At 42.5% G+C, this 135,652-nt stretch overlaps 6 protein-coding genes and 1 long non-coding RNA gene across 12 annotated transcripts; 3 read left to right on the top strand and 4 right to left on the bottom strand.

Annotated features, from left to right (window-relative positions):
* Positions 1 to 24,574: 24,574 nt before the first annotated feature.
* On the top strand, positions 24,575 to 44,619 carry CHRNB4 (cholinergic receptor nicotinic beta 4 subunit). Its single transcript, XM_053954598.1, has 8 exons — positions 24,575 to 25,032; positions 28,180 to 28,291; positions 31,418 to 31,592; positions 36,182 to 36,327; positions 38,103 to 38,147; positions 38,273 to 38,382; positions 40,796 to 41,768; positions 43,833 to 44,619. The coding sequence occupies exons 3-8, from the start codon at positions 31,547 to 31,549 to the stop codon at positions 43,971 to 43,973; spliced, it is 1,461 nt and encodes a 486-aa protein (XP_053810573.1). The 5' UTR covers positions 24,575 to 25,032; positions 28,180 to 28,291; positions 31,418 to 31,546; the 3' UTR covers positions 43,974 to 44,619.
* Positions 44,620 to 49,189: 4,570 nt separating this feature from the next.
* CHRNA3 (cholinergic receptor nicotinic alpha 3 subunit) lies at positions 49,190 to 57,955 on the top strand. The gene is made up of 6 exons (XM_053954658.1): positions 49,190 to 49,280; positions 51,211 to 51,350; positions 51,419 to 51,463; positions 53,181 to 53,290; positions 54,371 to 55,382; positions 56,807 to 57,955. Exons 1-6 carry the CDS (start codon positions 49,226 to 49,228, stop codon positions 56,933 to 56,935), a joined length of 1,491 nt encoding a protein of 496 aa, XP_053810633.1. The 5' UTR covers positions 49,190 to 49,225; the 3' UTR covers positions 56,936 to 57,955.
* A 2,055-nt stretch (positions 57,956 to 60,010) lies between these two features.
* Positions 60,011 to 75,445, bottom strand: CHRNA5 (cholinergic receptor nicotinic alpha 5 subunit). The gene is made up of 6 exons (XM_053955016.1): positions 75,291 to 75,445; positions 66,805 to 66,956; positions 66,476 to 66,520; positions 64,592 to 64,701; positions 62,813 to 63,644; positions 60,011 to 60,832 (listed from the first exon to the last, which is right to left on the bottom strand). The coding sequence occupies exons 1-6, from the start codon at positions 75,394 to 75,396 to the stop codon at positions 60,671 to 60,673; spliced, it is 1,407 nt and encodes a 468-aa protein (XP_053810991.1). The 5' UTR covers positions 75,397 to 75,445; the 3' UTR covers positions 60,011 to 60,670.
* A 6,083-nt stretch (positions 75,446 to 81,528) lies between these two features.
* PSMA4 (proteasome 20S subunit alpha 4) lies at positions 81,529 to 87,077 on the bottom strand. 3 transcript variants are annotated; one of them, XM_053954683.1, is made up of 9 exons: positions 86,979 to 87,077; positions 86,622 to 86,762; positions 86,370 to 86,412; positions 85,446 to 85,608; positions 84,029 to 84,106; positions 83,708 to 83,796; positions 82,715 to 82,845; positions 82,368 to 82,491; positions 81,529 to 81,933 (listed from the first exon to the last, which is right to left on the bottom strand). In XM_053954683.1, exons 2-9 carry the CDS (start codon positions 86,622 to 86,624, stop codon positions 81,779 to 81,781), a joined length of 786 nt encoding a protein of 261 aa, XP_053810658.1. In that variant the 5' UTR covers positions 86,625 to 86,762; positions 86,979 to 87,077; the 3' UTR covers positions 81,529 to 81,778. The 3 variants fall into 3 exon arrangements, with proteins under 3 accessions (XP_053810658.1, XP_053810657.1, XP_053810659.1); XM_053954682.1 differs by having other exon boundaries at positions 86,622 to 86,699; positions 86,979 to 87,076; XM_053954684.1 differs by lacking the exon at positions 86,979 to 87,077 and having other exon boundaries at positions 86,622 to 86,856.
* A 471-nt stretch (positions 87,078 to 87,548) lies between these two features.
* On the bottom strand, positions 87,549 to 92,643 carry HYKK (hydroxylysine kinase). Of its 3 annotated transcripts, none has more exons than XM_053955152.1 (6): positions 92,429 to 92,643; positions 92,242 to 92,320; positions 91,603 to 91,940; positions 90,751 to 90,893; positions 88,700 to 88,883; positions 87,549 to 88,073 (listed from the first exon to the last, which is right to left on the bottom strand). In XM_053955152.1, the coding sequence occupies exons 3-6, from the start codon at positions 91,931 to 91,933 to the stop codon at positions 87,610 to 87,612; spliced, it is 1,122 nt and encodes a 373-aa protein (XP_053811127.1). In that variant the 5' UTR covers positions 91,934 to 91,940; positions 92,242 to 92,320; positions 92,429 to 92,643; the 3' UTR covers positions 87,549 to 87,609. The 3 variants fall into 3 exon arrangements, with proteins under 3 accessions (XP_053811127.1, XP_053811128.1, XP_053811129.1); XM_053955153.1 differs by having other exon boundaries at positions 88,847 to 88,883; XM_053955154.1 differs by having other exon boundaries at positions 91,768 to 91,940.
* Positions 92,644 to 96,460: 3,817 nt separating this feature from the next.
* On the bottom strand, positions 96,461 to 117,826 carry IREB2 (iron responsive element binding protein 2). 2 transcript variants are annotated; one of them, XM_053954367.1, is made up of 22 exons: positions 117,747 to 117,826; positions 117,057 to 117,146; positions 113,814 to 113,979; positions 112,548 to 112,685; positions 110,303 to 110,524; positions 108,643 to 108,712; positions 107,446 to 107,629; positions 106,731 to 106,870; positions 106,179 to 106,350; positions 104,990 to 105,090; positions 104,437 to 104,553; positions 103,180 to 103,339; positions 102,230 to 102,365; positions 101,553 to 101,637; positions 100,789 to 100,945; positions 100,401 to 100,525; positions 99,990 to 100,094; positions 99,576 to 99,718; positions 98,985 to 99,132; positions 98,773 to 98,895; positions 98,060 to 98,245; positions 96,461 to 97,435 (listed from the first exon to the last, which is right to left on the bottom strand). In XM_053954367.1, exons 1-22 carry the CDS (start codon positions 117,763 to 117,765, stop codon positions 97,325 to 97,327), a joined length of 2,898 nt encoding a protein of 965 aa, XP_053810342.1. In that variant the 5' UTR covers positions 117,766 to 117,826; the 3' UTR covers positions 96,461 to 97,324. The 2 variants fall into 2 exon arrangements, with proteins under 2 accessions (XP_053810342.1, XP_053810343.1); XM_053954368.1 differs by lacking the exons at positions 108,643 to 108,712; positions 112,548 to 112,685; positions 113,814 to 113,979; positions 117,057 to 117,146; positions 117,747 to 117,826 and having other exon boundaries at positions 110,303 to 110,321.
* A 16,137-nt stretch (positions 117,827 to 133,963) lies between these two features.
* Positions 133,964 to 135,556, top strand: LOC128794813 (uncharacterized). Its single transcript, XR_008433274.1, has 4 exons — positions 133,964 to 134,136; positions 135,092 to 135,135; positions 135,218 to 135,362; positions 135,487 to 135,556. It is a non-coding gene; the product is annotated as an uncharacterized LOC128794813 (long non-coding RNA).
* The last annotated feature ends 96 nt before the right edge of the window (positions 135,557 to 135,652 follow it).

The following is a 135,652-nucleotide window of genomic DNA, read 5'->3' as shown; positions in this document are numbered from 1 at the left end:
CCAGACCCTTTTCTTGCTTACTTTTGCTATATTTGCTCTGTGAAAAATATGCTGTTTTCATTCTAGGGAATGAAAAATTGAGAGCTGTGCTGAGCATGCTTGGAGCCCTGCAGAAGTAGGTAATATTTGATACATGTCAAGTAACATCTTTGATTTCTATTTTGCTACTCCTTTTTTTTTTTTTTTTTACAAAATGTTTTTAAGCAAATCTTACTGGAAGCAAAAATCCAGTTTGTGTTGAAACAGTAGTTATTCTGGTTTTGGAAAGACAAGAACCAGGCTGACTCCACAGCATCCTGTGAACCTGTGTGTATCTTACAAAGCTCACGGGGCTGCTCTTGGGGCCGTAACCAACAGTCTGGAGCCTTTTGGCAGAGCCCACCCAGCATTCTGTGGTGCCCACTGATTGTACAGCACCCACAGCACACACCCTGCCGCACACCTCACACACTTCATCTGGAAAATGATGGATAGGTGTCCCACGGGGAGGCCAGTTTCCTTGTCCCTCTGTCAGTGCTAATGAATAGCATATCACGACTGGGTTTCACTGGTTCAGAGAGAAGCACAGAACAGCAGGATGGCCATTCCAAGTGCCATTCATCTCTCTGCTGCCGAACCTCCAGGCTTTGCTCCAAAGAGCTTTGAAAGACGTTCGGAAGCAGCTGCTCAGAGCTAATGCCTGACAGGCACAAGTGTCCGGGCACAGCAGGCTGAGCCAGGTGTGGGCAGCCCCAGCACAGAGCCCTGCCCCATGGGCTGTGCTGTGCCTCACGGCTGCCCCGGTAGCACTGCCTGCACTCAGCTGTAATCCCAGATTCTGCTGCATCTGAACTGTCAGAAAGATTGCCTGCTTTTCTGTGCATGGTGAAATGTGGAAAGGCACCGAGGTGCCACTAGCACCATGCAAAATGGATCTGGTAACAAGAAAGGAGGAAGCAAAAATCGAGTTTTAGCCAACACACCTATTTTTGGAGAAGCACATTTGTGGCCAAACATCACCAGGCCTTTTGACAGAAGGGGGGGCCGAGAGGACAGAACAGCTTGAAGTAATGGTACCGGAAAGGCAGACCATTACTGCAGGGATTGCTTGTAACACTCCTTAAACTCTTTTTGCTGTTATCAGGAGCTATGTGACTATGTTAGCCTGGAACAGAGAAGTTTATTTCACAAACATAACACAATTACACTTCACTTGGATATAGTGGAAATTCTGCTAAAACCTTTGAGGATCTCATTAATCTTTCCTGGCTTAATTTACACCAACTTTGTAATTCTAGAGAATTTCAAACCTAGTGTTTGAAAGAGAGGACAATGCTGAGGTTCCCAACTCCGATGCAGTTTACCAGCTCGATTAAAAATTGTATTTGGCCCAGACTTCCTGCATGATCTGGCCAAGCTGCTCCCTGCCCATCTTGCAGAGAGAGAAGAATGCTCTTCCTGCACCAGTTGGTGTCCCCATGTGGGACACTACAAATGGATGCTCCTTGAAGCGGGGATGATGTTCCAGAATATACTGGAGTATATACATCAGGACTCTGATTTGAAACCAGTTAAAACCTAAGAGTGTGTCACAGTGTATATAACAGCAATCACCTCTGGACGGGGGATTTTCTGTTTGACAAATCTCTGCTCATCAGCAGCATTCATCCCCATCAGAAGACATGATCTTGAACCTTTGCACAGGAACTAAAAGAAGTCAAAACAAAGAAAATTGAGCAATAAGTAGAAATAATTTCAAGTAAAACAACCCACAGCTAAACTTCTGGAAACAACTGTGCTTGGAATTCTACGTTGAACACAGAGAAGTTTGCCATCATTGAACATTTTTAGGTTTCCTTTGCTGGGTTTTGTCAAGAATGTATCTGTGGTATTTTTACAACGCTGATGTCACTGGCACATGTAAGCTATCTCATGACTGTCATTCATAACAAAATGGGGACAGGTTGTTACAAGTTTAACTTTTTCTGGAAGCCCTTGGGTTTCTCTGCACCAGTTAGGCAGATTGGTTTTGACATGTGGGTTGCACTTGCAGATGCCAGTCACAGAGCAGCAGAGAGCCTCAGAGCAGCCTCTGTCATCCCTCCAGCTCTAGAGGTCACTGCACAACCAGGATTACATTCAACACTGGCTCCAGAGCCCCTGACTCACCCACAGCCCAACGGACCCTGTGTCACAGGGCAAGGTCCGCATGCTTAAGTTTTTCACATTCTCCCTACATGTATAATTAATACCATATTCTGCACCTTGCTTTATGGTAGTCCTCAAATAAAGCATATTTAGAAGGCATTCAAATGAAGGCTGCTGTGAAAAATAGTAAGAGTACTACCTGATAATACAAAGTTTCTACATTTACTAAATTTTTTGAAAGTATTAGGGGTTTTTTTGTTTGGTTGGGTTTTGTTTTTGTTTTGTTTTTTTTTTTTTCTGGTGGTGTTATTGTTGTATGGGTTTTTTTGTTGTTGTTTTGTGGTTTTTTTGGGTGTTTGGGGTTTTTTTGGGGGGTTTTTTTTTTTTTTTTTTTTTTTGTTGTTTGATTGGGTTTTTTTTTTGTTTGTTTGGTTTGATTTTTTGTTTGTTTCGGATTTTTTGGGGTTTTTTTGGGGTTTTTTTGGGGTTTTTTGGGTTTTTGTTTGGGTTTTTTTGTTTGTTTGTTTGGTTTTTTGGGTTGGTTTGGTTTTGGTTTGGTTGGTTTTTTTTTTGTGTTTTTTTTTTGTTTTTTTTTTTTTTTTTTTTTTTTTTTTTGGTTTTTTTTTGTTTTTGTTTTTTGTTTTTTTTTTGTTTTTTTTGTTTTTAAATGACATTAATGCAGAGAAGCTTTCTGCACTTGTCCAGCCTGGAATAACTGTAAATCAATATGTACTAGAGCAGGACCCTAGGATGTGATTTCCAAGTCCTGGAGCACAAAGAAGTAAATTATTTGCAAACATATTGTGTAAAATGTAGCTGAATTACACCGCAGAAAATCTGTTCCCAAGCTCTTAAAAGCCCAGTAAAGGTCATTACAATTGATTTAATGCCATCCTTTGCTTGCTCTGTTTTCACCTCACAGGACTGCACAGGACCCAACACAGCAGCAGTTGGTGGGTGAAATCAGATGAGACCTTTCCTAGGCTGAAACATAATCAGCTCCATTCCCCACCTTAGTGTCTATGTACGCATAGGAGCAGAAACATTCATATAAGTCTCAGAAGTATTGGAAAGATCTAGAGAAAAACCAGCAAGTTTCCAGTTTCCTCGAGTATCTTTCCGCCGTGTCTGCTGTGATGAAGACGGGCAGTCCTGATGCATTATTTACAGTGCTGTTGGGAATGCCCCAGAGCCAAAGAAAGCATCTTGTGGGCAAGAGAACTGTGGAGACACAGAGCAGAGCTGGGCACAGAGCATGGCTTCACACGGCACACAGCAGTGCAGGCACAGCTGAGGCTTTTGGGGGGAACAGAATTATTCTTTCTGGAAGGAATCCAGTACTCACGAAGCAAGATATTTCTCAAAGACGCGAAGAAGCATAAAGGCTCAGCTCCCTCCTTTAAGAATTCTAACTTTCCATTATTTCCTTTATTTCATGGGCCTGCCTCTACGTCATATATTAATTACAACCCTCTTTCTTCTGCAAAACAAGCCTATTCTCTGACCAGACTTTCCTCTTGTCCTGGTTTAGGGCAAATTTGGGAGAAAACCTCCGAAAGTGCCAGGAAAGCAAACCCACACAGCTCCTCCCGCCAATTGGTTCGGGAAGAATTTCTCAGAGAGAAGTGGGAAAACCTGCTTATTTAAACAGGCAAAGCACTCCCCAGCACAAAGCACGAACAACACCAGACGACAAAGCTCATTTGCTGCTCTGAAGAGATGACAAATTCAGAAGGTCTCTCCTGTGGCTGGTCGCTCTGTTCTCGGTCCCCCCGAAAGGGAAAGGCTGCTGCCCAGAGCAGGCCACAAAGTGACAGCTCTCGCTGCTCCCGCGGTGCCGGCCCGGAGCAGCTTCGAACACTTCCAAGGAAAGGGAAAGAAAACCAGTCGAGGGAAAACTTGGACGGCCTCAGCTGGCTAAAGTAACGAAAAAGCAAAGGAGAGGCCTGTTCTGCCCCGAGAGCGCAGCTGTAATAAATGGGCCAGGAGACCAGCTCCCTTTCAATGCCTCTGTTCAGTGATCAGCTCTGGGTGGGGGCCCGAGGGGCCGCGCACGCCGCCGCTGCTCCCTTCGGCGAGCACAGGAGGAGCTGAGCAGTTCTGCCTCACAGCAGAGCTGGGGCTCCCGTCCTCGCGGCCGTGCCTAGGAAAACGTCTCCTGGCTCCTCGGCTGGGGCCCTCATTCCAGTCCAGTTCCACTAGGTGATGGGGACCTCTAAAACCCTCTTGGTGCAGTAGAGGGACTTCTCCCCAGCAGCTCCAGTCACTTAGCTCTTCAAATTTTAGGTTGGCTCGTTGTTTCTAGGGCCTTTTGTTGGGTCTTCTTGCGCTTCTCTTCATTTGCATGTTCCCGGGAATGTTTCCGGCCGCCATTTTGGGAGCAGCAGAGGCAAAACCTGAGGGATTCAATAAGGGTACAGGTAAAGGGGGTACAACCAGGGTGTGGGTAAAGGAATTAACAGTGGGGGTACAACCAGGGTGTGGGTAAGGGAATTAACAGTGGGGGTACAACCAGGGTGTGGGCAAGGGAATTAACAGTGGGGGTACAACCAGGGTGTGGGTAAGGGAATTAACAGTGGGGGTACAACCAGGGTGTGGGAAAGGGAATTAACAGTGGGGGTACAACCAGGGTGTGGGTAAAGGAATTAACAGTGGGGGTACAACCAGGGTGTGGGTAAGGGAATTAACAGTGGGGGTACAACCAGGGTGTGGGTAAGGGGGTTAACAGTGAGGGTACAACCAGGGTGTGGGTAAGGGGGGTAGCAGTGGGGGTACAACAAGGGTTTAACATTTATTAACATAATTAGCTCATTACAAGTGTAAGTGCATTAACAGCTCTAACCATATTGAACTTGCTCATAACACAGTGGAGTTCTGTGTTCCCGCAGACTGTGAGGGCAGTCTCTGAGAACAAACTTTGTGCTTCTTCTTCTGCCTTTGCTCTCTGAGCCCATCTGGAAGGCACAGAATGTAATATCCAGCATAAAGAGAACACACGACTGGGGATACGAGCATCACAACGTCACCCTAGGACACCTCTCCAGCTTTCTTCCAAAGCTGTCCTCTTATCATTCACTTCCTTCCACGCTCCCTGCACCAGCTCTCGCCTCTACTCAAATCCAGCACTACTCTCTCTTCTTTCAAATCCACCATGTCAAATATCTCACAGGAAAATGCTTTCAGATCAGCTCCAAGCTAAAAAAGCGCAGTAATAGAAGTCTGTTAGTCTTATTGTCTATAAGTTGTCTTTTCCTCAGTGCTGCAATGTATTCGTATCCAATTGCTTGGCAGGGATCAGATGCTGCAATGGTTTTTGCTTTTACTGCGACTAAAAAGAACAGCTGAAAGCATCAACAAAAGCTGTGCTGCTCACAGAGGTGGCATTTAGATTTTAAACTCAAGACAACAGGAAACATCCACCTCCCTCTGGCACAGCATCAAGAAATCTGCTGGCACTTGACAAACAAGTGCAATAACAACAGCAGCAGCAACTTCATCAATAGGGACCTGCCTGGGCTTTTATGCCTCTTTCTGCCTTCCTGTGCCTGAGAACCTGGTGGGAGGTGAGCCCTGAGGCAGCATCACAAACTGTCAGCAAAAGGCTGAGGATTCTAAGGATAAAGCTGGGGGAAGAGCACTTTGCACACGTGTGAGTACAGGCCCAGCACAGACGTGTCCTGTTCTCAGCCAGGCCATCCAAGAGCTGCTGCACCAACCAGCAGTGCCGAGAGCTCTCCTTTGACTGTTCAAATGTTTTCAGCCTTGGGCTTTTGAGAGAAGATTCACTTCTCCTTCTGTATTTCCCTACTTAATTTCTTATTTTCAGGTGGTTGTTTTGAGACATGGTGCCTTGGTAAATATAACAATATAAAATATTTCAGTCGCACATTGAAATGAATGAATGACAGAACAATAACTCAAGGCTAGTACATAGTTTCCTCTTCAACCATGTCCCCAGAAGGAAAGCCTGGAACAAGCACTATGATTCATGCTCTCAAATTACTATGGACTGACTGCACACTGGAAGTTGTAAATTATAGACTAATATTTTAATGCCAGTAGCCAATCTGGATTTATTTACTCAATTATTTGTGGTCTTTTCTGTACAGGTCTGTGAGAAGTTGATGTAGAGCTGCAGGGTATTTTGAAGCTAGAAATTTTATCAAGCCTATATATTTGGGTTCTGAGGTTTTTAAACTGCTATTTTGACAGTAAAGAAATATTTGAACCAGTAAGTGGAATTTTTAAAATAAAGATATGCTCTCTCTTTATTAAGTGACCAAATGTGATCAAAAGGGCTGGCAGATGAGATTCAAAGCCTCTCAAGCATAATCAAAACCTCACTTGTTTTTTTTTACCATTTTTTCACTTTTTTTTTTTTTTTTTACCGACTGTTTAAAAAAAACCCCAAACAAACAAATACACAGGAAGACAAACACATTAGATGCTAGCTCTACTGCTGCTGGCTTAAAAGCATAAGGATCCCAGCCTTCCTGACATTTCACTTCTCAAGATCACTCCAAGGGTTTACCCTGAAGTGAACTACATGAGCAAACCCAGCTCAGGATGAGAAGTCTGCATCTCAGGAGCAGGTGCAGCTGCAGCTCCGAAGGGCTCATGCCAAAGCTGAGTGGGCATATGAAAGCCTGCAGCTCCGGTGAAATGAAGCTTCAGTGTGGCTAAGTTTGCTCTTAGCAAGTCATTCTGGTGAAGCTGGCCAAAGCTTTTTACATGTAAGGGCATTTCTGCGTGTTGATCAGCAGCCAGGAGCTATAAGCATGGAATTGCTATTTGAAACACTCATAGCATAATTCACACATATTTGTTGCAAAACCTAATCAGGATTGCAGCGCTTGAGACAGTAAGTCAAAGGCATGTCATAAACTTCTCCAATGAGTTAATGTCCAACAATTTGCAGGAGCTGGGCAAACATTAGTGCTAAAATAAGAGTGCAGTCCAGTGTAGGTTCTCACATCCACAGAACTAACACAAGTCCATTTATATTCAGAGAAGATATGTTGCACTCTGGAATTTACCTGTTGTGTAACATATGAAAATGCTGCCTAAGGAGGACTGACCTAATTTTAAGAATTGAGAGAGCACCCTCTGTTTGCTTCTCCTTTCACTGCTCATTAGCAAGTGCCTTCCTCTCCAACAGCCCCCTACCAAACCAGTACAACGCATGGCTGATAATGGTATTTTTTTCACTATGAAAAAATAGGATCTCATTGGTTAACAGTAACTCTAAATTGCTCAGGGGAAAACAAACACCACCACCAGCCTCCCCTGCACCTGAAGCTCAGGGGCTTCTTGATGCCCATCCTCATAGCAGGGGCCAGAGGAGTGTTCAGAGCCCCTGGCTAGGGAACCTCAGTTACCTGTAGTTACTTCAGCAGCATTAATACACAATAAGGAGGAGACAACTCTGCAAAGCAAATGAAAATATTTCTCTGATTGCATTGAAAATTCAGCTCCACTTAAAAAATCATTGACACTGGGAAAAAAAAAAAAAGATCTGCTTGTCTCAAATGGCTCTTAAATTAGAAGCCTGAGAGAAGCCTGTCACCCAGGCAGATTTAATGAAATATTATTTCAGAAGCAGAGTTCATGACTGCACAGCAAAAACACTTCATCAAAGGGAATCTGACTCATAATGCATCTACATCCTAAATAGAAAAGATATAGCCAAGGTGAAAGGGGAAATGAAAGCTGTTGGGGTGGAGGCAGTGTGCCCAAAATCATACTGCAGACCCGAGCCAGTTCTACAACTGGTGTCCTGACTCTGCTCAAGCAGTCCTGAAGGGCTACGGCTCACTGCATCACTGCATAATCTTCTTTCTTTCAGGTCATGTGTGGATTAAACTAAACACCTTACATTGCAATTTCTGAATTATATATATATTTTTTTTTTTTTTTTTTTTTTTGTCATATAACCAATGTCTTCCATATATACCTGGAAAACTTACCTGGAAATACACCCGGAAAACTTGCATTTGCTCCTATAAAATTCACCTCTGGAAATGTATCACACATATTTCTATACTCAATTAGCTTTAAGTTTTTACATGTCTACTTATTTTCTCTACTATTTCTATGACTTTTTTTTCATAACACAGATACTGTATGAAGAAAAAATAGTAGAAGCTAAAATCCTTTAGTCATGAAATGATTAAAGTTACCAGGATTAGGGAGCTGCTGAATTATCTGAAATGACTTAAGTTCTCTCTTCTGAATGTCTCAAGTAACTCTCTTTATGGTATATAGACAAAGAAACTGCAACTGAATCAGACTAATAAACAATTAGTTGAATGAAAAGCTACTGGTTAAACAGCCAATATTCAGACCAGTAATGCAAAAAGAAACATTAGTGCATTTCTCACTGCCTCGTATTACACAGGTAAAAAACAGGGGTGGTCTGCTCTTTTCACATCTGGCAAAAAGGAAGGTTAACAGAGTCATGGTATGAATCCAGTAATAGAGTAAGCTCTTTCATATTCATGGGCAAAATTAAAAACAGTAAATCATTGATTTTAATCCTGTGGGCATCAGCTCTTTAAAGCACAGCTCTAGATAGCAGGGTGAGCACTCATGTAACTACCTTTGTAAGAGATTATATGTAAAAGCTTAAATGTTCTTGAACTACAGCCAGCTGAAAACCCTCAACACTTTCTCATAGAACCAAAGAAACACGTTTTTATTCTTAACTAAGATACACAGTGGAAGTCCACTTGCATGGAACCTCTGATTTTCCTACTGAAACTCCCTGGCCTGCCAGCTAAAATGATATGCAATTGGCAGTGGATTAAGCTGCCACTCTTGAGCCATTTTCTTTCCCTGCTGCCTGCCTTTCCCGTGTGGGCTGACACTCCCCACAGACAGCAGCACACAAACCCACTCCCACACCACTGGCTTCCTCTCTCTTGCACTCCAAGGCAAGTCACGTTCAGTTTGGACTCGCACTGACACTTCAGCCAAAGATTGCTGCCAGCCTGGTGCTGATTTCTGGCCCACTGGGCTCGCTGGCACGGGGAGAAGCAGTGCACAGGGTCACAACTGCTCATCCCTTGCAGCTCAATGCACTGCCAAGTGCATGTCAGTCCTGCGAGTGAGCTGACATGAAGCTCAGCCCTGAAAATGAACTGTGGGCAGTGCCATGTCACAGTGATAATTCAATCCTGTTCTTATTTACGCTGACTGCTATCATGGCTTTCTCCAGTCAAGCAAGCTTAGTTGCTTGCAGTGCTGCACATGCAGGAGCAGTTCAGGTGAGGTCCTGTGGATAAACAGTGGTGAGTTTCCCTTGGCTCACTGTCACTCTGCCATCACTGCTAAAAGCACCATCTACAAACCCTGTCTCATGTAGGTCAAAAGGCCTCTGGATAGGCAATGCAAACCTGTGGTTTGCATGCACCAGGCCTGAGGGGCAAAATCAAGTCCCACTTCTTAAGGTAAAGCATTCAATGTTAAAAAAAAAAAAACCCAAACCATAACAGGAGCTGGCTAGTATCTTCCTCTCCTCTCTCCTTGTTTTATGCTCTTAGGTGGGCTAAGCAGAAAGGGAAGCAGGCCAGCATCATGAAGCAGATAATCAAGTCATCCCGCATTATTTCGGGTATGATATTGACCATCCACAAATGTAATTGGCAGCTAATGGTGAATTAGTGCTGCCAAGTCATCTTCTCTCTATTTTTCTCAAATTATTTTCCCTGGGGATGTGCTAGAAAGGAGACATTCCAAACCACTTTAATAGGAGTTTATTTAATATAGCCACTGACTTTCAAAGGCAGTAATCGAAAAGGACAAAGCAGAGACAGTGACTTAGGGAATTAACTTCATAGTCTAGAAAATGGGTTTGTTCTCACATCAGGTGAAAAAGAACTTGACGATCTCAAGAAAACCTTCCCGGGTTTGTTCAGGTCACAGCCTCACTTACAATGCAAAAAGAAAGCCCAGAGGCATCAAATATGCAAATTTCAGCTTCAGACAACTCAACAGGGGCACAAACTCTTGTCATGTGCAGCTGAGCCAGCCCTGCCCCAGAGCTCCAGGCACAGCCCCCCGTGGAAGAACAAAGCAGGATTTTAGCAGCAGGAGCTGATCAGCATTCAGAGGCTTCACTCGTGGCAGAGCTAAGTACTTTGTACCAAACAAACTCAGGGGTGTTTGGGGCACCAGGTGCCGTGTCTGGAGTTCATTCCTTCACGTGAAACAAATGGCTCGAGGGATGGCTGCTCCCAGGATTCGTATTCTGAGCATCCCACAGCACCCACAGGTGGCTGGAAACCACGAGGGTGGTTCCATCCAGTTTTCTTGGTTTTGTATCAGTTATTTCCTCCTTTCAGTTCTCCCTAAAGACATTCATCCCCCAAAGAGTTTGACTTTTTTATCCAACCCCTGTACCTGGTGAAAGCTTTTCAAGGTGATAGTCCGTGAGGAAATAGGAATTATTAATGCTTCATTACTCACATTTTATTGCACCTTTACAGAGAGGAGACTTCACTTTCCTCATGGTTTAAATAAGTCTTTTCTTTTCTTTACAATTCATAAAGAATTAAAATTTTCAAGTTTACCCTGTGAGGTTTATTTGTGATTGCTCTCCCAGCACTGGTTTGATTTTTTGATAAATTTTACCAGTACAAATACTTATAGAACAATTATATTATCAACTTACCAAAACCCCTCCTACTGCCACAATCGGTAGGATTTACAATATTTAGATTAGTTGAATATATTGAATTATAGTAATCTAAAGTTATGGATGTAAAAAGCAATACTGCAACTTAATTTCTGTCCTTAAATATCTAAAATAAATTTGTTTTCAGTATTGTTTCCTAATTTCCAGAGGAAATATGGACTCATCTCTAAATGCAAGAACTGCATTAACTAACAAGAACAGAAATGTAGAGTTTGAATAGCTTGTGTGGTCCCTGTGCACACCTGTGACGTTTGATAATGGACACAGGAGGTTACTCTCCTCATTGTCCACAGGCATAGTCGTAGCTTTAAAGGCCTGGATTTAAGCCTTTGTCATTTTATTTAGACTTTTAAATCTGGGGAAAAAAAAAAGTTAGCAATGCTATGCCATCATTAGCAGAATAATAACAACATGAAAATCTGTATTTGTATTCAAAGCATACATTCAAAGTGTCTGTCTCAAAGATAAATTGCCTTGCAGTCACACAATTAAGTGACTTGAATAAGAAACTTGCTTGATTTGTTTGGTAAAGATAGAAAGTTATTTCAGGCAATTAAATCTAAATGTCACTGCAAGGAGTTTCAGAAAGATCTCACAATGCTGAAGAAGCATTCAAATTCAATATTCTTAAAACACTGTAATACACACAAGGGTAAAACAGTGCCAACTAAATACACTTCTTAATAGAATACTCACCATCCCTAAAGAAAGTAATATGAGAGTCATCATGAACAAGTTTATGAAAGTATTTGATACTCACAGGCAGTAAAAAGGCAGATATGTCTGGAATTCTTAAAAAGAAAATGTACATAAACAGAAAACATGAGTTTTTCTTAGCAGACATCTCTGCGTTTTGATGACTCATCTGTGTCTTTTATTCTTCTCTAAGCATTCTGTGTATTACCAAACCTCAAAGCAGATATCAGGAACTTGGATGCCAGGACCTTTGCTTGCTCAAGCACGATGATTCTTACCCATGTTTTTAATTACCAGTCACCGTTCCCTATTCACATGTTTGCTGGGATTTTGTTTAAAAAGATATAACTGATTGTTTACTTATTTTCAACCCCCTGCATACAGCGGAGCTGTGATGGCAGAAAGGGCTGAGCAGTTATCGCTGTTCCTCAGAGAAGGCAGGAGGAGCCAGCGTTCCCCTGCGCCTGAGTGTCCCGGGAATCCCCCCGGGTGTGCCCTGCCCACTCACAAAAGGCTGCGCAGCTCATCAAAGGCTCTGCCTGCCAAACGCGGCTGCCGACAAAGATGTGCTCGAGTGGGACTCAGGCTGGTTCAGAGAGAACACCCTCCAGACTGTCAAAAGAGAAAGGTGGCAGAAGAACTAATAAAGAATGAAACCTGACTTTGCTTTTCAGTATCTGCAAGTCTGGCATTTAAGAAGTTGTCTGTAAACCCAAAGTCTAAAACACCTGATGATTCAAGGAGAATAATCAGTTATTGTGTAAAGAGCAACTAATTCAATTCAGGGTGAAGCAAATTAGTTTCCCTGCATGGGTACAGCGGCAGAGTAAGCAGTGTTTGCTGAGCATCCCTCCCAGCTGCTGCACCCTTGCAACACAGTCACAGTGTGGCTTCAGGGATGTGGCAGGACCGAGCTGGCATGAGGAGGCAGCAAAACAGTCACATCATCCCCCTGGGAACTCATACACGGCCAAGGAAAGCCCGAGGCAGTGCCTCAACCCACCGGGAGGCAACACTGCTGAAGAGGGCTTCAGACACAGAAGGACACAGTCATTTCTTGACTGGCCAGGAGTGACACATTCTAAATGCTAATGACGCTTTCTCAATGTACACACCCTTGGGTCCAGCAGCAAGAAGTGATGAAGAGAAAATACAGTACCTGTGATTTGACACCTGGCATGGCTATAACCAGAAAAGCAGAACAGAGAAGGCATCAGCAAGACAATGGGAGAAAAATGGCCACAGGTTAGACTGAGCACTGCTCTCAGGCTGCTTCAGACAGAGAACTCTTTGGGGCAAGTGCACTCCGCTTTGTTCTCTGTTCATGCAGTTAGAAATGAAGCGGGGTACGGCGTTCCTGGCAGAGGTGATAGACACTACATTAATATACATGCTAATATTTGGGGATTTCTGTCCTTTTTACACTTCAAATCCAGGGAGGATGCTTGTTCTGCCGGCTTTCTGTGGAGAGAAGGAGCGGGTCTACATGAATGGAGCAGAGTAGACCAGGGACAGAGGCAGTTTTCGAATGAAGGGGAATGTGAGACAGGGTAGGAACAGGTGCACCTGCAATTATCCAGGAATGCAGCACCTCAGTTTATCGGTACTGTTGAGAAATCTCTCTTCCTGCATAAGAGGAAACAACCGAAGGCAAGTACAATCTTTATGGTGATTTCTGCGGCCTTTAGATCAGGTTTTAAATGTAGTGTCTTCAACCACTGCCCCTGGAGACACCACAAGGCTTCCACACATGGAAAGCCCATTGCAGGTCCCTCCTGTGCAGAGTGACTCCTCTTCTGCTGTGTGTGCCCTGCTCTGCCTTGGGAGCTGACAGAGAAAAACTTCCAGTTCCTTAACCTCCTGTCTGCTCCTTCATCTCACACCACAAAAAACTGATGTGCTTACTCCCAATGGCCAGTTCTTGTCCTTCATAAATGAAGTCATATTGGTATTTGTACATTTCAGAGAGTTTGGAGTGAGTCACTTGAGTTTCTTCATCAGTTTCTGTATTTATGAAGGGTGGTAAGATCTATAGTGTACAGACAGTCCTCCCCATTATGACAGTACTGCTACAGATCATTATAAGCAAAAAAGTGCATGTCATTCGTGAGAGGACTTCTTGGTAACTATTTTATAGTGCTGGTTATAACTGGGCTCATTGATTTACCTACAGCCTGGTGCAAACCCCCCTGCAGGGCCAGGCACCATTCATTTTTGCAACACTTTCCATTGTCCTCAAGTAGGACAGTGTTCAAATGCATTTGTAGAGTGAGTAAATTTCTCTAGTCCCATCACTCATTGACTTTTCATTCAATGTCCTGCAAGTCCCAAAGATCCTGAAATCAACAGTGACTTATTAAATAAACCTATCATAAGAGCAAGGCAGGAGCCCAAATCCATGAGGATGTACTTTCAAAACCCCTTTGCTTTGATTCTGCATTCTGCAGAAATGAATTTTCCAATCCAGGCAGTAGGGAGTTCTGGCAAACAGGCAAAAGACAGAGAGATGGCATTATCTGATATAAATTCCTTTTCTTGGTGTCAGTTCTTCGATCTCAGAATTTTTACAAGGACAGCATTGTAGTTCTACCAGCAATGCTGGGATAGGAAAGACTGAAAGAAACTGAATTAAAAAAAAAAAAAAAAAGACAGCAATGTGATATTCAGTGTGTCTATTTTCTTACTGGTCTCTGGGATAGCACGATCTATAGCAGCACACCTTCAGCAAAAGTGGAACAGAAAAGGCATATATATTTAAATATTAATAGCTTTTACTGCTCTAAAGCATTAGAAACAGCTCTGCTCACTACACACTGGAGAGCTGATCCCAGGACTAGAGGTATAACCCATCATTATCTTCCTAATGTGGGCAACATATTGATTTTTTCTTTTCCCCTTTTATTCATGCATCAAGGCTCCCAGTGAGTGCATGTGCACAAATGGGTCTATTTGAGTGTGTGGAGTAGAGACGAGAGATGGATGATATTCTTTGGAGATTTCAATCCATGTCTCTGGACACAATGGCTTTTGCCCTAACATTTTATGTTTCTCTTCTCCTTCCTGTAGGAGCTGTTGCTTCTGTGCTCACCCTGCAGCTGTGAAATGAGAGTCTGAGCTGTGTCTCAGCTGAGAGCAAGCAGTGAAGCGTGATACAAACCCGACTTTCTGTCCTCTCTGCAGGCAAATACGTTGCTTTTACCCTGCTTCCAGCCTCAGCTGAACTGAACTTGGAAGGACAGACTCACTCCTGATCCTGCAGCTAGTGCAGGATGTTGTACAGTGCCCACATCAGATCTCAGCTGAAGCCCCTGTCAGCAAATCGAACCATGTCAGAATTGTCTAGAAAAGCAGGAGAAATAGAGGGGAGAGCTAAATAAATAAGCTAAATAAACTCTCAGCAAAGTAAATTCACAAGCCTGCATCTTATTGCTCACTAGCAGTATTTCTTTCTGTTTAAAAAATTACTTCAAAATGTGTAGCAATTGTTGCAGTTCTCCTGGTATTTTACTGATATGGAAAAAGGTGATAGCAGAGACTTTGCCTGACACTCAGTAAGCAGTACTGATGCTCCTTACTCCCTGTTAGCCAGGGACCAATCCTACCAATTTCAGAATAAACTCTTTTTTGCAAAGGTAGACCTGGCCTCAAGCCCAGTGCACATTTGGACTTTTGATATGTCCTTACTTCTTTTTGCAGAAGAACAAGATTTTTCCTAAGAGGAAAGGCAGAAACCTCTGGATGAGTGTCACAGAAGGCTGTTTTTGGGAATGTCTGAGCATTTGTGTGTGAAAGACATTGTTGCAATTACAGGACACACAGCATGTGAATGAGAACACCAGGGCTCATGTGAGGTCTGTCTGCAGATTCCAGCCTGCTGTATTTCTTCTCCTGCCAGGACTCAGGAAAGATATAAATAGAACTTACCATGCTGGCAAACAGAGCTGTTACAAAGTGCTGGGCTGACTCCTCAGTGTCATCCTGAAGGAATCAGCACTTTTTTTGGGATGATACTTCAAATCTTAATACTTGGAATAGATTGAAAAGATCAAAGTGTGCCAAATGCACTGATTCCATTTCAGAGCAATATTGTAAATATGCAAAAATCAGGGGCATGGAAGGAAAATTCCCTTTAGAAATAGTCTCTTTTTATCTCACTTCTCTAATCCAAAAGGATTTAGCCTAGTATTTAATGTACACACTGGTTAGAGAAAACAATCTATCCAGCATTAAGTGCCTTCCATGGCATCTGCTGCACAAATCCAGTGTCCCAGAATACTCCCAACTTCCCCACGCTGGTTTTGAGTGAGCTCACGGCCAAAGGCAAGAGGAAGAAATGAATACAGGCAGATTGGACAGAAATCCATTTCCAGAAATTCAGTCTCATATTTTCACTGACCTCAGGGAGACTATAGCAGAGATAATTCTGCTCCAAGCGCAGCATGGTGATGGCTTTAAAAGGCTGTGCCAGTTGGCAGGAGAAACAGAGAAGAGTCTAACAAGGAGGCGTGCTTGGAGCCTGTACAAGCCCAGAAAGGCTTCCCTGACTTTGTGCTGTTAGAACATGGAAATTACTGAAGAAAAAACAAACCACCCCTTCCCTAGAAGCTTGGCTGGACTCATTTTTAGCTCATTTTCATCCTTATCTAGTCTTTGCCAAGAACTGCCTAAGAAAACCAAGATAACTTCCCCAGCCACCTCACTCTCCCATGTGCACAACAGGGCCATGTATTTCTCTATACTCCCCAAGAATAACCCCACTGGCTGATAAAAAGTCAAAGTATTTTTTTTTTTTTTACTACACAGCTCTTCCAGACCCTAAAATAAAGACACTGTGTGATGACAAACCCAACAAGGGAGGCCTCAAAACATCTTTCCAGTGACCTGGATAAATAAAATGATGGTCTTGTCCAGACTTTCTGTGCAGCTCCACTTCCAAAGGAGACAGCCTGGGACTTCAGGTGCTGAACGCTCCTGCTCAGACTGAGGAGGCTTCACCAGGAGCTGTCTCTGCTGTACCCACCTACACAAGCTTTTCAGGCGTAGAAGAGAGGAGAGGAATTTGAAATGTCCTCTTTTCCTAAGTCTGAAATCAATAACTATTTGCCAAAATGTTTGCATCTAGGTATTACTCAGAGGTCATGATGCTCAGTGTGAGCTCTGCTGCCTTATTACGCTGGTAATGAACTCATAAATGTCTGAAGGGGGCATGCAGTGAATGTCACTTCAAATTTCTGTAGAGGCCAGTTGATTATTATGGCTCAAATAGAGTAAGGTGCTAATTGACCTACTAAGAGGCTGACTGCGTGAAGATTCAGGCTCAGGAGCTTCTATGCATAGATGCACTTTTCACGCTCTGTATACTGTAACTAACTGGGTATTTTCACCTTACTAGAATTAATTATCTCTCTTTTCTGTCAGTTTAGCTCAATCATATAGAGCAAAATAATTGGCCTTTACCAAAGCAGGCATCCAAAAATATAATTGAAAAGTATATGGTCCAGAATTCAGACTTCTTTTTCCATTCCTCTGCCTGTATTTGTGAATTCTTCTGTTAGAAAGGATGGCAAAACCTTCTGTAAATAAACCTAGTGGGACTAGGATTTGGAACTTCTATTCTCCTCAAATATAAAACATCTTCGTTTTTACCCCATTGGTTTGTTATTCAAGCTGCTGCAAATAGCTCTTTTTGGTCTTAAGAAAGTGTTGTTTGCATAAACCTAGCCTGAAGCAGACAACACTAGAGCAATTTTTAGAAACAATTCTAAAGCAACTGAATATCCTGGGTGAAGTGAAGCTCAACTGGCACATGAATCAAGCTGAGTGGGTAAAATTCACATTAAGACAATATATAGGGTATGTATATGATCCCTGTTAACACAGGATTTAACAGCCTCCAGCTTGGTAAGTCACTTATCCTCTGAACATCCCAGTGAAGAAGCAGAAAGAAGCTGGGGGACTTGCTCAAGCACACAGAAATTGTGGAGAAGAATGAGGAATGGATCCAACCTAGCCAAACCAGGTACAGAGCTCCGTGTGCCACAGAGCCAATCCACCTGCTGAACTCTCCAAGCAGAAAGAAAAGTCATGAGGGGAGCCATAGGAAACATCACACACAAACCTACATCTTGGGCAAATCCAAGACTTCTTTCCATGGCTCTCCTCCCTGACTGCTGGTTGCCTGCTCCAGTGATTTCAGCAAGGCTCAGGCTTACTCCAAATGCTGTTAATGAAAGACCAAGGAGCCATCTGAACCAACTCTATTCTCTGTTGCATTCAGTTATAAAGAATTTTTATGCTTCTAGGACAAAACTCCTAGGATATGGGAAAAAATCATTAAGAACCGCCTCACATTTTGGCTGCTACCATCTTCCTGCTAATTAGATGACTTATTAAGTAAATTATCAGAAATAAAACCTAGCCAGTTAAACATCCTTTAATATGGTAGATTACTTTGATTTTTAATTGCTGCAAGATTAAAAAAAAAAATCCCCCAAATAATGTGCACACCCATGAGCCAAACAGGAGAAACTCATTACATGCCTCCCTCAGAAGCACAAGGAGAAGCCCAAGGAGTCAGCTCAATTCCGTGTCCCCTGGGAGCTGTACAGGAACAGCAATCTCTCTAGAGAATACACAGCTGGCCTGGGCTCAGCAGCTCAGGAGCTGGGATATTTGCTGTTTGCCTGACAAAAGTAATCAGCTATTGCTATGCTGCAGTCACCAGAAAATTCCCCCTGCCAGAACCCAGTGATGGACCCGAATTGTTCTCTAAATGGTGACAGAAGTAAAAATTAAACATATGACTTCTCTTTTTTAAAATTATTCAAACTAATATAAATACTGAGCATTTAAATACTGAGCAATAAACACTGAGTCACTAACCAGGAATTCTAATATCTTATTGCCAGACTTAGAGCACTCATTTTTCATCCCACCTGATTAAGGTGGTGCTGATTGTGTACAGGTTAGGACCTGGGTCTGCAGAAATGGCATAACTGATCTCAGAGGGGGGAAAAAAATCACTGATAGTAAAGCAAAAGTAAAATTCAGCCTTCCTCATGTGGAAAGCTACCAGTTGCTGCACCTGCTGCTTTCTGAACCCGGCCTCCTTCCTCCTTTACAAGAGCACTTGTAAATCTGCAGGTGAGTAATAAAAGGACAAAGCTCCCACAGAACATTTCCCTGTAATTCTGTGCCAGCAGAAGATGACAGATGAGCACCCTTAGCTCCACTGCCCCCCTTGTCTACCCAGTGCACACAAAACCAGCTCGAGTGCTGCTCTCAGGGCCATAAGAGAAAGGAACCAGTTGATGCACAGAAAGCAGCGGGTGGTTTGGATCTCACAGGAATATGAAGTTCAATGAAATTAGACTGTAGCATTTAGCTTTCCAGCTGGGTACTGGCAAACATAGCAAGAACCGTCAGTGAAGTGGTTTCGTGCATTTGCCAGCTTGCTGGTCCCCCAGTACTGTGATAAAATTGGAAGAAGAACCAGCTGATGTGTTAAGCAGAAGAGGAGGAGATGGGTAAAGGCAAGGAAGGGGTAAGAGGGTGTAAACAGTCAAGTTAGAGAAGGAAAAAAATGTCTCTAGAAACTCAACAGTAAAAGAGGTCTTGTGACTAGTTAATTCACAAAATTAACTATTGTGGGATTAACAAATTGTGACAGATTTACAGGAGCAAAGCCAGAGGGGTTGGGAAAATAAGATTCAATGTTACCACCATCCTAATATGAAAAAAACACCCTATGAGTAAAAAGCAAATAAAACAAGGAAAAGCCTATCTCCTTAACTCCTGTGGGTAGTGACTTCATGCTTCATATTTGAAGCCTTGTTTCCTGGTAAAACAAGAGCTCTTACTCGTGTCACATTCCTGCCCAGCTGGCCCCAGTCGCTTTGGAACTTCACAGCTGATTAAAGGCCATGCTCTCCAGAGGGGCAAGGCTTCCAACCACTTCAGTACTTCTGCAGACAGGCAGCCACCAGCAGAGAGAAATCCCAATACACTCATCTTGATTAATCAGGGGACCTGTACTAGAAACAACCTTGCAAACCAGACTCCATTTTCAGTCAGTTCTGAAATTCCTTGGTCAGACCTACCCATGACTGCAAACAATTCTTGAATGACCCAAGCAACTAAAGAGAATAAGGCTGGGTGCCAGAGTTTCTGGGGTTTCTTGGTATTTTTAGGCAGTAGAAGCTGCTTAAATTATGGCACAACATAACATTGTAAGTATTGGGTGCTGACTCCAAATAAAATACTTAGCTTACTCTATATAAAACCCCACCACCACCTACCATGGGGGCCAGAGAGCCTTAATTCTTTGCACGACCGTAGGCAAAGCAGTGTGTAAGTTTTCAGGTACTTTGAAGAGTTGACAGGCAGCAGACAAAGGAGTCTCCCATGGGTACACACAGACATCCCCCAGGCATTCTGGTATTCAGTCGGTGCTTCCAGCTCTCACCTACACAAGTGTCCTCCTTGTCTTGACAAGCTGGCTGCCTGCAGTTTGGTGGAACCTGTCTGACTTGTGGCATTGCAGGGCTCTAAGCACAAAGCTCCAAATCCTCTCTACTTCTGGTTTACATCCCTGTCTCTCACAGTGCTCCTGATGGCAGCGTAGCCACGAGCAGGTGGTACAGCAGCCCTTCCAATGGATTTAAAAGCACTGCATCCTTTCCAGCACTCACCACACTTTCACACAGATTTGCTCTAAAGTATCTCTAGTTTTGGAGTGCAGTTCCTGGTTAGTTCAAAGCTATCTTTTGTGAAGACTGCAATGCAAAGTGAAGTATCGGGCATAGCCTTTCCAGCTGGGAGTTGTTTATCCTCTGGAATCTCTCTTCTATGAGATCCCATCTCTTTTCATTGCAGCTGCCTGAAAACAGCCTGTACAGATCATATTAATAAAATACTAATCTGCTTTAATTGAAGTATTTTTCAAGTGTACACAATAAGGTAATATGAAACACCCTGAAGATATTTTTTCTAAAAAGCACCGAAGCCAACATAAACCTCAATAATTGCTTGGCAAAGCGTAAGGAAGGAAAAGACCTGTGGGATCTGCAGTTTCCTGCAGGCTCACATTCGTGCTACCCTCTGCTCAAACACAGTACAAGAGCCAGGGCAAATGGGCTGCACTGACATTTCCAGTACAGCTGTGCTTTGGAGAGTATAACTGGAATACAAATACAATTTGGTTTAAAGCAAGCAGCACTCCACACCAATGGTGTGTGTGCTCAGATCAGTTCTACTGCTGCAGCTCTGGAAGTGTCCCTGGCAAGGGAACCCACTCAGACACGGCATGGGTAGTGGAAAGTAAGACACCAGGCAGGAGAGTCCTTTGAACACAAGTTGGCAGAGGCAGAACTTGGGAAAGCTGGGGGATGTGATATTTCCTCCTACCCACCACACAGCAGCTGGCTTCAGTCAGACAGAGAGGAATGTAAGGAGGGGGAAAAAAAAAAAAAAAAGCTAATACATGGCATGCAAATATTCTGTGCTCCCTCATGATCACCCTTCTCTAAAACTCTTTTACCAAGGGACCCAGCTGGCCACAGAAAGTCTGGAACAATTCCTGTGATTCCTCTGTCAGCAGAGAGCTGTTCCATACAACATGAGTTTCCCAAAGCCACCTCTTGAAAGCCTTGTGCACTAATGAACAGCTCCTTCCTCTCTCTCCCCTCAGCTCCAGCTAACAAACCCCTAGAGATCTGCTTTGAGAGCAGTGGGGAAATTCTGTTCTCTTGAAAATCCAATTTCATTCCCAGCACAGCTATTTGAATCTGCATAATCCACACATTTCTGCTCTCCCGTGCCAATCCCTCCCTTTCTGCAGCCTTCCTGATCCCAGTGCTAGTAGCCCAACCCTGAAAGAGCCACAAGGCTCAGAGAAACACGTGACAGTTTGATTATAAGTGGATCATAAATTTTGCATGTTAAAAAAGAGCTTTTTCTTGTGAGAATTAGGCAAAACCCAAGGAATTCATCCGAAAGAGAAGGTTTTGAATTTTGGGATGATACACTTTATCAAAGCTAGCTTCCCTTGATGTTGCTAAAGACACTACGAAAGGCCTGTGGCCTCTTTATTAGCCATTCCCATATACTAAGGGATGATGACAAATCTTTGACAAACAGCAATTTAAATTTCTTTGTCCCAATGCATTTGGCCTTTATAAAGAAATCAAGCATTATAAGCTATCTGAGCAGTTTGTCCCCCTTCCTCAGCCAGTGTAACTGAACCCTGAAGAGGCTGTTTTCCAACTCCTTGACTTCCAACCCCTTTCATGTCACATTCTAAGACTTCTTTACCTCTGTGTTTCAGTGCCAGCAGCCTCAGGGACACAATCCTCTCAAAGTGCAGGGATAAAGGAACTCAGGTCCCCGGGAGGGCGGGGAGGAGTGTCCTCCTTTGGACAAACCTCTCAGCTCCAATGACAAAGGATTCAGCTTCCTCTCAGGTGCTCACATTCAGCAGCTGTCTTCAGGTGAAAAGTCATTCCTCACTGACAGCTGTTAAAAAAATTAATTGCTCTTAGAACTTACTGAAGTCTCAACCAAATGAAATTTAGGCAGAAAAGAGTCACGTAGAGCATAAGAGGTCAGGACACGTGTGTCAGAAACAAGGTAGGGGCAGGCAGAAATACCCAACCTAGCTCAGAATTTCAAATGAGTTTACATGCTTCAAACCAAGCATCTTCCTGCTCCCAGTGGAAAGTGGCCATTTAAATGAAAAGAATTTAAAAAAGAGGAATGTGAGTATTTTTAAAACTCTGGGAAAGGAAATCAGTGGCAATCAGAGAATAGAGGCATTTCACCTCAGGGTATCTCCAGTTCAGTGCCTGCAATATTTATAACTTATTCAAAATCAGAACATTTTGATCGGAATGATGACAACACAAAATATTTTAAAAATATTTTCAGCAGGAAAAATCCTCAAAATTAGTTCAGTGTTGATCTGACCTGATCTGTCTGGTTTTGTACCAGTCCCACTAAATCAATTCCTCCTACTGCCTCAAATGGAACTGTAACAAGAATATCACAGACTAGCCTAGTCAAAACAGGATGGCTTTTGTCCCCCTGCATGCTGGCATGCTTCAGACTGCCGTAAATAAGGAGCAGATGGAATACAGATTGCACTGGGTAGAACTCAAAATAGGTTTTTGGCTATGGAAGACACAGTCGTCTCTGAAGCCTCTCAATAACATATAAGAAATTGTAAGGTTCCAGTTGAATTCTAAAAATACACCACCTTTACTGACAAGCAAATGTATCCCATGTTTATATTTAGCTCATGGCCACATTCAGAGTGACTGCTGTTGGGTTGGATGTGACAACAGGGCCACTATTGGTTTTGACCACACACTGGGATAGACATGTCACAAACCCAGTTTGACAGAGATTTTATGGACTGCTAGAGAGGAATCACACAGACATACATAAGTTAATTATACAGGATTGAAAAAAAAGAAAAACAGAACATGAAGTAAGCCAGATGCTTTGTTAACCACTTTATATGACTACTTAGGAAACAAATAAATGACCCAGTGAGTCAGATCTGTTACCTGCTGAATCAAATGTTTCACTGCTCAATGAGATGCCTCATCTCTTCAAACACAAACATAGTCTCTTAAGTTGGAGGCAACATACTGCCTGGTATGCCATGTACCATGATTTCCACCCACTGAGAAAAACCACAGAAGCAAGGAGGTGCACATGGAAGGCGAGGATAAGGTGCCAGATGCTGCTGGGTGAGCTCTGTGTGGCTCAGGGACAGCACGGCCTGGAAGCAGAGGAGTGTGCCCCCCCTGGGCACTGCAGCTGCCTGCTTGGCATGCCCTGCCATCAGCACAGCCCTGGCAGGTTAAGAACTACAAATAACCAACAAATGTCCATCCATCAGTCTGGGCTGTCACAGGAGTTTGCGGCAGGGGAGGAGGAACCAGCTTTTTATTCAGCTTTGCACCTCACTGCCACCAACCCCCTCAAATATCAAGCATTTGTGTGGGTTTCCTTGCTTGGAAAAATAAACGTCTCCTGAGTTCTCATAAGCACAACTGCCACAAAGGATAACGAAGCCCAGAAGTGGTTACAAAATGGAGGCCCTCGTAATGATTTCCTTTCAGTCATAACTGATTAAATCCATACGACACAATCCCAAGACGTCGCTAATGACAGTAGAATCTGTCAGTATGTGAGAGGCTATGAGACTTTGTGAATTAAACCCCATTACTGCCCTAAATTATGGATAAATTTTTCCCTTTCCTTGGTGATATGCAACATATTTTTTCTTCAGGGCAGTTAGATGATGTCAGCACAAACCACTACTTTCCACATAGTGCAGATGATAGAACCAGAGGCATTAAAGAAACTCACAAAAACCAAATGTGAAGAGACAGAAGGAACTGCTTCCTTTGACTTGGAAATAACAAATTCTGCGGTGGTATGATGGGTAAGGCAAAAGAAAAAAACCCTTTAATTTGGGACACTGATGGAGTTTCAAAAGCTTTACATGCTTAAAAATTTAGTTTGGATTCTTGCTCTAAATTACAAAAAAAACCCATCAATTAGAAGTGCCTCTGTTTAGATACTCATGTCTCTCCATTAAATGTATATTGATGTGTAATACTCAGAGATTGGGGTATTATCTAGCAAACTAAGGAGCTCTATTTTCAGCTTTGAAAAACAATGAATATGCAATTAGAGTGTTTTTTTAAATGGCTTCCTATTCTTTCTCCTTAGTATACCAAAGCTGAAGGAAGGGCAGAGGAAATGCTAGTGGTTACATGACAGGTTCTATACAGTGCAAAGTTTGCAAGCAGTAATAGGATCTTTTACTAGACCGAGTGATACAACCACAAAAAACCCCAACAGGTTGTCAGACTTTATATTTTAACTTTATAATTTTTTTTTTTTTTTTTTGTTACTTGAGGTAGAAATACTGAATTTTCAAACCCGGGGCCCGGGGGTTGGTTCATTATCCCGCATTCCGTCCCCTTTGTTACGCTTCCACTGCTGCCCTGCAAGCTGCAGCAGCCGCGCTCTCGGTTGCCATCTGCTGCTGCTGCTCTGCCGGCCCCGGAGGGAGCGCAGGAGCGGGCGCGGCCGCTGCTTCCCGCAGCCCGCGCTGGGCTGGCGCACGGAGAGCCGCCGCTGCCCCCTCCAGCCCAAGGCAGAGCCGGCGTGCGGAGTCCGGGCTCGCTAGCAGCAGATGCACTGGGCCGGCTGTGGATCCTTTGGTGACCGGGGCATGGGAATGAAAGCCCTCCCTGCCGAGGCTGCCTTCCCTGTGGCCAGCTCTGTGCTTGCCGTCGACGTGACCGGCGGCACTCCCTGCTCCTGTCCTGTACCTGGCTGTGCACAGACTTAAAAAAGGTCCTGCCTACGCTGCCACTCCAGCTCTGCACCATTACCCTCTGCAACCAGCACAGAGTTCCATCTCCCAGCTATCTGCTCTGACATCAGACCTCTGCGTTCCAATTCTCCCAGTGCCTGCTGCTTCCCAAACTGAGAAGGTACAAAAGCCCTGAATTTAAAGAACTAATTTTGGAGCTTCTCTCTAGGCAAAAATTAAGGCTGTACCTGCTTCTCCAGCTGTGAGACCTTTTCCACCAGTGGTTTCAGTTCCATCCTTCTCTACAGTGCAGCAGGAACATTCTGACTTGTACCCAAACACTTTTAGGTGACCTTGAGGAAAGTCTCTCATATTGAAAATTTTATGTATAATGGCCTCCCATATTTACAGAACCACATACCCTGCTAATCTGTCCCAGCCATACTTCTTTACATTTAACACGTTTAATTAATCAGTTTAGAGACACCAAATTAACTTCATGACAGACAAGCCCAGTATCCATTTCATTTGCTTATTAAGAAAAGCAAAAGCCTCTTTGGTAGTAGAAGTGTGAAAGCCAAAGTACTACACAGCTTCCCTGTGTTTTCATGATTCTTTTTCATTCCTTGCCATCCAAGCCCTTTATAAACATTATTTAATTATTTGAAAATACTTATCTTTGCTCTACACCTGGGGAAAATGAAGCACTGAGCAAGGATGGTACTTATTTAAACACAGCCCCAGAGACTCATTGTTCTCAGAGAGCTGAGAACAAAGCCCATGTCTTTTGGCTCTCAGTCTTGTATCCTAAAGCCCTCTTTTTTTAGTGCACTACTTCTGTTTTCTCATTTTGAAATGTGGCGGTTCTAAACAAAAAGGTCAAGCTCAAACAGTACAGCTGTCCTTCACTCTTCTCCTCCTTCTCCAATTCAATGGATGTGCAGCTACAGAAGTTATGATTTCCTCCACCATGGGTGCAAGAGAGAGATCTTTGCACTGTGCCACAAACAGCTGAGAGTTTATTTTTTTCTGGCGCACAAGTGATCTCAGTAACAGGAGATTAATCCACAAATGCCAATGTCTCATCCTAAAAGCCCGGTGTACAGAAGAGCCATTACTACCCCAGCATGGGCCCAACATGAAAGCAAGGAAGGAGGCAGCAGTGGGCAGGTCTGTCCCACTGAAGAGCAGTGGCTAGAATTCAAGTAAAACTCTTCACAATTTTGCAGTGAATGCGTTCTGCACCACGGCACTGCCGGCTTTTCCAGGTGACCAGATATGTACTCATCTATTGCTATTAACATCCTGCAGCACAGAGAGGCACCTTGAGAAGGAAAATCATTTTACTGCCAAAAAAAGTTACCTTTCTAATAGAAATCTGGCCAGTACAAAATTTGCCAACCTCATGAGCAAAACTCACATCACTCTACAGTCCAAGCAGATGTGCGGGTCTGGCTCTGCAACAATAAATTCCACAACAGCTTGAAAACATCACGTTTGATTTATTCATTGCATCTACTTTTGGTGGACAGTAAAGCTTTTCTCAATAGCTTACCACTTCATGCAGAAAACACAGCAATAAATGGTACTAAACTTTCAGTCTGCATAGTTGACTGTGCATTTGCCTTAGCACAGGCTGCTTACTCTTTACTCTTGGGATAATGATGTTCTATTTCACAGCAATGTTATATGCATTACAATTTTTGACATCCATGGTAGTTTACTGCTGTAGGTTTTTGCTATAGGGCTTTCCACATATTTCAGTAAAAAGGTGTAAATACTGAAAAAGCTGGAAAGAAATCCTTAGTAACTGATTCTTAGACTTTGATAATAAAGAAAGTGATGAGGATTAAAAGGGGTAATTCTACTGAATCTAGAAAACACTGTGAATACTAAAAACTTGCAAATAAACCTTTACCAAGAGATGTAATACACCCTGTTTTTACACCAAAGCTGGAAATTGCACAGCAATTACACTGATTTGGCAGGTAAACGAGCACAGTTTCTTATTTAGAATAATGTAGCAAGATAGATAAACTTAAGAAATTGTTTCCCACTCCTGGAATCCACATTTAGAGTTTTTACTTCAGAAAGTAAGAGCGTGCAAAAATGCTTATGCTGCGTATAGAACACACTGATATTGCCAAGGATGTGCAAATATTTAGCCCCTTTTAATTAACTTCATACAAAATACAGGCATTGCAAGAAAGGCTACAGCTTCATTTCCAGTGTTTTCAAAGAATGCACTCAGCAGGTTTTTGTGCAGTAAATGTCAAAGAAAGCAAGAGGAAGCAAAAGAAGACTAATAAAAATAAGAATATCAGCTCCAAAATAGCATAACCACCTCCATCTGGTGCTTCTGCACTGCTTTGTAGAGCACTCTGGACTTGTTACACTTGTGCACTTTGAAGGTTGAAGTTGTTGAAGGTAATCAGTGAGTGACAGAGGCTTAATATTGCCTAAGTACTCTACAAGCACAACACACCTGTAGCTCACAAAGTACATGGTAGCAACTTCCAGAATGAACCAGAAAAAAGAAAGCACTGTTTTTCAGGAGTGACTTTGTCTGTCATCAGGAATATTCCAGAGCACTAAGGTGGCTTTTCATTTATCCATAATAATTTGCATTTTAACCATGAAAGCTGGAATCACATCCATTGCTACCGAGTCCTTCCTGTTAGTAACATTGTCCCAGTGCTAAGAGTGGCAATTCTCTGGAACATTTTCCTGTTAGTAACATTGTCCCAGTGCTAAGAGTGGCAATTCTCTGGAACATTTTCCTGTTAGTAACATTGTCCCAGTGCTAAGAGTGGCAATTCTCTGGAACATTTTCGGGGGCTGGAGCAGATTCTGATAGGATAACATATAGATCATCATTTGAAACCCTGAAGGAGTGTTATTTACCTGATCATTTGGTATCCTCCACAGCTGTTTTGCACTACCCTTTACAAAAACTTGATGGTGTTTTGCCTTGCCTGAAGACAGCTTATTACAAATACCTGTACAAATTGGTTAGAACCCATCTGGGAAGGAAAATGCATCTACAAAAAAATGCTGTAGGAAACAGACTTTATGATATGATTAGCCACATAAACACAGTCCATCACTGCAGAGTAAGCCTCTGGATGAAAACCAGTTCTCTATATAAAGCATCTACTAATCCAAAAAAAGCTTACTAAATTCCAAAGCTTTAGATTACAGAAGACTAAATGTTCCACATACCCTTGCCCTTCCACTAATTTCTGCTAACAGTTGTGAGGACCTAGATAAGCTCATCCAGCTGACAGTTACTGGGACTACAGTGCCACCGTTTTGTTTTGCCTTGCAGGTTTTAAACTGGGCTATGCTACAGCACTGTGAAATGAAGCTGCAGCAGTACAATTTAACCCAAAAGCATTAGCACCAGAATCACTGAGGCATCCCACTTCTCCAATAGGACTGTAAGTGCACTTGTAATGAAAAAAATTCCAGAAATGCAAAACGTTAGCTCCAGTACAGCTCTTCTAATGAGCTCATCTAGTTAGTGGTGAGTAGGGAAAACCAGGATTTTACCTGCAGAGCCCTTTGCGTATTTGCAGAAGTTACCTGTAAAAAGCTCAATTTTTCAACCAAACAGAAAGCAATGTAAGCCTTGCTGCTGATGACATGAGCCAGGATTTTGGCAGATATCATTAACTTCACACCTAAAAGGGGCTAGGGGAAAAAAATTGCCATTAGTTGACATTTTCTGTAGCAATTTTCAACAAGAAAGTGACAGCTGTTCTGTTAGTGCAACATTAAGTCAGTTCTATGTTTTCTGAAACTTCATTTCAGCATCACAACTGCTGGAAACTAACTGTGCCCTTCCACCCAGAAGCATTTACTTTTGCAGCAAACTCCCTGTACTTGTACTTGTGTCATTAAGGAAGCCAGCTGTACCCTAGGTTGCTTCTACTTTGAAATCTCCAGCATTCCTGGCTGGTTCTTTCCTAATGCAAACGGCAGCTGGAAATCACCATGATAAATGCACAGAAGGGGATGCCAGTTTCCCGGGACACGTGAACCTCTTGCATTCCTCGTGGGAACCCCAGCCAGCTCAGGGGATGGCTCCCTGCCGTGCCCAGTGCTTTAACATGCAAATCCACAACGTCTCGTATGCCAAAAAGGCTTTTCATTTCGGCACCTCAACTTAATGAACAAATGGAATCCTGCAGCATCACTGTGGGGAAAACAATTGCAGAGCACGAGTGATGAAGGAATTCCTTGAGTGCTCTATCAGAATGAATGGATGAAAGTGGATGGCAAAGGAAGTTCTGTGAAAACGAGCTGTGGTAATTCCTCCCTTCCACCACAGCTTCAACAGGATAAGCGGAGCAATCAGTGCATGGTCTGTGACCCTTTGGCTCTCTCAGGGCCCACTGCTTTGGAGAAGCAGTCCCAGCCTGCTTTGCTATACCCTGAACTGCTCTCAAGCATCAAGCAGCATAAGGGTACAAGCACAGTGACTTCAGGGGTCACACATCTGTTCCTTCTACAACCACTGCTGGGTTGGCAGATGGAAGATTTGCCTTTGGGGAGAAATAGGTCAGATATCAGAACGTAACAACAGAGAAACAGATGCAGTCTTTCTTCCCCGTCACACTGGTACTTTGCTCAAACACAGCCTTATTAACTGAAGGTTCAGCTCTGTGAAAACAATTCCCTGTACATTAGGAGAGAAAATCTTGCCCAGCAGGCTCAGGAGTGTAGCAAGGTCTCTGATGTGCAACCCTCTGACAAGGAACATGACAAGCACACTGCCATGAGAAGCACAAAGTGGAAGGCTCAGGTTAAAGACTTTACTTGGGACACACCTCCTAGGTTTTTTGACTGTTGCAAGGGAAGAATTTTTTACAGTCTCTTTTTACATGCTGTTGATTAAACATGAGAATAACAGAGAAATAGTGTTATATTTTCATGCAGTTAGTCTATTTACAGGTACTCACTAGGACTGCACTGTTTTTTTAAAGTCAAGTAGATTTCCTCACTGTAACTGTTCTGTTTGTCTCACTGAAACCATTCACAATCCCTCCTGGGTCCCACACTATCCAGAATCATAGAATAATTTCAGTTGGAAGGGATTTTTAACGGTCATCTAGTCCAACTCCACCCTGCAATGAGCAGAGACGTCTTCAACTAGACCAAATTGCTCAGAGCCTCATTCAGTCTGACTCTATTTCCTTGGATGGGGCCTCTACCATCTACCAATTCTGTGGGCAAACAGTTGCAGTGTTTCAGCATCTTCATTGTAAAAAATTAATTCCTTATACCTAGACTGAATCCACTTCTTTTAGTTTAAAAACATTGTCCCTTGTCCTATTGAAACATCTGTCCTCATCTTTCTTATAAGCCCCTTTAAGTACTCAAAGGCCACATTAAGGTCTCCCAGAGCCTTCTCTTCTCCAGGCTAAACAGTCCCAATTTAAACCAATTCTAGCTAATGGATAGTGAATAAGAGAGAAAAGGCAGCAATGAAAGCAGAAAAAAACCACTGAAAATAACAGGCAGGAACTTGCACCTGGTATCAGGTGAGCCCTGATACCAGGCTCAATTTACTAATTAAGATCTGCAGCAAACCCAGCACATTAATGTTGCTATGTTTAACAATAAGGCAACCGTTTGCTGAGAATTTTTTTGAGTACACAGAAGTCATTAACCATCGATCCCCTTTATAGTCCACAGAACATTTTATCATCTGAGATATTTGCATATCATGAGTACAATAAATGCACCTCTAAACAAAATTGATTACATGTATGTACAGAAAAGTTTAGAAGTTACAAGGGATCAAAGCTGGTTTGTTTTTTTTTTTTCTATCCATGGACTTCAGCCTGTCCTACAGTGCTTGCAAAGGGCACATAAGATCTTCTTGTCCCCTCCTTCTACACAAATCTTCCCATAGCAAGTCCCAAAACACATGACACTCTATAGTCTGCTAAACCCTTTAGCTCTAAAAGATGAATTCCACAGAATTTCTCTAATGCTCCTCTGGAGTGTCTTTACTCCTACTGCTACTTCACCACAGATTGCTTTGGCTTTTAAAAATCCTGTCAGATGCTAATGACAACAAATTTTCTGTTGCTGTCTTGGTGCTCCCAAAAAGTTTTGGAGCTCCAGTTTAAAGAGATCACATGTGTGGGCCTTGGAGTGGAAAAGGGCTGGCAGTAGGTACTAAAGTTTCTCTTTTGACACAGAAAATAACCCTCTGCTGGGGCTATAATTTATTGACACTAAGAGGTTTTATGGCACAAAGTTTAACCAGTTCTTCCCATACAGCTATTCTCACCCACTGCACTCATTAATCAGAAAGCCTTTTAAATGTTATCTAGTAGCAAGAATTAAGCAGTTGTGTTTTGCACATCATGTCCCTTAGCTTGCTCTTTCATTTCCTCTTTTTCAACATTATCACATTATGTTCACTCTTCTTATTTGCTTTTCCTCTTCACAAAGCTCTTTAAACAGCTGCAAAGGGGGAGGGACCACTATGCTCACGAAAATTGCACTTTGCAGAACGCTTCTGTCAGGTCCAACTGTCTGTTTCTTTCCAGGCATTTCATACCTCCAAGATTCAGGTTTGCTTTTACATCTCTTCCCTGTGCATCCCTGCCAACAGAGCCTATTGCCAGCTGTCTAAGCTGAAGAACAGTAATCCACATCTTCTGACTGCCACGAGGAAAATGTACACCCTCGTTCTCTTTGTGGTGGGCTCCTTTTGTCTGAACGGTAAGTGACCTTTTCTTTCTCCTGCAGCTTCAGAACAGTGAGAGCTTTTGGGGGTGAGAGGTAGGGCAGTGACATGAGCTCACAGACAATTCGTAGCCATCACCTTGGGAGGTTGCTGACTTTAAGAGGATGTATAAAATTATTTTAGTATTGTTTTGGGCTCGTTTGGTACCAGCACATGCACTGCGATGAATATGGACAGACAGGTTGGATATAAAATTACAAAACTGTAGGACATGACAATGATAATGACTAAATAACATCCCTTTAGATGCTCCCAGGATCATCTGTGATAGGAAAAGCAGCATATTTTGCTGAAGGTGAAAAAATGAACCATGACATGATCCATAAATATGACAGATGTCATCCTTCTACCATTATTTTCTCATATTCCTATATTTTGCAAAGTTCATACTTCCAAATTTTTTAAATTAGAATGGAAACAATTTAAATTAAGTTGTCATATGTAAATATATGCTACAAAACCCATATATTTATGTCTTTTATACAAGAACGTTTCCCTCAGTCTGTCAGGATCTCTTGGATATGTTTTAGCCAACACAACAGCCTGACAGCAGCATTTAGCAGGGGAGCATCTTCCCATGGAGAGGCTCCTCGGAAGTGCTCTGAGAGAAACTGGCTGAAACTAAACCAAGATCATCAGACCACACACTTCCCATTTTTGTCTATTCATTCCACACCTGGTTTATTTCTTCCATCTCTGAAAGGCAACTTCAGAAAACATCTGCTCTGTAACAAAAGGACCCAAAAGTGAGGGCCCACTTTAGGTTTTTTAATTATACACTTCTAAACCCCTGAGTATTTCCCTTTTATTTGCATTAATTGCAGTGTAAAAATTAAAAATCTTTCAAATACAGTAAATTCACTGCTATTTCCATTGGAACAAAAAACATTCCAAATCAGCATGTGTTCTTCTAAGAGGTTAGGAAAATCTTTTTGCTTGAGAGCATGTTGAGAAGTAACAACATCATGAAGTAATTTCAGAGAAGATAACGGGACTGCTTCATTGCTGCTTCTTACTTGCTCTTTACTAATTACAGAGGGGAACTTGGTATGTCACTTATGTGTGAGAGAGTAAAGGATTAAAAAGGTAGCACATGCTACAGTGCTACTTCTAAACAAATATTATTTCAACATTTATTATGAGGACTGAGTTCAGAGAAACACTAGAAATGTGTCTTATGTCACATTTTGAAATGTAGACAGTAATAACAGTGAACTCGCCTGTATCTCTTGGCATTGCTCCTTATTCTTTTCTGTGGAAATCCCTCCAACGAATTTGTTCTTACACTGAAATCAAACAGCATAACAGGATGTCTAGTTATTTCATTTTCTGTATTTAAATTAGACTATGTAAAAAGGAAAGTCTCCACAGCAGAGTGAATGGAGTCTGTAGTCTAATTTCTTCTGCTGTGAAATTGGAAGCATCTTGGTGCAATTTTTTTTTTAATGCTCATAGTCCCACAGAGAAAACAAACTTACTGAGGAATGTGTACTGCAAGTTATGTGGTGATTGCTCTCCTTGTCACAGAGCAGATGTGTAGCGTGTTCAGTGGAGCTAAAATAATTTCCCCAGCTCAGGATCCACCCCAATGGGCTTTATTTATTACTGCTTTCAGTACACAAAGATACTCCACTCCCAAATTAGGATCATTGTTGTTAAAATAATTTGTCTAAAAGCATCAATCTACCATCTGAAACATCTCTGGTGATTACTGCTATTTGGAAAAAAAAAAAAAAACAGTTTGTGGGGGAAACTGCACTTCCATTTCTTCCAACCCTGAGAGGAAAAAGAGATGTTTCAAAGGCCTGGCTACTGACACACAATGCACGTAAAGATGAAACTGGATGACTGGTAATTTTGTTCCCATTAATTGCCATCTGGCTTATATGTAGATTGTTAATGGAAAGTAGACTGTAAAAATGAGACAAGAAACACTCAGTTTTCGCCAGTATTTACAGAGAGGTTGGTTTTAACAAGTTTTAAGGCAGTGCAGGGATGACATCTAGTGGTGTATGAGACAGAGCAGCCCCTTTATTTCTGATTACTAAGTTACAAAGGCTGGAATTTTATAAAGGATTATCCCCGGTGAAAGAATGCCTTCACTAAGAACAGGTAATAATTTCTCAAAAGGAATCATTGTTGAATAAATATTTTTTATAATTAAAGTCATGGTTTGTCATTAATCCACATAAAGTTTATTAACAGTCAGTATTCGGAAATCTGAGCTGTTCTCATCAGACATGCAGACCCCACACCATGTTTGGATTTGCAGACCAGGCGACTGTGATTGCTAAAAGCAGGTTTCAGAGTAAAAACTAATTACATATCCAGAATTAGTTTTCTGCAAATATTCTACAGTTCCTACTCCTTACTCCTTGTTCAGCAAATACTCTTTGTGCAGGAATATCCACAAAGGCAGCAATGCAGTGAAAACATAGTTAACAATTCAACCAAGAACTCACATCTTTGCTAACAGTATTCAGTGACCACTGAATGAAACAAACCAACTGACGATTTATTTCTCTTTGAATTATAGCCATATGTTTACATCACTTACATATGCAACAAAAAAAAATCTACTATAAACAAACCCAACATAAAGCTCCGCCAAAGAACACAATAAAAAAACTTTAACAAGGATTCTCTTTTAAACTACCACAGGACTTCTAACCTATCCTTATAACCACAAGAAGATTCACTCCTAGAACCTGGCCCTCTTTTCTGCACAGTATCAAATTTAGCTTTTCTTTGATTGCTATACACAAGAAAACCACCCCAGAATCTGAAGCTTAGCAAGACTCAGCATAGCTCTAACTCTTGATAAGCTTTTGATTAGGCACTTTGTATTGAGAATAAATGTCATATTAAAATATCATGTGATATAGGGCTTTTATAATGACTTGCAGGAAGGTACAAAGCAAGTGCAAATCAAAAAAAACCCCAAAAAACTGACCCAACAAACACAGATACATTCATGTAATTTGTTTTCCCAAATGCCCTGGAAAGGATTTAAAAACCTATTCTGAAGAACCATGTTATAGTTAAGTATAGGTGAAGAATTCGGGCTACCAGGCCATAGCCCATGCTGGTCTTAGAAGAATTAAATCAAGCCTGGTGTTTACCTCAGCCTTTCCACAGAGTTTGAGTAGAAGTTGTTCTTAAATGTGAAATCTCTGTTTGATAATCTTTCTTTTTACCTCACTCCACTTTCTCACTGGATCAGAAACAAGAAGGTCTTAGGGTATTTTTTTAACCCCACTTGGATTCAGAAGAATTTCAAGTTTAAAGAGAGACTTGTTCAGCCTATCAACTTGCATCCCACTTCACAAGGAAATGTGGCACCTTCTAGACACGCAGACAAACTTTGGCTGCTTATTTGATCCTGGCCTTTTGGTGTCTGCCTTTCCCCAGATTTCATGGATATGCTACAGCAAAAAAAAAAAAAACCCAGAACAAATTAATGTACCACAGATTTAAAATACTTGCATGGCTAGCGTTTTTTTACTGAGTGAAATTGCTCTGGGAAATAATGAAGCGTGTATGCTGTAAGGACACTACCCTCATTTTTGCAATGTCTAGAGGTGAATTAGGTGAGCTGAATTAGGTGATTTTTTTCCTATGGAAGAGGTATTCTTTCCATTGTATTGGAACTTGCTTTCACTAACACAGTAATTTCATCAGCATCACAACACAGACCTGCCCAACACAGAGCACAATGTCTCTGGCTCAGTTCTGTTGGCAGGACGTTACAGGACCTTGCTCATCAGCATGGTCAGGTGGTCAACAGTGGTTTGAAAGTGCACTGGGATGACTTTAAAAAGCACACAAAGAACATGAGAACAGAATAAACGACCCTGGGGTTGTGCCAGAAGCTGCTCTTGCCCCACAGGGAATGTTCAGGCTTGTTTGATAGTAACCTGTAGGTACTGTATTTTGTAGTCACTGGACTCCAGCTTTGGCAAAGATTTACCATATTTGTGCTAGTCCACAAACCAGGTTTTACTTCCACATAAAGTCTAACATACTGCCTTGGGTTTTCAAATTTTGAAACAGAAACATCACTAGCTACCAGAGAGTCCCCAGTCATTAAAACACCCTTTATGACTCCTAAAGTTTATTCCCTGGTTTTCTCTACATAAAGCAGAGTCTTTACATTTGTATGTGTACCTGCAACTCTGTCTCCTACAGCACTGAAGAGAGAAGTCACAGCTGGACCCCTCCCTTGGGATCACAGAATAATTCTTCCCCTGCCATTAAGAGGGTGCTCTGTTCCCAGTTTCTATTTCTGAGTGTAATCCCAAAAGTATCTACCAATTTGAGTTTCACATCTTATTGCAAAAAACCCTGAAAGGGATCTGCTTTGATCTGTGCTCTGTGAAAGACAGTCAACTTCAGCAGAACAGACACCAGTGCGAGCACCATATCCTCCTGTTCACACAAGTCTTTAGAAAATCAAAAGCTGTCATTATTTCCTAAAGATGATCTGATGCACGGATATTCTGTGAGCCCTACATCATGTCACTTTAGTCTCCCTTCCATAATCCTGTTTTGTGATGCTTTGCAGGAAGCATGGCAGCAGATGCTGAAGAGAAATTAATGAACCACCTACTGAGTCCTGACAGATACAATAAGTTAATTCGACCAGCCGTCAACTCCTCCCAGCTGGTATCCATAGAACTGCAGGTTTCCCTGGCACAGCTCATCAGTGTGGTAAGTTCCAATTAGGCCATGCCTTTACATTCAATACTACCTGCACAACACTAATTAATAGCTACACTGGTATTGCTACATCTCTGCTCTTTTCTCATTTGTGTAACACTATCAATAGGCAGAGCCCACACAAGCAATTTACTGGTTTTATACCTCACAATGGAGCTACAATGGGGAAATCAGTCTATGCCTAAGCACTGAAGGACGGGGGCCAGATCTTCATTCAACAGAATTCCATCTATCTAAAATTCAAAAATCATTCCACTGATTTCAGGACAGCTACTGTAAGTTACCCCAGGTCAGGACCTGTCCTGGACAGTGCACAGCAGCAATGTGCACACTACCCACTGTCAGTGGAATGGTAATCCATCTTCTGCTGAAGTGGTTCAATGGCCTGGAAAAAAGCTACAAAGCCACATCCAAATCACATGACATATCAGGCATATTAATAAAGAACACTGGAATGTTGAAAAGAAAAACGCACATTAGTTCTGGCTGGAATAGCTTAACATGGTTAAAATAATCCTCAGGAAAGCAACTTCAGTGGGTCTAAAAGACACTTTCACCCACAAGGTCAGTATGTGTTTGACAGTTATTCCAAGGTATAAACACATCTTTACTAAGAGAGGTTAACAGTAACTGCAGTGGGAATGAGAGCCAGTATATAAGTGGGAATAATTTCCTGAACTGGGGCTTTCAACTCTGCTGCTCTGCCTGGATGACAGAAGATACAGATGACTGCCTCCCTGTCAGAATTTGTGTAAGGACTAGTGACTGGACTGCTGCAAACTTCTAGACACATAAAGAATTTATATTCTGAAATTCAAGATGAAACGAGAAAGACTCTGTTGGAATGTAAGGGAAACTGTACAAACAGCTGAGGCTTCATACACCCATGCAGGCTGGATACAATATATATAGATACACACAGAGGTATATGCATATACCCGCAGGATTCAGTGCCACGTACACCAGATGATTCTAGTTTAGTGCTCTCTCTCCTGGGGAACTCCATCTGGACACAGACAGGCCTCCTTACATCCTGCACTACCACCACGAGCACAGTGTCCCCTCAGACTGCAGATACTGGGCATAAAAAGGGAGGTGTCTTGCTCCAGAGGCCCTGGTGATCAACAGCCTAAGCAAGGTGGATGAATGGGCAAAGACCAAGACCAGCACAGCTCAGTCCCTATCCCTCTATAGCCTCACTCCTCGAGCAGAACAAAATTAGGCATCTTGTAGGCTCCAACAATCTCAAGCATCTTCAGGATCAGAGAATTAACTCATTTTCCTGCAGAAATCCTCCTGACAGATCTTCCACAGAGAGGTTTCTCTTCTGGACTGCTCTCCAGGGACAGCAGTTCATGAAGCAGAGTCTGCCAGCTGAGAGATTACATGGCAAACCTTACACCAACCTCACACAACCTCATGTAGGCCTCCCTGATGGTCAACTGTCCCTCCCGTTTCAAATCAAAGGTGGAGAAGTGGGGTGGGGTGGGGGAGGAAACCAGCTCAGTGAGGTGCTGGTCATTCTTTCCAAATACCTACACTCACTCCTGCCATAACTGTTCCTGTTAAAGGGCATTTGGAATTCTACATTTATGAGGTTACTATCATCAGTATGTGTACAAGATTGGCCATCATACCTCAGAGAAATGTTTGTCTTGAAATACACTAGACAAAATCATGCTCAAAAACCCACTGAATAAATCTTATTACTGCAATAAAGTGAAACATTTTAGAGGCCAGTTTTTGTCTCTGTTTTTTCCCTGCAGAATGAACGGGAGCAGATCATGACTACAAACGTCTGGCTGAACCAGGTAACAAGCCCACAGAGAAATGGCTCTTGCAAACCACAAATACAACTGCTTTCACTCCATCACACAATTGTTTTGTTAGTGCTGGTCTGGACACTCCCATCACTACTGTACAATTCTTCTCTTAGGAGTGGATTGATTATCGGCTGGCTTGGAAGCCCTCTGACTACGAAGGAATAAATAAGCTGAGAATACCTGCAAAACACATCTGGTTGCCAGACATTGTGCTTTACAATAAGTAAGTAAAACTGGTGTAGTTTACGCAGACAATGAACAAAATTTTAACCAAGGAACAAGCATCAGAAACAATGAAGTAGGTCTGGTAAAATTTTAAAACTGAATTTTGTCACTTTTAGAGAGTAGCAAGTGTATCTGACTGGCCTACTGGGATCAAAGATAATTTTAGTAACATCAGTGCTCTGGTTAAAGAAATTCCAGCAGAGCTGGAAGATGTCTGCAGCGTGAGCAATTACAGCAGAGGATCCACGACAAGGCTCACAACTGAGACAGATTTATATGAAAATAGACTGTATGGAAAGAATAAATTGTAGGTACAATTGCAGTTGCAAGAAAACATCTGGAATCCTATCAGACATCTTAGGGGCTGAGATAGTTTTATCTCCTTCTTCCACCACAGACCCCAGGACACAAATCTGGGTTCTAAAGTTCACACATACCATAACTCCAGTTTATATTCATGTAGAAAACCAAATTATATTCCACTTTCATAAAGCATTGAAAAAAAAAAACATTTTATGAATACATAATAAATCTGTCAACATTTGACCCTGTTGCTTTATAGTACTGAGTATAAAATATCATACTTCAGTTCCTCTTTCAAACAAACAGCTAACTGACAATTGTGTTTTGCTTTGGTTTAAGTCTCTAGCAAAACCTTGAAGTGGATGATAAACTTTTTTTTTTAAATAATCAAAATTAATACTTTTATGATACTTCGAAAACCAATGAATTCATGAACACATGATGATTTATGAACATTACAGATGGGAAACCCAGGAAGTTTATATATAACTGAGTTAAGTCCTTGGAATCCTACTACTGGAAACCAGATTTGATGAACACTTAAATCTAATGTATTAGTCACAAAATAATTCAGCCAGTGGATTAGGATGTACTCTGCCTGCTCAAAGCTTGTTCTGGTAAATTGTGCCTCTCCCTCTGCTTCTCTTTGCTACTGGCCAAGTGATACCATTTAATAGTTTGCAAAAATAGAAAGGAATCATTTCAAAAGGTTTCTTAAATGCACAGGAACAAGCCTCACTGTATTGGATTTCTACATTAGTACAAAGCTTCAATTAAATTTTAGCTAAAGACAGCTCCATGTAACTTCCTGCTGCTGGAGCAGAGTTTCACGGGCATCAGTCAGTTTGAGGTGCTCAGGAAAACACAAAGCATGTCCCCACAGCTCTGTCTGTGGCCTGTGCACAGGGCTCTGGGAGTGCAGCCCAGCCTCTTCCCACCACTGAGACTGGGCAGTCAGCACCAGAACTCACACACTCCCATCCCAGGATTCTAGCCAGCACATGGCATGGCACGATGGCAAAGCTAACTCAGGGAGTGCAGATATGTCAGAACTAATATACAATTCATTTCTCAAAAGATAGCTGTTTTATTGGCAATGAACTAATGACCCCTATTAGTGGCTGTAGCCACTCATTCCCACATCTGGTCGTTTCACTGTCTGCATGAATTAGCTGCAAAGGTCTCAGCTCAGTGCCAGGCACTCATTGCCTCACCCAGGTGAGCCCTTTCCAAAATCAAATGTAACTGATTCAGACACATGTGCCAAGCCTCAGATATTTGTAGCATTTCCCTGCTTAGGAAAAAAAAAATCACCCTTAGCACTGAAATAACTATTTTCCATGATGCCTTGTCAACAAACACTACCTCGGGATACTTAATGGCTTAAACAGCCCCACCTTGTTGGCCCAGACTATTGGGCAGGAGAAGATACTTCTGACTGACAATCAACTTTTCCCTAAGTTAAAGGGCCCATCAGAACATGGAAGACTCTCCTGGTGGAAGTTCAGCAGCTGGAAGAGATACAAAACCCAGATTATTTGTGGGCACTAAGAACGCCGTGGCTTGTCTGTTCTGCAATACATTATAAGCCACATAATTACATTTCCTCTGCCTACACTCTCCCTGCTTTTCTAACTAATGCTGCTCATCCTTATTTCCCTGTCCAAGTCATTTAGGAGTGTTGCTCTGTGTTCTTAGCAGAGATCAAAGGTACCTCTATTTTCACATGGGATGGTCTCATTTTTGCTTAGCTTCAGAGATGTAGGAAACTTTAATTACTTGAGCAAACATTTACAAAATACATGTATTTCTTTGGATGAAACAGAGGTGTGTATTTGGTATTGAATAATGATTTTATAACTTTTTTTATCTGTAAGTATTGGATCAAAAATCAACTCTCTGACTGGGAGAAATGCATACATTGATCTCCTTATCAAGTTATAGCTCCCTACAGCACAGATTTCAGAATAATAGTATTACTAAACTTTGATTCTCAGAACAACTTGGGCCCACAAGATCAAGAATGTCAGACCTTTTCTGTTTTGATCTACATTTTTCCTCCTAATATTTTATCACTTTGCCCCCTTTTTCTTCTCTCCTCTCATTAGCGCGGACGGCACGTACGAAGTCTCGCTGTACACAAATGCCATTGTAAAGAACAATGGAAGCATTCTCTGGTTGCCACCAGCCATTTACAAGAGTGCCTGCAAGATTGAGGTGAAGCATTTCCCATTTGACCAACAAAACTGCACCCTCAAGTTCCGGTCCTGGACGTACGACCACACAGAAATTGATATGGTGCTCAAGACTTCCATGGCGAGCATGGACGACTTCACACCAAGCGGAGAGTGGGACATTGTAGCACTCCCAGGAAGAAGGACTGTAAACCCTCTGGACCCCAATTATGTCGATGTGACATATGACTTCATTATTAAAAGGAAACCGCTTTTTTATACCATCAACCTTATCATTCCCTGTGTGCTAATTACATCCTTAGCCATCCTAGTATTCTACTTACCTTCAGACTGTGGTGAAAAAATGACTTTATGCATATCTGTGTTGCTTGCCTTGACTGTGTTCCTGCTGCTCATCTCCAAAATTGTCCCTCCAACATCTCTAGATGTTCCACTGATTGGGAAGTATCTCATGTTTACAATGGTGTTGGTGACCTTCTCAATAGTTACCAGTGTCTGTGTGCTCAATGTCCACCACAGATCTCCAAGTACTCACACTATGCCCCCTTGGGTAAAGCTGGTTTTCCTTGAAAGACTCCCGGCCTATCTGTTCATGAAGCGCCCAGAAAATAATTCTCCACGGCAAAAGCCATGCAAATGCAAAAAGACAAAAGCAGAGAATCCTTGTATGGAGCCATCTGACTTCTACAAGAACTCTACTTATTTTTTGAATACAGTTTCTGCCAAAAGATATGATATGAAAGTCTCTGAGACACCTGACAATGTCAGCAGTCATCGAGATTTTAGGTTAAGAACAGGTGCGAAATTTTCTCCTGAAGTGCAAGAAGCAATTGATGGAGTCAGTTTTATAGCAGAGCACATGAAAAGCGATGACAACGACCAGAGTGTAAGTAAAAATGAGAAATCCCTGTCCTTCCAAACTTCATCTTCTGTCCTCCTCGGTAACATGCTATTCCTCAGAAAGCATATTTGAACTCTCCAGCTATTGTCAAGATTTTAGAGAGATTCTAGATACAGCACATAAGAGGAAATAATTTATGCCAATTATGAACAGCAATTTGATAACTTCAAATACCCTCCTGATAAATAACATGGCTATTTATACAAAAAGAGTTTGCTGATTGCCCAGTAAGTCATGAAACACTCTTAAAAAAGCTTTCTTGTCACATTCAAATGGTGATTGGCAGGGGAAGAAAACAATATTCAGTTCCAGGTTAGAAATAGAATATTTTTCACCATGGTGAATCAGTAAGACTGTGATTCGATCCCTGCCCAGGCCAAGTTCGTCAGAAACAACGTACCTGCAGCTCATGCATTCATTTACCTAACCAAGCACAGCAGGAGGATTTAGCAAAATTGGTAGAAGCCCTCTGCAAGCACCCTCTCTAGACTAAGACAGCTGTCTGTATATGGCAAGCACCATGGGTAGGATTAAAAACCTCAGCAGAGCTGACACTTCTTTCATTATTTATATATACACCAGACTCATTACTGGTTAGGAGAAATACTTTATTTAAGCCGTGCTGCTGCTCTGTTCCCCTGCCCTACTCACAGGCCACCAGCTAGCACAATAGAGCTGATAGAAACACTGTGAATAATGCTTGGAAAATTCAGGTGGGTCACAGGCTTTTTTTTAGACAAGCGCCCACAGTTGGGAAAAATCATCCTCATACCTACTACCACTGTCCTCTCTCTAATCCAGACCACAGGGAGACTCCAGGCTCTCCATTCCTGCTGTGCTTCCCCTCCCTCAGCCAAGCAGATTAAATAAAGTCTGGTTTCTGATCTTGCAGCAGTCCCTAGAGAAGCATGCTGCTGAGTAGTTAATGTTTTCTATTAACTGAAATTACTGTCAGTATAAATAAAGAAGTTCAGCTATTGACATTAGACATGAGCTTGTAAACATTGAAACTGACTGAACAGAAGCCGACTTCATAGTGCGGGAAAAGGTTTTCTAACAGCTCAGAAATTCTTGCAAGGATGTGTTGCACACTAAAGGATCTACAAAGCTTTCACTTGATAGTAAGAACAATTTTCAAGAGCATTTTATATATTGAAAATCCACTTACTGCTTTTCACATAGTGGAAATATCACTCTGATATTACGTATAATTTTTCCAGATTCATAACTTTGTTCTCTGCTTCCTTCCCTCATCACAACGGTCTGATAACAACTGTTCATGTACATTTATATGGTCTGACTGCAGAAGCATTCAATTCCCATTAGCAGCAGTGGGAGTTAAAAGTGTGCACCGAAGGAAAAATATGTAATGGTCTAATATCAGACATGATTCAACTGACAAGGATGATAAAGTCACTGATGTGAAGACATCCCCTGTGCAACTAGAATCAATGAGAGAGGAAAAATTATTCCTGCAATGCAAATGAAGATTGATATCTTTCCCCTTTACAAAAATAGCCTAGCTGGTCATTTCGGTCTGAGACAGAATCTAAGGCCATGACTTTCACAGAAAACATGCAGGGCAAAAAGGGATTTTAATGAAAGCAACAGTATTAACCTGCATTAAACCCCATGAATAAGATGACTGACTGCTGATAAGAAAATAATTCTGAAGCTAACCTTGTTTAACAACAGTAAACACCATCTATTTTTGCCCACTGAGATTAATAGAATTTACAAACTGAAATTGAAGAAAAAAATTCCTTAATTGGATTATAGTGTGGGTCCTTCAGGGCTGGCACCACACTAGGCAGCCACACTCAGTATCTGATGTATCTAAGAAAGCTAAGAAATATTTACTGTATTTTTCTCCACTGCTCAGACAGGTTGTAGGAGAAAAATCCCTTAACCAAGTCTAAAGCCAGTTTATTCCCTGAACCTCGAGATCAGTTCCCTTTTATTTTGATTCAGAAAACCTTAGCATTAGCAAGAGGAAGACCAAAAGAATATGACAAATTACTAATATATTTAATTGGCTTTTTCTTCCAGGTCATTGAAGATTGGAAGTATGTTGCCATGGTAGTGGACAGGCTGTTTCTCTGGATATTTGTCCTTGTTTGTGTCCTAGGGACTGTTGGATTATTTCTGCAACCACTTTTTCAAAACCACACTGCTGCCATAAACCCTTAGCTATTTAAAATTGTCAATACTTACACAGACGTTTGGTCTCATTCTGCTCTCAGTTCCCCTTTGTTAACTCCACAGAGGTGCCAAGTGAGTTACACTTACATCCCTTAGAGTAGAGAAAAGGAAAGTAGAACTTGACTTACTGGGATAGGAAAAAAGTAAAGCAAAGAGAAAACTGGGGTTTTTTTTAGTGAGTCCAGTGCCCTTTTTTCAATTATTTGAAGTCTGAACATTACAGTGAAAGATTTTTATTGTACGTCATCCTGGCATCATCATCATAATCATATTCTTATTCTTAGTATTCTTATTATTATTATGCATTTTAAATATATTGTCTTAGGAAGGATATTTTCTTTCCTTAGAATACTGCAATTTCCCTATTACAAAGAAGGTACTGCTGTGAAATTTACTTCCTTCAAATGCATCAAAATTATTTGTGTCTGATTTATAAAGAGCTTTGCAAGTAGGTTTGATACATCTGAACTGAAAAACAGAAATATTTTCTGAGGTAACCACTGAAAAGTTTCTCACCTTGCCATCTCTGGTAGCCAATGGATCAACAAAGGCCAAATTAATGTATGATAAACAAACATGTATATAATACTCAGTTTGGTGATGAAATATAAATAAAACATAAATTTTTCCTTTATATAGATTTAGTCCTCAAATTTCCTGCAAGTTTAACAGCTCATGTGTCTGGGGCACAAACACACTTTACTGAGTCGAAGGCTACAAGCACAGGAAAGCAACGGAGAAAGGCAGCAAGAATGAGAGGACACGTGAGCACACACAGGCCTGCGTGTTTTCTGGAGAGATTTTAATGTGGATTTAAGTATAACCTTCAACAAACCAGCTAGGGAAGCACGTAGAGTGTTAAAGTCTTTGGCAAAGGACAGATTGAGGCCCTAGACCCCCATCCCAGGACAATCCCACCACAGTTTGTTCCAGGTAACCTGCAAAAACAGAAGTGGGCTCCCGTCACTTTTCAAGTTAAACCAGTCTCAGTTTTTCCTTGGGGCGCTGTGAGGACACACAACAATTGTATCACCACTGGTAAGTACAGCTAATGCCTGGCGAACAAACTTGAAATCCACTATTACTTGTGAAGGGGATTTGAGGCTCGCCTGTCCCAAGGGGAGTAGTTGACACCTAAACCTGTGTTCTTCAACGAGCCACAGCTGAAGACGGTTCCAGCCCTACTTGCCTTCATTAAGACCAAGCTGCAGTTCTGCCTAGATTGCCATTCCCAGGCAGCCTCAGATAAGGACATAGATTTAGCTGTGCCGAGCAGCTGCAGGGCTGCATTCCCTCCTGCCCACCCCCCCGTCCCTGAGGCCTGGGAGGGCTCCCCAGGGGCCCGAGCACTTCAGCAGGGCCGGGTGCCCGGCACTCTGAGAAGATGGGGAAAAGTATCACAAGTGGGGTGGGTGAGGCTGTCTCCAACCCCACGTTAGAAGAAGGAAGGGTTCACACTGTCACCCTCCCTTCCATTCCCCCTCCTCTAAGCACTGTGTCCCTGACACGGGCGGGGCAGGGAGGCGAGGGATAACTGTGGGACTGCCTGCCCTAGTGATGCAGCACACCCTGGGGTCACCATATCCTCCTCTCACAGAGGGGGCAGCCCCCTGGCCGTCTCCCATGGTGACTGGTGGGTGGTGTAAAGTTTAAATGGGTCACACGGGCTTTCCCCGCCTCAAACGTTTCCTTCTCCTTTTCGGACCTAGAGGGTAGAGCTGCTCCTCTGCAGGCACCTGTAACAGCAGCTGTGAGGTGAGATGGGGCAGGAACAGCCCCGGGAGCAGCGGGCTGCCTTCCCCAAGCAAGGAGATGCTGCTGTATGTTAGGTTACATCCCAACCACAGGTGCACACGCTGCCCCAGCTGCTGAACAGCCCTTTCTGCTTACAGAGAAGGCACAGGGAAGCCAGAGAAGCTGCCAGCACTGTGCAGGCAGTGTAAAGGTGAAAGCCCTTTAAATATCAAAATAACGCAGAACAGGGAATCTGAAAGAGGCAGTGCAGACTTAAAGGCTGCAGGAGCTGCTGCACAGTCCTTCAGGGCAGGAGGGAGAGAGACTCACCCAGCCAAGCAGCTATGGACGCAGCAAAGCAGCTGCAGACCCCTTTCTATTGTTTTCACCCAGCATCAACAGCACTTTGGGCTCTGTCCCACTCTTACCCTCCTACCCTTCTCCCTCTTACCCTCCCTGTCTCCCTCTTATCCTCCCCCTCACTGCCCGAATGCATCTGAAATGAGGCCCCAGGTGCTCCCATCTCAGAACTGGCCTTATCTCTATGAGCAGTAAAGACTGATAATGCTTGGCTCTGTAACTGCAGCCTTCAGCTGAATTATCCTCAGCACGGACAAAAGTTTTAGAAAGGATTTGGCAGCTCAGTTAGCAGCTATCGCAGAGCCCAGGCAGATGAAATCCTCAGACTTGACATACCCAGAAAAAGCTTTCAAGAGGCACATTGCTGGCCCCAGGGAGATCCCTGCAGAACCCGAGCTCCTCGTCCAGGAAATGGTGGGCTCTGGTGCTTTTCATACACTGTGGCCACCTTACTCCTTTTTAATCATGAGTGAAAAATATACTCTTTCCTACTTATGTTCTTGGGAACCACCTCTGTATCTTTAGCATTTCCAGATATAATTTAATCCATATCAAACTTCAGAACGAAAAATTTCACTCAAAGTCCTAAAATTCTGAAAAATCCAACCTCTTAAAACTGCATTTTCCAATTGGCAAATCCTATTTTTGCCTAACCCTCAGCAGCACCACCTACGTTATAGATAGAACTGCTCCCAGTTTAACTTGTCAAAGAATTACAGGGTTTTCCGCTTTTATTTTTTGGCAAGATTTTAAAACTAAAAGACTGGAGAAAAGGAAATATAAAAAATGTCTTCTTGCAGGCAAATATGAATATGATAATGTCCCAGCTCACTGAACAAAATAAACTTGAACATTCAAAATGTATTTTACACTAAAATTGTTTTTTCAATGGTAGTGTGCAACCAGTCTTTGCTTCCCTTCCAGTGAGGAAAAACCTCTGTTTGGTTTCTCTCCATTCCCTACCATTACAAAACTCTTTAATCCTGAACCAATCTTACCTTCCATCTGAACATGTAGAAATTCCAACACCACCACTCACCACCTGCACCAGATGAGTTTACTGGGGACTCTCTCTGCAGCCCTGTAGCCACAGCAAACTGGGAACAACTGGGAGCATCAATACCCCAGACCAAACGTGGGAAAATGTTCTTTTCTTCATCACCTGAGTTGATTAAGATTTGATCTTAACAAAGCAAAACCCCTCTAATAGCAGCATGTTTACTTAAGAACAAAGGCTGCATAGGTTGTTACTGCAGATGTTCCTGGGTAGAGCAGCTTCCCCCTACCCATACAAATTCTTCTTCTGTGTAGTTCTGCAGTGCAGTCATGGTGACGTGTTCTCATCACATTACCCTCCCCAGCCATAAAAATAATTCTACCACAATTCTGAGCTGATTTCACCAGGAGATACAGCACAGGATGTTAGAAACAAAGTATCTGTGCCATACAAACACCACTGAAAATTTCAGTAACTAGGCAAATTAAGCTAAAATATCTGTATTTCTTGATGCTATGGCTCTTCGCTTCCTCTCCAGATCAGTGTTTCCAAATTATTCAGGTTAAACACTGACTTTTGAGGAACACCAATTATGGTTTGATCTTTGAAGCTTTAGCTCATTTCTAGTTGGGATTAAAAAGAACAAACAAAATTCTCAGTTATAGTGCTGCTTATAGCAAGGAGACAGAAAGGGAAAACATTTAGCCTCAATGCTCTGGAAATGCAAAACCAAAAGTATCCACAACGGGTTAAGCTAAAAGACCAAGCAGCTGAGTTCTCTGGAAAAAAAAAAGGAAATAAATTCAAATGGACAGTAAAGCCTATTTCCTCCACACTAATAGAATTACAGAAATTATCATAAGACCATGTGTCTGGGGACAAAGTGAATGATGCTCTGAGAGATAGGGCTAACAGGATAAACAAGCTCAGTGCCAAGAACTGAACCCCATCTGGTGCTCTTTCTCCCACTGCTACCTCTTAACACAGCACCAAAGGGGGTTATTGCTTATCCTCCCCTAAGGGCAGACAGTGAAGCACCTATTGGTGCAGCTCCTGTCCCACAGGGCTTGCTTCTCATCAGTTCTAAAAATGGGGGTAGAATCCCATATTGTTCTCTGCCCCTTCCTCCTTTTACACAGATGTGTGCAACAACCAGTGCAGAAGCCTTGCATTACCCGGTCATTCCAGGTGGGCAGGGCAGTACAAAAGGTGATGTGTAAGTTAACAAGGAAGCTGATGGGCACCTGGGAAATCCTGATTTTATGGTTGAACTTCAAACAGCTCCTCCTTCTTTCTAGTGTCCTTTCCCATGAGCAATAAGGTTTTGTGGGATCAAGTTGGGATCCTGTGCTCATATTCCCCTTCTCAAATTTCACCTTTCTAATCTACAAAATAGGAATGGTCCAAAGACAGTTATTCTCAAGGGTTTGGTCAAGTTTGATTTCCATTCAAAGCCCTCAGATTCTTGCTAGATCCCAGCTGCTATGTTTACCACTCTGGGCTCAGATCCCACCAACTGTACATACCTTTAATTGCTCCTTGGGAATAGCACATCCTTTTTACATGGTCAAGCACACAGCATATGCTCCTGCAAGATGAGACACAAGCAGGAAAAAAACCTCAACAGCGTGATTGGAAATGAGGTCCCATGATCTCAGTTCACTGCTAAATCAGGCATCCCTAATGTCGATACTCATTTCAGAACAATTCAATTACAAGATTTGTATTAATTAAACTTCCCCTAGCAGATTGGCATGAGCTTCTGATAGATAAGGATCCTGTATAGCAGCTGGCTGAAAAACTCGTCAGTGTTGTCAGATTACCAAGCTCATTTATGCACCATTTTAAGGACTCTTGCCCGCTATCTGTGCCAGAAGACTGCTCTTTGCCTACAACAACATCTGTTTTTCCTGCACTTTATTTGCCGTGCCCAAAGCTCTGACAGCCTGGGTAGCTGGAAAGGGGGCAGCACAGCGAAGCTAATGGGAGCTGAGTGCGCAGAGCGGCGCTCAGGGTCCTGCCGGCTGCTGCTCGCAGGCATCTCACGCATCCCGGGAGCCGAGCCCTCCCTGCTCCCTGTGCTCCTACAGTCCTGCCAGCGAAGCTCATCCTCAACAGCCTCTGTGCACGGGCAGTAATTCATAACACCATGGAGAGCCTCAACACTCTCCTTCTAACTGCTGCTGTTTGCTTTCTCTGTCAAGGTGAGTGATCCTTAATTTGTTATTCTTTGATAGCGAAGGGAGGGTTGAAAAGGGGAGCAGGAGATGGTTTTGGTGCAAATAATTTTTAAGAAGTGCAGAAGCACTCTCCAACCGAAGGGGCAAATGTACAGAATTGTGGTACAGCTCTTTCTGTTACATAGCTTGTTGTTCAACCGTGAGAGGGGGGGTTGGTGTGTGTGTGTGTGTGTGTTACGTTTATCCTTACAAAGTAGTTAACTAGTCCTGATTAAAGGTGCCAAACAGGACACATAAAGCCATTTTAACATGAAGGAAAAGCACCTCGCACATAAGGGTGTGGTCTCACATATTGCAGAGAAGACAAGAAAGTGACAACATTAAAGAGCTTTAAGTACGTGCTGCAAACAGCACATCTCTCTGCAGATATGGAAAGCACGAAATAGTTAAACAAAAAAGCCCCACATGAATGCACTTCTCTAGAAACAGTGGATGCTAGATTTAATTAGGGTGCTGGTGCCGTGTAAAAAGGCTGGCAGTTTGGGATTGACTGTAATAGTTGTTAAGATCTAGGATTAAAATTATTTACCTAAAAGACTGGGGGGTATTTATTTCAGGAAATCTCAATCTAAGAGATAGAAGATATCAAGAAATAATATGGGCAAGACTGGCAGTTAAAAAGTGTTCATTTCTTAGTTAGCAAGTTGGCTTGAATGATTTCACTAATCTGAAAACAAAATTGCACTCCAAGTGAACAAGGGAAGGCACAAGGGGTTAAAATCAACCAAACAAAACCAAAAGCAAACAAAAGACCTTTTAGCTGAATAGTTTCACCTGAGAGGAACCCTTGTCTTAGGGAGAGGTGAGGTCTCGCAGATTCAAAAGTAACACCTTCTTTGTGTAGTCTGTCACCTGCAGACAATTCTGCCTCCCCTCCTTCTCTACTAAAAAACAACTGGCAGAAAATAAACATGTCCTTGCAAATATTCATATTTAATATAGATCCATATTTGTGTTTCAAAGGAACTGTAGAATATGTTCAACAGACTTCAGTTCGTGCCTTTGCCAAATTTGCATAGTGCTATACATTAATGACAAAACACTTTTTCTGGTGTTTTAGTTGGAATTCATGAGCATGTGTTGTCCAGAAGAGAGTTTAAGAGATGGCCTTCTAAAACCAAAAGGTCACTGGCTTCTAATAGTGTCAGGATGGTTATTGCCTAGAGAGTTGATAGTAAAATGGCAGTGTAAAATACAGGCTCTCACACCTCATCCTGAAACAGGTCAAGTACCTTGTTTAAGAATTCCAGTTTGAGGCTTTTTTTGTTGGCTACAGGGTACAATGAACTGCATTTATGAGTGGCAAAAGGACAATAGGACTCTACAATAAATAAAAACTACTTAGAATAACAAAGGAGTAATTAGCATATTTCTTTGAGTGTGCTATGTCTTTGAAGGTAACAGTTAATAAAATTTTAACCCTTTAAAAAAATATATATTTTAAGAAGTAGGGTTATCCTCACTGTAATCACGCAATCATGACTCAGACTAGAAAGCAAACTTCTCATTTCCTGGGACTCCTCCTACTGCGAGGCGTTCTTACCCCTTACCAGAGGCCTGGTCTGTTGGGCTACACTTTCCCTTTCCTCTGCTCCTTTGCCAGGTCTGGGGGACTGGGACTGTGAGGGGAAAGGCCTTTGCACCCCCAGTTCCTCAGTAATTCCCCGAAACTGTTTCTTTAACTCGTTTGCAGAGGTGTGTTAGAAAACCTGTGTCGTAGCATTACCTTTCGCTGCTCTCCTCGCAGCCCAAGCGAGTGCCCCCACGGCACACTCGTCCCCGCTTGGGAGGGGCTGGGGCTCAGCATCCCAGGGATGCTGAGCAGCCAGGGCAGCACCGGGACAGCCCTGCCCCGCACGGCGCTGGCCCGGAGCTCACCCCGTGCCCTCCACAGGCTGCGGCGGCTCCGAGGCCGAGCACCGGCTCTACGCGGCCCTCTTCAAGAGCTACAACCAGTTCGTACGCCCCGTCAAGAACGTCTCGGACCCCGTCATCATCCAGTTCGAGGTGTCCATGTCGCAGCTGGTGAAGGTGGTGAGTACCGGCCCGCCGGGCAACGTGGCAGGCCCGACGCTTCTCCCGACAACGCCTCTCTTTTCCAGGACGAAGTCAACCAGATCATGGAAACCAACTTGTGGCTGAAGCACGTAAGTAGCGCTCAGTGACAGCGCAGAGGGCACCAGCTCGCTGCCCCTCCAGCGCGGGAGTGTTCCCCGCTCCGCCGGGGCAACGCGGGGCCACGAGAGCCGCCCGCCCCGCGAGGCGTCTGTGGGCTGCGGGAGCACCGGGCTTGCGGGGTCGGCACCAGGCTCGGATCCCGCGGAGCACAGACGTATCCCGGGACAGCAGCCCGGGACAGGACGCCGGGAGAGCATCCTTAGGCAGCATCCAGGGACAGGATGCCGGCAGAGCATCCTTAGGCAGCATCCCTGGACAGGATGCCGGCAGAGCATCCTTAGGCAGCATCCCGGGACAGCAGCCCTGGACAGGATGCCGGGAGAGCATCCTTAGGCAGCAGCCCTGGACAGCAGCCCTGGACAGGATGCGGGGAGAGCATCCTTAGGCAGCAGCCCGGGACAGGACGCCGGGAGAGCATCCTTAGGCAGCATCCCGGGACAGCAGCCCTGGACAGGATGCCGGGAGAGCATCCTTAGGCAGCAGCCCGGGACAGCAGCCCTGGACAGGATGCCGGGAGAGCATCCTTAGGCAGCAGCCCGGGACAGGATGCCGGCAGAGCATCCTTAGGCAGCAGCCCGGGACAGGACCCCGGCAGAGCATCCTTAGGCAGCATCCCGGGACAGGACCCCGGCAGAGCATCCTTAGGCAGCATCCAAGGACAGGACCCCGGCAGAGCATCCTTAGGCAGCATCCAAGGACAGGACCCCGGCAGAGCATCCTTAGGCAGCATCCAAGGACAGGACCCCGGCAGAGCATCCTTAGGCAGCAGCCCGGGACAGGACCCCGGCAGAGCAGACCCCGCTCCCCCGCTCTGCGCCGGCGGTGCCGCCCGAACCCTTGCCCGGGGCGCTGCTGCCCCCCAGCGGCCGGCGCGCCGCCCGGCAGGCGGGGACAGAACGGGAGCGGGGCCGCGGGGACGGGGAGGGAAGGGAAGGGACGGGAGGAGAGCAAGGCTGCTACGCTTGCTGCAGCCGCTAAATACAAGATTTTTGCTTAGGAGACTTCCAAATCGCTGCCTTGGCAGACGTCAGCGCAAAGGAAGCACCTCGGCTCGGAGGTCCCGCACGGCGGCGCTTGGGGCTGGTTAGCTCCCGTAAAGTGACAACAAACGAAAAATGTGTACTTCATGTTTAAAAGTATTTTTAAAAATGCAGTTACTCACTGTTTCAGTCGGCTTAGAACCAACTTTGTTCCCACATTCAGCTTGATATTCAAGTTTGTTAAAATGGGGTTTAACAAGTGCTAGTGATAAAGGCCTGAGCCATAACATGCTGGAGCTCTCACTGAGCCAAGGTCCCTCAATGGATGCTCACAGCTTGCACCACCAGCCTCCAGGAAGTTATTTTCACTGTCCCATAGACACCTGCTTTTTTGAGATCAAAGTTATTATTACAATCCTACACTCTCTGAAGAGAGTGTCTTATTCCTTCTTTCAGCTTGTTCCAGCTACTGAGTAGGCATTCCTGGGACAGCCACATGTATATAATGTCTAGATATCTAGGCCCTCCTACAATCTGCATATGAACAAACACCACACATATGTGTTTGTTAAAGAAATATCTAAACACTGCAGTATCCAAAATAAATCAACCCAGGAAGTGGTATGACAGCACTTGGTTCAGATCTGGTCCACTGAATTTCAGTTTCTTCACAAACCTAACATAGACTTATTTCTACCATCATTAGATCTGGAATGATTACAAGCTTCGGTGGAATCCAGCAGACTATGGAGGTGCTGAATTCATCCGAGTTCCATCTGGCCAGATCTGGAAGCCAGATATTGTTTTGTATAACAAGTAAGGCTCTTGTGTATTTAACTTCTTAATTCAGGGAGAGAGGGGTGATGTTACCAGCTCTAAAAAAATCAGCAGCAAGTTCACAGAATGCACTGAAAAGCTGCTTTTCAACGCACCTGTGTCCTGCATCCCCCCATTGCTGTTCTCACCTTCATGCCAGCTATGTCAGCATCACTGGATGCTCTAACCTGGAGCTGCAAGTGAGCAGGCCAAAGTGAACTTGGCTTTTCCCCTTCACACGCCCCTGCGAGTCACAACTTTAACTGAAAGGAATGCAAATTCTAGCTTTTTAGCAGTCAAATTCACAATCTGACACCATTGACAAATAAAAGCCACAGAGAAAGTTTACTTTAGATGTCAATTTCTGAAACTGTAAAGAGCCAAACCATAACTAAATGGATCTGTAAGAACACAAGTCTCATAGAAATGGACTCAGCTACACAGATCCAAAACTCAGGTCTATGGATCAGCAGTGATGACACACCTTTTCAAACAGGGGCCTTAAAACTTCAAATTACCCTTTAATTTTACTTTAATTTTTTTTATATATATACAACTGGATCATATAAGTTAGCAAAATGGGACTTAAAATAACCTCTTACCAAATACACTCCTTATGCAAAGATACATATAACCTTAATCCCTCCTTCCATAGTTACTACCTGCACTGTCCATGAACAAGGTGGAAATACCAATAATATTCTAATCACTCCATGAATTCTGATGTGCTTGATCAATCTAGAATAGAATACAATGAAATAATTCAGTTGGAAGGGGCCTACAAGACTCATTTGTTATTTGCCATTTTGAATATTGATTGCACCAAGCCATGCTATTAATCAGGGAGAATATTTGCTTTCAGCTCCTCCCTGGTGAGTTTACAGAGCTGTTTGTTTCAGTTTAACCATGCAAATTTATGATGGCCACCAAGTCAGTCTTGCATGAGCAATTCAGCTCCAAGTAAACAAGTAATGGCTGACTTCCCCAAAACAGATTAAAGAGTTCATGTGTATGATCTGAATGTATGAAACTACCTGGAGTAGATAATTCTAATTTTTGCTATTTTTACTTGCTTTACAGTGCAGTTGGGGATTTCCAGGTTGATGACAAGACGAAGGCCCTTTTAAAATACACGGGTGATGTGACCTGGATACCTCCAGCTATATTTAAAAGTTCATGCAAAATAGATGTAACCTACTTCCCATTTGATTATCAGAACTGCACCATGAAGTTTGGTTCCTGGTCTTACGACAAAGCCAAAATTGACTTAGTTCTAATTGGCTCTACAATGAACCTGAAAGATTACTGGGAGAGCGGAGAATGGGCTATAATTAAAGCTCCTGGGTATAAACATGACATCAAATACAACTGTTGTGAAGAGATATATCCAGACATCACATATTCTCTTTACATCAGGCGTTTACCTTTATTTTACACTATCAATATGATTATTCCCTGTCTGCTGATTTCTTTTCTGACTGTATTAGTTTTCTACTTGCCCTCAGATTGTGGTGAGAAGGTGACACTCTGCATATCAGTGCTTCTCTCTTTAACGGTGTTCCTTCTTGTTATCACAGAAACTATACCTTCTACTTCCCTGGTAATTCCCCTTATTGGGGAATACCTCCTTTTCACCATGATATTTGTAACTCTATCCATTGTCATTACAGTATTTGTACTAAATGTGCACTACAGAACACCCAAGACACACACAATGCCTGTGTGGGTGAGAACCATTTTCTTGAACTTACTTCCCCGGATCATGTTCATGACAAGGCCTGCCAGTGATGAAGAGAATAATCAGAAGCCAAAACCATTATTCACTTCCGAGTTCTCAAACTTAAATTGCATCAATGGCTCTGAAACCAAATGCTGCAAAGATGGCTTTGCTTGTCAAGATACGGCATGCAGCTGCTGTCAGTATCAGCGCACAAAGTTCTCGGATTTCAGTGGCAATCTCACTAGAAGTTCAAGCTCTGAGTCTGTAGATCCTACACTTTCATTTTCAGTTCTGTCACCAGAAATGAGAGAAGCTATTGAAAGTGTGAAATACATTGCAGAAAATATGAAAATGCAGAATGAAGCGAAAGAGGTAAGAACGTATTTTACTGTTACTCAAACTGCAGATACCTTTTGCCATTAGAGTGTTTGGTAAGAAAAAGTCCTCAAACAAACAGATAAAACCGATAAGAGACCATTATTTTATACCAGTAAATTACACAAGCTGTATTACAAATATGTGCAATTTTAAACTTACCTAACTGAGAAGCAGCTTTGCTGCCCAGTGATCTCTTTATTGACAGTATATATACTGAGTGAGGCACTTTAAGGGGAATATAACAAAGCACCCATCCCGTGAGTGTGGAAGTTAGGATTTTCCAAGTTATAGTCTTAATAGTGGAATTTGCTTACCCTATGGCCTTTAGAAAGTTATATTCTCCCTCCCACAGCTTACCCTCTGTGAATGTCCCTCACAGTGATGATGGTGCTCATTCTGTTGCTGCTGCAGAGTAAAGTGCTGTAGCTAAATGAGGCAACTTCCGCAAGACAGGGACCGGAATCTTTCATAAAGCTGCATTTTAATACAATAAAGGAGAAAAAAAAATGAAAAGGTTTTTTTTCTACCATATTCCTCAAACGTACTATGAGCAGTAGCTCACAGTTTTCAAATTGCCAAACTATAGCACTTCATTCTAACTTCACTTCGTTTATATTTAAATCAGAACTCTATTTAGATTTAGATTTAGTTGGTACAGAAGATACAGGGTTGCTTTGGGTTTTTAAGTTTCCCTTAACAAACAAGTTCTAAGCTAAAAAGAACAAATTTCAAAACCAACAAGTTCTTTTCTTATAATTCTTGAAGAAAAACAAAAAAAAAAGAATTGTAATCTCAATAGTAACAAAAAATTATCACTGAGTTGCTATTAATATATAACATATAGAATACTTCATTGTCACTCTTGCTATAAAATTTACTGTAAATAAAAGAAAATTAGAAAAATCAGGTGTTTTTTGAAACTTGGTTCCCTCTTTACATGAAGGGTACAGAGATGAATTTTACATCATGCATGAAAACAGTCAAATTTCAGTGCTACATAATACAGTAAAAAAAATAATTATATACCAGTTAATCTTTGCTTTTTCCATACTACCTAAAGGCCAGTAGGAGCAGTCTGTTTCAGTAACATTTTCTGGAGAAACCTGTTCATCTAGAAATGTAAAGCTTTACACTTTCATTTTTGGGATAGAGAAGTTGTGTCTCCTCAAGTCCAGTTTCTTGGTGAACAACCTTTTGGATTTGAAGCAACAGCTTTTGGCTTTGCTCCAAAGACCATATTCAAATAAAGCTTCTTCAGGATTAATTCATTTGTCAGTGAAAACAAATGTCTAAGTTGTGCATTCATAAGGATATCTACCTGCAAAAAAACTGTGCTTCTTGTATGAAATAGTATTATTGCTAATGCAACTTACTCACCTACTAAACATGACAACTTGCTATTCTTTTTTTCTTTTCAGATTCAGGATGATTGGAAATATGTTGCCATGGTAATTGATCGTATTTTTCTATGGGTTTTCATCCTGGTATGCATTCTAGGAACAGCAGGATTGTTTTTACAACCTCTGATGGCTGGAGATGAAATGTAAAAATTAAATAAAATGTTGTGAAATCAAATAAAACTGCCAATCAACTCTGCCTCCCTCTCCCAGCATCTCATGTCTCTTCCATGTAGTAGAACAAGGATCTCTCTTGGCTTCAACTTCACTTGACCAAGGCAGCTTTGTTCAAAATGCGGAAAAAGGAATTATTTGGAACCTTTATGAAAACTAATCTCAAAGTAATACAAGCTATGCTTTACAGCTACTCCCTGCAATAACTGAAGAAGACAGAGGCAGCATGTTAAACTTTATAGGAATGATTTAAGAAGGGGTTAATAAAGAAATGGAAAATTACACGAGCATTTGGAACGTCAAGATGAGTTGAATGCTTTGGGCTACTAGGTTTGTTTTGTGGTCCGGTCCCGAGCTTCCTCAGAGCGTGCCAGGATCTTCTGGAGGGAGTTCATAGACATAGGAGTTCATAGTTCCATTAACACCCTCACAAGGATACAAGGTGGGAAGCACAAGTGCCAAACAGCTGGAGAGCAGACATTGCCACCTGCTGTACAAACTGACCCACACAACGGCAAGAAAGGACTGAGGAGGGGTTTGTTACAAAGGGAAAACAGATAGGTAAATAACAGATGATGGTGATAAAGCAGCCATAAAGTAAATTCTGTGTATCCCTAGATTGCAATGTATGTGAAGGCTGTCGGAAAAAAAACCTGCTCAAACCTAATGATGTTTAGAATTGTGTACAAGTAAAACACACAATAAGACAGTCTGCAAGTGATGCAAAGGATCAAAATACTCAGACAGAGCACTTTGGATACAGAGGCATCCTGCTGTAGTGAAGCGTTTTATGCCAAGGTAAGGCAGATAGAGAAAAATAGTCCTGTAAAGTGTGCTAAAATTGTTGCTTAGGCATATATAGCTTCTTTTTTTTTTTTTTTTAATCAGTAACTGCAGATTATTTAAGAGCATGAATAAAGAATGCAACAAAACACTGTAATCAGATAATATTTTTAAAAAATACGAACTGTTCTCTCTGTACCAAACCGAAAACTTTGTGGAAATACAGTGTATCAAGTGATATAATATTTATGAAAATAAAAATAATCAAACTGTTGAAAATTGTGCCCTTTTTTTCATTTATTTTGAGCGAGTGACAGAGATCTATATAAGGTAGTACTACCTACAGTTCAATACATTCAGCAGTAAGTTACAGACGTAAAAGTTCATGCTTCTGAGTATATTAACATTCTTTTGTTTCAGACACACCTGATAAGCAGAAGACCCCAAGGACTCCAGTGTCAACTGTGTTATCTGAATCTATCATGATCAGACTAGAAGTCACTAAAAGAAATCCATGCCTTTGCAAAAACTGAGTTACTATAATAATAAAGAGAGTGACTCCACTGGACAATGTGCTGCCCATCATGATGTAACTGGGCAGCCTGGAGACATAATTTAGCAAGGGGAAAGACATGAAATGGGGAGTTAAAAAAATAAGATATGTATCTAATCTACAGTTGTGCTCACTTTGCTTTCTCTACAGTTAAGAATAAATTTCAGTAATTCAAACCTGTGGAAGACTTTAAAAAGAAATGTTGTATTTGAAGAGGAAACAAGCTATCTGAAGTATTTCTGCAACATGCACACAGGAAAAGTCATTGATGGATTGTCTAACCTCAGTAATACTGTGAAGTTAAAGCTCTTACATTAATTAATTAAAACAGATAATCTTTGCAAATTCACCTTGCAAATTATGATGGGAATAGAGGAAACATGGATATCCAATGTCAGATGTAGTTGTGTAAATGAAGAAGAATAATTCCCTAACTATTATTATAAAAAAAGGTCTGCCTGATATAATTTCCCTACCTATGAGCTTTAAAAGCTACACAAAACCAAGAATGTCTTGCAGATTAAAACATTTTGAAATAAATATTCAATTAGATATAAATTACGACATAAGTAATCACTACTATAATCAGTGCAGGACTTTTCTAAAGGAGATCTGGGAGGGAGTGTGGGAGAAATATATATCTGTTATTCAAATTTATAAGCACTATAAAAACTTAAAATTATTGAAGATACCACAGTTTACACTAAAACTTCTCACCTAAACATATTATTATACATGTACTAATTTAAGCAAACAAACTTCCTAAGATTTGCTCTAGCCTGCTCTACTCCTGTATTAGGCCTACAGGATGCAATTATATTATGAACAACACTGAAAAAACTCTCGTGTAGGAAAACACCCAACTATTTTAGAGTCTTTTCCAGAAACAGAGCTATTAAGAAAGGAAGAAAGGTAGCATTGGAATCACTGTAAAGAATATATTTCAATGGAGTAATTGAAAAATTGCAAGCTCATTTTCAATGATCTTCGGAAAAAGGAAATACGGAAAACTCTAAGTCCTTGCTGCTTAGAGTTACATATGGTTTTTAAAGTGAAAGAACTAATCCAAGGCAGCTCTCTTAAGTTCAGTTAAACAAATGTGAAAATCATTAATCATCTCCATTTGGTTCCACAGCGGAGTAATTCATAACCCATTTTCTTCAGAAAGACACTCCACTGTGGGTATTCTCAGCTCAGTCAGAGAGAAAGAGGAAGGTTTTCTAACCAGGCAAGAGCCTGGGAAACAGTTGGGAAAGAATGTAAATAATTCTCTAATCTTGTTATTCACATTGTTTATAGATATGTTCTGCTACTGTGTGTCATTCACTGCCCACCAATGGTGTGGGATGTTTTTACTCTAAGACCAATGAAATTCGTCTTCTCGATGTTCTCTATATATAGAGTGGTACATTTGAAATAAAGAGAGAGCTCATTTTCTTTGCCTTCTGATCTGGAGTTCTCTGTTCCTGTCCTGCTCAACAGAGTCACTCCACAAATTCCTTATGCCTGTGCTTAAAATCTTAATTCTGAGAAACACCCAGATACAGGAAATAATGAACATGTCTGCAAACTAACACACTGTATCAAATTCTTCATCAAGAATAAAGAAATCTGAATGTTCCAGCCCCTTAGAATACTTATGAACCTTGGGAACTCAGTTAACTGCCTTTGCCTTCCTTTCCAAAGCTGATGGAGACATCAATATACACACATCCTTTAGGCATTTTAAGGTTTATTAAATGCTCATGTTGGTATCACAGAATTAACAAACTTTAAAATTTAGCAGCAAATTCCACTGAAAATTTACAAAGGCCAAATATGGCCAAATTGCTGTTCTTAGTTGTATATTATATATACAGGAAGTTTAACTTATATTTTTATTATTTTAAATCACTCTGGCAAAATTTCAGACTTCTACAACACACTGAAGAGACCAGATGAAAATTCACCTTTATATACTAAATTGAAATAAGCAACTCTACTGTGTAATTGCAAATATTTATTATTCAGTATAACGATTTATATAGTAATTTAATAATTGGACTACAGTGATCATCATTAAAAAATTGAAATCCTTCTATATCACAGTAGGTGTCAGTGTCTGCTTTTTTGATAAATCATACATGCCATGGCTTGAAAAGGTTCTTTTAATTCTGACCTCGCTTGGCAGTAACTCAGTACACTGGCAATAAGCAAACTGACTTCTACGTGTCCTGGGAATGCCATGCTTTAAGATAAACCTAATTTTCTAGTTCTGGATTTTTTTTTTTTTTTTTTTTCACTCTACCAGAAACATGCCTACAAAGAACATGCATGGAAATAGAGCTACTGCAAAACTTAGAGCCAGGTCAGTAGGACACAGCTTCAAAAATACTTTATGCATTTGCACTGCCTATGTGGGTAGGGACTATTATACTTGCCCATTTATGAATAACAGGAATAAATAACACAAGTGATCCAATTATTGAAACCAGAAGAAAAGCCCATAAGAACATTCGATCAAGCACCTGAGCAATGTATTTCCAGTCTTCAACAACCTAAAACAGAGAGCACATGAGCTGGTCAGTGTGTGCAAGAACAGGTGAAAATACAGTACCAAATCCTGCAATTCTTAGTTATTTCAAGGTACACTTTTTCCAACCATGTCCCTACAATAACCCTCTGGAACAATAGTTTATAATTATATTGGGAGTTAGAAATGAAGCAAGCTTCCCTCTGTGAAGATTGACAAACTATGTAGATTTTGATGCAGAAATTGACCCTGAGGAGCACCAAACATCCTCATCGATGCAGATGAGACCGGCCTGCCATTTTCTAACATACTGCAGGATACATGGCACATGACATCATGACGTGGAACTCCCAAGCAGGAGTTGGAAGCAAAAGTTGTAAAAAAACTCCAAACAACCAAAAACACCAACCCGCAACAAAAAACTAACCAGAAAACCAAAACCAAACCTCCCAAGTAGTAAATAAATTTTTTTTTATTGTTAGTACAGAGCAGCTGTTGTGTTACAAAGAATTGCTGAAAGCTGCAAAGAATTATACACTGGGGAGAATACTGACAGTAGTTTCAAGAATACTTTCCTTTTTGATAAAATTATTCATATCTATACATAGTTGTGCAAGTATTGAAGATATAATTGTGCAAGCAAATTAAAACCCTGCCAAACAATTGTCTTGGATTTGAACTGGAGCTATCCATGTTTCCCAAGCTTAATGCTTCCTAAGATGTAAGGCTGCAATAGCACTAGCTGTCTAGTGCTTATTAACAACTTTTGCAATTAAAGCTTGCATTCTCTGGAGCCCAGTAATAATAAAACAACTGAATCCCCAGTCAGCTGTAAATTAATTTCCAAGGTTTATAGTAACAACATTACACTTGAAAAACAAAATACTTACTACGTGTCCCTAACAGTCAACCCTTAATTTACAGGAAATTATGTATTTAATAGCAAACTATTCTATTTCTGTTGTTCATACAATGCAGATGCTGCTTTAACAGTACAGCAGATACATTTATTAAAAATCTAGGCCGCGTCCCTTGTGACAATGTCAGAATCAAGTCCTGAGAAGGCACATCAGAGGAGGCACATTGCTCCTAGTCTCGTATGGGAGAACACACTCTCAGCAAACAGAGCCTTCTGAAGGCAGCAATTCCCATATAGACTGAAAGAACCTCAGGCTTTGCCATCAGGAACAGACAGTACACCACAAACTTCTGTATTTCTACAAACTTCTACATTAGACTGGAAATAGCATTTAAGTCTCTGATGTACCAATGGTGCTAGCTCGAAGAGCATGTAAAGAAAACAGATTTCTAATGCTCTTACACAAACATTGTAAACATTCATTAAGGATAATTAAGATAAGGGTAAGAGTGAAAATTCATTCTGACACTAAAAAAAAGCCTCTGACATATTTTAATAAAACTTAGGGACAAATAATAGTAAGGGTAGAAGAGAACACTTAGGAAGTCATTGAGTCCATGTTTCAATGGACTGAGCACAAAATGGCCAACATATGGCTATAGCCTGCATTTAAACTAATATAACTTAGAGCACTCAAACTGTTTTTATTCAGAATTGAAAGCTGCAAGACAAGTCTTGGCAGTATCTATTTGGAAAATATAAGGCAAATGCGTTTTTCAAGATAGCCTTCAATTAAAGTGAAAAAGAGCTCCTTCTCCTGTCATCTCAGAAGTGCTGTAGGGAACAGTTACAGTACATGCTCTTGTCACAGACAAGTGTCTCACAATGTGTAACTAATGACAAGAACTTCTCAAAAAAACAGCAAAAGACTTTTGAAGACCCCAAATACTGTACTGTATCAGCCAAATATTCTCAGTATTGTACCATATTTGCACTTTTTTCCAGTGGAAACAACAACACAACTTTCAGCAAAGTCCAAAAGCTGGGAATCTGTAGCACGTCTTTAATATGCAACTGCACAGTAAAGCCCTTGGTTTTCTAATTTGCACTTGTACAAAATCAGTAGAGCAGGACTAACACACCCACCTCGCGAACTTCATTCTCCTTCATCACGTGTCTCGTAATATAGCGGATGGAATCCAGAGCTGCTTCCAAGGTGTTCCTGGATGATTCTGATCCGTTCATATTTGCTGTTTCCTCCTTCTGAGCAAAGTACCTGTCGACGTGGCTTCTCATACAGAGCAGCTTGGGCAGCTTGTGCAGAAATATCTTGCGAACCCAGGGTGCCATGGCGTTGTGTGTGGACGAGGAGCGGTGGTGGATGTTGATAGCAAAGACAGTGATCACAATGGACAAGGTCACAAATATCATAGTAAACACCAAGTACTCTCCTATGAGCGGGATAACTTTAGAAGATGATGGAATAATTTCTTCAATAACAAGAAGAAAAACAGTCAAAGATACCAGTACTGAAGTGCAGAGTGAAATTTTTTCACCTTCATTTGAAGGAAGATAGAAGACAAGGACAGTTAGAAATGAAAGCCCAATACAAGGAATAATGAGAAACAAAGTGTAAAAAAGTGGCAAACGTCTAATTATAAATGAATATGTAACAAAAGGATACCAGCAGCATCCATCAGTCCTGTTTCCTTTGCTTCCTGTTGCAGTCACTATTTCCCATTCTCCATTATCAAAAAAATCTCTTTTGTCAACATCATAATCTTCAAGAATTAGATCAACCTGTGAACCATCGTAAGTCCAGGAACCAAATTTCATTGAGCAATTTTGAAGGTCAAAGGGGAAGAATGTTACATCAATAGTACAAGAACTTTTGTAGTTTGCTGGTGGAGTCCAGGCAATGGTGCCATCATATTTCACCACTGTTTTTGTAGATGTTCCCTCAAAACGTCCATCTGCACTGAAAGAAGAAAGATAAATGCAGGCAATTACAATGTGGGGTGTGGGGATGTTTTTTAAGAAGAAATTATGCTTTGTTATTGTCATTTCAGCTGTCTATCCCTTGATAGCAAAAATTTTGTGTTGTTTTCATAGTCAACTTTTTCCCCTCAAATCTGAAGCTAACAAAGGTAAGCAGCTTTGGAAGATTGAAGAATATTTTCAAGTCCTGAAAAGATCTGTGCAACTTTCTACGGTCCCAATGTCTTATGAAAGGACTGTAAAATTCTGATCTTTAACAGCATGACCCAGCTCTGGTGTTTCTATTAGTAAGACAGAATAAGTGCTTTTAAATTCAGCCAAATCATAATTATTGAAGAAAAATAGTCACGAAACAGGTAAAATAATACTTGTGCCCAAACTTGAATTTACAATCACTGCAACGGCCTTTTATCGTTTATTTAACGGCCTGACTTGACAAGTCAGGAAATGTAAAAGCACTGTATGTGCACCTGAGTTGTGCAGAAAGGCTAACTCAGTAGTTCTTGTTTCTGAGATCTGTTTATTTTCAAAAGAAAAAAAATCAAAACCAACCCAACCCCCCCTTACAGTTAAACGTACTTGACTTTAATTCCATGCTGAATATAACCTACAGCAGCATAAATTAGTTACTTCCCTCTCATCACACTACACTATACCCAGCACTGTGCAAGACATTTTTCTCCAATAAATAAAAAAGTTCACACAATAAAATGTGTGAGAGGGACTGAATTCCATTCAGAAGAAAAGCAAAACATTTGAGCATTTAACATGGCAACAAAGTCTATTTGCATTCAGAGGCAATTTCTTCCACAGGTTCTTAGCCCAATAAATGTACACATTATGTCTATCCACTGAGCCTCATAGAAGCACTTTGGCCAGCAAAGTTATAAAGTAAGTGCATTTTGTATGAAAAGATTCAAACCTTACTTGTCATAGAGCACAATATCTGGAATCCAAATAGAATCTGATGGGACACGGATAGATGTTATTCCAGCATAGTCTTCAGGATTCCACCTTAATTTTACATCTATCCATTCCTGTGGATATGTGAGATGTAAAAATCATTATTATTGGGAAGTGGATTTCAGCAGGGTGATACCAGATGAAAACAGATAACAGGGCAATTAACAACAATCAAACTGAACTAAAATGTGCATAAAACAATGAAGTTGCTGAACAGACATGCAGTTATGTCATTCAGTATTTGTTTTCTGTTATAAGAGCTACTTGACAATGTTTCTGTACAGAACTTAAGATATGATGTTCCTTTTTCAGAGCATGTATTTATAAGTAAGAGTTATTATAATTGAATTTAATTGTATAAATTAAATTTTAAAAAAGCTTGCTCTGGATGAATACCAATGACTGGAAGCTAATCAGAAGCAATTTAAACATTTTCATTATACAAAAAAACCCATCGTGCTCCAACTCTTAAAACTGGTTCAACTTCAAGAAGATCTGCAGAAGCTATTAAAGAGGGCACAAAGAATCATCAGCCCACATGGCCATCTCACATTTGCTGACTAATCTCAAAGTTTTCCTAAAAATAAAAACTTCGCCTAAAATTACAGTTATTGAAAAGAAGGAAATGGGAAGAAAAAGGAAAAAAAAATCAAATAAACAAACAGAAAAGAACTAGCCCAAACAAAAATAATTCCATAAACTAGTAAGTATACCCAGCATCTGCAAAGATTCTTCTCAGTTGAATCAAGAATGATTTGTGAGCAGCATTACCTAAGTAAATAGTGGCAATTAAGTTTAGCACTGGACTCTCACAATTACAAAGCTTGAGGCTTTTTCCTGCCCCAACCCAAATATTCTCAAGAGAAAAAAGTATTTCCTTCCAGAAAGCATATTCAACTTTGAAACTGGAATTCTACAATAATGTACATCCAATAATTTCAAATATCCCACAGGAAAAAGACCTCAAAAAATATTATACAGAGCGATACACTAACCATACTTTTCTTAATAAAGCTTTTGAATGAAAACTTTTGTACTGAAGCAGCAATTTATGGCTGGATGTAGCAGCCACAGGCCCTGCAAGGCCTCCCTGGCGGTGACTCGCCCAAGATAAGAAATGCCTGGTGATGATGACTGGACCAAGAGACCCCTCTTCTGCCTTCGGACCCTTGCTGTCTCTCTGTAAGACCATAGGTCATATCCACCTCGACCCTGGCTACTGGACAATTTCCAACACCTCTGCACCCATATAAAGCCCCATTTCTGCCCAGTTTGGCAGCAGAGCTGTCACTGGAACCCTTCGCAGGCGCTGCCCATAAAGACACCTCCGTGGAACCTCACACAGCCTTCTCCCCTCTCCCTCCCCGCGTCTGCCCGGGGCACTTAGCAAGCAGAGAGCTGAAACCACTGAAGAGCTGAATTCACCAAAGAGTGATCTCACTTAAGAGCTGAGCTGCTTGCTAAGCTTGCCTGTGGCTGGGAGCCTGCCTGGGACACCTGGACAGGTTGTGCTTAGCAGGACATGGCTATCTGGGACACCTAGAGAGCCCGAGAACCCAGACCGTAATGGTTGGATAGATACACCTTGGTATATTAAATGGCCATGCAATGCCATATCATATTGCTTTTAATTTGGTGAATTTTTATTTACCTTGTTGTTATGGTTTTTTAAGAGGTTTGTTACATTTTTTTTTTTCCCCCAGCGACATTCTATAAAGATACTATGTGAAATAAAATTTCATGCAGGAACTAAATTTTTTGAATATACAATTTACTAGAAGAGTTTCTCCTAAATTTTGATTTGCAGTTATGGAGCTTCAGAAATTTTCATCAATATTTGACACATACCTGTTTCAACCATACATTTGTTGTCATCAATTGATTTTTCTCATCCTGTAAAATAAAACATGTATCACAAAAAATAATCTATCCATAGGAAACAGCTGCTTTAGTTCACAGAGGTCTGTAACTTAACAAAACAGACTGCTGAAAACATTCTAATCACTAAGTATGTTTATATGGGAACATTATATATTCATCTAAAGGGCATTTTTATTACACAGATAATAATTTAAGATGCTTAATCTATTGTGTTTAACAGGCACAATTATTTCACATGAAATTATGCTCCTTTTAAAGTTAGTGGAAAAAAAATACAACTTATTTACCATACATACCACATCTACTAGCTGAGAGATTGCAAGGCCAAACTTGATTTTTATTGTGTCATTCAAACGTTCCACTGGACGAACCCATCTTTGATAGTCTTCAAATAAATGCTTAAACAAACGATCTTCACTTTTAGCAATAAAAGAAGGTTCAGATACAGCTATATGAAAACAAAAAAAAATTGTTAACATTGATTCAAATGAGCAGCATACATCTGCATTCTTGTGTCCAAACAAGCTTTTTTTATGCAGAGTTCAATTTCTCATCTCATCCCTTTCTCTCTAGAAGCATGCCCAAGGTCATGGAAGTAGAATTTTATGAAGTTACCTGGTTTTATCAGCATCCTCATGCCATTATCACGCTTCTAAAATTGATGACTCAAGAACATTAAGATAATCTCAGCAGACAAAAAGCTCTTATATCCTTTACCCAATGCCATGCAACTATTGAATTCCTCTAAAACCAAAAGCTGATCTGTGAGGGACTGAAGTTCTGTCAACCTACATCCACATTACACGTCTGTAGTATATTGCATAACTTGCAATTCAGTTTGAAACTTCAGTCTCTTCATGTTTAATGTGTTTCTTCTAATGTTTGGGCACATTTACCGTGCATACATTTTGCTGCACTTGCAGAGCACTTTCCCTCATGCTGTTTTGTATCTTAGATGCATATGCCACACTATTTACCAGCCGACTCTCTACCCATTCTAATGTTACACTGACTGGAATGCACCTTTCTAGTTCTTTTTCATAGCTCTCAAGGGGTCATTTTGGGGAAGATGGAGAGAGAGGGGAGGAAAAAAGAGAAGATCAGAGTCTAGCTAAATAACTTGAGTAAGAACAGCTTTCAAAGGTGTTGTGAAAGACCTGAAGATGGCTGCTGTCTCAGGAAGCACAAACTACACATATCACCTTCCATGGAAGGGTCTCCAATCCCCAGACGTAAGTCAGAATGGCCACCAGAAAACACTGACATGTTCTAGATAAAGATTTTTACTACTCATCAATGAAATTAAAAAGGGAACTACTACCAAAAAAAAACACCAAGCAACTATTATCAGCAGTTTAAGGCACAGCCTAAACAAAAGAAAGGCGCTCACCACCATCTCCTTGAAATGCAGACTTAAAATATTATGCTATTACATAAATCTATGGCACAACCTCTCTAGAAATCATGTGCTCACTAACAGCATCCATCTAAAAAAAGATATATCAGAAGCAGAAAATCACCAGAGAATGTCATAAACAGATTAAAACCAGAGACGGTCATCCATACAAGGAGAGATTTAAAAGATTAACATTACTTTGTTTGGAGAGGAGATGAATCTAGTCAACACAGCAGAAGTAGATCAACTAGGAAGGATACAAGCAGAAAAAACATTGGTGGCATCTAATCTTTCTCATAAAATAAGCTAAAGGAAACAAAGTATCAATTTAAGGCAGCATAAATAATGTCTACTTGAAGTTCATTACCATCAACATTCAGTAAATCAGCGATTCATAGACACTGAAGAGGATTAGGACTTTAGAATTGCCTGGGATGACTACGCTGTATGTCAGGTAGTGTCACACCTGCACAGGGTATCAGTTCTCATTCCCACAAACCTCAGAGTTTGACCAACACTTCCATGACTTGGCATTTGTGGCAGAGGCTGGGCTAGCACCACTTAAGCCATTAATTTGAACTGACCTAACCCAGTCCCACATGACTGCAGCCTAGACAAGCGAAGATGGACAGCCTAAGTTTTAAGTTCCCTTGCATTCATCAAAGTGTGACAGCAGTGGATTCCTGCAGCACTGCAAAAGGCTCCATGTACAAGTCCTTTGGTGGAAACACCCAAAGCACTGCAGAGCTCAGCAAAGCAGTTCCCTTCCTTTGGCACTGCAGGTGTGCAGCAGTCCAGTACAAATATTATTATTTTACACACTAACCAGATTTCTGTGAAGTGTCATAGTAGCAGCAAAAGCAGATTGTAGCTTAATGTAGGATCAGCACAGTGGGAGCAGCAGGACCCCTTTTTCCTACAAGTCCTACCCCACACTAATGTGCTGCTGAATGGTTCTTGCTGCGGGCCAAATCAACATTTGGGTTTTAAGACAGGTCACCCTTCTGTTTCAAAATACAAATCTTTCTGATTTGTGGGATGTGCAAAGAACGGATGGGCAACTTACACCATACTGCTGAGATAGCTCAGGTGGATACAGCAAAACACACAGGACATAAGAACTGCTGCCAGAAAGGATCCAGCAACAGAATGCTGCACATATACAAACTATCCTGTAAATGTACAAGTGCCAAAAATGTATTTAACTGGTTCAGTATCTCCTCATTAGCCAAGGATTTTTTCTTATTTGTAACTATAGACAGATTTGCCAAGCCTTACGTTTTACAGACATCCAAAAGAATGCTTCCTGAAGACACAACTTAATTTCTCTATTTCTATATCCCTATTTCCTGAATTATGAATGGTTTTGTGTACATTTCAGCCTAATATTTCATAAATACTTGATTTTTATATTAGCATTAATTACATTTCCCTCTTCCAGTTACAAGTCTCAACTGAATTTAAGACTGACTATGCAGCTGGGTATTATCTCTCAATTAATTGACCTTGAAGCAATGCAGAGCCAAAGTTGCACTTTCACCATTTCTGTGTTCCTGTAAGATGACCTCCTGTGCATCGATACAGCACCTTCAGGGTACGTGTTGTTTCCAGATGAAGCTTCTCTTAAAACACAGCATCTCCTCTGCTATGCTAAAAGGCGACATGTTCCTTTACTGCTTTTATATACGTAGATTATTTTTCAAACATTTTATACTCAGACCTAGAGTACACTCACTGATCTATTACAATGACCATTATTTACTAACAATACAGTTCAATTCTTTCTTTTTTTTTTTTTTTCCTGATCACAGATGTATCCACACTTTTCAGTATTTCTAGTTTATTCTCTTTATTTATACGCTGGAGCAAACTGGTCTAGAAAAGACATCTTGAACAAAGGAGAGCTCCATGAAGAGGCTGGGAATGGTATGAGTTTATTAAGACTTGGCAAAACCAAAATAAGTAATAACCCCTACCTTGTACATTTTATTTAATATGGCCATTCAAATAATTTGTTACACAGACTGCATATGTTTTATCTCTCTTTTCCACGTATCTATGATTTTAAGATTACAACAAGGGGCTGTGGTTCTTAGTTACTCCTTGTATTAACATCAGTTAAAAAATGGTGAAGAGCTGATGACAAGAGGAAAAAATGTAAAGAGAGGAAAACAGGTAAAACAGTTTTAGTGGCTTAAGGCAGCAGAGTAGCTATGCTGGCTGGAGAAAAAGAGAAAGAGGTTATGACTAGCAAGATTAGCAAACAAACAACTCGGAGTACAATCTCATACTAAATCAGATGGCAAGAGATTAAGGCAACACTCACCCCAGCCACCAGCTCAGAGTACTAAAAAATACTTAAAAGATCTGTAGCCTTTGAAGGGCAGTTCTGAGCTTCCCTGTATTTGTGTGTCTTCAATTTTATTGAGGCCAGGGAACCTCTGCAGTTTAAATCAGAGGTAACTCTCTGCACTGTTCAGTGGTAACTCCCAATGACAACGTTTTCTTTAGTATTTGCACCTTAAACTCTTCTTACTGCCCCACAGTAAAAGTCCATATTTAGCAACAAAAAACCCCAAAACGACACACCTAAATCACATATGAGGTTGGATGGCCTAAATTTTAATTCTGCACAAAGGAGACAAATGCTTATGCACAAAGCAAACTAATGATTCAATTTTTTTAAACTCTGAAGTAGCTGGAGAACGCATTTGACAAAGGCTAAGTAAAAACTCTAATGAATCACTTGACCTTGAAAACATTGTGTTTAAAAATTTGGTTCTACCATTTTCCCCCCAGATATTTAACAAACTTTTTTATTACTTTGGAAGAACTATTTATAAAATAGGGTGAAACATTACATGGGCCTCAGATGCATGAATAGCATGATGAAACACGTACATGTCTATTTATCTTGTTAACATTCTCAAGTCAAAATTTCACATGGGCTGCTAATGGCTGATTTTTTAAATGTTGTAGCTAAGAAACAAAAGATGGGTTTTACAAAAGAATAATACTTTTGTAATTTACTGTACCATTATGGGATTAAATTTCCTAGCATCTTAATGTGATTTAGCAACATTATTCCTTTTATAAGAATTACCAGTGAAATAGGCTTGTGTTATACCAGTGTTTGTATACCAGGCTTGATCCCAGACGTATTTTCATAAATCTTTGTTTTTAAATAGGGGAACACCACAGTCCATGTTTCTCCAAATAATAAGCTTTCTTTGAACTCTGTATTCTCTGCACTTCCTTAGATAAAGAGTCTAAGAGCCAGACTGGCAGTGCCAATCCTTGGTCCTTATACATTAAACAGTGCAGTTCAAAGCATTTTCTAATTTAAACAGTGTAACTCAAAGCATTTTTTAATTGACAGAATACAGTGTTAATGATTTCAGGTTTTCTTTGCATCACTACTAGGTGCAGTTTCAAAGGAGGCCTATGGGGAAAAGGAAAGGATCACTTTTTAGAAGTGCAATGTTAATATGCATATTCAGAAGTAATATATATTACTAATGTATGTTTGTAATCATATACCATTACAACAAAAAAAGCCACTACTAAGGACAATAAACATTGCAAAAGATCCATACTTTGCAGTTAACCTTACATTCTTTAACTCTGGGGTATTATAATACAAACTATTATCCACAAATCTAACTGCTACATACTACAACTAATAATTTGCTTAGAAATCTGGAAGATGAAGGAATATATACAGTACACCTGCCTTCAATACTCTAGTATATTTATTAAGATGATCTCCTGTCATTATTTCATTAGGTAGAAAAGACAGGTAATGTATTAAATGGAAGTTTTATTTTTATACTGATTCCTCTGACCCTTTGAAAAGGATCATGAGTCACACTTTCTGCATGGTCTTTAATTTTTTGGGCTATTTTTCCTTCTATGCATTAGCAATTGCCCAGAATCCAATCACAGTCAAGCTTTTAATTAACAGCGAGCATTTGGAAAGATCATAATCATCTTAACTAGGATGTCTGTAAGTCAAAGCAGCAATACCAACTCTATTCTATTTACTGAATGCAAGTCAGAAAAGCCAGCTTTTACATTCTGAACTTCCCAGAACTATCTTTTCCTCCCCTGTTTAAAAAATAAAGGCAAACCCTATCACCACACCTACAAGCATGGAAAAGGTGGCTTTAAAGTTACTGGGAAGATTTGTGCCTTCTCTCTTACCTAGCACATCAACCTCAGCCAACCAGTAGCAAAATAAAATTACATATATTGGATATGAAACTGTGAGGAATTTTGAACTGCAATGCTGCTTAGTACTTACCGATACACACAGAGGTACAAGAGCTGCTCACAGAAAGCAGGAAGGTGTTTTTCACATTTAACTCAAATTTAAAATGTTAAAGTTACAACTTGATAGTTGTAAAGGAGAATGAAACTACCCCTAACAGCTTAGCAACAAGGTATAATTAGGGCACATATTTCTGAATACATGTACAAGTTTGGTTAGTAGCCATAAAAGACTGCCATGTAGTTTGCAAACTAACCAAGAAATAGATGTGAACTGACAGTCAGTCTTTAGATAAAGAGCTAACTGGACCACAAAGAATTGTTGAAATTCATGTTTCTCCAAAGCCCACCAACCATTCCTGTCTGAACAGCCGCAGTATGGATTCTAGGGTCAGTCCACACCACGTGCCAAGCAGCTTCCTGACCTCCCTAGGGACATGACTGTGACATGAGAGTGACAGTCACCCGCAGCTGTAACTGCAGGCCTGTGCTGCAGCACTTCCTCCCGAGCTCATTACACACAAACGTGCTCCACTCAGCTCCCACAGGCAGAACTGGGATCCTTCTCCCTGCCCGACGGCCGGGCCACGGGAAAAGGCTGCTTCATGTCAGCCTGCCCTGGGGAAAAATCCTGTCATGCTGAAGGCAGGAGGACATTGCTGTAACAGATCCAGGATTTTATCATCTCTCTTTGTACCACTTTTAATCATTCCATCATTTTCACTGTTTGCTGGCCTGTCAGTAAAGACTGAAGATGGACTGTGGAGTCAGCACCGAGGAATGCTGAAAGCAAGCAGCAAAAGGGGTGTATAGAAGTGCAGATGGCACAAGGAGCACAAGGAAGGACAAGTATGTAGAACCTGATAAGTAGAACCATTTCTAAATTTAGAGGCTATGTGTCATGGAATTAAACACAAATCCGAAATGTATGTAAAAAAGACCTTATGGAAATAAGAAACAGGTCAAGGCTTCTCACAAGCTGCCAGTGCAGCCCTGGGTGCTGCAGACGTTGGGCACCAGCCTTACCTTCTGCCTCAGGAGTGTTTTGCCCATTCAGCTCCATTCCAGTCTTGGATACACTGGAACACAGAATCCTACAGCTCACAGAAATCAGCCACATTGCTCAAAACCAGATAAGGAGATTTCAAAACCTGTAATATCACACAAACCCCAGGTTCTGCCATTCTAAAAAGTGGGAAACTATGCAAGTACTTCCTTCCACAGTTCCTTCTACAAATCAACACAGGCATTTCTCCACGAACCAATGCTCACATTTATCCCCCCAAGAACCTCTAAAGAAAGCACAAAATATTTAAAAAGAAAAATCACAAGAAACCCATACAAGCAGGAAGGTTTGCAGCTTCCTGTTGGGTAGGGAGAAGGATTTGATCTGTTAAACTGAGTGGAAAATGCTTGGGTGCATGAAGCGCCAGGGAAACACCATCACAGGTCTGCAGCACAGCACAGCAGGGCTAGGCTAGAGGTTCTTGTTAACCTCAACTCCATCTGGGCATTCAAGTCTCACCTGTTAGTTGAAAATTCAGAGCAAGAACAAAATATACTTTGACTGTATTTTAAATCAGCAAGTATTTTCTCCTGACATTCGGAGTTAGCCAAGATAAAATACTGGTTCGCTATTAACTGAAGGAAATATCAAATTAATTCACAAGCACTCTTATTGCAAATTTCATTTTATTTTTGAAAAAACGAGTTATGAAAAGAAACTTTAGCCTCACTGTATACAATCAGTTCTCAGTGAAGTCAAAACTGCTGGCTTGTGCCAAAAGACAAAACCTGGCTTACCCTGACTGCAATTCCATGCAGTCATATAAATCATATAATGTAACACAATAATTTTGCATCTTCTGTCACGAAGAACAGGAAAAACACTACTTTTCCAAATGCTGGGACAAAGAATAGTCTTTTAAATCACATTCAGCAACAACAGACTGAATATCTGTAGGCTGAATTAAAACCTAGATGTTGATACAATCAACTTTCCATAAACCATATTTACAACCACTTTTTCAATCTTCATTTAATATAAAAAAACACTCAAATTTATCTTTCATTAATTTTCTATCTGCCTTTAATTGTTGTAGTAATGGTTTCAAGACATTCTGCAAAACTCATGGGAATGTACTTACAAATTATGTGAGTGCAACATTTTGAAACAACTGTTTCTAAATAAATCTGTGGAAGAGCCGTGATTTTGCTCCTTTAATCTTTGTGTAATTCTTTAAACACTCCAGCTTCACATACTGTTTTACATCCTTCAACTCAGAAAATTAAATCCTGAATTAATTATGAGAATGCCTCTTTTGAAGTCTAAGAAAGGATGCACGACCAAACTAAAGAGAGTTGTGTTAAAAATTCTTAAGGGAGTTGTTTTCATGTGCAATCTCACGTGCATACGCGAAATTACAGTTATTAAAACAGATTCTGCAAGTTTACCTCCGTACCAGATGCAGAGCATGCACCACAAACCTACAACTGCACCTCCTCTCAAAAAGTGAGATTAAGAACCGAAAGCTATGGCAGCGGAGATCTTTAAAGTGTTATATATATATATACGCATTTAGGAAAACGTGCGTAAAGTAACGAAATGTGAGGCATCCAAGACTGATAAGGCACCTGAAAAGCTGTAGTTTAGCAGAGACATTTTGCCCCTCTTCGGCGAGGGGGCAGCCCCGGTGAGCCCGTTTGACAGCGCTCTCCGCAAGTCCCGCTCGTTTTCCCAAAGCCAGCGCAGCCCTGCGATCCTCCCTCAGCGGCCGCCACCGCACCGGCACCAGCCTGACCTTAACCTCGTCCGGGAAAAAGTTGACGGCGCGCAGAGACCCCCATCTCCGACAGCTTGCTCCCCCCCGCACAATCCCGCCTCATTTCCCTCACGAACCGCTCCCAGCCGGGCACGGCCGGGCAGGGCAGCGGCGCCCGCGGACCCCCGGGCCGCGGTACCGCCCGCTCCATCCCCGGCACAGCCCCGGCTGGGTTCGGAACCCCCGGCCGGCCGAGCCCTCCCCTCCGACACCCTCCCGGCTCCGCACCGGAGCGCCTTTCACCTTTCTTCCGCCGACCCTCACCCCACCCCGGGGCCGCCCCGAGCCGCCTTACCCTCGCGTGAGGCTCCGGGCTGGCCGAGCAGGGGCGCGCAGAGCCAGGTGAGGAGGAGCACGGACGGAGCGAGGCCGCGGCTCGGCGGCGCTCCGCGCCCGGCCATAGCTGGGGCACGGCCCCCGCTCCCTCCGAAGCCCGCGGCGGGAGCCGGGAGCCGCTGGGGCCGGGCGGTGCTGGCCCCGCCCCGCGGGGGCCGTGAGGGGCCGCGAGGGGCGGGAACGGCGGGCTCGGCCCCGCCGCCGGCCCGGCCCCAGCGCCGGCCGCCCCGGCTGCCGGGAGCCGCTCTCGGCCCGGCGCGGGAGCCGGTGCCGTCGGAGCGGCTCCCGCGGGGAGGAGGAGGCAGCGCTGCGGCCGCAGGCTCGGTCCCCGTGGCGGTGCCGCCGCCCGGGAGCGGCTCTTGCCGAGGCCGAGCAGGGGCGCGCCCGGCGGGGCCGGGGCCGCTGTCCCGCGCTGCTGCGGCTGCGGCGCCAGCGCTCGATAACCCCGGCGCGTCCACCCGGGCAACGCCTGCTGCATCTGCACCGTGCTTTTGGGAGGGTGCGAGTGTAAGTGACTTCTGGCTAAAGAAAGGTCATCTTTTAATTTCCATTGCATTTGAAACACTCGGTAGGATTTTTTTTTTTTTTTTTTTTTTTTTTTTTTTTTTTGATAAGTTTCTAAATCGGTACGATTTTTAAAAGTTTTCAATTTAGAATATTTTGGAACTTTTAATCTAAGATAGATAAACTAATGCAAGCTAAAAAGACTTAGGATATTTCCACATCTTTAGGTGTATTATAGATATACAACATACATAATAAATACTCTGTACAAAACACCACTTTTTTCTGTATCAGATAAATAAAATCTGTTACAAAAGACAATTTGCAACATACACACTGTTAAATTTAATCAGTGATTTTTCCTAAATCATCCTAGTGGAAATGTATAGTGTACACATTGCCAAAAAAATAGAAGCAGCTGCCATTAATGCATTCTTTGCATCTAAGACAGTGTTTAATATTTCATAGAGAGAAAAGACTTGGAAAGAAGGCTAAATGACTTTATTGTGTTAATCAGCTTCTACATGAAAAGTGCTAGATACTGCATTCCTCAGGAAAATAGTCCTTATTTAACTCAAAAATAATTTTAGCAACTTTATGCCTTTCTAAAATGAGCACTACCCAAAGAGCAATTTCATTAAGCATGTTGTCAGTTGTCAAAATTCTTTTATACCAACTGTTTATTTTACAGAAAAACTGAACCTCTCTGTGTAAACAGTGACTCTTTTCAATGACCAAAACAGAATACTGGAGCATTACAAACCCTTTCTTAATTTTTAAACTCATGTTTTTCTGTATTATCTTTTCCTGCAGCCATATTTGGGTTGTGCATGTCTGTGCAAGACATAATGCAGTCTGTACAAGCACACAAAACAAGGCTGCTTACACAGGAGTTTCTTCCAGCACACTTCTAGTGACAGGCTGTATTGATTTGAATGCTCTGCAGAAAATATGGTCATTTTATATATTGAGAATCCATTTGTATATGGCATATCTTCTACAGTCAAAGTATTTGTGTAAAGGATGCAGCATGCTCTTATTTTGAAATGCTCAATGGAGTTGTCAACTCAAGATTTTATAGTAAATGGAAAATATATTTTAGCCCAAAACAGGGCACAAACCCCCAGGTTTTTTTTGTTGTTGTTGTTTGGTTGTTTGGTTGTTTTTTGTGTTTTTTTTTTTGTTTTTTTTTTGTTTTTTTTTTTTTGTTTTTTTTTTTGTTTTGTTTTTTTTTTTTTTGGTGGTTTTTTTTTGTTTTGTTTTGGTTTTTTTTTTTTTGTTTACACTCTAGTTCTGATATTTTCTGAGTGCTTCAAGAATTACTGTGCAACATTTGTACTGAAATTGCGACTCTGTAGTTTTTGGTGGAAGCTGGTTCACTACTGCACTGCACCTGGTGTTCCTAACATGAGGTTATCAGGTGAAAACCTGTATTTCTGTGCACTGCAGCAGTTGCATTTTAGAGCCATAATGTGTCACTACCAATGTTGAACATAGCTGCCACTAGAACGTGCAGGACATAGGAAAATGGTTTTATTACATAACTGTGGATTTGTGTGCAGCTGGGTCCTAACTAGGCAAAACAGATGCTGTAGGATATAAAAGGATTAAACTGTCTGGGTTACATGCCTAACATTTTGCTAAATATTTTATGTAGCATCATATGGCACATGTTAATTATGTTGTATTATTAATGTTTTAGAAAACAGTAGTTATAAATAAGTAGATGTTTTTTTTCCTGCTGCTTTGAACTTGGAGCAGAATGTTAATAGTATCAGCAGCATGTTTAGTTTAATATTTACCATTCAGTGAAAGGCTAAACAATGACATGAGTAATGCTGTCTTTCAAAGGACCCTTGTCAGCAGGAGGTGACATCCAAAGGTCCCTGCTAAAGTACACTCTGAGAATCTGCATTAAATTGGCTGATGGCAGCTTTCACCGTGCACTGAAGAGTAGTTGAACTGGAAAGCCAAATGCCAAATTAAACCCAGATAAAAATAGCCAGCTGCTCAGTTCTATTTGTAAAATGAGAAATGTTCTAAAAGCTTTGTGAAGCTGAATTTTCTCCAGATTAAAGCCAGTGAAGGGTACTCTTAGATCCAGTAACTTCAGTGGGTTTTCACATTGTAGTAGAAATAACTGCAATTGAAACTTGAAAATTAGGCTAATTTTTACTGCAGAAAAATGTAGCAGAAAAGACTCTTTAAAGAAAATGAAAGATATTTAAATAAGTGTTAGAATCACCACCAGTCTGACACGACACAATTTCTCTCATGTATGAAGTATCTGAGTGCATCAGCTTCTTGGACTTACACGTCCTGTATATTGTGCTATCTCTGTATCACAGTCCTGAGGCCTCTGAAACCGCTGAACACCTTTCAGTCATTATATTCATTTTCACAACACAGAATAGGAGAAGTATTTCTTCCTAATATTAAGGTTATGAAGAGAAAGAATAAATAATCCCCTTGGAATACGTAAGAAACCAGAAGCAGCTGTCAAATTTAACATCAGAAGTTTTTTGTTGTCTCTTAATTTGAGTGCTTCTGTAACTGACAAGTAAAATATTTGGATGAAGAGGGAAGCATACCTAAAGGAGGTCATTTAAGAAGCAGTCTTGGAAGTTAATTTGACTTTATTTGAACGGAATACAGTCACCTAGAAAACAAGCTAACTAGTTTTAAACACTGACAGATGCAAGAGACAGCACAGTAATTATTGGAGAAGCCGTAGTTTCATTATCTCTTAAACTACTTAGAATAACAAACCACATTACAATTTCTTAGGACAATCTATTTGTGAATATTTGCATATTTGCCCTAACAAGTTCTATCATGCACTCAAGTGAGATATAAGCTATCCAGTTTTTTAAGTTTACAAACATCATATTATGCAAACAATTTTAAATAAATACTTTTACCTAATTTGAGAAATCTGTCACCTTCCACAGCACCACATGAAGCTCTTGTTTTAAAATAACATTAAATCCACAGCAATAGCTAAATATTTTAAATACTTATGGTATTACACTGTAAACTCTACGTAAACACTACGTACACCAAAAAAAACCATACAAAGAACAGGAAGATCATTTTGATTAGCAAAGATACCTCAAATGTATCGCCAGAATCATTTTTCTGTTCTTACGACTTATCCCCAAACCACTCCCAGAAAAGGCACAGTTGGTGGTGATTTTTTTTAAAATTTTTTTTTTTTTAAACACACAAAGCCAGAATCAATACAATAGGCCAACACAGTCAAACACTGCTCTTATTTCTAGAAAGAACAGGAAAGAAAACTTGCATTAGTGTCCAGATGGCTCAGGAAGATTCTAATAATGAAAGATCTCCAGCATATGCTTACTGCCCTAGGCTGAAATGCAGAAACGAATCACAAATAAAATTTTGGTTAGGAGAACTTGGCTGTACATCTTGGACATGATTGCCAGCTAGAGTTCCTTGCCTGTTCCAAGGCAGTACTGAGGCTCAGCTCACAATCAGATATTAATGGCACTCAGGGAGAGATTATGGTTTTTTTAAATTAAATTGGTAATTACTGTTCAAAGATTATACTCATGAAGTATTAGACAATACTTCTTCCACTTTGTGCAAACAAAACCTTTAAATAGATATTTTAAAACTTATTACAATGTTTCAGTACATTTATTAAAGTCATTCCAAGTTTTTATTATTACAGTATCTAAAAAAATTCTCCTTTACCAGCAGCTGATGCCGTGTTTGGCAAGAAAATGGTATTGGTAATTCTTTAAACCAAAATATGCATATATGAGTTATCCCCATTTTTTTTAGAAAAAGATGCTTCTAAGAAAAATATTTTACTAAGTCTATATTCTAAGCTATCTGATAATACTTACACTAAACAAACTGCCTTTTATGAACTATATACATGGATGAACACAAGGTCAGATGCACTAACAGCTTCCCAGAAGACAGAAAGCTTTGCTGGAATCTATCACATATTGTTGCAAGTAATCTTTGAGAAGTGAGAAAAAAACTCCATTTTGGCATTGCTGCTTTTAGAGCATATTCCAAGTACTTGTATAACCATCATCAGCGATCCAGAAATCTGCAAAAGATGCTGATATATTGCATTCATGGATCAAAAATAGAAAGATTGAGCACTGAATTTTTACATAAAATGGAGCTTGAGGTATTTATACAATCCTTTATAATGGAGATTAAATATTACCCATTGCATGTTGTCTGCAACTCTTCAGGACTTGTTACATGGAACACCATTCCTATGTTGTTATTTGGAAGACCTACTGTTGCACAAGGCGTGAATAAGTCAGTTGAACTTTCATTAGCTATAAAATTTGCTTATTAACAAAGTGCTGTCTAAGTTCAGTGCTAAAGACTAAAGCAACTGGGCTGCACCAAGGCGCAGAGAATGGCCAAGCAGGTCCTGCAGAGAAGCCACAGCCTCGCCCCTTCTCTGTACAGAGGCTGCCAGAGTCAGTGCAGGACAACTGCACACGCTGCAGCACAGACATCTTCAGTCAGATTCCTTCCCTCTGTTCTCCACAGTGACTCTTACAGCAGTAAGCTCAAAAATGGGTTTAGCTGGGAGGAAGGGTCATTTCTAGCCATGTTGACAAAGTACATTTTAGTCAAAAATGTCGGAGATGCATGAAACCAACAGAACACTGTATGGATTCGCTCAGTTTCTTCAAATGGTCATATTAAATCCTGTAAACATCAAATATCCTTTGGGGTAAGAAAACCAAACCAACCTACAAGATCAATACAATCCAGGGTGGACACAAATGGGCTGGATCACTGCTGTCATGGTTTGAAATTCAGCAAGGCCTCACTTTTAAGCCCTCAGGCTTTTCACTTTGCGTTTGATATCTGAACGAGTGCACAGTAATTTTCAGTAACTTTTCATCTCTTTTGTTCACTACAGATTTTTTTTTTTTTTCAGAAGTAGAAGAGATTTTTGCTAATCTGACAATCATACCTTTTTGGAATTCAGTACAGGGGCAAGCTGGACAAAAATGACTGTGATTCCTAATTCATGCACAATTACGATTTCTTGGTGGTTAACTGGTTAGTTTTCTTGACTGGTGTGTCAGAGAAATGAATCAAATTCACTGGGGAAGTGTCAGCAACACTAAACTAAACATAAAACATCTTAATTTCCTTTCAGAATAAAATGTGAAGTCGTCAACATGGCCTAAAAATCATGCACTGTTTTACTTACCTACTTGTACTTTGACAAGATAAAGCATTTTCACATGGCCTTTGTAAAATGTCTTTCTAGTTTGTGTGAATATAATTAGTGTTGTATGATTAATTCCTTAGAAAACACATGCACTTGTGAAGGCTATGATAAACTGAGCACATTTGCTACAGGGCATTTTTAAAACACTACTGGCTTGCAAGACCATCAGTTTGACAGAGCCTGCTATAGAACAAAATAGGCCAAAACTAAAACTTGGCATGCCAGCACACTTTAATTCTGCATTTGTGAAATGACTTTTTGAACTTAGGAGCTCTTTTCACTACCTTTAAAGGAGAACCCACACGTACACATAAAATTCTAACAATTCTAACACCATATTTGTTCTTTACCAACTAGCATATACCTTGTTTTAATGGTTTAAAGCAATTAAATTCCTCAAGATTGTGCATATCCAGGCATTACTGAGGAAATAAAAGACACCCATCACTATTCTTCTTAAATTTTATTCCATAATAAAAAATAGAAGATGAAAGAAAGAGTGTTCAAGAATTAAAGCAATTATTGGTCAATGTAAGGAGCAGTAAACTAATTATCTAAATGATGACTAAGGGCCTGGTTCATCAAAAGTACTTCTGGGTCCTCCATGGCATAGCTGTAGGCTTCTACAGCACAGAAATCCAGATTATCTTTTGCTGAAGCAGGTCCTTTATTATCTAGAGAACACTTGATTTCATATTCTATTTATCCTTCTCTTTTTGTTCTTTCTCCTTCTTTTCACGTTCAGCTTTTGCTTCCTCCTCCTCATGTTGTTTTATCAATTGTTCCACCTCCTTTTGCTTCAGAACCCTTATTACTGTCTTTCCGTTCTCTCTTGTCAGTGTTGCAATTTCAACTGAAACACATGGAACAGACAGCAGTGTTTAGGCAGAGCAATCATCAGCAGGGCAAGGTTTGAGATTACAAGTGACAGTGAGGCAGAAGGCTCCAGTGCTCCCTGTGCCACACAGCCTGGCTGGAGGCAGCCGCGCTCAGCTCCCTCCTGCAGCAGAGCGCAGCAGCAGGGGAGCTCCTCTCAGGGTTCTGCTCCCAGACACGCAGGCATTCCAATCCCCAGGCTGCAGTCTCGCCTCTGGAGCTGGCCAACGGGGCCCATCAGCCTGGACTAAGCTATCTGAATGCCTCTTAGGCTAAGGCTGAGAACTGCTGCATCTTCTGAAAACACTTTTTTGTGGCAACTAACGCTCCAGTGAGCCACACCTGGAACATGTGCACTCACTGCTCCCTTTGTTTAAGCAGAGGGTGCCATCCCGTGTTGAGAACACTCACCTTTCTCAGCAGAGAGCTTACTGACATCCATGGTCTTGTTTAGAACCTTAATGGCCAATGCCAGGGCAGTCTTTAAGGTCATTTCCCCTTCCTTGTAGTCCTGCTTCAGCATTGACACAGCTGCCTGTAAATTTCACAGAAATTAAAACGGTGTCTTTGGGCAATCAACCACACAGCTAGAGAGTGGGGTTTTGCCAGATAATACCAACACATGAGTTAACAGCAGCATTCCTACAATTACCTGTAAATCTCTCCCACACTAATAATCAACAGCTCAGCTTAATTAATACAGTACAATTTACACTTTTTAAGTTATCTTTTTGAAAAGAAAAAAACCCAGAACTTACAGCACTATTATTCCCAATGCATGTGGCTTTCCACCCTCCATAATTTCCACTAGGATCACTTTGATACAGCTGAAATCCATAATGCTTATCCCAGCCAATATAGAGCAATGAAACACCAAAAGGACGTTTTCCTGTCGAAAAGAAGGCTATTAGCAACCCAAATTTAGTAACAAGATTGGTTATGAGTTACAATTATTTTCTTTGATTTCGTTTTTCAATCTATTCCTGTGAACTAGGATTTAACAGACAGTTCTGCACTTCTGTTGCTTGAGATAAGCACGTCAGCATTTCCTTCTAAGTCATGGTGTGGGAGGCAGGAGAGATTTATTCCATTTAACCTTATGAGCAGTTCATTTGTGTCTTCACAAATTGTAATTTACTATCTCAGGACTTTAAATCAAAATTTAGTATTTCAGGTATGTAGCTTAGCTCTTAAAGCATTTAACTTAGCAATGTCAAAAGCCAGGTAGTTTAAAAGGTAATTCTCTCCCACTACATATATGTAAAACAACAGAATCATCAGTTCACATACAAAGGAACACTACTTACAATATCATTTTCTAACATGTTGCTTGAGCCAAATAAACATTACTTTTTTCCAAGTGTTAGAATATTGATACCCCTATATACAGCCTTGTTTTTGATTCATTGTGCCGTTATGGTGGATGGGCCCAAAATTTTGAAAGGTTGCCTAAACAATTCTCTGCTAGTCTATTGAAGACATTCTTTAAATGCAAGAGCACTCAAAGTATTCCATGCACTGAGCCAGCATCTCAGCCATCAGTTTCCCAAGCCATAAAAAGTAGAAGCCTCAGCAGCAAAAACCAGTAACCATGACTACCCATTCCCCTCTTATATTAGGCAATCTTTTTCCTAAGTATAACTTGTAGAGAGAATTCAGTAGAACTGTCCACAGACTTAGATCCTTCACATTATGTAAGAGAATTGTACTTGAGGCATTTAGTAACACAATGATTCATCACACTTCATTACCTCCAAACTGTGTATAAGCCTGCTTGATATCACACAGTGCTGTTACTAGTTGTTCACAAGGAATGGGCTCTTGATACTGTAACAAATACCTAATATCAAAGAGGGAAAAAAAAACAGTTTTCAAAACTTGATTTGCTGACCGTATCTTGCAAAACATTTAAGAGGAAGCAAGTTCCCAAGTTAGAGTATCTGTGATCTAGCTGCTCCATTTCAACCTACTTCTGATCTACTAAATGCATGTTCATTCTAATCTAATGCATAAAGAGAGCTGAACGTGACAGCACAGGTGAGTAAAACCACGTTAGCTGTCAGCAGACCTACCTCTGTGCAATCAGTCTCAGCTCATTTGTGAGAACATTGGCATCTGAGGTTATTCCTGCAACGCTGCACGCCATATCCCTGCAAGAAAGGCATACACATTAACTGAACTCCTGTCAATCTCCAACCAACACGCACATCTTCATCCAGGGGCTCAAGCAGAGCTTTTCTCATCAAAGCTACACAGCTGCTGTACAAAACGGGTTCATCAGCTCCTGCCTTTAGGGTGCACCAAAAATATCAGTAACCATTTGCTAAGAGCAGAGGTGGACAGCCAAAGCCAGAGAGTCAGTACATTAGCTGTACATACAGTTCTGAGAAGAGGGTCATGCCACGGATGGTTAAGTTCTGAGTGGTTTTACAAGACCAATTAGGTACATACATACAGGTGCCTCTCAGGAGGCCACCTGACACAGCACACCTCAACACTGAAGGAGCCACACAGATGGGACAGGCCTTCAGTGGGAGCTGCTGCTGACTCGTGGCATCTGTGTAACCGAAACTTCATGCTCTTGATAGGCCCCTAAGAAAAATAAGCACTTCAATCCTTGATTGTTTTGTTGGATCTTAATTTAATATCTCTTTAGCTCAATCTCATATGCTACAAGCCTTTTGCTGCACAAAAAAGATTTGCGAAATTGGGAATTTTCCAAAAGATGGAAGGGCTGTTCTAGGTGACTACTCCAGTGTGCTGTTACACTGCCTCCTTGAAAACCCAGTACTTCCTTTCAAGATAAACCTCCATGTTGATCTTAAAAGCACTTCCAAGTGCTTTCAAGATCAACATGGAATGGGAGGCAGACAGGATGGAAAACTATTTGTGTTCATTTGCAGCTCTTGTCAAGGATGAAGCTCTACCTCCCTTGCAACAAAAAAGCATAATCCATAAAGCTCTTTGCTCTGGCATCACAAATTTAACTTCCAGGAGTTAGAATGAAAATAGTAATAGACAGACGTTTCATCTCTGCTACAACTGTGGCAAAGAAGCCTGAGGCACATTTTACCCAGTTACCTCAGACTTTTTGAGCCACCAAAGAAAAACAGAGATGTGGAAAGGGAGCTGAAATAGCATGTTAATTTTTGTGTGCACTATTTATTCTGCCCCCCAATGGTATTTCGTAAAACTGAGATTTCCCAGTTTTCTGAACTGCTACAATACCATTACCTTGTATAGCATAGTACCAACAAACAGGTTATTCCACCTAGAAAATTCTCCTGGAGATAAAAAAAACCAAACCAGCAATACTTCTACTCTAGAAGGGGAACTACTAAAGTGAACAATGACAGATTAGTCATACTTGTCTAAAATACCAAACAAAAAGATTATTAACACTTCAAATAAAATAAGCCCAGGTTATGTGCTAATCAGCACTTTGCTGTTAATAACATCACAGGACATTCAATCACCATTTCAACTTACTCATTAAGCTTGTATATTTTCTCTGAGAAGAACACTTCATCGAGAAGCTTGTGAATGTTGCGCCGCTCTGCTGCCAGCAGAACTCCATCGTTTGCTAGAATTCCCAGGCAGGTGCCTGCGTGCCCGATGGCCTCCATGGCATACTCAACTTGGTACAGGCGACCTGGGAAAGGATTGCAATTCCTGTCATCGAGAAATGACGCGGAACGAGACCAACTGCACAAGGCGCCTGAAAGCTACAAGAATCTTACAACTGCTCATTGTCCCATCTAATTCTTCAGTCTCTTACCAGTCAATTGTAAATTAATTGGCTGAAAAGCAGGAAGGAGTCAGAGAAGGAAAATAATATGGCCACTGGGAAAAAACCCTCTTTCTATTAAAAGAAAAAAAAACAAACAACACTTTTCTATTAAAAAAAAAAGAAAAAAATTAAAGAACTCTCTGCTGCAGTAGAATAACACAAGACAAATTTTCAATAAAGAAAGAAAATATCTTATACTGGACTTCTTGGGTTCCTCCCATCTAAGAAGTAAGAAAACGTGGTTTGTACGTACTTGTTTCAGCATGTGCAAGAATAACAAGGAGAGGCATGACTGCACCAGCAGGATATTATCCATTCTCAGGGGATAGTGACAAAATCTAACCATGCTCAAACAAGAAATAAATGGTTATTTCAAAAACATGGCAGGTGATATTACTCACTAATGGGACTCAGTCTCATTATTGCTTGAGTTAGAATGAATTTGAAAGTGTCCACTTTGGACCTTTGCTCTCCCTACAGAACTGAGTGTGGGCAAATAGGATATCTGTTATTCATATTCAGACAGAAAAACATGCTACTAACAACCATCCTTTCTGCAAGTGTTTTGATAGTTTTGAGAAGATAGAACAGAGCTGACTCGAAAATGTCGGTTTAAAAAATACCTTCCGGAGAAAATATGGTAGTTCTGGAGTCATATCTTCGAGACTGTAAAAGGAATAGCTCAGTAAGTATCACCAGTCTCTTGTCACCAACGCCCTAAAGCCCCTATATAACAGACCCAGCCATTCGGTGAGCTCGGGCTGGTCACCGGTGCCCGCAGCCCGGCCCCGGCAGTGAGACCGCCGCCCCCGCCCGGGCCGTGACTCGGCAGCACCCGCGGCTCAGCAAAGCTCCGGGGAACGCGGGTCACTCACCATGGTGCCGGGGCCGCGCCGCGGGCGGAGGGCAGCGCGCCGGCGGGAGAGCACAGGGCACGGGAACCGGCACCGGGCCTGCAAGAGAGCACGGGGCACGTGAACCGGGAACCCCGGGAACGCCGGGAACCGGCACCGGGCCTGCAAGAGAGCACGGGGCACGTGAACCGGGAACCCCGGGAACGCCGGGAAGCGGCACCGAGCGCGCCCCGGCACGGCCCCAGGGGGCGCTGCCGCCCGCGCCCGCACTGCACAGTCATCCTCAGCGCGGCACAACGGGAGGGCCGCGCCGCCTCCCGCGCCGCGCAGAGACGCGTCCCGCGCCCCACCGCCCACCCGCCGCCCGTCCTCACTCACGGCGGGCCGGAGGCAACCGCTGGGCCGGGCGGGGGGCGGCGAAGCCCGGCCGGCGGGCAAGAACCGGGCGCTGCGGCCGCGCCCGAACCTTCAGCGCCGCGTCGGAAATGGCCGCCGCGCCTGCGCGGTGCCGCCTGCCGGCCTGGGGCGGGGCCCGCGCCCGTTCCTGCCACCGGGGGCGGGGCTGGCGCGCGCGGCCCGCAGCGTCACGTGCGCGTGCTCGGGCTCCGCCGAAAGGGGCGGGAAACGGCCCCGCCCGCCGTGCGGGGGCCGGGCACGGTCACACAACAGCCCTGCCGTGAGGGCCGGGCACGGTCACACCGCAGCCCTGCCGTGAGGACAGCACGGTCACACCGCGTCCCTGCCGTGAGGGCAGCACGGTCACACCGCGTCCCTGCCGTGAGGGCGGGAAGGAGGCCGGCTCCTGCCCTGAGGGTGCACAATGGTCACATCCCCTCCCCGCGCCGTGAGGGCGGTAAAGGCCGCGGGGCGGTCACGGCTTTCTCTCCCGGGGAGATGGGCTGGCTCCCGCCCGGCCCGCGGACGCGCCCCATCCAGCTCAGGCAGCGCCGCGTTTATTGATGGCTTTATTCAGTCCGATGTCACCGCCAGTACCTCAGCAGCCGCGGACCTACGGGGCAGGTGCGTGCTGCGTGTACGCCTGGGCAGTCTCAAACCACTTCTTCTCCACAGCTTCCTGGCCCACCTCGAACATCGTCATTAAGTGTTTCCAGCCGGTTTTCGCCGTGATTGTGAGGTACTCCTTGTTCTCTGGGTACAGAAGAGCCGTGTGGGCAGCGATGACGAGGGACTGTGCAAACCTCGCACTCACCAGGAGAAAGAGGGCACCTCTCTCCTCAGCGGTGAGCGGCAGGATGCTCTCAAACCCTGCGAGAACATGTCCCCCAACACTCAGAGGGTCTGGGCTCTCAATCATCATGTACATGATGGCTATCGCAACCTCAAACACGTAGTACCCGTAACTCATGTCGCTGAAGTCCAGGATGCCAGACACTCTGTACTGGGGATTCTCCAGGGAAGCAGAGCTGGAGTCTACTAGAATGTTGTAGTCATTAAGGTCTCCATGATTGATACCTAAACACAGAAGAAATAGAAACAGTATTTAATAATTATTAAACAGCTGAAACAGCCTTGGGAAGATGCACGTTACGCTAACACTCAGCTACAAAACTGCACTAGTCCCCTGCAGCATCAAGTGCCACCTTTCACACCTTTACTGCTTCCTGTGCAGCTCCACCGCGCTGCCAGAGACCACAGCAGAGGAGAGGAGGGAGAGTTACGGGATCTCGCTCCAGGCTGCTGCGACCTGCGATACACTGCGTGCTCGCAAACGCACAACAGTACAACTGTCACGTCATCCTCAATATCCATGTCCTTTGTATTCCAAAATCTTGATGAAGTACTTTAGGAAAGGTGGTACTGTATTCCGTATATATTTAGTAAGCTGATATAACAGCATGAAAATCATAAACTTAAATGGGAGGAAACTCATCAGAAAAATAAAGAGCTGACCCTGACTGTACAGAACATTCCTCTTGGCTTACTCTGTGCCATGTCCATGTCCAGGCTAGGGAAAGGAGATTTACTTTTTTTTGCTATTTTTGTTCTCCTTCTCTACAGAGCTGAACTCCTGTATAAAATTCGTGTGCCAAATTCTGTGTCTCAGTTCAACATAATTACAATGAGAATAAAATACTCACAGGCTCGGAAACTGCTTAGCTTGGGTATTACTTTGCCTTTAAACTGCTCAATAACTTGCTCCACCAGTGCACAATATTTGTTCTGGCCCAAGGCATAAATGTACTGATCTAGAAGAGGAACATTTGCCAGATTCCAAATGAACTGACCTCGATGCAGACTTTTTGCTGATGGATGCTGGAATTTCTTTGGAAAAAGCACACAATAATATAGGCATAAGAAAAATTGCAGACTTTATGATTAAAGGGCTTGATTCAAAACTCCTACTAATTTTAACAGGTTTCTAATAAGACTCACTGAAAAGCACCATGAGTTGGATTGTTGTTTTTTATCAAGTAAAAGAATCACCTGAAGAATGATTAAAGCAAGCATCTCAGTATCTACATACAGCCTGAATGGTTTTTCCCCGTGTTTTAGGTACAAAGGTTACCTTAAGTCATTTGTCTCTTCAATAATGTGAAATTGCTGTTGCCTGTCCATAGGGTGACGTTAGAACAGTGACTTTGAGCCTCTGCCAAGGCCAGAGTCCTGCTCTGGCACAGCTCAGCTTGCACAGCTGGTGCTGCAGAAAGCTATGGGAACACCAGAGACACAAAACCTGCCAGCATGCTGGGACTAGGCACACTCTGTGCTTTTAAAGGTGGGACCTTTGGGGGACAAACCTTAGGAACAGCTGATGTGTGAAAAACCCTGAGCACAGTAGTTTATGGAGACACTGACCACGGCTTTATGCTCGTGAAAATTTGCCTTTGTACATCCAGGCCTCACTGCTTTAAACATACAAGGTCCTTAATCCCTCTCTCACTAGCAAATGGAAAGGATGGTTTGGAAAGTGACATTCAGAGAGGAAAAGCATCTCTGCCACTACACACCCCATGCTTATCTCGAACTCCTCAAATGCTTATTAAGGTGACATCTGGGCCAGATTGGATCAGCGTGTAGGGCAAATTAAAAAAAAAAAACAAACAAACCAAAACAAACTTCCTACAAGAGTAGCTGGCTCCCTTTTAAGAAAAGAACCACAAAAACTATGCTTGTAATTAAGGTTCTTAAAGATCACTAAATGACAGTCAAAAGTTGACGGTGCTTGAACCAGTAAAGAACAAAATCGAGCCTAAACCACCTTGGTGGATGATAATCCATATGTTAAGGGAATAAAGAGCCTTTTCCATCAGAACTGCTTCTCATTAACTACTTCCTCCTTAGCAGGATCAGTCACAGGCATATTTTGAGACTAGCTTATCTTAACCACATTATAAGAGTGTGACCAGTGTGCCAGAAGGCAACAGTAAGTTATCTTCTACAATTGAAAATGCTCTTGTAATTTAAGAATGTGCTTAGTAAAACTGGCAATTCACATTTCATAACTGTCTGAAGCTGGTAGCCAGAACATGAGAAGGAGAGGTTAATGAAAGGTTAATAAATAATGTGAGGTCTTTCATGCATCACACTTAGTACTGGCTGATTGATCAGCTTTATTATCCTGTGTAACTGCAGAGTAAAGAACCTAGTTTGCATTAAGACTGAGTGGAAGTGGTGCAAATGAGAAGCGTCACAGATCTCTGTTGGCACAGCTGGCACTGTAGGGAGGGTACCAATGTGAAATGGTCACAGTGCTAATGAAGAGAAGAAAGTCAGCAAGTCAAAAGGAATTCAAAATAATAGATCAGCCACTGAGCACTACACAAAAATCCTTTAAAACAAACCTGGTGTTCTGTTCCTCTAATTCGAGCACCCTAGGGTTCATTCTCCTTTATTTGCCAGGTTTGAAACACTAACAGGTGAGCTTTGCATAAGTAAAAAGAACTCCATATTGCTCTATTCGTGGTACAAAAGTGCACTGCAGAAGTATCACCAGTACCATGTCACTTGTCATGTACTTTGGGAAAGGCTTTAGCCAGCTTGGAGGCTGGCACCTGAGCCATGAGTCACTGGCATCTGCAGTCGCCAACTTGCACTTTGCAGGTCTGAAAAGCAGGCAGCAAGCACGTGAGCAAATGCTGAAGAGACATTGATTAAGAGAGAAGTGTGAGGCTAAAGCATGAGAACTCACCTCTGAGAGCACTTTATCCAGGCTGGCAGCGAGCCTCCCAATCTCATAGAGAATCTGAGCATTGGTAGTGATTTTTGCTACTGGTGTACCTGGCAGGTAAGTCAGCAGCCTGACCATGTACTTCTTGCTCCCAAGTCTAGCACCTGACAAGGAGAGACGCAGTCACTCTGCTGTGGGCTGAGTATCACTTAATGCAAGAGGCAGAAAAGGTCTATCCCAGTGTAGTAAGTTGTCAGATGTAGCTCATAAAAATGCAAAGATTTGATTTACCAGAATGTTGTGTAATAATGTACAAACCTTAACACACTTAGAAAATCTATGCTGAGAAAAACTCAGCACCAAGCAGGGTTCCTCCAGTGCCTGCACACCCACATAAAGTTTTGCAGCAGAATAGATCTCAGGAATCCCAAATGTTGTGTGAAAGTTACAGTGACAGTAAAAGCTAAATGCCAACACAATTTTTCTTCCAAGCACTACATTAAAGCAATTTATTCTGGCTTCAGAGCTGGGCTAGAGCTGTGTGTTACACTACTCTGAAGGCAAGTAATTTCAAGCACCATATAGTCAATGAGGCATTTTTAACTTTTCCTGTGCACAGACACACGTCAGATAAATGTCTTCTCCAATTCCTTAAGCTGAAGTGTTTTCCTAGTTAATTATTACGCTCTCTGAGTTGCTTTGCTTCTGGTATTTTAACTTTGGACTATTGTGGCTGGAATACAGGTCGCCTGATGCATATCCCTACTATTCAAACACAAGCCTAGAGTTTCCCTTTAGCATACACATGGTATGCCATGCTACTGCTGAGCTGAGGGTGAGAGTGGGGCAGTAAAGGTGCCCACAGTGGCTCACCTCCTGACTCCAGAGACATTATGTTACCATCTTTTGTCAGGTAAGGAGTGGCTGAAGGGAAGCCTTCTGCACTGAGAAACATCATGGCCTGGGTCTGCGCTTCAATGAGGTCAGGCTCCTGGCTGTCTTCTGAATTGGTGATTTTGAGGACATACTCATCAGCACCTTCAGCTGAGACACGCACGTGGAAGTTCTGATCATCATAGCTGGGCAGTGACCCGATCCAAGACACCTTCAATCCAAACACCCTGTCAACCAATTCAGCTGCCTCTCTCTCATCAAATGTGGGTTTGGTCAAGGTCTGGGGTTCACAGTCATTTCCAGAAGACATCGTGCCTCTAGGAAAAAAAGAAAAGTTGGATGATCTGATCTGTATTCTGACACCAGAAGCAGTAATTACGGCAACAAAATGCATTCAGCTGCTGGAAAAGAGTTTCCTACATTTATTAAACAAGCAAAGAAAACAAACCCCCTGTGCCAGCTCAGGTTTCTTACATCGTAGCTTATCGAATACTTAGGCTGCAGCCCCTCCAAAGAAAGAGTGCTAGAGAGATGCACTCAATCTGTTCAGAATAGCAGGCACGAAGAGCTAGCTTATTAACCAAGCTTTTATTAGCTCATTTCTAGCAGCAGCCTAACCTAGTATTGTTGATAGTAGGAATGACTCCCTCCGGAGCAGAGCTGCTGAATCCCTGAGCAGGAGGTCTTCAATTCGTGCCTGCAAAAGGCAAGAATTATTTTAGTAAATCATAACGTTGAAGCAGATTAAATCTTTCTGTTTGGTCTCGGCCTTCCAAATTCCTGTGCTAAGGAAGGCGGCACAAACCTGCGGACGCTCGCTCGTCTCCCGCCTGCCCAGCTGCAGGAACCTCGAGCCTCCCGAGACGAGCGCAACCCTTGGACTCGTTGGGAGCCGCGCCAACCTTTGCCCGGTGCGGGGCGGCCGAGGAGCTGCAGCAGCTGCCAGCAGCAGCCGGCGGCCGGAGCGCCCCGCGCCCAGCGGAACGCGGGGCCAGGCGGGCCCGGGGCCGGCCGCAGCTCCCGGCCGCGGGCGGCGGAGCCGGAGCCGCCCCGCGCCGCAGGAGCGCCGCTCCGGGCCGAGCGTTTTGTTTTGCAGCGGCACAAGAGGGCAGGAGAGCTACGACTTCCTGTCACAAAGGCAGAGCGCTTAAAAAAGCCCTGCGCCGCGACGGGCAGGAGGGAAGACATCCGTTTTGTTATTTTCTTTAAACCCTTTTATCAGCATACCACATAAAAATCTCTGCCGAATGCGTAGACTGAAGACCACATATAAATAGATAAAACAAGCCTGAGGCATCTTGCTCAGGATGTCCTTTAGACTGTCCCAGAGAGTTTTTACTGGGACAATAGGTCCAGTCCTAGAAAATTTGACCCTTAATGAAAATAATGAAGAACCTTAAGATTAATATAGAAGTATCTTCTGGAACTTCTAATGAAATAAAGGTAATCTGTTGTAGTTGATGTCCTGCTATGACAGAATTAGGAACCTGAAGAAAAAGGAATTTAGGAAATACATGCTGAAGAACACCTGAAAACCCCTCCTCCCCCCAAACCCAAACAACAACACCTGAAGCATCTTAAGTAAAACAGTTAAAAATCCTCTATCACAAAATTTCAGTATTGTTTATAATATTAGGGACCCAAAATTGAAAACATTATCTTCATCAAATGCTTATTTTAATAAAATAGGGAATTCAGAAAAGGGAAACTATTTCCCCAAGAAACAAATTTTTCTCTCCAGTTTCAGAAGAGATGTTAATAAAATAATTGACCAATTCTTCTCACTAGAAATCACAAAATTAAGGTGTTTTTTTTTTTTTCCTTCCACAAAGACTAGAGCTCTAAAATATTTAGGGTTCCCTCTCCTGATTTCTGAGGCCCTAAAGCTTTAGCTCACTGGAGTAAAATCGATACACTGGGAAAGCATTCTTGCTGTGGTTTAACATAGCTGGTTACAGAAATGTGCTCCTGAGCTCTGCAAACAAGATTACAATGCACTTGGCAGATCTGTACTCCTTGCTTCAGTTGCCAGACTGGACTGCCAAAAGCAAAGACCTATAAACTTCCATACTTCTCCTGCCTGCCTGGGTACTCTGGGGAAGCTCACTGTGCTTGTGAGGCAAGGCAGAGTTTGAAGGTTGCACTTTGGCCTGTCTTATTATCTGAAGAAAGATAGACTTGAATAATTTAGCATCCAAGAGTTGAACTCCAGTCTAATGCCTGTGCTGAAAGTGAGGGTTGAAGTAGGTTAGTGCTGGACATCCCCAAACCACTTCTGAGATCTTGTCAGAGTTGTAACCTTGGCCAACAGCTTGCTTTGATACAGGACTTCATCCAGATTTTAAATGAGACATTTTTCAGAAGGGAAAGAAAAAGTTATTAAAACAGCATTTGATATAACGTCCAGAGTCCAGAGCACAGCTAACCCAGAGAACATCCTTCCACACCAGCTAAGCAAGCTTTGTGAGCCCAAACTCACTCCTAACAAGTAAATGGAACATGCATCATTATATAATACACAATATTATCCCCGTTCTTTATTCACGCTGCCTTCACACACAGTACCATTTTAAGTGTATTCCTTACTATCTATTCAAAATAGACAGTAACATACAAGAACTGTGATACAATTTTCTTTATTAAAAATAATTTACAACATTGGTAACATTGTATGCACAATTTTCATCAATTGAACTTAAGATATATCTATACTTACTGAGCTTAAAACTTAGACTGTTCTGTTGGCTTTAAACAGCAGACAATGATTTGCATTTGCTTAAATAGGATTAATATACATAGCTTCTTGTCCTTATACTTAGGTGTAAAATATATAAACATCAACACTATCCCAAAGCTTTGTAGTTTGGGATGGGGAGGAAGAGGGAAGCAAGAAGAGAAAACATTTACAAAAATTTCAACAAGATTCTCCCCCCAAATCCAAATGGAGAGAGGCCTAGGTTAAATACATCTAACACACTGAATCACTTCTCAAACAGGTACACACCCTCCTGTGCTTTAGGATACTGAAGGTCTAACTGAACGCTTGGTGTGTGAGCACTGCAGTCCCCACTGTGCCGTGCCCTGCCCCTGCCACAGCGTTCCTGCCACTCCTGCCCGCCTGCGGCTCTCGGGGTCCCAGCAGCGTGCCCAGAGTTAAATGTCTTCATTGACTGCTGGGCTCCTGAGCTGCATTCTGCACAGGGAGAGGGAACAGGGCTGTCCTCATGGGCCATGAGCCAGGTGCTCCCCAGCACTGAGCAGATGGCACACGGACAGTGCCGTCCCACACAGCACCCCACCCCACAGGGTTCGAGGGTAGGAGTCAGCCTGACACCTCGCAGGTGCCACTCGAGCTTGCCGAGAGCTCAGCCTGCTGCAGCAGCAATAGGAGCCTCCAGCTGAGCAGCCCCTGTGCCCAAGCATAGCTCAGAACTTCTCTCTCATCAGTGTAGCAGAATTAAAGCAGCTGCTAAGGTAATGAAGCCCCGTGTCTCTAAAAAGAAGCGACCTGCTGTAGGGGTGACAACTCGCAGGTTAAGTCACATGCCTTGAAATTGCACTTCACCTCATCAGTCTGCCTCGACATGGCTTGGATCCCTGTCTCCTGAAGCACGGAGAAAGGGCAGGGGGCTGTGTTTCCTTCAAGCATTAGTAAATAGGCATGGAGTTGTAAATAGGCATGGAGTTGCAGTTGCATTATCTGCATGAGGCACCATTATGTACCAGCACTGAATTTCCATTTTCTCCCCAGTAACATTTCCTTGAACTAAATCATTAATATACCTTTGAGCTGGGACAAAACAGTATTACACACTGTTGTACAAGAAGTAGGATCTGCCCAGTCACTCTGGATAGAATTAATGGAAGTGTACCACAGAACAGGAACTCGTTCAGCATTCAAGAGAATATAATATTCAAAACCGCATTGATTTATCCCCCTCAGAACTGGCAGGAGCCACCGGAATGGTTTTCATCTCACCTAAAAGAAAATCACATCTAACTAGTTAAATATAAAACCAGATTATACAGAACTTCAAACTTCAGTGAACTTTGTCTAACAAAACAGAAAAATAAATATCAAATTTATGTCAATCAAATTAGTTTGGCTTTTGAACTGTCAAAAAATTAATACACTGTATTGATATAATTATGCAAGAGGTTTGGGGTATTTTGGGTTCAGGGCTTTTTTTAAAGGAATGTCAAACATACTATTTAAAGATTTGAACAGTTCATCTGTTAGTTCACAAGTCAACTATTTCAGTGTCTGGTTATAAAAGTACATGTAAATAAAGCTAATATAGTCCTCTTGAATGTTTTGATATTTAAGACAACATTTATCAACAACAAAAATCCTTAAAACAAAACCTTGACAATTTATAGGCAAGTATTGCAGTTTTGTTCTCCAGCAGAAATTGAACTCTACGGAATCTGTAAGTGAAGTTATGAAGCTTTTCAAGACAGGAGCACAGGAAGAGCCTGCTGGAGCTGCAAGACTCACGTGCACAGCTCAGACACCACCTGAGCTCTGAGAAGTGGGAACACAAGCCATGCTGCAGCAATCTCCTGCCAATGTGAGCTATGGAACAGGGGCTTTACTCTCAGCGTGCTGACACTTTCAGCCACAGCTGGAATTCCACAATTCCACTGTGCCATGAGAGACAGGTTTGTTCAGTGCTCCGGGCTGCTCCTCAGAAGGGAATGCTCTGTAAGAGCTGGGAGCTGCCAGCATGTGAGAAAGCACTCAAAGGCAGTGTGGCCACCTGGCTCTTGAACATCTGACAAGTGTAATGTATTAGACAGGTTGTATTTAAAGCAGAGGAATTGAAACAGCCCTGGCAAATGTTTTAAAAGGCTTTAAAGGTTAAAACATTACAAGGAGGTACATTGATGATATTGTAGAGAGCACAATAAAAACAGACAACACAAACAACAAAGCGCGTCCCTTGAAGCAGATGTGACAAACTTCAATTGAAGGGCAAGAGGAAACATAGCTTAATCTGCCTGAATGAAACAACTGGCAGATTTGTTTTTAAATGCAGAAATATTTCCCATATTTCTAAGCACCCAGAATTTCACATATTTCATAGCTTGAGCAGTTTAAATTTCGATCCAGAGGAAATATAATCCCAAAGAGGTAAGGAAGTCAACATCTGTGATACAGGATACCATGGGCCTCATGTGGACTGCTTTTTGTTCAGCCCATAACCTAAAGAAACTGAAAACTCAGTATCTCTTTTAAGCTCTGGTTGAGGGAAAAAAAAAATCTGTTTGGCCTTTAAGATTCCATGCCATCTGCTACTCTTAAACCAACAAACAGCAGTACACAGATTTACAGGTGCAAAAAAATGAGTGGAAACAACTGCAGAAAATCTTCTTACATAATAATCTTCAGCACAATCAGTTTCAATTTCGCATAGTTTATTTACAAAATGGTCTGATAAAACATCCCCTCCATACTTACAGCTCTCTTGTCACAATACACATGTTGATTTTAGCAATGTTTAATAGCACCATTAGAATATTATTTAAAATCAGAAAGGATCTCGTTGCAGTTACAATGATTCACAATCTTTACATCCATGGACGAAGTAACTTTGAGCACACTAGGACTGTTTGCAGTTCCACAGTACAGATTCCTGGGTTCACACAAGGCATTTGCTGAGTTACCAGTTATGCAGGGTACCCAGAGAGTCAGTAGCTACTATAAGAATCTTCGAGCCACAAAGTTTAGACTTCCACCATTCTTGTATAAAGTTATCTCCATGTTGTTTTCAAACAAGGCAATCACGCTGAATACTTTTCCAGTGCTTGTCTTCAAAAGAAAAGCAAAAAAAAAAAAAAAAAAAAAAAAAAAAAAAAAAGAAACCAATTAAGCTTTGCTTTCACTTACCCATGCTTATTTCTCAGTCAACATTCTAACCCCAAGTTTTGTTGAACACAAGCAAATTCAGCCCTCTGATGTGCCTGTACAGCCCCAAGCCTGCTGGTGCCAGATGGAAGGCAGGCTTGTTGTAGTGCAATTGAGATGCAGCTGGGAGCATGCCAGGGGCCTGTTGGTAACCAAAGAACACCAGGTCCCTAAGATGGCACCAAGTGTGTTATGGGCTTGTTTCAGAGCATGGAGAGCTGAAGCCTCTCTCAAATCATCACACTTATGAGAGACAAACTCAACTCTACCGTAAGACCGAGCCCATGAGGGGCAAAATACCACTGAGAACGATCAAGAATATCAGGCTGCATACAAAGCTGTGTATAAAGAACATGTGTATATGTACTTTGGGAAACTACAATAGCCATGACAAACTTCAGGCACGATTATAAGCTTACCTTCCAAGAGAATCTTTTCTTGCTTTGCTTCCTATCATCATAATTAAGGTTTTTTTTTTCCTTTGCATCAGAACATTCAACAGAGAAATTAAAAATATTGCAAAGATACCTTAATATCCAACGTCATTCTGGGCAACAGTTCTGGAGGGAACAATATAGAAAATTGCTCTCTGCCAGTGAGTCCCAAAGTACTTGGATTTTCCCCAGGACGAAACTGAAGTGGAGCGATGCCAATTCCAATCAGCTGACTCCTATGAACCTTCTCGTAGCTCTCAGCTAGGACAGCTTTAACACCCTGCAAAAACACAAGCGGAGTGAAACACAGAAGTAACCTTCAAACACATATTATGTCCAACATCTTGCAATTCAAACTCAGGAGCAGAGAGAGTGCTTTGCACAGAGTCCTTTCAGTACCCTGGTAGCATCATTTAGTAGAGTCCCAGCTAGATGGAAGCAACCAAGCCAGAGCAGGCCTATGCCGTGTGAAATGGAGTTTGTTACAGACAGTGACCATGCTGGGGTTAACAGGACATGAAGCAATGGCTGACTTGGAATATATTCTCAATATCAGTGGAAATTAGCCTCCAACAATGAGATACTGAACACCTCATGGAGACCAAACAGAGGTCAACATAGACAAATGCCCGATTTGTCTCAAGGTCTGGCATCCAAGACAGTAAATGACATAATGAGGAAATTCAGATCTATCCTGACTAGTGATTCTCTGCCATTAAGATTCTAACAAAGAAATTACACAATGTGTTTTTAGGCATTTCCAGAAAAAAACAAAACCACCCCCAAACCCAAACAAACCAGCAGTACCAGTAAAAAAGGCCCTTTTGCAGCCCAGTCTCTTGAGCTACCCAGTCCATACTTCTTTCCTGCTAGAATAATTACAGGAATGCCTTCCTTCTGGTACAGCTCCGCTGCTTCGAACACATCTAGCTGTGGAATGACAAAATGACACCATTTGAGTGAGTTCTAAACCTGCACTCCCCATTCCAGAGTAGCTGTGCAAACAAATATATTCCTACCGTTTGTCCAGATGGGAAGTGAATTGTTTTAGGAGCTGGTTTTCCTATGAACTTATTCAGAAGCTTGATATTTGCAAAGGTACCTCTTGTCATCACAGCATCATTACCTCTTCGGGCCCCATAAGAGTTGAATTCACGAGGTGTGAGTCTGAAATAAAAAGCAAATTGAAAGAAATCAGTTAAAGATGATCTGATTTAAAAGGATGTTATGACTTTTTTTCTTATAATTATTGCCACATATCTAAGTCTTCAGTGGAAGATGCAAAGGACTGGACCTCCAACAAAAGTAATTATCCTAAATCATGAACAATGTGCAAATCACTGCTAGGTTATTCATGAGGAAAGCTGCGATTTTAAATTAATTTTTTACAATTTTTTTAATGAAGCACTGCTGAAGCAGTGTGGTAGTTACAGAAGAATTATGGGGAGACTAGTCTAGGAAACAGCCTACCTTACTATTCCTCTTACCATTACCAGCATATTTATGAACATTGATTAAGTATTTTGCTTTTCCACACGTAGTCTCTCCTTTCTGCAGACAGACATTTCTAGAGAAGGTGCAATGCCAATCAATTATTCAGCAGTGCTCACCCTTTGCTGGTCAGGTACTTGGCAGCAGCACTGCTCCTCGCAATGCTCCCGGCAGGGGAAATGTGATCTGTGGTGACAGAGTCCCCCAGGAACAGCAACACGTGGGCGTTCTCAACTGCCTGTGGTGGAACTGCTTCTTTGGCCTGACAGGGCGGGGGGAAACAACAACAGAAGGGAACAAAGGGAATATTAAACATTTTCTTCCACGAACTAGAGACATAAAACATATCTGCAGTATAGGAAGGCCCCTGGATGGACAGGCCCCACTCATTCCAGAGACACAAATATTTGAAAGACTGAGAAATATGAGTGATAATTAAATTTGTTAGTTCAACATTGAGGCTTTGCTGTAATAGCTATTCCTTTACTTAAATGCCATGCATATAATCTGGTGGATAGATCCACGCTACTTACAAGTTTATCAAAAAAAGAAGGACATCTAATATAAGTAGATTTTAAATCCCAGGGAAATAAAGTTGATTCTGGTGCTTCCAGTAAATTCCATCGTTTGTTTCCTTTCTAGAAAAAAGAAAATTAATCAAAAAGAACAGAAGTTAGTTTATTGTATTTTTACACTCAAAAAGTAAAGACATACTGGTGATTTTATTAATTACTATTATTTAGTAAATAATTTTCTATTACATATTACAAGTTACATCACTGGGCATTACTTAGGAATCGCTTTTAAATACAAGCACCCATCTCAGTTAAGCCCTCCATTACTATAACAGAAATAAACAGCAAACCAATCACATTCAACTGCAAGATATCATAAAACTACAGTGAAATGCAACCTTTAAATTATGTAGAACAGACCACTCTTACCTCCATCTTTTCTTTCAATTCCTTAAACATGGATGATATCACACGCTCTTCCTCCACTGTGTGAAGTTCTTGTCGGGTGGGCCAAATATCTCGTAAGTAAATACTTTTGCCATTAAAGCCAGTGCCTGAGTAAGATTTTAAACACAACAGTAGTTTGGAAGAATAAACTATTAGACTTGAGATTTGTATTAGAATATAGATGTGTATATATTCAGGCCTGCAGAGATGGTACCAGGCAAAAATTTGATCAGTTAAGTGAGTACTTTGCTTTAGCCATGAGCAAACCAAATACGGCTGTGCCTTCTCTTCAAATGCATTGTCTCTGGGTGCTGAAATCATGTGCAGGAATCTGTGCCCAAGTGCACAGAAGCTGCAGGAAAACACTCACCCAAGGGCTCCGTGTCAAAGTCTATGTGCACGGTGCCCGCGATGGCGTAGGCCACAACCAGCGGCGGGGACGCCAGGTAGTTGGCACGGACACAGTCACACAGGCGGCCCTCGAAGTTCTTCGTGCCAGACAACACCCCACAGGCAATGAGATCACCCTGAAAGGCAGACCCACACATACTGGTCCAGCATTTGGAGTACTTCAACAGCTTATGCTATTTCTATTGACTAAGTCAGATGTGCTTTTAGCATTGCACTTCAAATATTTGCACTCTAACATAACAACAGAAAGGCATTTTGCTTTCTCTCACTACCCTTCTCTCTTTCTTTTTTGACCCTCTCACAGGCTCTCCTGTCACTTCATTCAACTCCTCTCCTGCCATTTATTTATTTTTCTTCTGCTTCAGAAGAGAAAGAAGCTGTAGCTGTTTTGACAGTGCTCGTTAAAACTATTCAAGCACATAGCTCTTTAATACCCTCCTCTTCACTTATGATACAAAATCTACACATTGCATCCTCTGCAAGATTAGATCATATGAATTTATCTTGCCATTTTTAACTGTATTCTACAAATACCATTTATTACATTTATTTTACACAGCAATCAATTCGCATGGTCTCCCTCTAACAAGCAAATTCACCAACAATATCATCTTAAGTCCAAACAAAAAATGAAGCGCATTTTGCATGGATTACTGTATTTCTTGATTGCTTAACTGAGTGAGAAATACATTTCTGTGTTCAACAAGCCAGCCAGAACTTTACCTGTTTTATTGCATTCCTGATGGCTTCTGGCAAAGGGGCCATGTTCCCAACACAGGTGGAACACCCATAACCAACAACCTCAAACCTGCATGGGAAAAACCAATCAAGTCACACATGGTCATGAGCCATTTGTTAACATAACTGCTTTTTCTTTTATTAACAATCCCTAAGAATTTTTTGTCTCTTGATAGTTAAGACTTTTTAGAAAATGAAGAACAGACACTACATGTCACTGATGCAAACCACAGCTGGGCACTGTTACAGAATATTGAACATATTCTGTTACTGTTACAGAGCAACGAAAACCATTAACTTGACAGCAGAACAACCCTTGACAGCAGCAATGATAAGAGAAGACAAATACAGACTTCTCCTGACAAATTTGCATCCAGCTTCCACTTTAGGAATACATCATCAATACATCCTGTCCTGCAAGTCACCTAAAATGAAGTAATTTGTGACTGGAAAACCAGCTCTGGTATGTGTTAGAGCTACATACCATAAATTTTGAAGTGGAAATACAATGAAGCAGAGTAATTTTAAGTCAGCAAATAATCAAAACAGCAATCTATTAAGTTAGGAATTAGCCAACCCCAAATGAACAGCAATCCTATTTATCAGGCTGTACAACCCCCGTATGCATCACTTGCCCAGACTCACCCCGAGCCAGGCCTTACCCAAGCTTGCTGAGGTATGGCAGTACTCCACTGGAACTGAGGTAATGTGTAACCATGCCACTGCCAGGTGATAAACTTGTTCTGATGTAGGGCTTCACCACGAGGCCAGCCTCAACAGCTTTTTTGGCCAGCAGTCCTACCAAACGAAAAGGAAAAAAGGACACAGATTATGATTTGCATGTCCCTTCACAGGACATCTGTATGCTTCTACCTGAGTTAAATCAAGCACAAAAACCCCCAGCGGATTAGACAACTTTCAGTTTATTAAACTATTCAAGCAATCACTGGCCTGAATAAAGTTTCTTAATGCATAACAATACCATGTAGAATTTTATTCCCATTTCTGGAAGGTAGACACCCATTTTACTTTCTCCAAGACAAATCTCTTTACCATGTTCTAGCTCACACTGCCAATCCATTCAGCCTCCAGAGACAGGCCACACAGCCCCAAGGGGAAGCTCACCTTGGCCACAGAGGATCTTAAAAAGAGGAGAGCAAGGTCTGACAGATGTGCTGTTCCAGCAAAAACATCTGCAGCTTGCAAAGGTATGGCAGATACCCCTGAAGCAATGACAGAACAACTGCTCAGCAGCACAGAGTTTCTGTGCTGGCTGTGGCATCACAGCTCACGAAGGATGAGGACAGGCTGGAAGCTAAAGCCCACCTCCTGCATCAGCTATGCCACTGTGCACTGACAGGAGCCCTAGACCTGCTTACTTGCTCTTATACTACCAGGTGTATAGATTTTATAATTCCTCTCCTTAATGCTGCTTTATGGGACAAACTTAAGATTGTATTATGGAAAAGCAACTCTCCATATATAACCCAGCCAGAACCTGCAAGCTAAGTCTGCAGTTTCAAACCTGTAAAGAGAACCTACAAAAGTGGAGGTGAGGGCTGTGAAGCATGGGAGCACCATTAAGGTGCTGAGCTGTCTGGTCCCAACATACCTGCAGCAAGCATGACAGATGGATTGCAATTGTTTGTACAGCTGATGACTGCAGCAATGACAACGCAGCCGTGGGACAGCTTGTATTCATTTCCTTCATATTGAACAGGCACAATGTCATTCTGCTTCTCAGCTGCAATCTGAAACCCTTTAACACCAGACTGAGTGACAAAAATACATGTTAGCAATTGTTGCAGTACAGAAAGGATGACATTACAGCAAGACCAAGTGAACACTGGTTTTGAAATAATACTCAGCTAGGAACCCGTACATGATTTTAAAAGCAGCCCTCTGTCTGCACATGGGTCTCAGCCTCCTTCCTTCACAACAGCTTTAACTTTGCAACAGTTGTGAACAAACATCAGTCTGTGTGTGGCTGTTCCACAGCTCACTTCCTTGTATACATTGAAGAACATCCCCTTAATGTCTAATCCACACAATACTTGATCCTGAATTAGAAGCATGTCCAAGATTTTAATTGCAAGAGCATGGTAACTAAACCAGAGTAGGTCCATTAGCATTTTCCACACTCACCTGAGTGCTCTTCAGCACTCAAACATCCTCCAGAGGTCTCTTTCAACCTCACCCTTTGTCTTCCACCATCAGCTATGATCTCCTTCCAGCACAACTGAGCCACAGTACCACAGGCCTCATTACAAGCTGTTTCTAATACTGCTGTAAGTCTTGAGCATTAATGATAAATGAAATGAAAATGAAAGTACATTCCTGTATCAGCTGCACTCCTCAGGTACCCATGGATATCCCTAACCAAAACCAGTACCTTCAGAGTAAAAACTTCACTCTGTGAAGACCAATTAAGCTGTAAGGAAAAATCATTTGCTAATGCAAGAACCCAGAACACTCAGCTACGAATCTTGGCAGTCTTTCTGCATCTTCTTTAAGGTGTGATGAGTTTTCTTATGGTAAATTCTGTTATGGAAATTAAGTAATATAAAACTGTTTTAAAAAACGTTGAAAATGTGAAAATGTTTGCTAAGCTCACACTATGGACCACCTACAGTTCCTTCTCCCTAGCAATCTAAACAGTGAAGTTAAGGACTTTGGGACACTCATGTTCCTGCCAAACACACCTATGATTTACTCTTGGGGTGCCTGTCAAGCAAGAACAGAACACCCTGGAGAAGCAGTTGTGCAGCAATAAGGAGGGCTCAGTAGGTATGCAAGGAAAAGGTAACACAACATTTATTCATGTGAATGATAGGAAATACCTTCTGAAGCGAGCATCAGCAATACAAACCTTTTCATTTAAGCAGGCTTGGAAGTCACTTTTCATGTTATTAACAGCCACTCTATCTTGGGATCTCTTGGGGCCACTGACATATGGAATTATAGAACTGAGACTAACTTGAACGACCTAAGAAACCAAGAAACAGAAAGTGCAGGCATTACCAACCCCAGCCCAGCAGTGCATGGAATATATTCCTGAGACACCCAGGAACTCTTGTTCCAAATTTAAATGTTCTCAGACATTTAGAACTCTGGGATTCCATTTTCAACACCTCTCACTCAAGAGGCTATTCCTCTTATTCCAAATGTTTTAACATTATCTGTAACTTTACAACCATTCACAGTCCTTGGGATGACTGGAATTCAGTATCTGTATTGACACGATGTTACCGTGCTTCCCTTCTTATCCCCACCCCCTCTACATTTTACAAACTCTGCTTTCTCAAAACTCAGAGTTAATAAAAACTTTGCTGAAAGCAATGAAAGTTACAGTGGGAGACGAGACTGTGAAATCATCTGTAGTTATTTATGAGAATCAAATAAACAACTCCTTTCAAGCATACCTGGGAATACTGAGGCTCTCTGGAAGAACTCTCATCATTTCGAAATAACTTCACAGCTTTAAGATATGCTTCTGTGACTTCAAGCTTGGCCTTATCAAAACCTAAGGAAGGTCATGTCAAACATGAGAAAAGTTACATTAAAGACATAAATAAAATAAATCACACAACTTACAGACACTCAAATTGCTTTAAGTGTAATATTCAAAGTACTTTTTTTCACCACTTCCATATCCCAACTTCTATTCAGGAATGGCACGCAAATGAAAACATTTATAAATTATGACATTTTTTTCTAAATTATCTTAACTTTTCTTCTTATGTCAAGGAACAAAATAAGGTATTCCAGCTCTAGCAGTGATAACTCTTACTAAATTGACAGTTGTGTCCCTGAAGTCCATGAGGCTTTTCCGTGTTAGGGCTTCCTTGTCTAATACAGACCCTGTGCTTAGCTGACAATAGGCAGTGTAGCTGCCTACTCTTCCAAACCCATTCATTTGCTTTGCATTGATCAGACAAAAATGTTTGCCATTGAAGGCATTTAACTCTTATTTGAAAGTGACAGTTTTCAGTCTCAGAAAGTCTCACTCACGAATGAGCTTTTTTTGGCATCTGCCACCCTGTGGTTTCCTGTTTGCAGTAGCTTGATAAGGAACTGACATCCTCCTTGCTTAGCTTGAGATGCCAGTGAAATCATGCACTTCAAAGGGAAACATAAACCAGTGGGAAAAATCAGAGACATGTTCAGATTTGTTCTGCAGTTTCACTTATTAATAATAATAATTTTAAATTTTGATTTTGCAGGGAATCTCCAGGTGGTTATTGGATTAATTTCAAATCAAGAAGACTTACATTCCAAACATATTTCAAAATAAGTGAAAACTTCCTTAATATTTTTATAGGCCTACATATGCTTCCACCATCCAGGACTCTGGATGTTGAAAAGCAATATAACGTTGGTAAATCAGGCATTAGACAAATGGACCAGACTGGACACAAACCTCAAGCACAAGTCTAATTACATGTTAAATCCACATCAGAACTCTGCAGAAAAGCACCACATAACAATTAAGGGGTTTTAAGCAAAAACTCAATAGTTCTTACACTGGGTTTTTTCTCAAGAGCAAAAAACATATTACCACAACTGAAAAACCACAATTACAATGAATCCTTGCTTTAGTTTAATATTTACCTGCATGCTTTAAGTGCTTCAATGTCACATTATCAACAGGGAAAAAACTCAGAATAGCACCATATTCAGGACACATATTTGCTATTGTGGTTCGGTCTGCTACGGACAGTTGGGAAACACCACTCCCAAAAAACTCCACAAATTTTCCAGCGACATCAGCTTGTCTAAGATGCTGTTGGAAAGAACACACAATACCTGGTATACGAAGAGGTACAGTGCAAGCTGTGCTTGTTACAATTCACAAGTCATGAACATTTAAAACAAAAAGTTGAAACCCTAAAGCCAATGTTTGAAAAAAAAAAATTTAAAATTGTTATGAATTATTTTTAGTTAAAGAGGGTCTATAAGCAAACCATTATAGAGGGGAAAGAAAAAAAAATACTACTTCAAAGGACTAGCAAATAAAAATGGTTAGAGATTATTTGTACCTTTCTGCACTGCCATGATTAAAGGTGTACTAAAAACACTCCCCTCATTTAATTCATTTCTCAAGCAACACTAGCAGTACTTGCATTAATCTCTGTGTTGTTTGAAAAGGCATTGAACTCTTACCTTTGTGATGCTGAGAACGATATCTATGGATGTGGCAAAGGGGCTGACCGTGCCTGTCAGCTCACAGCCCACCACCTCAGGCAGGGTGAGGGTGAGCGGCATTCCCAGCATCACCGCTTCCGTCTCAATGCCCCCGACGCCTGCAGGAAGAGTGGGACACGGCTTGTCACACCTTCACCAACCTACACTCCGTGTGTTCAGGCCCCAAAAAATAATAAACCCCGCTATATTAAGCCTAAAGATTCATGATGATAAACATATTGCTGCTTTTCTCTCACAAATGAAGGGCATCGCTCCATTTCCAACAAGGACACAGCAAGACATTTAGAAGTTCCATTAAATATTTGCACATCAAAAATAAAATCAAGAACACTATTGCTCAAGTTAGACATCACAGTCAACTAGGAAATATTTTATATCTAAAACTAATCTTCTGTGAGAAAGGAAACTTCCACACAAATTTCTGCTGTACAAACAGCACCTATTTGAATATCAGCTCGTTTTTGGTTGTTTTCTCTTTAACTTACAAGAGATTAATTACAATTCTCAATGGAAAGAAATGTTATTCAAGATTACTTGTAGACAAAAAAAGATTCAAAACAATAATTCAAGACAGTCTGTTATGCTTGAGATACAAACACCCAGTGGGAAGAAATATTTTTTAGTGAAGCTTTAGTTGCCTTTCCAAGAGCAATGAAGTTCTGAGCATACTTACCCCAGCCCAAGATACCCAAGCCATTTACCATGGTTGTGTGCGAGTCTGTGCCAACCACGCTATCGGGATGCAGGAAATCTTTCACATCAAAAACCACTCGGGACAAATATTCCAAGTTCACTTGATGCGCCATTCCAATCTCGGGTGGAATTATGGAAATATTCTCAAAAACTTTTGAACTCCACTGTAATTTTTCCAAAAGGAGAATAAAAGAGTTGCATTTTTTTCAAAGCTATATTCAATTCTCAGAACATAACTAAAAAGACAGAATGAACACACAATAAGAGGAGTCCTTGCTATTTATCTAAGTGGCTTTTGTCCCTTTGTCAAACAGAGCCCTTGGATACATTCTTAACCATCAACAAAAGCTTTCACTGAATTCCTCTGAAGGCTGAATCAGTAATTCATGCCCCTTTCAAAAGTGGGGCTGCAGAAATCTCTTACCTTCCAGTTCACACAACTGATTACAAGCCCACCTAAAACTGGTAATCAGACAACAGAACCTAAGCACTTGTGTCTATAGCAGAATTTGTTTTTGTAGCATAACTGAGTTTAGGTTTGAAACCACTTGCAAACTCAGGATGGTACATTTAATAGACTTGACACGGAAACTTGTAACAAGATTCAGCTTGGCCATTTCCTTCTTTAGTAATGTAAAAGCTAATTTGCAACTTTCAGAAAGGAACCTCTAGTCTACATCCATGTAAAGAGTTTTAGATCATTGCAGTGAATTCCTTATCCACATCAAAACAGAGGACAAGGATCAAATAGGAATGTTGCAGAGCCCTGCCCAGCAGCAGAGAAGCTGATGTTCACCACAGGACTTCTGCTGCTCAGTTTAAGAGAAGCCGTATCTGAACACTGGTCTCTACTCAACACTTCCAACTCCATGAACTTTTGTTAACACAGTTATGGATAAATGACCCTTTCAGCCAGAAACCCACTGTGACCTAAGGCACTGAGCTCATGAAAGGCATTAAAAACACCAGTGCTTCATAAATCCCCACTGACAAGAACCAAATCAGAGTAAACTTTTTCAAGTTAGAAAGTCAATTTTCTTCTCTTGTTTAAATTCAGATTTGAAAATTTGACATTTCCAAATTATTACATTTAATTTATCACCTAAACCTGAATACTAGTGGACAAATGACTCTTAAAAAAGCCCAAACCACAAAGCCTGCAGGTACACAGACGTACCTTAAAAAATTGAAGCCTCTCTCTATTTCTGCCAAATTCCATCTCTTGATTTTTCAATACTGTCTCAGGCCTAGGAAGAAAACAAGTTTACAAGTACTGTCATAATTTATTTCAAATTACACAAGAACAAGTTGTAGTTTGTTTGATGAAAGACTTATTTAAGCCTGCAGGAGTCTTTGAAGAGGTTTATTAGAACAAAGATAATTGCTTCCCTGCAGCAAGCTTTCTGTAAACAATGAGAAATAGCTGATTTCATATGTGCTGTGACTGAGAACCTGTTTATTCTAGGTATGGTTTGCCTAAAGTGTGTGATCTCAAAAATACTTTGAAAGATCTATTCCAAGCATGTACTACAATACACAGAAGCTTTTGCTCCCTATCAGTTAACTCACAGGCCTGCACATCTCAAAACTCCTTACATTAAAGAACCACGATGTTCATTAGTTCAATTGTAACTATCCTCCATTTTTATATTTCCCTCCAAGCCACAAGTTTTTCTTCACAAGAAGAACATCAGTACAGTCTCATAAAATGAACTATCTTTTCTTTGTATGTGTTATTTATTAAGATACTCATACTTGTTTGTAACAGAGTAATCCATAATTTAAGAGGAATAACCTCTGCTTTGAGCATCTGAACGAGGAAGGGAACACACTTGCTATATACCAGGAAGGAAGTCCTCAATTCTTAGAAGTGTATTTCACTTTGAAGTCATGACGCTTCTGTTTCTTTTCTGCAGCAGGTCAGCAGCTCTCCTGCCTCACCAAGCCCCGAGGGACAGTCAGCGTTCACCCTGCAGCTTCATAAATACCACAGCTGGTGTGCTGTCAGAACACCACTGCTGCTGAAAATGTCACTCCTGCATTCCTACACCTGTACTGAGCAGGAGCATTTCCACATCCATAACACTACCACAGCATTCCACACACTATCACTGTAGGATACAGATCTGATCAGCTCTTCAATTGTACACCTGTCCAGCACAGGCAGATAGGGATCTCAGCAATCCATCAGACAAAGAGGCAGCAGCTGAAGGAGGGCAATTACACATAATTGGCAGAGATGGAACAGTGTGCAACGCCCTGTTACTAACACAGAAATCTAACACAGCACAGGCTCCCCTGGGCTACTACACGGGCAGGATATTTACTGAATTTCAACTCAGTGACAGATCGGCTGTGAGATCCTGTACAGGCTGGGGGATGATGTATAGCCTAGTTCTTAGTTCTTTAAGAGCAAGAGACTTCTGAAAAGTTATTACAAAAATCTATGAGTTACTTTTAGAAAGAAATTCATGCTTCCTTGAGTTACCCAATCAGGCTTGCTTTGCAACAGACTGAGAATTACTCCTATGCTTAATTGTTGCTGTAAAGAAATGAGAGAAGTAGTAATATTTAATTTAAAAGTCACACCCATGAGCCAACAGGGGCCATCTGCAGAGTGTTCAGTAAAGCTCTTCTTGTAAAAAGCAAAATTTGCAGACTAATTCTTGTCTGCTACATCTGACCTACTTCTAGATACCGAAACAACTTATCTGTGGCATGGGTGAAAACTACAGAAGGATGTTTAAAAAAAAAACAAATCCCATTTCCCTGAGCTGTCACAGGCAGTGCTCCACAACACAAAGGTACGAGGCAATTTAGCAAAGGAGCTCTCTTACTCAGGCACAGGCTGCAGGTGGAAGGGGCAGAGGATGGGGGTGTTCTCGATCTGCGCGGAGAAGGGTCCCGAGCTGCGGCCGGCCTCGCCTGCGCCGCACGAGCCCTGGCAGCTGCCGTGGCCCCGGCACGGGGGCAGCTTCCGCAGCGGCGGCTTCAGCGGGGACAGCCTGGCCAGTGGCTTCTGCTCGCCCCCACCGGGGTTGGGAGCGTTCTGGATTGCACTGCAACATCAAACACAGCATTCATTGAGGCACAGGCAATGCGCTTCTTCATGCACACACCCTGCACCTTCCCACCCCTGCTGGTATTTTTTGCAATCCCTTCGACAGATTATAAAACAGTACCGGAAAAAAGAGAGTTATTTTATTACAATCCTGTTGCCAAGTAAACTATCGCTGGATAAACTTAGTTAAGTAATGTAGTGTGGTAAGAAGTGAACAGAACTGGATTGTCTGAAAGATTAGCACCAAACAACTCCTTCCATTTGTTCACAACAGACCAGAAATCTTTCTAAACAGCATTGCAAAGGCTGAACCCAGAGTTTTGAACTTGGAAGATGTGGATAGAGTCTCATACAAATGGTCGACTGAACTTAGTGCTGTACGTGTTCTATTAAAATCACAGAGGAATGATTGCAGGCAAAGCTTTCTCAAGGAAATAAACATAACCTGATCATAATTAGGCTTTTTATACAAATTCTTGAATGTACAGATATATTGTACACAATATTCAAGCCAGTCAGAAGAAAGAGAGAAAACCCAGGATTTTTTTTAAAAATAAAGTCCATATAGCACACTACCTTCTATTTGTGCAACATTTGGTCTCTGCAGGAGAGCAAAGAAAGCTTATTGTGAAAAACTAATGACTTTCACCTCTCTCCCTAATTATTAAATCACAAAACTGCAATGAAAGCCACTGCTTTCTTCTGCCTCAGTAACACAGCCAGATCCTTAGTTATCCCAAGTGCAGGGCATTGCCTGGCCTCAGCAGATACCTTGTCTAAATCCCACCGCAGCCCACCAGGCTGTAACCCACAGATGGGAGCTCTCTATAAAAGCAGCACAAACCACCCTGCAGACAAGGGTTTCTTATCACAGGCCAGCAGCTGCTGAGCCCCCACAGCTTTCCAAAGGAACGCTCCAGAGCCCGGATTTATCATTACAAAGCAGCATGCGAAGACCTCTTGCCAACACTTGGTCTGCCTGATAATTTTAGGCTGGCCTAATTGCAAAGGAATCAGCTGTCCCTCTGGACCCAGGCATGGACAGAACACAGAACTGACACAACACATATGCAGGACAACAGATCATCCGCAGTTTTTGCTCTTCTGATACTCAGCAAACTGAAATCCTGTGAGTATTTGGAAGGTTGACAGAAATGACTCACACACCCATGTCCTTTGACCACGGGCTTTTTCCCCATGAACTTTTAAAATTTCCAAAGAGCCTGAGCAGTTTATGCAATTCTGCCTTCATTTTGGAAGGCTCCACAATTGAGAGGCAGGGGAGAAGGTGAAGGGAAGCTGCACTATTTTAGTATTTACTTCAGCAAGCACTAACAAAAGCTCCAAGTTTTTCCTCCTGTGCAGTATTTATGTTTCTAGCAAAGGCAGCCCCAGGCTGTATTCATCACACCACTGCCTGTCAGACAAAGAAAACCATGCTGGTAGCTATCCAGTTCCCTTACTTTTCCAGACTTCTCCAAGTACTTCTCTCTCTGAAAATATCCACAGCCTCATTTACGTGGTGTTAAATCAAAGCCCATAAAAACCCAGACTAGTCACAAGCCATGGGCTACAATGACAGTCTTTCAAAATGCCCAGCAGAATTGCAGGCCCCTTCTCTGGAGCTGTGACAAGGCAGCCATGTTTGGAAACAAAGTTCTGTTTAACTTGAACAACAAAATCAGAGCAAAGCAAAACAACAAATGCCCTCTGCCTCATTCTCTTGGTACACGTTATTTTCTGGAAACCATGCCAGATCCTGTTATTTCAGCAAAATCTTGCCCAGAATTTGGATTATCAGTCAGCTTCACCCATAAGACCTCACAAACATTCTTTCTCTCCCTCAAGAGTGCTTATCCATTTTTATCCAGCCCTTTTTCATATACCACCACATCTTGTTTTAGGGATCCACATATGGCAATTGATTTGATGGGATAGTCACAAGACCTAAATGAATCCACACTTCAGTGCCAGACAAAAATGTATCACTTGTAAAAATAAAATTTAAAAAACTACGTCACCATTTGCCGAAATCAATCTGCAGAGAATGGTCAACAGTGAGATCAGTTGGGCAGGCAGGATTGACTTTCACTGGATCTCCTCCAGCATTTCTCACAGCTTCCCTCATGGCAGCAAAATCCACCATTGCTGGAATTCCACTGACAGATAGAAAAGCAAAATAGTAAAACATCATGAGACGTTAATTCACTGAAATGCACAAACTTCTTTTTCATTTTATCCAAGTCTAGAAGCAGCTATATCCTGTTTCAGAAAATACACCTGTTATTCTCTAAACTTTAAAGGACTTGAGCCGTTTTTGAAGTCACTGGAGTTGGTACACCCTTCTCAATGAGCAACAGCGTGTCTGAAGGCAACGTACCAAACAAGAACATGGGACCATCTCAAAGATAACCACGCTCCTCTTGTGTCTTGCTTTGCTCAAGTGTGATGGTACTTCAGTAGAGAAGGGATCTTTAGATACTCCTTACCTTTACAACAGGACCTTGCTATGCAAGTAAAGCTCGTGCTATACATTTAACACCTCAGCGTGTATCATCCGTCTAACAGAGCTATTTCTGAAGCTTGTAGCATTTCACAATATTTTATTGCTGTACAAAACAGACAGAGGCAATGTTTACAGAACACAGTAGTACATAAATCTTATTGGCTTTGCCTGCTAAGCAAATATTACCTCATTTTTATTATCATCACAATTCCTTTTTTTAATTATCTCACTTCTTAATAAATATAGAGAGTCAGCAAGACAGCTTAAATGGAATATTTGCAAATTGCTGAAGGACTGCCCTGTTAGCTATGCCATAGCCAAATCACTAAAAGTTAACATCCTAAGAAGCTGCTTTTTCTAGATATGCATTATGCATGGATTCAATTGGATTACTCATTGCGGAGTAAGCAATATCTAATCCTCAATTATCTCAAGGAAGAACTGGCAGTGACAGTGTGAACTATCAACCATCTGGCTCCAGCCAAAACATCACCATTTCCCTTTGTTTTCTGGCTCTTATCCTGTAAAGTGCTCCTTGCAGGCCTGCAGTTTCAGCCTCGCCAACCTGCCCCAAAGCCAGAGTACCCTACAGAGCAACTCCTACCCTTGCATCATATGGAATTATCAGGAGAAATCTACTGCACAGCAGAGGCAGTGCACGGGTTTCTACCTGGGTATCAAGAGGAGAGGTGTGATTTATTCTCACACCAAAGAGTTCAACACAAATTCAGTGAGTTTGCACAGGTTCTTTTGGGGGTTTTGCACACACCCACACACTTACGTGAAGTCTTGAAGAACAACTCTGGCAGGACAGAAGGGCACTTCAACATGGTTCTGTTTTGTTTTCCAGTCCAAGATGTTCATAGCATCTGTTTCTTTCACCAAGAAGCCATCACAGTTACGGACACTGGACTCAAACAACACTCGGATGGAGTAAGGCAGAGTATCTGGGGTGAGGCAAGGGACAGACCCCATAAGCACAGCACTTGCAGCTTACACAGTTCTTTAAAAGTACAATTTCACATTTCTGAGGAATTCTGGTTTTTTTTTTTTTTTTTTTTTTTCCCTAGGGTTTGGAAGGATGAGAGCTTCAGGAGCCTGCTTTTCCAGTTGCCTTTGGGTTTGATCTTTCCTACACAATATGGAACAGAGTTGCAAAATGTATGCATGGATGTGTTATCCTATGGGATTTTAATGGGAGATCCCAATGGCTTGTGTACACTGATCAGACAGTGATATTTAATAAGGCATATTAGGCTGGCAGGGGAGAGATGCAAGGAATATAGACCTGGGATTATTGATCAGAGCAGGACAAAAGCAACAACTACTGGAATATGGAAAACCATTTTAACTGTAATTTTTGCCTTTCCATAATTCAAGATACCAAGCAACCAATGCCAGAATATTATTTTTAATAAACAGTGATACAAAGACCAGAAACTATTCTGCCATGCACCTCTATTAAAATTAACATACTCCCTAAAATATAAAGAACATTTCATTAAATACAGCTTAAGTTAGTTTGCTACTGATATGAATCAAGGTACAGACAAGCAGCAGTTTCCTTCACAGAAAAAAAGGGGAAATGGAAATTAAATAAGATGAAGAGAAAAAATAAAAAAACCCAGTGTCACTATTCACTGCAAACAAAACAAAATAACCACTAAAGAAAAAAAAAATCAAGACTGATTGACATTTCTCCCTCAAATCCCACTATTTTCAGCATAATTCAAGCAGGCAGCTAGCTTCACAAGAACAGTGAGAAATCCTAAAAAAAATTAGCTGAAGGAAGGTGAAACAATTAAGTTCTGGCTTTAATAAAAAAAAATTAGTGGTCTCAACCTAATCCAATGGTTTGGTCACAAACTACTAATACAGAACTTGCTGACTCTGTTTTCACTGTGTCTTTCTGAGATAATATCCAGTTGTCTAATTAGACAAGTCACTATTTTGAGTTTAAGATTTGAATAAGTTTGAGTATAAAGATGTCATCCAAAAGGTCTCATGAACCTTCATGCCACCACTCCCTTGATTTAAAAGCCGGATTCCCAGAGAAGAACTTGTTTGCTTTCTTGTGGGTTAAAAATCTCACTGCCCCAGGGGCTCTGGAGCAGCAGCTGCTTCTCTCCATGAGGCACCAGCAGGTCCTATCTGCAACTCAGAGCAGTTTGGGGCTTGCAGGGTACAGGACAGCTCCAGAAAGGAGATCACATCCGGCACAGGGCCCTCCAGGAGGCTCCGGGACTGCCGTGCCTCGCGGGGGCTGCAGGCAGCGCTGGGCTGGCTCCCCCGAGGGGAGGGGAGATGGTGACCGGGCTGCAGTGCCCAGCGCCTCCCGGGGACTGCAGCCAAGGGGAGGCTGGGCGTCGCTGAAGTGTCCCTTCCTTCCAGGGGGCAGGAAGGGACACTGGGACCGGCCACCAGGGAAAAGCAGCTCACAGGGGCACGGTTAAGCACAGCGTCACGGGAGGCAGTGGAATCTCTGTCCTCCCAGGCTGGCACAGCTTAACCATGGAGGATTCCCCACATGAGCTCCAGCCCATGCAAGAGCCTGGTCTAAATCTCCACGTCCTCTCTGCCCTAAATCCTTCTGAGCTCTTCTCATTTGCCCCATAAGTCTTAAAACACTAGAAAACTGGTAACTAAGCCAATTAACATTTACATTAGTAATCTGATTAATATCAACCGGCAATTAAATGTCAAATTACAGCCAGACAGGTAAAACTCAAACAAACGCAGTGAGCAATTCCAGACGCTCAATTTGTTACCAGCGCTGTCCCATACTGTGTCTAGATGTTATTTAGTACTTTGCTACCTTGAGGTTAACACGAGGCTTCCAGCTTCTGCACAGAAGTTTCTATTGGAAGACAAAGACCCTCTTAGTGCAGTCTGTTTGGACTCCTGACAATATGTTCAGGAATACCCATTGCTACTGCAAGCTTTATGGCACATTTTAGCAGAAAGTTGTATACTGTTTTATTTCCACTCCTGTCATGAGGCGTTTCACAAAACTGCTGTAGAACTGCTTGGGTTTGTGACTAGCACAGCACTGCCTCTCACTGGGCCAAGCACTGTTTCCTCCATGTGTGCTTATCTGAAAGACTGACTCTGTTACTACAGGCGGGGGAAATTTGTGCAAGAGCACACAGCTGCTGCACAAAGTTTCAGCAGGCACTGTGCCCCCCTCGCCTTCTCTTTAAACAGCATGGAGTTAATAATTGTGCTCAAATATGGGTTTAAAGCAAAATACCCACTGTTTTTTTTTTTTAATTCAAGAAGAATAGCACAAATTCTGTGAATACAGAAGAATTCAGATCTTGCAAAACTGAAAAAAAAAATAGCCGAAATGCCTTTACTAAGCAGCCCATATAAGTATTTCAGTTTAACACGAAGACAAAGGGAGAGAATAATGCCAGCATGCTTTGATTACCTGCAAGTCTACAGCCTGTTCCAGCTGGCACCGAGCGAAGCTCCCTCCCCGTGTGGACTCCCCTCCCACCACACGTGCAGCTCTGTGAAAGGCACTTGGACACAGAGACCCGATGAAGGTCTCACTGGCACAGACAGCCATTGCATGCTAATGACAAGCTGAGATTAAGCAACAGCGAGAGCACCACAAAACCTCACCCTGCAGCAGGAGACAGGCACCCACTATGTGAGGCTGCTGGGGAGGAGGAGCTAGAACACCATGAAGCTGTACGGAACTACAGGAAAAGCTGCATTTATTTTTGAAGCACTAAATAGAGGAGTTGTCACTTCATTTTTTTTTTTTCAAAAGTGAGTAATTCTTCTGATTTGGAATACTGTAGAAAACTGCAGAAACACCTGCACTTTCTCCCTTAGTAAAAAAAAAACCCTACAGGTATTACCCCTGCAAACTCCATAAAGCACTAAGAAATCGGGATACAATCAGCTTCCGAACGCACCCGTTAGAAATTGCTCCCTGCACCTGCTGCCGCCGCAGGGCACCAGGGGTGCAGTTCGCAGTTTGTACCACCCCGATCACCCCCGGACAGCATCGTACCATACTTGGCGCCTCCGAGCTTCGACACATTGTAAAACTTTTTCTCTGGGTGGCTTTCCAAAGCTTCAATGGCGGGCTGGTAAGGGCTTCCTGCGGGACGAAACAAACAAAGTTACAGCCACAAAACAACGGGTGGTTTCAGCGCTGACTGAGGACTCACAAAAAGAGATTTCACTTCTGATTCTGCCAGAAATAACGTTCCTCCCGACTGTATCTGGAGCCAACATGGAAAGGTTTCTAAACGGATTGAGACACCTCGTGATGTAGATGTGTGACTAAGGTGAGTTTTAAAAGCACCGCTAATCGTAGGTACATGCAGGTCAATGCAGGTCGCCAGCACAGCCTGAACACACCTGACCTTTGTTGTCTCAGTTCGCCATCTACACGCAGGATAAGACACCTCACCAGCGCAGATAAGAGACATGGGTTTTAATACGGCAGGAAGCACAAAGCATTGACTGCCAAGCCAACGTCAAGGGAACAACACAAAAAAACAAAGGTCGTAGCAGCCATTAGGTGCTCGGAATAAATAACCCCCGGGAGAGAGCAGACAGCGGGGCGGGGACGGGGCCGCTCTCCCGCGGAGGGACTCCCGTGGCCTGGACAGCGCCGTTCGGCGGCGAAGAGGGCGAGGCGATGCCCCGGGGCCGCGGTGTCCCGGCGGGCGGGGCCGTCCCCGCAGCGACCGACCTGTTCTGGGAGGGTCCATCGCCGGCGACCATGTCAGCGTGAGGGAGCGGGCCGGGGGGCGCCGGCGGGCCGGCAGCTCTCGCGAGACTGCGCCCGGCGCCCCACCCCGCAGCCGCAGCACGCCCCACTCTCGCGAGACTGCGCGCCCCGCCCAGGAGGAGAGGGCGCGAGATCGCGCGAGCTCCGCGGCGAGGGCGGAAGTAGCCGGGAGAGGGCGGCCGCTGCTCTCGCGATAGCAATGACGAGCGCGCGGGCGGAGCTGCCGGCCGGGACGCGCCGGGGGCGGGACCGCGAGGGGGGCGGGACCCTACAGGGGGCGGGGCCGCACGCCGGCGCCGTGGCGCCGCCTGGCGGCGCGGTCCCAGGCGCGGCCCCGAGCCATCCCAGGCACGGCCCCGAGCCATCCCGGGCGCGGCCCCGAGCCATCCCAGGCACGGCCCCGAGCCATCCCGGGCGCGGCCCCGAGCCATCCCAGGCACGGCCCCGAGCCATCCCGGGCGCGGCCCCGAACCATCCCGGGCGCGGCCCCGAGCCATCCCCGGGCGCGGCCCCGAGCCATCCCCGGGCGCGGCCCCGAACCATCCCGGGCGCGGCCCCGAACCATCCCGGGCGCGGCCCCGAGCCATCCCCGAGCGCGGCCCCGAGCCATCCCCGGGCACGGCCCCGAGCCATCCCCGGGCACGGCCCCGAGCCATCCCCGGGCGCGGCCCCGAGCCATCCCGAGCGCGGCCCCGAGCCATCCCGAGCGCGGCCCCGAGCCATCCCAGGCACGGCCCCGAGCCATCCCGGGCGCGGCCCCGAGCCATCCCGAGCGCGGCCCCGAGCCATCCCAGGCACGGCCCCGAGCCATCCCCGGGCGCGGCTCAGCGCAGCCTGCGAGGCTGAGAGGCGCAATGCGCTCTAAAGACCGTCCGCTCCCATTTTAAGCTCCATCCGACCTGACGTTGAAGGCTTCCAGGGATGAGGCACACGCGGTGTCCCTGGAAAGCCCGTTCCAGTGCCTCACCACCCTCACGGTAAAGAATGTCTTCCTACTAGCTCATCTAAATTTCCCCCTTTGAATTTGTACCCATTCCCCCTTGTCCTGTGAGCATAGTTCCTGCCCGCCTTCCCTGTAGGACCCTTTCAGGTACTGGAAGGCGTTGCGAGCTCCCACAGACCGTTCCCTTTCCCAGGCCCAAGGCCTTCCCGGCCTGTGCCCTCAGGGCAGGCGCTCCGTGCCCCGCGGCCCCTCGGCAGCGGCTCCAAGAGCTCCGGGGACTGTTATGAACAGTTTCCAGGTGTGCGGGCAGGGCCCTCCTAGTTCCCATGGCAACACTAAAAAAAAACTACTAACTCTAGCTAAGTACGGATATTGAAATGCTAATTAGCTAATTGCTCTGTTTGTTTTCTCTAAGCTACCTGGACATAACCGGCCTCCCACCCCTCCACGCTGCCATTCTGGGACTAACATGCAAATAAAAACCCCTTAGGATCATGGGAGTATTTTTAGGAGATAAAAAGGAATATAAATCAAAAACTGAACACAATAGAGGAGTCTAGGCGAATGCCCTAGCTGAGGAAGAGGGAAACACATCCCCTGACTGGCTTTTAACCGTCGCCATCACCTAAGAAAGAACAGACTATGTCAGGCTCTGAGAAGCAGGGCGATAAAGACAGAGAGCCCTGGTGCTGCCACCATGGAAGGAGCAGGGACAGCTGTTGTTCTGGACTGCAGCAACAGACTCTGCACGCCACGCCTCCTCATCCTCGGGCCACCGGTGTGCCACAAGGAAAGGAGAAAGGACAGCTGCTGCTCGGGACTCCAGTGACTGGCTCTGCCACAAGGAAAGGAGAAAGGACAGCTGCTGCTTGGGACTCCAGTGACTGACTCTGCCTCCTTCCTTCCGGCTGCCTGGGAAAGCTACAACCGCGGGGGCGAGCTCTGCGTCGAGCCCCCTGCCCAGCTGATCTTTTTAATAAAGAGCTGAACATCAATAAAGGCATTAGCCCTGCTCATTTCAGGCAGAGCCCTGCAGAACCCGGCAGGCCCAGCAGCAGCGCCCCGAACGCGAGATAGCTCGCGGTGCTCCCACCTCCCGCTGCTCCGAAGGCACAGGCTGGTCCTTTAGGAAAAGCACGCCTGTCCCAGGGCAGGCCATTAGAAGTCTCCACGAGCTGCGTGCTGCTGCAGGGCATGAACAGTGCCAGGGCCCACACTGAGAGCAGAAAGGTGTGTGCTCAGTGTTCTGCCCTACAGCTGGGCCTGACCTGGCTCTTGATGCTAGATTTCTTCACAAGGATTTCACCTCTGCATGTCTTTCTTCTTTTCTTCCTCTTAAATAAGAGGCTTTTTTCCTTGCCGGATGGTGGAATTTTATTTTTGTCTTCCTCTTTAGTGCAACAGTAGCAGTATGTGAGGCCACACTCGCAGTGGTGAGCGAGTCAAGCAATAGTCATTTCTCCAGGCTACGAGACATAGATAATACCTGGGGTTTAGACACTAATGCAGCCAGAACTCACCACCAGGCTCAGGCAGAAAAGAAGATTACCAGAAAGATGTCTGCATCTCAGCCTCTAATCAAACCATTTTTCCTTTTGCCTGTGTCTCTTTTGACCTAAGCTGCCATTACCTTCCTGAATAGTGACAGAGGGACTTAACACACTGATTGCAATAGTTATGCTCAAAACTTCATGAGCAACCCTAATTCTGGCTGCTTTTTCCCTGCTCCAGGTTGTTGCAATGATGCCTGACCTGTCTCTGACAGACTGCAGAAAGAGGGAATGGGATGGGTGGAAAGATGGTGGAGCATGTGGCCCAGATGTGTCTAGAGGAGCTCCTCAAATTCTGCTGTGTAAAGCATGCTCAGGGTGCCCAAAGCTGTCTGTCTTTGAAGGGATGGCTCATGTGTGACATCTCAGGGGTAGCTTTTACCCCTGCTGGATCAGTGCAGTCCTTTCCCGTGACAGAACCCGGCGCAGCCCCTCGTCCCAGCAGACAAGGCTGCCTCTCGTGCCAGCCACACGTGAGCTCCATGGGAAGCAGGCAGGAGTGTCTGGGGTCGCTGCTGGCAGCTGCGGTGACAAGCAAACGAAGTGTTGGCAGACAAATGCTGGAGCTCTGTCTCTTGACAAATTGTGATAAGAAACATCTCCGGGGATGTGCTGCACCATCACTCACCAGTTGTTTTCCTTTGCCAAAGACACCCCAGGCTCTCAGGGCTGCTGGTTATCTCCCTCTGTTGGCTGAAGGCTGACCTCGGCGCGTCAGGTACATCCAGGGAAAGGAATTTTAGGCAGCATGGAGTATTTCTTGCTCACACGTGAAATCCTTTAACCCTAAATATTTAGAGGTTTGTGTCCTTCCTACATACCAGACAGATTCTTGGAAAGCAAATCGCTTATGTATTTGGTTTTAACACAGTGTTTGGCTTTCAATTTATACTGAAAACTTTCTTTCTTTTTGCTTATTACCAACTGAGCTACTGCACTGTTCTGCTTACTGTTTTTTTGTGTGATTCTTCTAGAATTAAGTCCCTTAAGGAAACGTGTAACGGTCTAGGAAGAAAGATGGTTTTGCAGTTTCCAGAATGTATTTTCCATTTCTCAGCTGGCATCCCACATCCTGAAATAAGTCAAATTCGAGGGAGAGCTTATCCAGAAGAAAGCGGGGATGGGTATTGCCGGTTTGTAATTAGAGCTGACAGAAGCAGGCTAAGTAGAGTCTTAGTGAAGAAGAGAATGTGAGTAAGAGGGAATTACGTTACGCTGCTTGTGTGAAAGGCAGTCACTCCATAGAAAGAATTTCAATATTGCTGCTCACCATATTTCAGCCTTCAAATGGAGAAAGCAGTTTTGCTGTGGAAAAAGCTGAGGTAGATACTGCTCTCAGGTCTGTGTTCCACAGCACTGCCACAAAAAAGAGACCACAGCAAGCCGGAGGGAACCCAGCGCAGTGCAAGACACAGCTTTTCTGGTTGTGCCCTTCTTCTGTCTTCCCCCCTTTTCCCGATAAAGACAGAAGAAAGGCAATAGCAGTGACAACCAGACAGCATCCACAGCATCCATTCCTCTGCAGGAGAAGCAGGTTGACTCAGGAGTTTGAAGTACACAAATCGCTTCTAATCCTGGCTTCCATATGACTGCTGTACTTGAAGCTTAGTTGCACTGAATCTTACACTGTTCTTGTGAGGCAGTGAGAGATCTTTAGAGGAAGGGAGTAAAACTGTTCTTAACTACCTATAGATGGAAGAAATAACACAGCAACCTGATTTTCTTCCAACTGAATGGATACATGAGGTTTAGAAAGAAAATTTGGGAAACCTCTTCAGAATATTTATTTAAGAAATTTAGGTCAGTCCAATCAATTTAGTCTAAAATCCACAGGTGAAGGAAGGTACAGAGCGGGTAAGACACAGTAATTATGCATAGTCAAGAGTTGGGACAGCTGATTAAAAAGATCACAAAGATATTTTGACATTGTCAATAAATATTTTTTCAGTTTGACATTGTCAAAATAAATATTTTTTCAGTTTTGACATTGTCAAAATATCAGTAACGAACTGAAAAAAAAAGGGTTTGTAAAATTCAGATTGCGCAATTTGTAAGAAAATCAAGTGGTCACATTCTCCTGTGTCTTGTGCCACAGCAGCAAAGCCACAGGAATTAGGTGAGCTGTAAAATGAGAACATGGCAGACTGGATACTTCAGTAAGAACATGACTGAATATTTAGTTTTGACACCATGTGGTCTGAGATACAATCTTTGCTTCTGTAAATTAATTTTTTGAATACAGTATCCTCACTGCTACCATGTCATCTTCAAGAATATGAATGTAAGCTTTGCTTTTTTGTCGCTTATGTCAAAATAAGTAGATTCATAACTGCCAAAGGGAAAAGCATTTCTTCTTGGCACAAGGATATGGCAACAAGTCTGTGCTGTGTGAGTCCATGTCATGAAAGGCACTAAAAGTCAAGTTCCTTACTCATGCTAAGGCTCCACTAAGAAATAACACTACCTAGATTTCTCATACCCAGAATATTTGTTAACTCAGACTGGTGTTTATTAATTGATTCACTGCTGGCAATTGAAGTTGCTGTCATAATTTTTCATCTAAAGTGCCGGTACTCAGAAAATAAAAAATCAGTTTCAATCTCTTCTTACACGAGCTGCCATTTAAACAGAAGTACACAACTCTAACAGCCCTCTAAAAGTCCCTCCCTAGCATTCAGCAAGCTCTTAGTAAATCAGATGATAATGCTGCCTCGTGAATGTCTAGAGATAGCACATGAACTGTTCTAGGGTTGGGTATATGAAGAGGCTCAATTTTTCAAAACTTATTTCTTGAGCTCAGTACATTTTATTCTCCCAAGTGGAGGAAAGGTGCTCAAGATGATTTTCACATGTGAGAGAAGTGCTTGTGTACAGGATCCTGCAGAAACTGTGTTTAGGAGAACAGCCTAGCTGTTAAGAGTTCATTAGCACCAAAAGCAAAATTCAGTAAACATGCTTGCTTCCAATTACATCATCTAACAGAGGAATAGGATGGTGAACTTTTGCTAATCTGAAGCCAGGCACCTATTTTCAGGTTGCAGCACTGTTGAGCCTCCTGTATCATTAGGGAGCTTGAAAAATTGCCTTTTCTAGTTACTCAACAGAGTCTAAGTGAGTGCAAAGTCTTTTCCCAGAGATGTCAGGAAGAAGAAGGACTCTTTTGTGCTGATGGCATATTAATGGAACTCTGAGTTGTGAGCCTGAGGTCTTCATTTCAGGAAGTGCAACAAGCAACTGGGGAACCTCAAGCTACACTGCCCAGCTCTTGGAGCAGTCTGTGCAGTATCAGGCTTAACAGCCCCAGAGATCACATCTGGTTTGGTTCAGGCTGTGGTTGTTACTGACATGCTTGTTTTAAATGGATGGCATCTGTTGCCTTCTTTCCTCAGCGCTGCTGGGAAGGGAGATGGGAGGCAGGGTTCAGCTTTCTTACCTCAGGATTTTTTGCAAGCTCAGGCACTGCTGGCCTCTGGGAACAAATGTTTTCCTCCTCAGGAAGGTAGTGGTCACCTGCCATGTGCTCATATGTGTTCTGGAGAGCCAAACTGCTTTCTTTCCTCACTCACTGCAGGAGGAAGCTTCATTTGGCAAGTACCTCTAGGGGCATTTCTCACCCCTGCAGGGAAGAAGGTGCCGGGGGAGGGGTGGTGCGGTTTGGAGTGGGGGTGGAATGCTGGGCACCGCTGTTGGGTGCATCCCAGCTGCAGAGGGCCAAGAGCTCCATCCCTTCAGAGAGGGACGGCAGCAGGGAACACACTGCATACATCCACAAGAAAGCAGTTCGGGGGATTTAGTGACAGTTGGCAAGAGCAATCGTTAAGTAACACCCTTCAGCACCAGGCACTGCAATTCCCTAGGGCATAAGGGAAGTATGGATGGTGTTAAAACTCCTTTTAACTGCTGGTTGCTGTTAACTGCTTCTAATATGATGACAGCTCATCCACACCTGACAATCCTCAGTCATCCACAGAAACCTCCACAGCAGGACAAGCCACTTCCTATGTTTGTTTTCTGGAGATGTGGGATGTGGCTTGCAGCAAGCTGTGCTTTGAGCTCAGTCATTGTGACCCAAAAGGACAGAGAGGTGTTGGAGGTGTACTCAGGACTTCTCAATACAGTGAACTGTTTGAGGCTTTTAGCAAGATAATCCCCAACTCTTGATGCTAATGACCACTCAAAACCATACCCCTCCTTCCTACAAACTGTCAACAGTGTGAGTTAGGAACATGGTCTCCTGTGTCTGAGAAAACGGTCCTCAAGTCAGCACTGGGTAGGAGTTCCATAGGCCTATGAGGCATACTGAGAGAGAAATCTGCTGTGGGCACAGACAACTCCAACCTCTCTGCCTAAATACTGTCAAACACACTTTTACTGGAGGTGGGAAGCCCTCAGCTCTACAAGGAGAGACCTTCAGCTTACACCCTAAAATAGGAGGGGTGCCTGAGCAAACTAATCTCCCCCACCCCTGGACCCTGGCTGAGAGAGGTGGCTTTCGTGCCACCCACTATGGCAGCTCTCTCCACAAGAAGGGGCTGTGCTTCCTTCCTGGGGTGCAGGCAGGGAGGCAGATGGAGTCTGTCTTCTGTCACCTCTTTGACTACTAGAATTAGATCTTCCCCTCACAGCTATTGTAGCTTGCAGGCAGCTGGATCGAGTGGCTCCTGCAGATGGCATCTGCATCCTAGGGATGGAGTGAGCTCTAGGCTGGAGCACGGCAGTGCATTATCAAAAGAGCTTAGACAGCTCTGAACCCTACTTCTGTCACTCTGTTGTTCAGCATCCCACTGGGATCACCCATCTGCAGCTCTTTAACAGAAGAGGAGCTGCTTAAGTTCTGCTGTCCTGGCTTCTTCACAGACACTCTGAACTATTTTCTTTTAGATTTACACTCTCTGTTACTCACTTCCAAGTGCAGTTAGAGTCTTCCAGCCCCTCTTCATCCCTGCATTGCTGCCAGAGATTTCTGCACCCCTTTATCCACAGCAGAGGCAGAAACATCTGTTATTGCTGGTTTTAAGGTCCTCACTGTCTGAAAGTTTCACCTCCCCGTGGCATGTCCAAGGAAATAGCTGTCCTGCCTCTGCTGAGCAGCTCCCTGGCACACAGGGGGTTGGCTGGCTCCAGCAGAGTTCATCTGTCTATCAGTGCAGGAAGAGCCAGGGAGAGCATCCAGTCCTGGTGCCCAAGCCCAGTGTAGAGGGGAAGGCAGAGCAGGATCTGGCATCTCCCATACTCACAGCCCCACTTGTTCTTGTGGGTAATTCCATTTCCTTATTAGCAATCCCCACCATCCAACTCATCAATGTGTGTGCTGAACATTGTTGCTGGAAGTGCGGGGGATATAGGGATGGAGACTGTTAGGTCTAAAGCAACCACACAGGGAAGGAGGAGGAAGAGGAGGGGGAGGAGGGAATAGAAGAGCAAGCATTTGAGCTAAGCTTCCAGAAGGAGGGACAGCAACAGCAGGAAGTGGCATTTACTGGAAGCATTTTTAAAGTCAGTTGGGGAGCAGCTGTGCTGATTTTAATCCAACTGGACTGAAGTGGCTCCAGAAGAGCCAAAAAGCCCTTTGATACCTACTGCCCAGGCAATAAAATGTTAATCACATTGAAAGTCTTTGTTCTCTTAGTAGCAATATTTTTTCTGTTTAGCAGAAATGTACTGCTGCTTCCAGTCCCAGACCCCACTGTAATATGGACCGTGACACATGGAACAGAGACTGCTCCTGCTGCAATGGCCTCAGCATCTGAGAACTGGCAGGGAGCTCAGAGTACCAGTGACCATCAGGAGCAGTGGCATGGCCCTTCTGCTCCCACAGCACTGCCCTGTGTGTCAGAGACTGCTTGGAACAGGCAGGTTTTCTAAAGACGGGTGATACTGTGGCTCTGGGGGATTTTGCAAATGTGTGACAGTCTAAGAGAGCTAACAGGGCAAATTTTAAAAAGTGCAGGCTGAGGTTTCAAGGCCAGGTGTGAAATAGATTCTGAAAAGTATTTGAAATGATTAATCAGTAGAGGAGAGGCCTTGAAGGGCCTAATTTCTAACCCATCCTAGTGAAGTTAGCAGTGAGTCTCCCTCTGGGAGGTCACAGACTCCTATGATATATGCACGTTTTCCTTGGATAACAGATTAAACCTTATTAATTTAAGCCGCCAGCTGTTCTTTCAGCACTGATCTCTAAGTACAGCTATTCCAATGGTGCGTGTCCCTTACACCTACAGCCTTGTTCTTACCAGACCCTAGTGACAACTTTGTATGTTTTGTACATAGAACAGGCCTACCCTGCTGCTCAGGGTTCATGAGGGCTCAGGCAGTGCCTGCGTTATCATCCAGGAATGCTGTGAGGAGTTTGACAGAAATGAACCAGGCTTCCTACTTCCCCAGATGGTTCACCTCATCCTTGAATTTTCTCAGTTCCCTCTTTGGCTCAAAATATGCTTTTTTTTTTCTATTCAGTTTAATTTAAATTATGTCCTAAATTTTCTTAAAAATCAGAGGAAGTAACACAAAAAGACACTCCAGCCTTGCTGTGTTATCAGACAGTATTAAGTGTGAACTGATAAGGTGACCAGTATTCTGTTTTAGAAGTGCATATAGTTTAGATGTATTTCTCTCAGATGTTTTCATCGCTTTCAGGGATTAGGAGAATCTCCAGGCTGCCAAAAAGCTCTTACCAAAAGCAGGCATCTTCTATATCATCTGACTGAAGCTCACAGCATCATCTAAACAGGAAGAGGAACTTGGAAGAAACTTTCCTATGTCTCTTGTTATACTGTTTAGTGCCATAATTACTGGGAAGTTTTCTGTAATTGGCTGCTTTTTCAGTAGAAATACTACCCTAAACCTACTGAGTTTTCATAGTTAATATTCCATTGCTGATAGGAGAAGTTTGGGGCCTGACTGATGTTTCTTGACAAAAAGAAGTGTATTTCTGAAAACATTCTGACTGTTTTCCACTTAATGCTGTTTGCTGAAATATTTCATTTTGCAGAGGGCACTAGAGATGCTACTCCTATCTGCAAATAAAGGTAGGTCATAAAGTATTTCTGATATTCATCATGACTGTTCATGCTTTCATGATCTCAGTGATGATTTCCTCTCTCACTCTTTTGTATACATCTCTTTGAGATTTTAAGTATCCCTTCATCCTTGCAGTTTTTGTCTATTTCTACCTCTTACTATTAATAGGCTCCTTTATACTATTACCTTTGTTGCCATCAGAATCTAAAGCTGAGGTGAATTCTAGGCATAGCCTGTTTCCATTATTATCTTTATTTTGAAGGAATCATTTGTCTTCATTATCTGCAGCTGCATCCTGAGGATTTTAAAAAGGTACATATGATATTTTCCACTTATGGGAGCATGGGCTTTATGCAGGGCTTTCCCCCCTCCTCCTGCTTGTTAAAAAAAGAAGTTTCCGCTCCACTGCTGGCGTGACAGTATAGAAAGTGTCTCACAGACAGACTGTCTCTCAAAGAAGCAAGAATCCTAAAACCCAGCAGATTCATGTCTAAACCTCATTCTTTCCCTGCTGCATTATGAATCAGTGTACCCTGCTGCAGTTTCTTTCCCTCTGCAGTTTTCAGTATACTCCACCTTTTTAATTTCCTCTGTAGCTCTGCCTACAGCTGGCAAACTAATCAGTTTGCCTGAGCAGTGCACCTCAAAATACTTGTTTATGTGGAATGAGTCTAGCTGCATTTTCTTATTCCCATCATCCGTTGGTCATCTTAATCTCTTTCAATGTTTGGTTCATGTACTGAGCCCAAAGAACAATTATTTTATTCAGGACAAGGAAGTGAGGCACTAGAAAAAACCATAACATGAGCTAGCTGTGAAAATGAGTGTTTGACACACTTTTAGCATGAAGAGAAGCAGAGACTTTTAGCAGTAACGCAAGTAAGAGAGTTACGAGGTCACTGTGTGGACTTACAGAAATGTACAATTCCATTTTTTCTCGCTATAGGGTCTACATTGCTACAAACCTCTGTTGCCACAGAGTATTTAGTGTTGCAAACATCTGGCTTAGACTTAGGCAGCTGTTGAACATAGGCAATTTCAGCTTCACTCCTTTTGCCTCAGTCAGTCCCTCCCACAGCCTTTGTTGCTGTGACCTACATTTTGAGCAGATGCTTTCTGATGGCATTTCAAAAGAAACTAATCTTGCACTCAAACTGAATCATGGCTGGATTGATCTGTGCTCCATATTCTATGCATGTGTAAGTTTATGTCTGCCTCCATCCCAGAGCAGCAAATCCTTAATGATCTGTCCTTACACACAGGCTCACCTGCAAGGCACAACTGCCTGGAAGGAAGACTTCCAGGGCTTTTCTTTCTCCAAAAGCTAAGCTGCTGCTGGCTACAGGGACTAAAGATTTATTAATGCTATCTAATATTTTTCAAAATTCTAATGTGCAAAGGAAGATAAAAGCTTTAATTAATAACTGTAAAAACATGCTCCAGTAATTACCATACCCTGCTTATACTGTGCTAACTAAATTCCCTGTCCAATTGTACTGTCAATGATACACCATGTGGAGAGCAGAATACCAGTCCCAGTGGTTTCCTTGAAGTGAAGCGTCCTCGCAGCCTCCAGAGCTCTGGAATGGACAAGGAGACAGAGTGCAAGAAAAGTACAAGAAAGGCAGCTACTCAGAGAGCCCTTTTAAGTTAAAGAATGTACTGTTCGATTTCTGCGTGAAAATGGTGACACTGAAGTGGCCCTTTGAGAATGATGTATCAATATTAGTCTCCTAAGTGTGTCATATGCCTACACCCTATGAGGCATGGTTTATTTATTTCTCCAAAGTACACTGCCCATTCCCTTCCTGTTAAAGGTGCTGAAGCATCTGCTGCTGCAGACCATCAACTTGTCCTCACTGTTCTTACACAGACAGTGCAATTGTCCTCTTCAGGCATTATTAAAGCCTTGCTATTACAAGAGGGCAGTCTGATTCAGACCTTGCTGGCACTGTCACATTTACACAAGCACTCACTCCATAAGAGGGACTGCTGCAGAGAAAGTGCTACATTTATGGACTTGAACCATGCACTACCACACTCTCAGGTGTGGAAGGGTTTGAGTTTGCATCCCTCTGAAGCATCCTCTCACAGACTAAGAGCAACACAATAGATAACACCTTTCCAGTGTCTTTCCAGTCCTCTCCCAGGACATCACTGAGATTATCCCTGCACCCACAGGCTCCTTTACCCAAGTGAAATGCTTCACACTGCCACCGAAGCTGCAACATGGATGCAAAGGGAAATGAAATCAGCTGGGGTAATTTCTGGCACTGAGGCCCAGGGCTGATGGGCTTCCTTCCAGGGACATCTGGTCATTAACCCTCACAGAATAGGGGCTTTTAGGTCCTTTCAGTCAGGACAATGGGCTATATGCTAGGAAAGCTAACTTCGTGCAGCAGAGATTTAATCACACCTTTTGGGACCTTAAAAGCTGGTAGCTATTGATTGAGGCAAGGGTGATGAAGCAAGGTCACAGCTGCCTTCATCGTTCATATGGGGTCCATGGAGACCACACATAGTAGCATGCAGAGTTCCCTATTGATTCAAGTGGCTTGGCAATTAAAAAACCCTGTTTTCACCCTTTCAGTCATTTACCTTTCACCAGATGAAGCCAAGAAGCTCAGCCAACCTCAGCCAATGGCTGCCCAGCTAAGGTGGATGCACTCAGCTGTAACTGCAGATAAAGCTGAGCACAGCTTCATTTCATGCAAGTGAGAGTTGCCTGAGACACACACACCCCCAACAGATGGGGCAATGTTTCCTAGACACAGACTGAGGCCAAAAACCTGGTGAAGTGAAAATGGTGTGTCTCTGGAGAAAGGCCTTGCTGTGCGGAGAGCAGAGAGGGGAGGCACTGAAGCAGGGCTGTGTGAATGATTTCTTTTCTTTGCTCCAGCTCACCACTGAAATTTAAGAGATGACAACCTCCGTGTAGATCATTTGAACCCCGTGGGGAAGAGGAGTGTGTCTTTCTGTCCTCAGGACTATTGTCCCTGAGTGTTTACAAAGGCCGAAGCTTGGGAGGGCCTCAAACCATCTTTGTTCAGCATACAGCACAGTAGAGTTGGAGGCAGCAGAGGGGCTCTGTCCTCCTGTGCACTCCAGTAACACCAATGGTAACAACTATGGCAAAGGCATGGTCTCAGCCCAGTCCGCTCGGCGGCTTAAAGCACACATGGACTTCCCATCAGGGAAGTGGATGTGTCTTTTCATAAATCACTTTGCTGTCTTAAATAAAATAAAAGGCCATTTCATTTTCTTAGCCACAGTATCATAAAACAATAGTCAAGAATGCCCAGTTTATCATGCACATGGATGACAAAACATCAGAATAATGCATTCAAGCTACAGAGATTCCCAAAAACAACAGAGGACTTTGCCGTGTGTTGTGGAGAAAACACCTCTGGTGAAGGCTCATGCAGGCTGAATGCCTTCTGGCTATTCTTGCAACAGCACACATGAGAAGACAGTAGTTATACCAATATAAGAAAAATGATGCCCTGAAAGCCACATATAAGAAAAGCACTGGTTGCTATTTTTAGAGTTAGAAATGCAGTTGGCACTCTCCGAACAGACTTTGAAAGAAATCCTTTATGCCTACACCCATAGTTTCACTGAGCAGCCTTGCACCAAGATCTCCTAGTGCTGAAGTGTGTGTGTGCTTGGACAGAACATTCTAAGTAGCTTTGAGCAAGGAACTGTCATCCTGTCAGGTGAGCAGCACTGAACACAACTTGCAGGACTGAAACCTCAGCTAGGTGGAGTGAAAAAGCTGTGTAAGACATCCTTAAATGTAAGGACACCCTTGCATCTATTTTGAAGGGATAAAAGTGTATTCCAGACAAACACCTTCTGTTCATGGCTGCAATTCCTGACCATTCACCTTCCTGTCATTTCCTCCACTCCTGAGCCTTATTCCTCGACTCAGCCAGAAAGGCATATCTTGACTCTGTTCAGGCAGAGGAGGACCAAGAGCTGCTTCCTTGACCAAAAGCAAATTTTGGGCTGCTGAATGGCACTGGCTCTGTGTATTGCATCCCTGTTGCTCCATGAGCTCTTCTTACATTTTGTTGCCGTGGATAACCTTCCAAAGCCAGCTAGCTCCTTCCATCTTCTGTTAAACTCTGGACAGTGCAGAAACTCAGTGGATCCACTGGGAACATTTGTCCAAAGCACAGAGAGAAAACTTCATTTTAAAAAGCACCTTTACATATATGTGGTTAACTATGGTGAAAAAATTCTTGCAAAGCAACAATGCAACTTCATAGGAGTAGTTTAAAATTGCTGCCCATAGTGCAGTACAGCAGAGTGATTACGTGCCTCCAGGACTGGTTAAGTGAGAGGGAGATTCACACTATTCCCAGCTGGTGAGCACCATGATGTTTGTCGGTTCTCATCCTTTCCTTGAGACTAATCTCATGTTTAGGACCAGCTATGTGAACTGCTCTCTTCACCAGCTGGATGTTAGGGTGCTGCCGTTAGAGAGAGGCTTGTGCTGTGCCCAGGACAAAGAGTGGTGGCCCCCTGCCATCCCCACGGGCTGCCTCTGCCTCCAGCCACCCAGCTGTGACGGCTGCTGCCTGCCAGAGCAACGCCGGCACCGTGGCTCTCTTGAATCAGCTCCAGAAACTTAACAGTTAACTCCTGTCTTGCTTATAGAGAAATGTATTTTAAATTCTAATCCCAATATCTTCTTATTCAAGATACCGACTTTTTCTTCTCAATTTCCCTCTGTATTTACTTTGTATTATTAGATGATGAAATCTGGCTAATGGGCACCCTAATTATTGCAGCATCCAAATGACAGGCTTCAGGCAAAATGATAATTACTTATTCAAAAGTATTCATTAAATTAACATATCCTGAATAAATTCAGGCTTAATTTAACAGGCCACTGCACTTATTACAAGCATTTAGCACATGCAATTGTTTAAACTTAGTAGAAAGCAACTTTCTCTTTCAAAAAATATCCGGGTCAGAAGTAGATGTAACCATAATTTGCCCTAACAAGAGCAAATGTCCAACAGTTTAGGGAGCTATACAGCAATTTGTTCAAATGCTTGTAAGTTCAAAAAGCCTACAAAGAAGCTCTTTCCAGGCTTTTAATTATGGCAAAGTATCCAAACCCTTCCTTAAATTTTGTTTCTCAGCCAAAATCAAGAAGGAAAAAAGTTATAGAAAAAGTTATAAATTCCCTTTCTCTCCTCCTCCTTCTCCCTACCGTGGAACAGACTCAGGGCTTTATGCTGAGATCCTTGCATGGTTCCCAAGTACTATATTTGAGATTTATTAGACTTTGATATGCAATGCAGAGTGTTCCCCACTGACATACTAACACACTAAGTACGAGCTGTGGTGAGAGGGGAAAGAGCTAGTTGTGTTCACATGAAAGATCTTGTGTGCCACAGCGTCAAGCCCCATGGCTAAATCAAAAAGCTTTGGGAAAATAATGGAATGGTTCATTTCATAGCACCGTTCACCCTACCTGCAGGAGTGTCCAGTGTTCCTTCTGTCACTAAAACTCTGTCACCCCTGCATGTCTCATTGTATTTCAGCCTGGTTTCCCAAGACTGGGGGGAGGTCTTTCAGTCATGCCATCTCTCTATCTTTCAGTCACAGAGAAGTGAATAACTTCTGAACAAAATGGGTCACTTTCCAATAAACTGAAAGACAAGCAAGCATGCACTGTGTTCAGCATTAGCTAGGTCTGCTAGAGCTATGTGAAAATCAGGTCCTGTGGCATGATGGCTATTTCACACACAGACAAACACACACTGCACCTCTCTTGCCTCCTCCTTCCCTTCCTTGAAAACACAGTTTTGTGCCCATACCGCTTGGGACCCTGACTGTGAGGTCAGGCAAAGCATTGCAAGGTGTCCCCCATCCCAAGTCCTGGAGTATATTCTTAAGTATTTTTTCAGCAGGATGAAACGTTGGCAATAAATCAGTGGATTAACTAATTATCCTGTTACTTAAACAATAGCAAGGAAGAAAGCTCTATCCCTGAAAATGATCCTTTTACAGCACTCTGACCATTCCCATAGCTGCACTGTGACCTGTATTGAAGATTTCTTTTGTTGCTGCAACAAAATCAACAACAGCAATATTTATGTATAAGCTGTACTGGAAATGTATAACCTGTAATGGAAAGCTTACTGTTTATTCTTCCTGTTCATCAGATAGTATTGATATCCAGTTCATTAAAGGAATTACGGTGTAAATCACACTTGAAAGAACAGGATACCAGTCAGGTCCAGATGCTTCCAATTTACTTCACTAAAATACTTCTGATTAAAACACATTACCAGTGACGTGTCTTAAAAGGAACTTGGACTTCAAGCTCCGTAATAACTGCAATATGTTCACAGTCTCTAGCCTTGCCACATGCCTAAGCTCAGTGTTAAAAACTCCTGCAAAAAGAGTTATTAGGTGCTTACTTCAGAGACAGGCTTTCTCACTGCAGTCATTGCTGATGTCCTGGCACGCCCTACAGAGGATCATGCAAATTAATATCATTATTTAGATGTTCCAGACTCACTATGTATCATTATGACATAGTGTCAGGTCTACACAAATTTCCACATACGGAACATTTAAAAAATCTCCCAGCTACAGCAAGAGAAATGGAAAGGAATAGCTTCAGACATCATCAGCATCTTAAAAGCAGCAGAATCTCAGCACTGACATGGACTATATATTAGTGCTCACAGGATCTTTCTGGGTAACCTTGATATGCAGGCTCCCAGAAGTCTCAGAGAAGAGTCTTAGGCACCGAATTCTGGAGGAGAGAGGACCTTTACACTGACCCACTATAGCTATTCCTGTCTGCAATTCTGTAAGAACACTACTACTCCAATTGCACCTTTATCTCCCATACCAGTAGCTTCAGCACTTTGAAAACTTTCTGTGAACTCATCAGACTTATGATGAAATCAGTCCCCTAGCTCCACATGAACATCCTGTGAAGGTTAATGTTGAGATACATATCTGCAGGGCTTTTAAGACAGGCAGTAGTTCAGACAGTCACCTAGGCTGTCACATCCTTTCTGCTTGAGCAACTGAACTGCCTCTCCTCATGAGCCGCTGGTTTTTGCAGGAGAGAGCAGTATCAGGCAGAAGACTGTGGTATTGTCAGCTGCAGAAACCATTTCAAGCCTCACCACCTTCTTTTCTGGTTGCAATGTGTGACCATACAGCAAATTCTAATGGCACATCTTATTCAAGCTTGTAAAAGAGTTTAGTTCCCTTGCTCCTTGTTGTTCTGAGAACTTGGCCAAAGAACTGTGTGCCTGCCACAAATCATGTCAGCAGAGCATCAGGTTGTCCCACTTCTGCCATGGCAGTGCTCAGAGAGCATGTATTTGAAAAATTTTCAAAGACTCTGGATTCTGCAGCCATGTGGGATTTGGGGTTTCCTGTTAGCAGAAATGTTCTTTTTGCACTCAGTGTGCACTCGGTGTGCAAGAAGATCACTTGAGCTAAAGCAGCTCTAGGTCTCAGAGCATACAGCACACAGTGGGACAGCTCTGATCCACACAAAAAGAGCTGGGGAGACAGATATCTGTGAACTGAACTATTCAATGCAGTGTCACATTTCTGCTGAGAATTTTTTTCATATTTTGAGTTTCCCACTGTGAATTATTTTGATTCCAGCTTCACTGTCTGATCTGTTTACTGGTTAGGATGTTTATTTTTCTTGAAGAAAAACAATAAATGTTTTATGAAAGCAACTTAAGAATAAAGTATAGAAAATCAAAGGAAAATCCTAAAATGAACTCTTCTTGCCTTAGGGCAGAGAATGTGGCCACTGGATCCTAGTGTTCCACTCATGTGGGTAGGTCTTGTTGTTGTGAAATGTTACCCATGTGCCATGTTGCTGCAGATACCCGTGTAACCCTTTCTTTGTCTCGCTGTAGCAGTGGCTTATCATCATGGCATGTGCAGTGCTCTGTCCCAGGCCTGCAGGCACAGAGGCTGGCAGTCACTTGCCCAGCCACAGCCACCCCAGTTGTGATGCCCTCAGGCTCTGTTCCTGGTCTGCTGCTGTCCTTCCAAAAAAAGGTACAGGTTCCCTGAAGATCCTGCTTTGTGCAGATGTCTTGGATACAAAGGATATCTAAAACAGCTGTAGAAAGTTATGTTTAGGCATAATACTGAATACTCACTTGTACTGCATCCATTCAAGGACTGTTCAGACAATGGCAAGACAAAGCCTTTAAACTTCAAGGAGGAAGACTTCTACCTTCTTAGATGGCTGTATTCTGCTGCCTTTGTGTGGAGAAATGCTCTCAAAACATAAACAGTAGTATGCAATACGCTCACAAGGAAAGTTCCCTCATGCATTCATTTCT

Source organism: Vidua chalybeata, chromosome 13 (genome assembly GCF_026979565.1).
Source record: "Vidua chalybeata isolate OUT-0048 chromosome 13, bVidCha1 merged haplotype, whole genome shotgun sequence".
Taxonomy (NCBI): domain Eukaryota; kingdom Metazoa; phylum Chordata; class Aves; order Passeriformes; family Viduidae; genus Vidua; species Vidua chalybeata.
This window is presented reverse-complemented; position numbering and strand designations above follow the sequence as displayed.

Bases quoted from the DNA above. Each gene is read 5' to 3' on its own strand.
- IREB2 (XM_053954367.1), bottom strand. The intron at 110,525-112,547 runs GTGACGTAGTTT...TTGATGTTGCAG, and splicing joins CAGATTGATTTCGGCAAATG to TGCAATCCAGAACGCTCCCA. The intron at 101,638-102,229 runs GTAAGGCCTGGC...TTTCCCATGCAG, and splicing joins CCATACCTCAGCAAGCTTGG to GTTTGAGGTTGTTGGTTATG.
- CHRNA5 (XM_053955016.1), bottom strand. From the start codon at position 75,396: ATGGCCGGGCGCGGAGCGCCGCCGAGCCGCGGCCTCGCTCCGTCCGTG. The intron at 66,957-75,290 runs GTAAGGCGGCTC...GTTTTCATATAG, and splicing joins GCCCGGAGCCTCACGCGAGG to CTGTATCTGAACCTTCTTTT. The intron at 64,702-66,475 runs GTATGTGTCAAA...ACATATCCACAG, and splicing joins CAAATGTATGGTTGAAACAG to GAATGGATAGATGTAAAATT.
- HYKK (XM_053955152.1), bottom strand. From the start codon at position 91,933: ATGTCTTCTGGAAATGACTGTGAACCCCAGACCTTGACCAAACCCACA. The intron at 88,884-90,750 runs GTGAGTTCTCAT...CTTTTTCCAAAG, and splicing joins TGGATAAAGTGCTCTCAGAG to AAATTCCAGCATCCATCAGC. The intron at 88,074-88,699 runs GTGAGTATTTTA...TTCTGTGTTTAG, and splicing joins GCTAAGCAGTTTCCGAGCCT to GTATCAATCATGGAGACCTT.
- CHRNB4 (XM_053954598.1), top strand. From the start codon at position 31,547: ATGTACACCCTCGTTCTCTTTGTGGTGGGCTCCTTTTGTCTGAACG. The intron at 38,383-40,795 runs GTAAGTAAAACT...TCCTCTCATTAG, and splicing joins GACATTGTGCTTTACAATAA to CGCGGACGGCACGTACGAAG. The intron at 41,769-43,832 runs GTAAGTAAAAAT...TTTTTCTTCCAG, and splicing joins GCGATGACAACGACCAGAGT to GTCATTGAAGATTGGAAGTA.
- PSMA4 (XM_053954683.1), bottom strand. The intron at 85,609-86,369 runs GTATTTTTTAAA...ATCCTTTCCCAG, and splicing joins TACCATATTTTCTCCGGAAG to GTCGCCTGTACCAAGTTGAG. The intron at 83,797-84,028 runs GTAGGTCTGCTG...CTTTGATATTAG, and splicing joins CTGAGACTGATTGCACAGAG to GTATTTGTTACAGTATCAAG.
- CHRNA3 (XM_053954658.1), top strand. From the start codon at position 49,226: ATGGAGAGCCTCAACACTCTCCTTCTAACTGCTGCTGTTTGCTTTCTC. The intron at 51,351-51,418 runs GTGAGTACCGGC...TCTCTTTTCCAG, and splicing joins TGTCGCAGCTGGTGAAGGTG to GACGAAGTCAACCAGATCAT. The intron at 51,464-53,180 runs GTAAGTAGCGCT...TACCATCATTAG, and splicing joins CCAACTTGTGGCTGAAGCAC to ATCTGGAATGATTACAAGCT.